General features: G+C 53.6%; 1 protein-coding gene across 1 annotated transcript; it reads right to left on the minus strand.

The window, feature by feature from the left end:
• Positions 1-2139: 2139 nt before the first annotated feature.
• Positions 2140-119678, minus strand: PRDM5 (PR/SET domain 5). Its single transcript, XM_081091909.1, has 16 exons — positions 119468-119678; positions 99841-99924; positions 75855-75977; positions 65336-65510; positions 63211-63385; positions 62005-62097; positions 61703-61824; positions 58667-58746; positions 55702-55786; positions 54346-54503; positions 44975-45068; positions 40474-40634; positions 40109-40202; positions 32376-32461; positions 5215-5319; positions 2140-3861 (listed from the first exon to the last, which is right to left on the minus strand). Exons 1-16 carry the CDS (start codon positions 119558-119560, stop codon positions 3697-3699), a joined length of 1893 nt encoding a protein of 630 aa, XP_080948035.1. The 5' UTR covers positions 119561-119678; the 3' UTR covers positions 2140-3696.
• Between the last annotated feature and the right edge of the window lie 24501 nt (positions 119679-144179).

Here is a 144179-nt window from a genome sequence, read left to right on the forward strand (position 1 = left end):
TGTATTATGCGGGCCCGAGGAACAAAAGTTTATTCTAACTGCCTCAATGTTTGCAGGATTAGGACGTTAAACATGCTATCCAACAGTGAGGCAGCTTCTTTAGTAAGGAATATAAACATCTGTTTTACAGCATCGTGCTATGCATTTTTCTCAGGGAAGGAAATAAAGTTGGACCCATTGTAGTAGAAGAAAGCTGTTGTATTCTGTCCCGTTCATGGCCGAGGAATCCAGGATGCTGACAGGGCCCGGCGGAAGGCTCCCAAGCGAGCTCTCACGCTGTCACACGGCCCATCAACAAACGGTGACGACATCGTGTTGAGCCCAAGGCGGTCCAGGCAGTGAGGCCGGCTGCGGAGGACAGCGCCCCGCCGCTCGGAGATGGACGCTGGATGAGCGAATGCAGGGTGTGCGAGTCTACACGGGGAGGGCATGAGGATGGCGAGGATTCTCCTTTTTGTAACAGGGACACCTCTCAAGATCGAAGCGACACCAAGATGCTGAAACACGACTTTAAAAAAGTAGGAATCCCTAAAACCTAAGCGTAACTTCTATCCCCCCTGAATTGGGGACCCTCAGGATGTTCTTGCTCAGAGGCACACTTCCTCCGACCTACTTATCGCCACATAGTCACAGCCACAGGACAAACTTCCCAAGCAACACATCAGCGAAGGTAAAATCAGTCTTTCCAGTGCCTGTCCTCCCTCCCTCCCTCCCTCCCTCCCTCCCTCCCTCCCTCCCTTTCTCCTTCTCTCCCTCCCTCCCTCCTTCCTTCCCTCTCTTCCCTCCTTCCCTCCCTCTCTCCCCTCCTTCCCTCCCTCTCTCCCCTCCCTCCCTCCCTCCCTCCCCTCCCTCCCTCCCTCCCTCCCTCCCTGCTCTGGGAGAGGGGGCAGTGCAACAATGTAACACACCAAAGAGGCTGCAGGGCCTTCTAGGATCCTGGCTCACACTCAGCAGTGAGGCCACTGCGATAGGAAGAGTCTGGAGCAAAGTAATGGACTTGCATGTGTGAGCTTCGCATAAAATGACGCTCTCTAGACACACACCCGTGCACACACACATGCACGCACGCACACGTGATATAGATGTTTCTTAAAAGCAGCGTGTGAACTGTCCTGTGCAACCCCAAGAATGAATCCCCAATGCATATGCTTATGCTGCAACTGCCAGTCATGATTAATCTATAAAGTGCTCTCGTTAGCCAACAACTGAAAATCAGGGGATGAGGAGGAAGAGGGGACGGGGAGGAGGAAGAGGAAGAGAAGGGGGAGGAGGAAGAGGGGAGGGGGAAGGAGGGAGAGGGAAGGAAAATAAATAAGCCAGTGACTATGAAACAGACAGAATTCAACATCCACAAAGACCTTGAGTGCCCATAGCCAAAGCTAATAATTAAAGAAGGACACGGGCCCCACCATAGTACTGAATCCCTCTTGGAATCACTGAGCTCCGACTCCGTGCGACCTGCATCTGTCCCTTTCCTGTGTCTGTCCCTTTCCTGCGGAAGGAAGGGAGCAGGGAAGAGGAGAAGGTTTCTTCAACGCGGCTCCCTTCCTGCTGCTCGCCTGCAGGCCTCTCCTCGACGCCCATCGATGCTCTTAACGCCCATCGGACCCGCAGAACGGCCATGCTAAGGGCCGTAGGAGCCGCAGGGCCCAGGGCTAACAGATCGAAATGCTTCTCAATAGGGTGCTTTGGAGGAATGGGGACCCCACCTGGTTCTCAGAGCTGGGCTGGTTTCAGAGCCTCGAACAGGCAGGAGGCAGGTCAGGCCACAGCTTTGTCTGCCGTGTCCTCCAGGACACGGCCTCCAGCCTGGGAAGGCCCGGCACCTCTTCCCGCTCCCATGACTCATGGTTTCAGGGGTGGCTTCCCCAGCGGCCCCAACGGGAGGTGCTGCGATCATACCACCGGTATCTGGCTTCCTTCCTCGCCTCCCCGCATCGTGGGCCCGCATCGTGGGGTGGGGAGCACCCGCGGGGGAAGGCAGCACCCCAGCCCCGGGGCAGACATTCTCTGACGCGCCCCGCCAGCCACGCAGCTGTCCCTTTATGTGCGGCGGTGGGAGCGCAGCCGTGGGCGCCCGAAAACACAGGATCTAAAAATACGCCGCTCAAACAAACGACAGGAGAAACGAGACCAAGTCCGTCCTTGTGAAATAGTCTATAATTTCAGATACAAAACGCTGCAGAGCCACCCTTCGACAGCTAAATGATCATCTGGGAATGTACATGTTTTAAAGTTATCTCCGGCGAGCTCCAAATTTCGTATTTTACGAGCTGAAGTGTCCACATGGTGTCTTTTTTTTTCCCTTCGAAACTAACACTGAGCATGAATAGAATTCTAAAATGAGGTCACTGACTGCGAAGCATTGTGTGTTCAGGTAGCCTTCCTCCCTACATTGTTAGAACCGAGTAACTTCTCAGGATGACACCTCCTCTCTACGGAGGGCTCCAAATAGATGGGTTCAGAATTTGGGCTTCTTTTTAATTTGTTTCTGGTTTTGGATTCCTCTTTCGTATATGCTCCTGGAAACCGCTATCACATTTTCTCATCTCTTCTCCCAAAACAAGCTGTGCATTCTGTGCTGCTCTCAGCTATTTCTCTGAAATGGAACCTAAAGGGAGAAACACACGTCTGGCTTCCAGTTCCCTTCAGCATCCGTGACCGTGTCAATCCTGTGGATTCCTAGTACCACAGGAAGATCGAAGGTAAGGCAAACGTGTTTGAGAATCGCTATGGCCAGGCTTCCGAGAAGTGTCCTTTCCCAGACAGAATGTCTCTGCTCTGAGGACTCAGATCTGGAAGAGCCGCTGGCTGTGGAGTGGGAGGGCGGGCTCGGTCCCCGTCGGACACTGCCCCTCGCCGCCCGCCGCCCCGGTGGGCCACCCTCCTGCTTCCCTGTTCAGTACGTCTGCTCGTGTGTTCACTTCAGGAGGCCCCCGCCTGGTCGCTCCTGTGCAGATCTTAGCACAGTGAGTGCCTGCGTCTGCGTGACGGGAGCAGTCACGTTGCCTCAGAATGGCTGGAAACGAGCAACAGTGCCGTGGGGTGTGAGCGCTCAGCTGCCTCTTTATTTTAAACTGACCTGCAGCCGGGAGGTGTTGCATAGGAGCAACACCTGCTCCATTTCACAGGCCCTGGTAACAGCAAGTCCCATGGGCCATCGAGTGGACACGTGGGACCTGGCCCGCATCCCGTCCACAGTGAGGAGTCTTGAGAATCTGAATTTCCTTATGGCTATGTTAGCAATAACCAGGGGCAATAACCGGCATGTGCACAGCGTGCCCTCGCACACACACACACGCGCGCACACACACACACACATGCAGACGTACACAGGCAACGCACATGCACACTGACGCACACACACGCACACACACGCAAAAACAGCATAACAGGAAGGCCTAACAGTGTGCATGTGAATAACCTTCATCTGCGAGATGGAGATGGCCAAGGCCGAGACTCTCCTTCCATTTTTACAGGAACAGAGCACAAGCCTATTGTGTAGGGCTACAAAGTTGTCTTTTTCCCCCTCTGCACCATTTCTTGGTAGAGTGGGCTGCTCTCTTGTTGCAGGTGTGTCTACAGGCTCTAAAGGCCGGCACAAAGGGCTGTGAGGCCAGTGCGTGCCGCTGGCTGCCTCTGTCACGCTCACGGGGAGAGCTGGGCTGCGCCAGGGCCCCCTCCGCGGCCCCGCCATCAGCTGTCGGCCTCGCCGTGGATGTTGTCCATGTGCACCTTGAGGTAGTCGTTCCGCGTGAACTTCTTGTGGCAGAACTGGCACTCCGCCAGCGGGCGGTTGGGGTTGTGGGTCATCTTGTGTCGGATCAGCATTTTCTTCAGGCTGAAAGCCAGGTCGCACACCTAGGAGAGACCACAAGGTACCAATGACCCTGTTCCCAAACACCTGCAGGCATGCAGGCCACCTGTACGGGGACATGCTGCCCACATGCAGCGCAGGCCACACGCTCCTGTCCCCAAACACCTGCAGGCACGCAGGCCACCTGTACAGGGACATGCTGCCCACATGCAGCGCAGGCCACACGCTCCTGTCCCCAAACACCTGCAGGCATGCAGGCCACCTGTACGGGGACATGCCGCCCACATGCACCGCAGGCCACACCGCTCCTGTTCCCAAACACCTGCAGGCATGCAGGCCACCTGTACGGGGACATGCTGCCCACATGCACCGCAGGCCACACCGCTCCTGTTCCCAAACACCTGCAGGCACGCAGGCCACCTGTACAGGGACATGGTGCCCACATGCACCGCAGGCCACACCGCTCCTGTCCCCAAACACCTGCAGGCATGCAGGCCACCTGTACGGGGACATGCTGCCCACATGCACCGCAGGCCACACTGCTCCTGGAGTGAATGGCAGTTAACGTCCGGCAAAGGGGGATTAAATCCAGTTCCCAAGAGTTTCTGCCCTTTGCGTGTGTCCTCTGCACACTGACCTCCCTCCCTCCCCACTGCTGCCGCATCCAAACATCTCTAAGGAACCACTGAAAACAATTCATTTCTCGCCAGAATGGACATATCAACAATTTCCTATTAAACCTCTTAAACAAAATGCCTTGGGGCCGAAACAGCATAAATGGCACACTCATGCATACACATGCACTCAGACACATACACACCCACACACGTACTCAGACACACATGCATGCTCATGCATACACAGGTGCGTTGACACACATGCCCACTCATGCATATACATGCACTCAGACACACAGACACACAGACAGGCACTCAGACACACATGCACACTCATGCATCACATACACTCAGACACATGCACACTCAGACACATGCACTCAGATACACATGCACACTCATGCATCAGATACACTCAGACACATATGCATGCTCATGCATATACAGATACATTGATACACATGCCCACTCATGCACTCAGATACACATGCACACACATGTACGCAGACACACATGCACACATGCACTCAGACACATACACACTCAGACACATGCATGCTCATGCATATACAGATGCATTGACATGCATGCCCACTCATGCATACACATGCAGACACACAGGCACACATTCACTGATACACACATGCACATGCGCTCAGGCACACATGCACACTCGTGCACACACATAGATGTATGCACTCACACAGACACCCACACACTCACACACACTGTGGCACACGCACGCGGAGGCCCGGGACAGGAAGGAGAGGGCGGACTCACGTCGCACTGGAAGGGCTTCTCCCCGGTGTGCGTCCTCCGGTGCTCGTCCAGGCCCCGCTTCTGGCTGAAGGCCTTGCTGCAGTCCGAGCACTTGTAGGGCTTCTCCTGCAGGAGGAAGAGCCATGAGTCACATCTGCTGGCAGCCTGGAAGCCTGCCAGGTGGGCCCAGCCCCACATCGGATGCCCGCCCACGTGTCGCAGGAAGCCACCCCTGGCACAGCCGCACTGAGTGCTGCCGATATCCCCCACTCAGCCAACGGCCTGGGCTCCTGCGGCCTCAGGGCCGTCCTCTGGGCAGGGGCCGGGGTGTGGGCCGCACCTGTGACTTTCCAGGATCCACCAGAGCCCCAGCGACTGAGCGCGCCCGCCCCTGGGGCGACACTGACACTGACTGACCAACCGAGGCCGCCCAGTCCCTCTCCAAGGAGCGGTGCCAGTTCACCCGACGGTGACCCAGGAGACAGGCCTCCCAGCACCCTGAGGGACCTGCTGTGTCTGCAGCGTCCCTGGTGCTTAAGGTTCCCGTGGCCTTCACACAGCTCCGAGCTCCTGAAGCACAGGAACGGGTGCTGCGGGCCGGGGCACCCCGCACCCTGCATCGGGGAGGAGCAGCGGAGACCCGCGCTCAGCTGTGCTCAGTCCGCGCGCACTGCAGGGAACACCCGCAGCTAAGAGCCTGGATCGCAGGGATTCCCCCCGCACAGAAATCAGCAACTGCGTGGCCACAGGGTACGACCTACTTCCTGCAGGTGAGGGGCAGAGGGCCAGGGCTCCGTGGAAGGGCCTCACACGGGCTCCAAGAGGCCCCGTCCCGAGATCAAAGCAGGTGTCCACAGAGAACATGCCGGAATCCACACCACACCTCCCCTAACACACCACACCTCCCCTAACACACCATACCTCCCCTAATACACCTCCCGTCCCTTAACACACTTCTCCTAACTCACCTCCACTAACACACCTTCCCTAACACACCTCCCCTCCCCTAATACCTCCCCTAACACACCTCCCGTAACACACCTCCCCTCCACTAACACACCTCCCCTAACACACCTCCCCTCCCCTAACACACCTCCTTAACACACCTCCCCTCCACTAACACACCTCCCCTAACACACCTCCCTAACACACCTCCCCTAACACAACTCCCTAACACACCTCCCCTCCACTAACACACCTCCCTAACACACCTCCCCTTCCCTAACACACCTCCCCTAACACACCTCCCCTCCACTAACACACCTCCCCTAACACACCTCCCCTTCCCTAACACACCTCCCCTAACACACCTCCCCTCCACTAACACACCTCCCCTAACACACCTCCCCTAACACACCTCCCCTAACATACCACACCTCCCCTAACACACCTCCCCTAATACACCTCCCCTCCACTAACACACCTCCCCTAACACACCTCCCCTAACACACCTCCCCTAACACACCTCCCTAACACACCTCCCCTAACACACCTCCCCTCCACTAACACACCTTCCCTAACACACCTCCCTTCCACTAACACACCTCCCCTAACACACCTCCCCTCCCCTAACACACCTCCCCTAACACACCTCCCCTCCACTAACACACCTTCCCTAACACACCTCCCTTCCACTAACACACCTCCCTAACACTCCTCCCCTAATACACCTCCCCTCCACTAACACACCTCCCTAATTCACCTCCCCTCCCCTAACACACCTCCCTAACACACCTCCCCTAACACACCTCCCCTAACACACCTCCCCCCTCCCCTAACACACCTCCCCTAACATACCACACCTCCCCTAACACACCTCCCCTAACTCACCTCCCCCCTCCCCTAACACACCATGAGGGCTGGCAGAGGAGGAAGTCATTGCGTTTTTGGCCTCAGGAAGGAACCTCAGCCCCACCCCTACCCGCCCCTCCCGTTCCTCCAGAACAGCTGCGCTGAAGGGAGCCACCATCACCTGTACACGCGGTCGGAGCGCAAGCTGAGGGCTCAGGGCCGTCCTACGGAGATGCGGCGCCACACCTGTCCTGCCCTTTCTCTGAACACGGTGAACACCTCTGTGGCCTCTCGGGCTTTCCATACTCAGCCTACCTCCCCGACCCGAAGCCAGGCTTGTGTGCAAGACCTCCGTTCCTCACCTCCCTGCCTGCTCCCACCGCAGGCCCACGGAGCATGACGCTGGTCAGGTGACCACAGTGACTGACACGGGACCACGGGACACAAGAAGCTTAGCAGCCACAGAGGCTCCAGGCTCTCGGTGGGCACAGCCCTGAGGCCGAGCCAGCTGCCCGCTCCCCAGGGACACGGGGGGTGAGGGGGGCAGCGGAGAAGTCGGACACCACTGAGCTCCCAGGGCGCCTCTACGCCACCTCCACCCTAACGCTGGCCTGACCCGGCCCCAGGGTCCGCTTCCCCCGGCTTTCCCGCTGTTACACAGCCTTTAATCCGGGCACCAGGTCTGACGGACACGCACGATGGACACTGTTTACCACTGTTTTTGAGTCGCACACGCAGCACAAACGACATGTGTGACCGGCTCATCGGCTGGACTGAACCAGACACAAAGGGCCTAGGCTCTCGATTAATTCTGTTTCTGGATGATTACTGGGTGACTGAGCTCCTGAAGCACAGGAACGCGTGCTGTGGGCCGGGGCACCACGCACCCTGCATCGGGGAGGAGCACCCGGAGACCAGCGCTCAGCTGTGCTCAGTCCGCGCACTGCAGGGAGCACCAGCAGCTAAGAGCCTGGATCGCAGGGGTTCCCCCCGCACAGAAATCAGCAACTGCGTGGCCACAGGGTGCGACCTACTTCCTGCAGGTGAGGGGCAGAGGGCCAGGGCTCCGTGGAACAGCCTCATGCCGGCTCCAAGGGGCCCCGTCCCGAGATCAAAGCAGGTGTCCACACTGAACATGCCGGAATCCACACCGCACCTCCCCTAACACATCTCCCCTCCCCAATTTAGGGGGCACGGTGACGTCGGGTACAGAGGGTGATGTGAGATGAGGACACGGTCTGCTCACAGACGCCTGCACGGAAGAGGCAGCCCCACGCGGTCCACCGCGCACTGGTCTAGTCCAACCCGCCTGCCTCCCAGAGCAACCAGCAGGCCTGCTCTCGGACATATGTGCTGGCGGCAAGGGCAGCCCGTCTCTGAGTCAAACCATCAGCCACGCTGAGGCCCCCGGGACAGAGGAATCGTGTCAGCATGAGCCTGGGAAGGGGACATCTGATTCCAGAAATAACATGCTTGTCCCACTGCCCAGCTCTGAGAATAACAAGAACACAGCAGAAAGGTGCCGTCGCACATGCAACTAATTCACCCGCGGCCACCAGCACGCTCATTCCAGCCAAGTTCATGTCAGCAGGTGAAACAAAGCCATCAAGGGGGGGAGGGGCAGGGCCGGAGGCGGTCAGATCATTGACAAATCACATCTCCAGGTCCCTGCGCAGAGGGCAGGGAGCTGGGAGCTCTAACTGCTCCTCTCAACCCTCAAAACTGCGGGGGAACCACCCTGTTTGCCCAGGTGAGGACCCAGGGCAGCCCCGGCTGAGGTCTCGCCCCGCACATGTGCACGTGCTCAGGGCGTCAAGGGGTTTGACAAAATATCAGTCGCCCCAGGAAGGCAGAGGTAGAAGAGAAAGACGACACGGAAGGATTACTGCAGTCAGTGGCCAGTTTTTGTTCTCCACACGACGACTGTCCACATTTTTTAACCCCAGAGGGAACCGCAGAGCACAAGTTTTATTCCTACGATTAGCACGCTCCCTCCCCTCCCCCTGCCCCCCCCCTCCACACTCCCCACCTTCTCCTCTGGCACAGTTTGTCCCGCAAGTAAATCAGAGCTCAATCTTCCCTCACACACGGGTAGGTGCTTTGTGAAAACTGTAATCTCTGCTGGTGCCACCTCCTGCAAAATCCCACTCCCGCCGCCAACAAAAGGGGACCTACGTGACCAACAGGGACCAGTACCAGCTCGAGTCCACCGCCTAAAAGAAAACAGCGGTGACTTTACCAGGAGCCTCCGAGTGTCCGGTGCCCATGGGCTCCTGCGGAGGGACCCTCGTGCCTTCCTTACGGCACAGGCCCCGTGTGCCCGCCTGCACCCGCTGACCCCGTCAGCCCTGAAGGGTCCCCATCCTGGAAACCCGTCCATGTGGGGAGAGGTAGGTGGGGCCGGCCGGCTTCTATAGGAACAGTAGCACCTGAACTTCGGAGTAACAGCTGTGAGTCCCCTTGGACCCACCTGGGGGACCGGGTGCACCCTCTGCACTCCTCAGCTGTCACCTGCTGTCACAGGGCCTGCCAGCTCCCAGGTCCCGCCTCCTGCTCTCCTGTCCTAGTGTCACTAGTGGGTCTATAGTCCCAGGGGCGGGGTGAACTCAGCCACCAGGAAAAGTATGGACACCCCTCAGAGAACACTGGCTTCCCATGGGCAGCTGAGGATGTTTCAAGAACAGAGGCACGAGATGGGGGCCCTGCAGGGGGAGAAGGGGGGAGCAGGGTGTCAGGGGAGGCCAAGCTTCTGTTCCTTGTTGTGTTTGAAGGAAGAACATTCTGACCTAGGAACTCCCCATGTCACTCAGCAACTATCCAACTCTTTCAGAAACAAGGAGGCAGAAGACTTTGAATGCGTGTAGTTTCCTTGTTTTGGGTGAATTCCAAGACAGAGGCCACATGGAACGCGAGATTGCAGTGCAAACCGGCCCCTTGCATCCTGAGACGCTCCCGATGGACTGACTGTGTAAGGCTTTGCATTCGTCCTGGGCTGAGATCTGTGCTCACATGTCAGAGAGGCACTGCCTGCCGGCACAGTCTCTTAGAAATGCATCTCTCGTCCATGATCCCAGGGACAGTCCCAGTAGCCAGGCATCCATCCTCCAAGTCCAACCAACATCTACAACATGCCTGGGGGAGTCGGCTGATATGATTCTCACCTGCACCCCGGACCTCGACTCAGTGCCCGTGAGTGCAAGTGTCCCTTCCTGTCACGTGACGTGCAGGACCAGTGAGGACGAGGGACCACACACATCTCAGGTCACACCCGTGGGAGGGGCGGGGGGGGCAGGTTCTGGGTCCGAGCCCAGGATCCCTGGGAAGGACAGACAGGTGGCTGGGCGGCCATCGTCCTCGCTACCACCCTCACCAGGACAGATGTTGGAGAACTCACTCATGTCCCGCCAACCGAGAAATAGAAACAAGATTTAATATAAAAAAAAATGCAGAATCCAGCCACACGTTCCTGGGCGATAAACTGTCCCGCATGTTACAGACTGTTCTGTCGCTGGAACGTCACTTTTTGGCAGCGATGTGGTACACTGCTTACATGGCTGAAACACATGTTCATTTCGGTGCCTTGACTTCTGCTGCCTCTGCGAAGCCAATATACTTAATAGATCCAAAGCAGGCAGCGTGTCACACTCCAGCAAAGTGCTCATCTTCACTCACACCGGCCCAGTGAGCCAGGGCCGTCCGTCCGCTACACAGAAGGCGCAGCCGATCAGCAAGCCACATGCCAAAGAGAGAATACATGTGATACGGGCCGTACGCACGCGTACGTGAGACTGACAAAGGTGTGAATTCAGTGGGATCCATTCAGATTAATTAAGTGAATGCTTACTGAGGCCCAGGGAAAGCCTCTGCCCTCGGAGGGGCCGAGCTGGGGGTGGAGGGAGCAGGGGGTCCGGCCTGTGTCTGGCATGGATACTCGGCATGTTCGGGGCCTGGGCCGCAGGCTTTGGGCCGGTGGCCGCACTCTGGAAGCATCGAGGTCATCCCAGCGCTGACGGAGGTTCTCAAACGTCCCGTTGCTGCAGCCGGCTGTGCTCCGCCCTCTGCGTGCGCCGCCGCGGGCTCGGCCACACTCTCCATCGCGATAAGGACCAGGCCCTGGACCAGTGTTTCCTGTCGCTCACAGCCTGCCCTCGCTCGACCTCTGACCCCGCGGGGCCAGGCGCGGCTCTCATGACCGGTCCCAAGGCCCGTGCCCACGTGCCTACTTCACGTCTCCAGAACCGCATCCCTCAAAGAGCCGCTGGCTGGCGGACTGGGTGCACCCGCATCAGCGCCACGCGCCATCGGCACCAGCACAGTCACCGCACGCGTTACAAAGGGAACGAAACATCGCCTGAGGCCGGGTCTTCCCGCGTCAGTCAGTAGCGCTCAGGGGCACAGACGCGCTGAGAAGTGGCTCTTCATCCTGGTCCCGTGGCTTCTACGTATACCTTTGAGCATACGACACAGGAAACTAAAGGTAAAAATGCGTGTACCTATGCGTACATGTCACATATTTACACATTTTAATTTCTGTAATTATAAAAATTATAAGTACAGAAATTTTTGTAATTATATTTATGTAATTATAAAATTATATATTTTATATAATTAGGAAATTGTATATTTTATATTTATGTAATTATAAAAATTATATAGTTTATATAATTAGGAAATTATGTAAAATTTCCTAATTATATAAGTTATAATTAGGAAATTATAAAATTTTATACTTTAGACATCTATTTCCTATCTATTTATATTATATGTACAGTGGGACCTCGCTTCTCAACCTGACAACCCTTACACGCCGATGCCTGTATGACGAGCCACGCATCTCCCAGGCCACAAACAAAGGAGAGAATGAGGGAGTCTGAGTCAGTTTCCCACTGTTACAGTCTCAGGGCCCTGTGTCGTGAATACTTTCGTGGTTTTTTTGCTTTTGTTGCTGCTTATTACTATTGTTAAATTTTCATTTTTACTGTATATTTCCTTTCCTTTTTGTTAAATTTTCATTGACATTTCATGTCCTTCTGGTTTTTAAAGTGTTTATTTATAGATTAAACAACAGACATGTACTATGTATAAGAAAAGTTAAGACAGGGAGTCATCTGGGGGTCTGGAATGGATTAATTCAATTTACATGATTTCTAATGGGAAAAAATGATTTTGTTTTCGAACAGCCTTCCGGAATAAATTAACTTAGAGAAGCGAGTTCCACTGTGTTACTATTTATGAATATATATATATACACACACACACTAGAGACCCGATGCACAAAATTTGTGCAAGGGGCTCAGCCCTTGCAGCCCTGGCTGCCTCGTGGCCCTGCAGCCACACGGCCCTGCCCACTGGTCGTTCCAGAAGGTTGTTCCAGAAGGTCGTCCCGCTGTCTGGCCTAATTAGCATATTAGCTCTTTATTATATAGGATTCTTTCTGATTCTGATTCCATACAATCATGGTTTGAGAGAACACTTAGGATTCAAATATGTGTTAACATAAAAAGACCAGCTGGTCTTGCTGTGGTGAAAGCCGGCTTTCTTTTCGGGGGGGTGACACCACAGGACTTGTGCCTGGTTCTCTTATCTTCCGCTTCCCCCCCAAACAGCCTCCACCGTGTCCAAACTCCTCTGCCTCGAGTTGCATTAGTCACGTGGCGTTCACGTTGTCATCTTCATACTGAAATACCTTCTAGAACAACGAAAAGTCACAGGAAAGGGTACACCTTTCCCATAGTAAGATAGGCTAATTAGAAAATACACACAAGAAATAGGATTCGACTGGAAAATACCCAGATCTGTGACCAAAAAAATAAAGAAAGAAAGGTCATTCACAGCTGAGGACTGAGCGTGGACCTGAGAGCTGGAGGTGAAGAGGGGGATTTGCAGGAGCTGGGCAGCAGCCGCGGCCGCAGGGGCAGGGCCGCCGGAGGCAGGGGGTCCAGACCGAAGTGGCCACTTCCTCGCTGATGACTCGGGACTGGGAAGGAGGGGGCTCGTGTTCCCCTGGATAAGCAGACTTCACCTCAGTGTAAGAGGGCTGGTCAGGCAACTTGAAAATGACATTCCTGTTCTTAGAACCACCCATGGCCTCTTTTAGCGAGAACAACAAATCCAAGGTTTTCTCATCTGGAGAAAAAGGGGACAGCCACGGTTACAACTGAAACTAAAATAAATGGTCTCTCTCCGAAAGGCCCTTTGCGTCGTCATGAATCTGAGGATAAATTTAAGAATAAACTCCCTAGAAGGACGACGATGAACTTATTTAAGAACCACTCGCTTCCTCGAGTCCCTAGGGGAAGGCAGTGTGACTGCGGCCGACGGCTCCTTCGAAGCCCAGTCCCTCAGCGGGACTCCTGCCCGGTGCGGACTGGGGGCGACCTCCTGAGAGTCACTCTTGCCTGGATCTCTCTTCTCAGGAAAAGACCACACCTGACACAGCCGCCTGCAGCGATCTGAGGGTTCCGGCCTTGAACACGCTGTGCTCACCTCCCAGGAGTCAGAGAAGCTTCCAGACGAGCGAGTCAGGCAAAATGTGAGGCGTCTACCTCCCTCCGTGACATTTCACTTATTAAAATGGATTGCAAGGGGCCAGAGGTAGCCCTCCCTGGTGGCTTTCAAAATATGAACAATCTTAACTGAAAATAGCTTAAAGAGGGCACTGACGGGAAACGCCTGTGGGTCCCATGGGGGCTGCTGAGTGATGTCCCAGGAGGGGCCTCCTCCTGGCAGCCACCTGGGAGCCGGCTCCTGCAGGACACGCTGCAGCCCGAGTCCTGACTCCTTGCGGGGGTGGTGGGGAGCAGGAAGGGGTCCTGGGGACGCAGGAGACCCTTGAACTGACAGAGAAATCAAGACCACTGTTCTTAGACTTTCTGCAAAAGATTGGTTCACACGACATGGAGCATAATCCTGTACAGCATCTTGACAGCTGAACACACAGGAATGAAGAATGCAGCCTTGCCCGGCAGGGGTGGCTCAGGTGGTTGAGCATCGCCCTGGCCACCGAAAGGTTGCAGGTTTGATGCCCCCCGTCAGGATGTGCACGGAAGGCAAGCAATTGACGTTTCGCTCTCACATCAATGTTTCTCTCTCTCCCTTTCTGCTCTCACCTCTGATGATGATTAAAAAAATAAGAATCCAGCCTTGAGCAATGAAGAGATCTAATTTCCCATGTCCGTGCTGCCTGTGACCAGTCCTACAACCCTGGAAAAGCCACCTACTCTCTCCACTAGTCCTACAACCCTGGACAAGCCACCTACTCTCTCCACTAGTCCTACAACCCTGGACAAGCCACCTACTCTCCCCACTAGTCCTACAACCCTGGACAGGCCACCTACTCTCTCCAAGCCCCCCTCCCTCATTGGTAACATGAGACATTAAGCTGTGTCTCCGGGTTTGCTCATCATAATGCCAGGCCCATGACAGGAATTCAATAAGGGTGCTTTATGTATTACGCAACCCTGCTTCCTTCTGTGTGTTATCTAAATATGCGTGAGCATCGTATAATTCAAGTTGGAAAGGGCACACTCTATGAAAATATCACCGGCAATTTTATGGAGAAATGGAATTATGTATGCACCCTCAATTTAGCACTGTTCTCGAAGTCCATTCATATAAATAGATGGTCTTTTATTTCAAGGTTCTTCGTATAAAGAGATGGTCCTTTATTTCAAGACTCTTTATGATACTTGAGTCATTAAACCCCCTGGAAGGAGGACAAGATGAATATAAAATTCTGCTTCAGAGGGAAAATAGTACAGAAAATGTATCACTTTCCTAAGAATAGCGGCCCCACTTTAAGTAATTAATTGCCTACCGCCTGTCTTAGAAACAAAGGAATTCTCTCTTTATGCATCGCAGGCGGCACGCGCTGTCCGTGAGCCCTGAAGTGTGTTATTAGCGTCTAAAGATAAACCGTGTGGCGAGGCAGCTACCAGCCTGCGAGCCGATATTCCCAGAGCTTCCCGTTACCTAACTCTGCTCCTGCTCCCCGTGGCGACACCGGGGTCCCGGCGGGGCTCCTGGATCCTGGGACTCCCATAGAACATCCGCAGGATTGACAGACGGGGCCGCCAGCCAGCGGCCAGGCTGCTCCCTGACACCACGGGGCCCGGGGCTCAACCAACACGCACACAGGCCTCAAGCTCCGAGGAGAGGTCAGCCTTAAGCTGGGCCCTCACGCAGTCACAGTCGTAACTGCAGACGTAGCCGCTGAGCGAGAGCTGTACCGTGCTAACCTGGAGGACAGCTTCCGTGAAGTGAGATAAATCATGTAAAGGCGGGAGGTTAGTTCCGGGCAGACCTGCCTGGACTGAACATTTGCTTTATGTCCAGCTCTGTGTTTCCCATAAGCAGGGAGCCCAGAGGTCATGGCTGTTCTCTCCTTCATCCCCTCCCAGGGCAACAGTCAAGGCTGAGCTGCCACTCACCACCCAGAGTCACCTCTCACCACCCACAGACCCACCTGTCAGCACCCACAGACCCACCTGTCACCACCCACAGACCCACCTGACACCACCCACAGACCCACCTGACACCACCCACAGACCCAGCTCTCACCACCCACAGACCCACCTGTCAGCACCCACAGACCCACCTGTCACCACCCACAGACCCACCTGTCAGCACCCACAGACCCACCTGACACCACCCACAGACCCAGCTCTCACCACCCACAGACCCACCTGTCACCACCCACAGACCCACCTGTCACCACCCACAGACCCACCTGTCAGCACCCACAGACCCACCTGTCACCACCCACAGACCCACCTGTCAGCACCCACAGACCCACCTGTCACCACCCACAGACCCACCTGTCACCACCCACAGACCCACCTGTCACCACCCACAGATCCACCTGTCAGCACCCACAGACCCAGCTCTCACCACCCACAGACCCAGCTCTCACCACCCACAGACACACCTGTCAGCACCCACAGACCCACCTGTCACCACCCACAGACACACCTGTGGCCCTGCTCAGCTCGGAAGCTGCCCATCCCGGGAACCTGCGGGGCCGCCCTCGTCTCCCGTCCCCTCAGCACACGCCCCTCCTGGCTCTGCCCTGGGTGTCCCCAGTGCACAGCACCCGGCCAACTCCGCACGCCCGCCCCAAATTCAGTTCCTTCTAGAAAACTCATCCTCACACCCTGACCCGGTTCAGCCTGTTCAGGGAACCACCCGTCTCCCTCGGGCAGGTGGCTGCTGTTTCCCATGGCCCCATGGCCCCACGGTCCAATCACACACGGTCCCCTCTGAACAAAGTCAAAGTCTCAATGGCATGTCCGTGTCCCTCTGAGAAGGCGCACACGGCAGGGCGAGACGGGCTCGGCGTGGGCGTGTCATCCCCACTCAACCCGGATCCACTCAGAGCGCCTTCCACAGAAGAGACGGGCAACGGCCGGTGAGCACCCGGCAAACGGAAGACTGTTCTGCTGCCGAACGAACAAACACACGCGCTAAGCGCGAAGGAAAAGGGAAGCAAAACAAGGACACAGAAGTGAGGCGCTGAGCTGACCTAACAGCCGGGCATTACTGCGGCGGTGAGGACGTCCGTCCGGCACAGAGCAGTGGGCGATGCCTGCCCAGGAGGAGGCGGGAGGGATGAAGAAAGAGACCCCGCACCGGACTAGCCCACGCCCACGCTGAGCGGATGCTGACGTGGGTGAGAAGCAGCGTGCGGTGCGGCCTGGCTGAGGCCGGGTGTCCGCCAGCCGTCCGGGCTTCTCTGTGCCCTCCTGCTGCTCGGCCCTCCGGTTCCATCCATGTGGGCCTCACCGGTGGCTCCCTCCTCCCGCAGACCAGCCTCTCGTCCGTCTCCTGGCCGCTTCCTCGCCGCACCCCTCTGGGCGAGCCAGGCACCCTGCATCTCTCCCAGGCGAGCCAGGCGCCCCTGCATCTCTCCCAGGCGAGCCAGGCGCCCCTGCATCTCTCCCAGGTGAGCCAGGCGCCCTGCATCTCTCCCAGGCGAGCCAGGAGCCCCTGCTGTGGGTACAGAGCGCCCTTGGGACACTGCGCTCGGGCCTGGCCGTGCTCTGTCGGATCAGTTCCTCCCGAAGCTTGAAGAGCCCGCACTTCCTTCCCTTCCCTGCACTTCCTTCCCTTCCCTGCACTTCCTTCCCTTCCCTGCACTTCCTTCCCTTCCCTGCACTTCCTTCCCTTCCCTGCACTTCCTTCCCTTCCCTGCACTTCCTTCCCTTCCCTGCACTTCCTTCCCTTCCCTGCACTTCCTTCCCTTCCCTGCAAACACCGCAAGCCAAGCAGTTGACTCAGTAAGACGTGGTTGGCCACGTGAGCCTAAGTACGATCCTTCTGAATCGTAAAGAATTACAATTGGAGCCCTGGCTGGCTTGGCTCAGTGGATAGCCTTGGCCTGCGGACTGAAGGGTCCCGGGTTCAATTCCAGTCAAGGGCACATACCTGGGGCTGCAGGCTCAATCCCCAGTGGGGGGTGTGCAGGAGGCAGCCGACCAATGATTCTCTCATCATGGATGTTTCCATCTCTCTCTCCCTCTCCCGTCCTCTCTGAAATCACATATTTTTTAAAAAAGAATCACAATCAGAAGCATGCTGCCCCAAAGAGTCTCTCTCATCAGGATTCCCGCCCACCCAGCCACCGCCCGCGCCCGTCACGCAACGGGAAACAGAAGCTTCGGCTCCCGGAGACGGTTCCGCTGTGTTTAGTTTCTGAGACGCGACCTGAGGCCATTAGCAAGGCCACATCGTCCGTCTCCAGCCGGCCAGCGGGTCTGGTTTTTTTTTTTTTTAATATATTTTTATTGATTAAGATATTACATATGTGTCCTTGTCCCCACGTTACCCTCTACCCCCCCCCCCCCCCGCTCATGCCCTCACCCACCCACCCCCCGTTGTCCGTGTCCATTGGTTAGGCCTATATGCCTGCATGTAAGTCCTTTGGTTGATCTTTCCCCCTTACCCCCACCCTCCCCTACCCTCCCTCCAAAGCCCGACAGTCCAATCAATGCCTCTCCGTCTCTGGATCAGTCCTTGTTCATCAGTTTATGTTGTTCATTATATTCCACAAATGAGTGAGATCCTGTGGTATTTATCCGCTCTCCAGTTCCATCCATGCTGTGGCAAATGGTAAGAGTTCCTTTCTTCTTCCTCTTCTTAAAGAATACCTTTCAGCATTTCATATAATGCTGGTTTGGTGGAGATGAACTCCTTTAGCTTTTTCTTATCCGTGAAGCTCTTTATCTGACCTTCTATTCTGAATGATAGCTTTGCTGGATAAAGTAATCTTGGTTGTAGGTTCTTGCTATTCATCACTTTGAATATTTCTTGCCACTCTCTTCTGGCCTGCATGGTTTCTGTTGAGAAATCAGCTGACAGTTGTATGGGTACTCCCTTGTAGGTAACTGACTGTCTTTCTCTTGCTGCTTTTAAGATTCTCTCTTTGTCTTTTGCTCTTGGCATTTTAATTATGATGTGTCTTGGTGTGGTCCTCTTTGGATTCCTTTTGTTTGGGGTTCTCTGCACTTCCTGGACTTGTAAGTCTATTTCTTTCACCAGGTAGGGGAAGTTTTCTGTCATTATTTCTTCAAATAGGTTTTCAATATCATGCCCTCTCTCTTCTTCTGGTACCCCTATAATTCTGATGTTGGTACGCTTGAAGTTGTCCCAGAGGCTCCTTACACTATCTTCATATTTTTGGAATCTCTTTTCTTTTTTCTTTTTCAGTTGGGTATTTTTTGTTTCTTTGTATTTCAAATCTTTGACTTGATTCTTGGGATCCTCTTGTCTGCTGTTGGATCTCTGTAGATTATTCTTTATTTCAGTCAGTGTATGCTTAATTTCTAGTTGGTCCTTTTTCATGTCCTCCATGGTCTCACTATACTTATTGAGGGACTCATTAAATTTATCGGCGGTTTCCATAAAATTCTTGAAAAACCTTATAAACGTGGCCTTGAACTCTATATCCAGTCGTTTGCTTTCCTCCATTTCTGCCATTTGTGACCTGTTTCTTTGTCTCCGCATTTTGGCTGCTTCCCTGTGTTGATAGAGTGGCTTTGTGTGCTAGGTGTCCTGTAGGGCCCAGTGGCTCAGCCTCCCCAGTTACCTGAGGTGGACACTCTTGGTGCACCCCCTCGTGGGCTTTGTGCACAGTCTTGTTGTAGCTATGCCTTGGTTGTTGTAGGTATCACTGGGAGAAATTGACCTCCAGGCCAATTGGCAGTAAGAATCAGCTGTGTCTGCAGTGGGAGAACTTCTGTGCTGGAGACACCCTTCTGGGGCAAGACTTGCTTCAGTGGGGCTTTGGTGCTCACTGAGACTGCACCCTGAGTGTGTCCCTTATGGATCTGAGGAGTTGTGATCTGGGTGGCCCCTCTCTGACCACTGGGCACAATGGCTCTTGGATCTAAGGAGGTGCTAATTTAGCCTCTGCCTGAGGTTACACAGCAGGAGCTATGAAGAGAACTGCAGCTTCCCCTTCCTTTTTTTTGGAGTTTGGAGGTGCCCTGATGAGGCTCAGCTGTGAAGCAATGCAAGCCGCTTGGGGCCTTGGGCCTTCTCTTGGAAGTTCTAGGTCTGTCTTGCCCAGCTGCAGTTTGTTAGGTAATTACAGGTTGCAAATGGCCAGGGCATTCATATGCAAAAGCCTCTGCCACAGCCTGGGCGGGGCGGGGTCTCAAGGAATCAAAGGGCAGAGAGAGCGGCTATAGCGGAGCCTCAGCCCCGCCCTAAGGAGTCGCGAGTCCCAGTGTCCCGGCAATGGTTGCAAGCACCTCTGAGGGAAAGCCGCTCTCAAGCTCGCCCGCTGCCAGACAGTCCAGTTTCTCCCCGTATGAGACCTGGGTCCCCAGAGACTTCCCGGAACCGGATTTCAGAGCCGTCGGGAGCTTGTGTCTCCCTCCGGATTCAAAAAGACAGCCGCGCCCTCAGGTGCCAGACCCTTTCCGCGCGCGCGAGCCCCCGTACCTCTGCACTCCACCTCCGCAGCTCCTCCCACTCTCAGTGTGCTTTTCTTTCCTTCTAGTTGTAGAATTTACACTCAGCCAGCCCCCCTGTAGTTCTGGATGGTGTCCACCTTGTGTTTTTGATGCATTTATCAATTGTTGCGGGAAGCAGCAATTTCCCAGTGTTTATCTATGCCGCCATCTTAGTTTCTCCAGCGGGTCTGGTTTTATTCCTGCTGTTCAGCATCGCAGCCCCCCAACCAAGCTCACCCCATACTCCAGAAGCAGGCCCGCGGAAAAGCCTGCCTGACTGTTACCTGTCATCGGCTCAGTGGCAACGAGCTCAAGGCCCCCATCGCTGGTTACAGGGCCACGCTGACGGGCTGCGCGGGCAGACCCCCGGGTCACGGGGCGGACACCAGAGTCACGGGGTGGACACCGGGGTCACGGGGCAGAGTCACCTCCAGGCGCCCGTCGGTGCCACTGCTCCGCACGAGGGCAGGAGCAGAGGGCCGCTCGCCCGGCGACGTGCAGTGCTGAGCACGTGGGTGAGTTCTCTGTTGAGGAAACAGTGACTCACGTCAAACGCAGCCACCCCCAACATAGGGCCCAAACTGACGGTTTCCTGCGGCTCTGGGGGCCTCGCTGCGGCTGTGGCTGTGGCTGTGGCTGTGGCTGTAGCTGTGGCTGTAGCTGGAATCCTGTGACTCAGCCGGGTCTGTGCTGGCTGCTGTTGCAGTGCCATCACCTGCCTGCGGCCCCTGCCTGTGGCCTGAGGTCCTCACAGCGTTTGGGCTGGTCCCGGGGGACACAGGCAAGAGCGCAGGGTTCTCCTGGTCTGGCCTCAGAGGTCCCGGACAGCACGTCCGCGTCATTCCTGCCACCTGGTCACTGTGTCCAGCCTGGACTCTGCAGGGAAGCCCCCTGCCTGTGGGCCTACGAGCAGCATCCAGGGAGGGAAGAGACGGTGCGACCACCTGGGCGGCCTTGCCTCCGTTATTCCATCAGTGTGCGTCACTCTATTTTCTGTTGTTTTTTTGGGGGGGTAGGGGAGGCGGGGGGAAGGTTTGTTTCTTTTGTTTTGTTTTGAATTTCTATTCTTTTATCTGTCTGTTTTTATTTTCTTTTTTTAAATTTTATTTTGTGGCCGCGCACATTATGTTTTAGGTCGACAGGGCCAGCTTTTTTCCCCCTTCCCCCCACCCCCTCCCAAAAAAAAATCAAATGAGGCCTAGAAATATTGAATGAAAATTAAAGTATCGTTAGAAAACGGGGCCGAAAAACCACATTCCACGCCTGGGTCCAGCTGGACCCCTCAAGGCAGTGTAACTCGACCCTCGTAATCCTAAATGCAGTGAAACAATTTAATTCCACAAAAGACTTTTGTCTGGCTTCCCATGGGGCCATCTGCCTGCCCAATAAATTCCTCAGGACTCTGAAATCCAACTTATTTTAGGTTTTCCCTCTCACTCCCAAAGCCCGGGGAAGTCAGAAAAACTCAGCGCTTTCTAGAAGGCCTGGACCAGGGTGTCTGTCAGGAGCGTCTCAGGTGCCCCCAGAGGTGCTCCTGGAGGGCCTGGCTTTGCTGGTGACTTCAGAGAGCGCACTGGCTCCCGGGGACAGTGGCACAGAGTGGGGAGCAGGCGCCCTGCCCGGTGGCCCATGATCATCACAGGGAATGTCGCCCAGACGAGGAGGAACAGAGAAGGTGGAATGGACGCTGTGGGCCCTGCAGAGGACGTTCTCTCTCAGGAGGCACCCTTCCCTGCTTCCCCTTCACAAAGGAAGGCGCTTGCTGAGCTAGAGTGAGAATGTTCACCTTCAGGTAAGTTTCTGAGCCAAGTAAAACACAATGGTGCCTTAAAGCCATTTATCTTAAATGATTCCCTTACAAGGCACATAACCCCCCAAGAAATGCCTGGGCTCTAGAAACAATAAAACCAAATTAAAGGCAGTTTCAATAGCGGCAACGAGCCAGACCTCTGGCCCACACAGAACAAACGCCAATGACGTTTAGAAAAACAAACTAAAAACAACCTGAAAAGTTTCCTCTGAAATAATAAGCTTTTTAAAAAGTTATTAAATGTGTTTGGATCCTTCCTCTTACCCAGTTATAAAGCAGGAGCAGCTGGGCAGGCCCCCAGGGCTTACCCACACAGGTACCCCACCCCCAGCACCTGTCCACACAGGTACCCCACTGCTGGGGTCCAACCCCAGCAGGTCCAGGGGTCCCCAAAGGTGTGGACGGAGTCGGCGAAGAAGGAATGACACAGAGACAGCGTTCAGTTGATCAGCAGCCTAGCCAGGATCTCTAGCCAGGATCTCCAGCCAAGTTCTGGTCTGGATCTCCAGCGAAGTTCTGTGTCCATGTTCTCTTGCTAGGTTCTCCAGCCAGGTTCTCCAGCCAAGTTCTGGTCTGGATCTCCAGAGAAGTTCTGCTCTGGATCTCCAGTGAAGTTCTGGTTAGGATCTCCAGCCGGGTTCTGTGTCCATGTTCTCTTGCTAGGGTCTCCAGGTTCTCCAGCCAGGTTCTGTAGCCATGTTCCCTCGCTAGGTTCTCCAGCCAGGTTCTGTCCAGGTTCTCCAGCCAGGTTCAGTCACCAGGTTCTAGTCAGGTTCTCTTGCCAATTTCTGTAGTCAGGTTCAGTCCAGGATCTTTTGCCATGTTCTCTCCAGCGAAGTTCTTCTGTCTCTAGGTTCTGTGTAGGTTCTGTCTTCTAAGTTCTGTCTTCTAAGTTCTGTGTCTTGCTGTCTTGTTACATCTGTATTTATACCAGTTGATTCAATCCTATCAACCTCTATTACAAAGGTTAAGGCGTTTCTTATCTCCATTCCAGGGAGTAAAGATTATGTAGCTTAAGCATGATTCTTCATAGTTAAAGTGATTAATTACCCGCCTGGCACTTAGTTAAGAGGTTTTATTCCCTCCCTAACTTCAGGGGAAAATCCCTACCTGGGGAAACAACCTTTCTTAGAGAGGTGACCTTGGTTAAAACACATAGTGCCAAGAAGGTGAGCAAACATATTAAGAACAGTATGCCATATATGCCAGGTCCCTTGAAACAGCAAGCATGGACCGGCTCCCGGCAAATTCCCCCTTTTTTATTTTTTAAAAGCAGGCATTAAAAAGAAAAACCCGAAATGCTCTCTTGTATCCATTTTAAGAGTAGGATTGGCGCTTCCCGCTATTACCTGAGTCCTGATCTATCACCCCAGGGAGAGCTTGCCAATCCTGCACTTTCCGGGGGTGGAAAGGCTGCAGTGGGGTTAAGGATAAGGCTCCTTGGGCCTACCTTCTCCCATGCCTCTACATTTACCTTTCCTTCCTCAGAAAAGCATGGACATATTTCTTGTATAAAACGTCTGTCTGACTGGGAGTAATCTTAATTCCTCTGCTAGCAAGCATATGTGTTAAAAGATGAATACAACTCAGCACTTACCCACACAGGTACCCCCACCCCCACCCCCAGCACCTGTCCACACAGGTACCCCCACCCCCACCCCCAGCACCCGCCCACACAGGTACCCCACCTCCACCCTCAGCACTTACCCACACAGGTACCCCCAGCCCCACCCCCAGCACCTGCCCACACAGGTACCCCCACCCCCACCCCCAGCACCTACCCACACAGGTACCCCCACCCCCAGCACCTACCCACACAGGTACCCCACCCCCAGCACTTACCCACACAAGTACCCCACCCCCAGCATTACCCACACAGGTGCCCCCACCCCCAGCACCTACCCACACAGGTACCCCCACTCCCAGCACTTACCCACACAGGTACCCCACCCCCAGCACCTACCCACACAGGTACCCCCACTCCCAGCACTTACTCACACAGGTGCCCCCACCCCCAGCATTACCCACACAGGTGCCCCCACCCCCAGCACTTACCCACACAGGTGCCCCACCCCCAGCACTTACCCACACAAGTACCCCACCCCCAGCATTACCCACACAGGTGCCCCCACCCCCAGCACCTACCCACACAGGTACCCCCACTCCCAGCACTTACCCACACAGGTACCCCACCCCCAGCACCTACCCACACAGGTACCCCCACTCCCAGCACTTACTCACACAGGTGCCCCCACCCCCAGCATTACCCACACAGGTGCCCCCACCCCCAGCACTTACCCACACAAGTACCCCACCCCCAGCATTACCCACACAGGTGCCCCCACCCCCAGCACCTACCCACACAGGTACCTCCACTCCCAGCACTTACCCACACAGGTACCCCACCCCCAGCACCTACCCACACAGGTACCCCCACTCCCAGCACTTACTCACACAGGTGCCCCCACCCCCAGCATTACCCACACAGGTGCCCCCACCCCCAGCACCTACCCACACAGGTACCCCCACCCCCAGCATTACCTGCCGGGACCCGGTCCATGCTTGCTGTTTCAAGGGACCTGGCATATATGGCATACTGTTTTTAATATGTTTGCTCACCTTCTTGGCACTATGTGTTTTAACCAAGGTCACCTCTCTAAGAAAGGTTGTTTCCCCAGGTAGGGATTTTCCTCTGAAGTTAGGGATGGAATAAAACCCCTTAACTAAGTGCCAGGCAGGTAATTAATCACTTTAACTACGAACAATCATGCTTAAGCTACTTAATCTTTACTCCCTGGAATGGAGATAAGAAACGCCCTAACCTTTGGAATAGAGATTGATAGGATTGGAATCAACTGGTATAAATACAGATGTAACAAGACAACAGGAGACAGAACCTACACACAGAACCTACACAGAACCTAAAAACAGAAGAACTTCGCTGGAGAGAACATGGCAAAAGATCCTGGACAGAAACTGGCCACAGAACCTAGAAACAGAACCTAGCAAGAGAACCTGGCTGAAGATCCTAGAGACAGAACCTGGCTACAGAACCTGGATAGAACATGGCAAGAGAACCTGACTAGAACCTGGTGACTGAACCTGGCTGGAGAACCTAGCAAGAGAACATGGACACAGAACCTGGCTGGAGATCCTAACCAGAACTTCGCTGGAGAGAACATGGCAAAAGATCCTGGACAGAAACTGGCCACAGAACCTAGAGACAGAACCTAGCGAGAGAACCTGGCTGAAGATCCTAGAGACAGAACCTGGCTACAGAACCTGGATAGAACATGGCAAGAGAACCTGACTAGAACCTGGTGACTGAACCTGGCTGGAGAACCTAGCGAGGGAACATGGCTACAGAACCTGGCTGGAGAACCTGGAGAACCTGGCTAGAGAACCTAGCAAGAGAACATGGACACAGAACCTGGCGGGAGATCCTGGCTAGAGATCCTGGCTAGGCTGCTGATCAACTGAACGCTGTCTCCGTGTCATTCCTTCTTTGCCGACTCCGTCCACACCTTTGGGGACCCCTGGACCTGCTGGGGTTGGACCCCAGCAATTACCCACACAGGTGCCCCCCCCAGCACTTACCCACACAGGTGCCCCCACCCCCAGCACCTACCCACACAGGTGCCCCCACCCCCAGCACTTACCCACACAAGTGCCCCCACCCCCAGCACTTACCCACACAGGTACCCCTCCCCCAGCACCTAGCCACACAGGTACCCCCACCCCCAGCACCTACCCACACAGGTGCCCCACCCCCAGCACTTACTCACACAGGTACCCCCACCCCCAGCACTTACCCACACAGGTGCCCCACCCCCAGCACTTACCCACACAGGTACCCCCACCCCCAGCACTTACCCACACAGGTACCCCCACCCCCAGCACTTACCCACACAGGTGCCCCACCCCCAGCACTCACCCACACAGGTACCCCCACCCCCAGCACTCACCCACACAGGTACCCCACCCCCAGCACTCACCCACACAGGTACCCCACCCCCAGCACTTACCCATACAGGTACCCCACCCCCAGCACTCACCCACACAGGTACCCCACCCCCAGCACTCACCCACACAGGTACCGCACCCCCAGCACTTACCCACACAGGTACCCCACCCCCAGCACTTACCCACACAGGTACCCCATCCCCAGCACTTACCCACACAGGTACCCCATCCCCAGCACTTACCCACACAGGTACCCCATCCCCAGCACTTACCCACACAGGTGCCCCATCCCCAGCACCTACCCACACAGGTGTCCTCAGACCTCATTGTCCCCTAAGCCTAGGGGTCATCTTCAAGCCCCACAGTGCCCTCCCGGGACCCCACATTCATGGTGACCTCTCCATGTTATTTACCTCCTGATAGACACGACTGGTCCACACCTCGTCAATGCTCTCAGAGGTGCGGGGCTCCTGTGCGGGTCACCTGGCTGCTGCCCCCCCTCCCGTCCCCCTCCAGCGTCACTTCAGGGCAAACTTCCCAAAGGAGCGGCTGGTGTCCCTCCTGATCACAGTACAACACGTCACACCAAACAGGACGTGCTTCCCGGACTCACCGGGTCCTCAGGCAGCCTGTCTCCACTTCCCTCTCCACTGGCCCAGACCACAGGCACACCCTGCACTCAGCCTCCTGGGCGCCTGACGGAGGGGCAGGCACCTCTCCTGTGGCCGGGCCCTCAGTGCCTGCAGGCGCCCCTCCTCCTTCCCCTGAGGCTCAACTCCAAAGCCACCCAGCCTGGCTGCACACACTGCTCTGCCCTGGCCTCTGAGCCTTCCCCGTGGGCCTCACGGTGCATCCACAGGGACTCCAGCATGACTGTCCCAGACCCCTGCCTATTCCCAAGGGGCTGCGGACACCTATACCACGCCCCACAGCCCCGCCTCCCTGCTCCAGCATCTGCACCCAGGCGCTTCCTTTCCCTCAGCACCAGGCCTCCTGGGCCGCACCCTGCACCCGCAGGATGCGCTGGGCAGGTGTCTGCACAGACTTCAAGCTGCTCCATCAGTTACCAGAGGCTGCGGACAAACCCAGCAGAGCCCAGGCCGGGACACAGACAGCACTGCCCTGGGGAGCGGGCGGGGCGGGCACAGGGCGTGGGGACAGTGCCAGCATACCTGTCTGTCACCATCCCGCACTGGGAACCTGAGGGCGGGACAGGAAGCTCCATAAAGAAGGAATGGAACCAGAACAACACGAAGACCTGCCGCTCCTTCCACCACCGACAACTGCTGGCTTAGTATCTGCAGGAGCTGCCCTGCTGCTCTGCACAGGAGCCGGAGAGGCAGCGGGAACGCGGACCCCCAGCCTGCGCAGTAACCGGGGTGTAAAGGGGCGCTCACACCGGTTCCGAAATAACCTCCTAACGGGCCCAGGTGCTTTTTGTGATAAAAATCAAAAGTGGTTAAGACGTGAAGCTTCCGGTGATAAACAGTCACAAACAGCAGCTTCTGTGAACGGTGCTTACGAATGGCTGTTGGGAGCACGCACCCTACCTCCCCGCAGGCCACGCTGGCTCAGGCCTTCGCCACAATGAAGCCAAGGCCCTGATTTCCAGGGGAGCCGGGGTCCTGGTGCCCTGCACTCGAGAGGGACATCGGACATCACTAGAGAGGCCTCAGTCGACATGGACCTGCCTGGTGAGGTGTGGGAGGTGAGGCCCACCTGGCAGACAGAGGAGAGGCAGGGGGAGAGATGCAGGGGGAGAGATTCAGGGGGAGGAGAGGCAGGGGGAGGAGAGGCAGGGGGAGGAGAGGCAGGGGGAGGAGATGCAGGGGGAGGAGAGGCAGGGGGAGGAGAGGCAGGGGGAGGAGAGGCAGGGGGAGGAGATGCAGGGGGAGAGATTCAGGGGGAGGAGATGCAGGGGGAGGAGAGGCAGGGGGAGGAGATGCAGGGGGAGAGATTCAGGGGGAGGAGAGGCAGGGGGAGGAGAGGCAGGGGGAGGAGATGCAGGGGGAGAGATTCAGGGGGAGGAGAGGCAGGGGGAGGAGAGGCAGGGGGAGGAGAGGCAGGGGGAGGAGATGCAGGGGGAGGAGAGGCAGGGGGAGGAGAGGCAGGGGGAGAGATGCAGGGGGAGGAGATGCAGGGGGAGAGATTCAGGGGGAGGAGAGGCAGGGGGAGGAGAGGCAGGGGGAGGAGAGGCAGGGGGAGGAGATGCAGGGGGAGAGATGCAGGGGGAGGAGAGGCAGGGGGAGGAGATGCAGGGGGAGAGATGCAGGGGGAGAGATGCAGGGGGAGAGATTCAGGGGGAGGAGATGCAGGGGGAGAGATGCAGGGGGAGGAGATGCAGGGGGAGAGATTCAGGGGGAGGAGAGGCAGGGGGAGGAGATGCAGGGGGAGAGATGCAGGGGGAGGAGAGGCAGGGGGAGGAGATGCAGGGGGAGAGATGCAGGGGGAGGAGAGGCAGGGGGAGGAGAGGCAGGGGGAGGAGAGGCAGGGGGAGGAGAGGTAGGGGGAGGAGAGGCAGGGGGAGAGATGCAGGGGGAGAGATGCAGGGGAAGGAGATGCAGGGATTGGAGAGGCAGGGAGAGGAGATGTAGGGGGAGAGATGCAGGGGGAGGAGAGGCAGGGGGAGGAGATGCAGGGGGAGGAGAGGCAGGGGGAGAGATGCAGGGGGAGGAGAGGCAGGGGGAGGAGATGTAGGGGGAGAGATTCAGGGGGAGGAGAGGTAGGGGGAGGAGAGGCAGGGGGAGGAGATGCAGGGGGAGGAGAGGCAGGGGGAGGAGATGCAGGGGGTGGAGATGCAGGCGGAGGAGATGCAGGGGGAGGAGATGCAGGGGGCAGCGTCTGGAATGTCCTAAAGGCCTGGAACGTCCCTCTTTCTTCTCCAGTTGTTTTAAAGTCCTGGTTTCAATTCAAGCCACAGTGTCCACAGTGTGAAACCTGCCCCAACAGAGGCTCAGCTTCCCCAGAAAGCCACGTCCTCCGTCACCCAGGCAGAGGGACAGGATGGGACATGCGTGGGACGGGAGGAGCCTGGAGAGAGAGCAGGGGCTCTGGACCAAGGCCCTACCCCGGCCACCGGACCAGCCTGCACCGGAGACCCAGCCCTTTAGAGAAACTGCCCTCACGGCCTGGACCACAGGGGCCCAGACCACAGGGGCCTGGACCACAGGGGCCCGGACCACAGGGGCCTGGACCCCAGGGGCCCGGACCACAGGGCCCTGCATAGAGAGCCTCCCTGATGGGAGGGAGGCGCCACCTGGACATGGGGTACGAGTTTCTGTTGTTGTCCCCTCCCAAGCAGAAAACTAATCTACAGCCATTAAGTAGAAGAAGTGAGTCCGACAACCCTAGGCAGCTGCGAGTAAGTCCCTGCCCTAAGGATGTGAAGCCCAGGAACACGTCACTCCCCCATTTCCCCCCTCCCGCCCTGGCGAGGAGAAGGCTGGGCAATCTGCGTCACTCACTGCTGCGAGCCTGACATCAGGAGACGGGTGTGGGCTGAGGACCCCGGCAGGCAGGTGAGCTGCACGTCGGCCAGGGCCTCTCACCCTTGTGGGAGCGCGAGGAAGAGGCAGACGCCACCACAGGGTCGGGAGGAAGCAGGTGAAACTGCTATTTAACTAATTACAAGCCTCACAGGAAGGCGGAGGAACAAGGAAACTCAACACAGTCAACGCGCTGAAACCAGAAGGAAGAAAATAAAGATCAGGACAGAGGTGAATACACCGCCAACCCCGGGCTCTCCGTGGACCAATGACCGTTCAGCCACGGAGGCTTTTAGCAGGACTGTCTCCCCCGCTGGGGCCGTGCTGCCCCCATAAACAGGGCCCAGGGTGCGAGGGCTCTGCGCTCCTTCCCCGAGACACCCCCAAACAAAGGATGCCTGCACGCATCCACTGCCCAGGAAACGGGATGCGAAGCTAGAGCTGTCTGCGACCAAATACAACGGACGCACGAACACGTGAGAAAGAAAAATAAAGGAGTCTCCGGCCAACCCGCCAGGCTCGTGCTATTCACGCTGCTCCTGCCCGCACTCACGGGGACTGTGTCTTCAGCCCGTGCTCCTGGCTCAGCCTGGGTGCTCCCAGCGTCACGGTCAGGCTCCATTTCCTGTGTGCCCTGCCGGACAGGTGCCACCTGCACCTGGATACCGAGGCTGCTCCGGGGTCCTTGGGTCCAGGCTCAGGTATGCAAATGAACGCCAGACTTAGAGATGTGGGGTTGCCTGGCTGGTTTGGCTCGGTGGATAGAGTGTCAGCCTGCGGACTGAAGGGTCCCAGGTTCGATTCTGGTCAAGGGCACAGGCCCAGGTTGCAGGCTCGATCCCCAGTGGGGGGTGTGCAGGAGGCAGCCGATCAGTAATTCTCTCTCATCGTTGATGTTTCTCTCTCTCTCTCCCACTTCCTTCCTCTCTGAAATCAATACAAATATATTTTTAAAAAAGAAAAGAAATGTGGGGTTATTGCTGCAGTTGGTTTAGTTTGAAAATATACAGGAGAGGGGATGAGAGTCAGTGGCACCCAGAATATTTCATTGAATCCAAGGCCACTGTGTGGAAGGTGAGGGGCTGGCCGCTGCAGCCTGGCCTGGGACCTGACCCCAGCTCCGCCCTCGCCGGCCTGTGCCTCAGTTTCCCCCGGAGGCTGCAGTGCGTGTGAGATGCATTAGTGAGCTCCTGGGAGGCTCCCAGGAATTAATGCGCGTGAAGGCCCCAAACAGCACCTGGCATGTACTTCCCGGTCTTCGTATTTATTTTAACTATTCTCACTGTTCTCATTAATAAGCTTTAATTAAAACTTCTAAATCTGTTATTAAGAAGTAAAAAGACAAATGAGTTGAATTTGAAACAACCCACTGTCTCGGGGGAAACCCGAGGTATTTTTCCTGCAGCGACTTGCTCAGCCCTGTCCCCGGGGAGGCTGGAACGGCACCCACACGCCCAGGGGCAGGGCATCTCCAGGTTTGATAAGAGAAGCCAGGCCCCTTTGCCTGCAGGTTGGCTTTTTTTTTTTTTTTTTTTTTTTTTTTATATTCGTTGTGGGCCACATGTGGCCCGAGGGCCGAGAGTTTGACATGCTTGATTTATTTTATATATATATATATTTAATTGATTTTTTTTACGGAGAGGAAGGGAGAGAGATAGAGCATTAGAAACATCGATGAGAGAGAAACATCGATCAGCTGCCTCCTGCACACTCCCCACGGGGGATGTGCCCGCAACCAAGGTACATGCCCTTGACGAGAATCAAACCCAGGACCCTTCAGTCTGCAGGCTGATGCTCTATCCACTGAGCCAAACCAGCTAAGGCAGGTCGGCATCTTTAAGACACATGCCTGGCACGTCTGTGACAACTGTCCACTTAAAAAATGAGTAAACGACACTGAAGCTAAGTCACGCCCCTGCACTCAGGCCCATTGTGAAACAGGTATTTTGAACATGTGCACTGAAGTCGTTGTCCTGATTAAGGAGTCAGTTTATCCGTAGGAAGTGGTCCAGTCGCTCATATTCGTATGAGACAAGCACGGCATCGTGAATGGGAACCAGGGGATCTGTTTTAACCCGCACAAGAGCCGCCCCTCACCCGTCACAAAACCAGGAGGACGGTCCTTAACGGGCCTCCGAGGGCATCTCACGGCCACAGCAGCGCAGCGGGGGGCTGGGGTGCCCTCACGCTGGAGAGGATGTGATGATGACGTGTTTTCTCTAAAGGAGTGGTTCTCAACCTTCCTAAAGCCGCGACCCTTTAATACAGCTCCTCATGTTGTGGTGACCCCCAATTTCATTGTCACAAATTGAACATAATTAAAGCATAGTGATTAATCACAAAAACAATATGTCATTATAGATGTGTTTTCCAATGGTCTTAGACGACCCCTGTGAAAGGGTTGTTCGACCCCCCAAAGGGGTCGCGGCCCACAGGTTGAGAACCGCTGCTCTAAAGTTTTAATTTTGCAGCTAAGGTGAGAAGTAAAGCCAGAGAGGCCTGGATTCGAATCGCTCTCAGAGGAGTAGGCACGCCTCCTAAAACTTGAAAAAGTGCTCATTTCTACCCAGACCACAGGCATTTCAAAGGCCAGGCTTTAAAGGAACCGCGAGAAAGAGGCTGCAGGGAACCAGGGATGGAGCCCAATCAAAACGAGCCCGGGGAGACAGACACAGCCTCCGATTGTCCGGAAAAGCCGTGTGTGTGTGTGGCAGGTGACACGCCCAGCAGAGGGGTGCAGGAGAGGAGAGGGGGCACCTGGCCAGAGACGCTGGCCAGCCACGAACCGTCCCTGCCTTCCACCTCCCCCAACAGCGTGCACTCTCTCAGCATCTCTCCTGCCAATATGCTGTCCATTTGCAGGAATGGCCGCCTGCTGACACCTCTGTTCCGGCGTGGTCCTGGCCAACACGTAGCCAGACCCCATGTTCACATTTTAATAAGGTGACAACCTATTTACTGGGAAGCTTGTCGCTGGTAACTCCTACGACTCCTGAAAGCCGAGTCACAGTTCCAAGAATGAGGACTCCTTGGGGGTATTTTGTCTTTAAAGAAATGCCAACATCCGTCATAAACATAAACACGCGATTTCAGACCCACGGCCTTGCTTTGCCCAAGGTCAGCTCCGCGCTCTGTGCGGAAGCCCAGCTCCTCCTCACCGGGCAGCCGGCCGCGTCTTACCCGGGTGTGCGTGCGGATGTGCATCTTCAGCCCGTCGTTCTTGCTGAAGCCCTTCTCGCAGTACGGGCACTGGTAGGGGCGCTCGCCTACGAGAGAGGGAGGGCTCCGCGTCAGAACACGCAAGGCGCAGAGCAGGCAGCGCCATCCTCCTCCTCCTCCCGCACCCAGATCGGTCCCCACCCGCTCCGTGCGCCCTGGGCCCCGCACCACAGCAGCGGGCAGTGGGCTGGCCTTCCCTCCGGTGGACAGGGACCCAGCCCGCTGCACCTGCTGGACTGGGAAACAAGCCAGAGTCCCAGCAGCAGGCCTGATGCGCGGTCCTTTTACGGCGTGAGCCCACCTGAAGTCTCCTGATTTTAAGAATTTGTGAAAAAAACTTTACAGGAATCATTTTTTTACTCCTCATCTGAGGATATCCTTAGAGAGAAGAAGGGGGAGAGAGAGAGAGAGAGAGAGAGAGAGAGAGAGAGAGAGAGAGAGACAGACATCGATGTGAGAAACACCTATCAGTTGCCTTCTGCATGGGACGATGCTCAACCACTCCAGCCAGGCTCTCTGAGTCAATTTGTTAAGAAGCGACATTAATCAATGAGCACTGAGGGTCTTTAATGATCCCACTGATGCTTTCTTTGCTTTTAAAGAAAGGATTTCATGTCCTATCTCAGTTAGGGGGATGAGTTTCCAAAGACTTTCATAGAATTGGTGTTCGCTGAACAGAACCACCGGCTGCTGAACTAGGCAATCACAGACCCACACTCTGATGTGACCAGGTACCTGTCACCTACAGGTTACTTAGGACTTGCCAAGCCTCTTTGTAAACCAAGCAAGCACGCAGACACTTGTCGCAGTGTGTTGAAGTTCTACTGCGAAACGACAGAAATGTGACAAAATGTAATGTGCAGCTGCCCCCAGGCAAAGGCGACTGGCAGAAAAGCCACTTGTCACCTATTCCTCCATTGAACCCGGCGCTTACGTGGGTGCTGGTCCCGGCTGCCCCGAAGCCCAGCACCAGGAGGTAGCCACCTTTCAGCAGGTGCAGGACTCTGCCCGTGCTTCCCTCCACGCAGAGGGGCCTCCGACCAGCAGTGCCTCCCTCCTGTGCGGACCAGGACTCTCCTTCCGTCCGCGGTCACTGGCATCGTTCCAGTGAGCCAGGCGCTGCCTCCCCACCAGGCCCCGCCCTGGCCCCTCCAGCCAGTGCTGCCTCCAGAGACAGATGGCTCCCCGCGGGTCCCGGGCCCCCATGGCCTCCGTGGCCCCGTGGCCCCCGGGCCGCCTCTGCCCCACTGAACCTGGGTTTGAAGCAGGGACGTCTCGGGGAGTCCCCAGCACGGCCCACGGTCCAGCCTCAGCGGGAGGAGTGGCGCCCGGGCTCCTGTGAGCTGGGCCCGGGAATGAGGACACGCCCCCCACAGGGACAGCCCTCCGGGATGAAGGAACTAACCTTGGACAAGAGCAGCCTTTCTTTCCTGCGTGGACGCCGCCAGGCAGAGGCTGAGCGCGCTCTGAGGCCAGTGCACGTGCCGTCCTGCAGGACCGCGGGCGGATTCGGGCACTGCCTTCACTTTGTTTGGGGAACCACAGTGCTATGTTGACTAACACGAGAATTAGTTCAAAAATTCGCTAAGAAAATGGAGCTAAAAGCTCACATAAGCAGAAACAGTAACAACAGCCACGGGGGTCCCACTCGCTCTGCTCTGCGGAGCACGCCCCTCAACCCCTCGCAGCAACTTTCGTCCTGGCAGCAACCTTGGGGTGTGGGCATCCGTGTCCCTGGTTTCCAAACGGAGAAGGTGAGGCGCAGGGAGGAGGCGCAGGTGCCTCAGCGGACAGAGCTATTGCGCACGGGAGTCAGGATGTAGCCCCGGCTCTGCGCCACCCCCCCACCCCCACCCCCACCCCCGATTAACAATGTGGCTGCTGTTCGGGGTAACGGAGGTGGGACTTTCTAAAGTGACTGACGGAAACTCCGCTTCTTGACATGGCAGTTGACATGAACCAGATGTTTCTGTCCAGCGAGGGAGGCGCTGAGTCCTCAAAGTTCACAGGGAGCGGGGGTGCTGGGGGTGTGGGGGAGGAATGTATGTTAAGTCTCAACAGGCCCGCCATCACAGGAGACAGGTACGCACCTTCCACACGGAGCGGAACGCGGCCCAGGCCAATACCGCACACACAGCGCCCAGGGGCAGCTACCGGCAGTCAGTTAGTGGGCACAGCCGCACACAGGACACTGACGTGGGCATGACGTGTGCGTGATGTGTGCGTGACTGGGCTGAGAAAAGCAGGCGAGTTCTTTGTGTCTGCCTCTCTCCTCACATTACGCTCTGACACCCAGTAACATTACCACCCTCTGTGTTTTCTTCAAACACGTCCAGGAACACACAGGAACACGATGCCCGCTGGACAGGGCTGGATGGAGGCTGATTTTAAAAGATGCCTCAAAGCAGAGGCTCCGTGAAGCAGCCTCACTCGTTTGTTAAACAGGTATCTGCCCTCGTCCAGGGCCTTGGGATGGGGTTACGAGTACATTCGCACAATCACCGCCCCTTCAATGTCACTCGTGCGAGGAGAAAGGCATGGAGAAGTTAAAGAAAACAGACGATCATCTCAGATACGGACGGAGGCAGGTGTGAGAAAGCCTCTGAGGGGGCGGGAGAAGGACGAGCTCAGGTCGTCAGGAAAGGCACAAGGACGGGAGGGATGCAGTTCCGGGGCCGGTGTAAGATCATCTGAGCACACTCGGGGTAAGTCTCCATCTTTGGATTATCTTATCGTACTGGGCTAGTGCCTCCAAAGTCTCACTGCCGGCACGCCTGAGGTGGAAGGAGCGTAAAGATATTCTAGGTGTGAAAGGGCGAGGAATGGTGGGAAATGCCAGGAAAGGGCTCCAGGAAACGGGGCTGTGCCCTCCACAGGGGGCATCCGGATGCCACATGGAACCCCTTACCAGGGTCTAGCCTGGCCCCCAAGCAAGTCACTCACTGGGACTCTTTAACAAAGAAAATGCATTATGACAACAACCATGCAAAGGCGGCTAAAGGCAATAGGGGGAAACCCGATTCTAGTCTAATGCATGCTATTAGAATAATAATTTATTAACGCTGCCATTATTTTATGCAATGGAATGTTAATTAAAGACGTGAGAAGAACTCTGGTTCTCACCAAATAGCAACATACTGATATTAAAACAGCATCTGATGTTTGTGGAGGGAGTGAAGGTTAGCGTGTGCGCTCACATACAAGGACTCTAAAGCCCCCAAATACTGACTATCCATCGATGGCTACAAAACCACCTCACTGTCCAACATCTGGACACAAATCCTTTCCAAAGATCGTTGTTTAGGTCACATGAAATTAATAAAGAAAAACCTTGCAAATCCTGATATTCTTAAATGAGGTATCTTGATACTCTTAAATTAGGCCACGGATTTAAGAAATGAACTTGACCACTTGGTCAGATGGCTCAGAAGATCAAGTTTTATGTCATGCCAGTAAACACACTGAATGCGACAGATTGAGCAGTAATGGCCAAGAGCAACTTGGAAGATTAAAAAATATATAAAATAGCCCGGCTGGCGTGGCTCAGGGGTTGAGCAACAACCCATGAACCAGGAGGTCACAGTTCCTGCCTGTGGGGACAATTTGCATAATTAGTCTTTTTTTTTATAGGATTATTTATTGCTAGTGTTTTTAAACCTGTGAACAAATATTCTAAAAATGAATGGATTCCTTTAATAAAAAACATTAGAGAAGACAGACAAGTAGTGCCTGAAATCCAAGCAGAAGCAAATTATACTGAACCTTTGTTCCTAAGCGGATCACAGGTATTTACTGAAATATTAAATGTTTGCTGGGACAGTGATTTATGACTCGGTTCGAACAGCAGCATGCAGCCAGCCCGGAACAGAAGGCCCACAGCCGGCATCTACGCACACACAGACAGGGGAGCTGCAGGCAGGTAATTAACCTTCTGGCCCAAAAGCAGTTCCTAGAATTTCTCTCATAATTTATGAACGACGGTTGGAATCCCTGTCACAGTCCACAGATTCTTGCGGAATCACCCCAGTTCCAGCTGACCTGAGACGCTGTGGACGGTCGGGAGGCAGAGCCGCTGTTCCTGCTGCCCTCGGGGTGCCACCGGCGGCACTCCAGCCCGGGAGGCCGGTGATGAATGACAGCTGCCTGCCGGGCACAGACGCATGCTCTCATATGAACCAGCACCGAGTAGTAAGGTCTCATGGACCGTTGGTTTTGTGCTGGGAAAGTGTCTCCAGAGTGAAGTGCTCAGTTAGACCATAAGTAACATGCCACGCCCCTACACGTCCAAGTGCAGATGAGTATCCTCAACTGGCTGATGACCCAGAGGATGTCATCACACATTGTGGGAGGCATGTACGTAACCCATGGTAAGTCAGGAGCAACGGGAGGTTAGGGGGTATTGTTAGAGAACAAGGGGTAAAACACCAGCCAGGCGACACTGGAAAACGGAAGCCTTCGTTCAGTTCTGGAGGAACCACACACGAGTTCTATAACGAGCAAATCACTGGATTTTGATGCGCGTGAATTCAACTAAGAGGCTTGAACTAGAAACTTCCTGAAATTCCTTTCTATACTAAAAGTCAATAATATTATATTTTTCCCTGGCCGGTGTGGCCCAGTTGGTTGGTCATCATTCTGTCCACTAAAGGGTCGCCAGTTCAATTCCCGGTCAGGACACATGCCCGGGTTGTGGGCTGGATCCCTGGTGGGGGGTGTGCATGGCCGCCAATCAATGTTGCCCTCTTGCCTCAATGTTTTCTTTCTCTCTCTCCCCCTCCTTTCCTCTCTCTTTAAAAATCAATAAAAATATTTTTAAGAAAGAATACTATAGTTTAATGATGTATAAAAGCAAAATGTCTTGTGCACACTTGATGTACATGCCCTTATTCAAATCACCTAATTACGAAGAATGAGTAGACTTCAGAAGGTAGATACAAAGTTTATGAAAAATACCATTCTCAAGGATAATGGAAAAACCACAGTTTTGTCAGATTTCGCCCCAGCGGTACCGAAGGATGGGAATGGGAATGGGGCAGAGGGACAGAGTAGAGGTGAGACAAGGGTACAGCTGATACAACTGATTGGTTAGCGGAGGCAGCAAAGGATAAAGTCAACCAACATGTGAAGAACCAGAGGCATTATTCAAAAGGTTTCCTTTAAACACAAAAAATACTAAGATTCCTCCCAGAAGGAACAGACAGGTAGTAACTGAATAGCTAAGTTATCACCGTCTTAGAGAATGGCCGCTAGTCTGAGCCAGTAGAGTAAGAGCGGTTCAGAGAAAGTGAACGTGAAGTAGACACACACCACACCTACACAAAGTGACGCACGACACCAGCAGATGGAAGGAGGAGCCCGAGGCTGTGGCCACGTCTCCCCTTCATAAAACCGGGCTGAGGTTACGAGAGAGAATCCGCTTCCCAAAATACCGATGGACGGTTTGAATACTGTAACAACAAAATGAAACCGGCTCTTTCAACACCATCAGGAGACAGAAAAGACCATGACCTGCATAAGCACCTCGGCACACGGCGGAGTGCTCAGTGCCCGTCGCCTCGCGGAAAGGCCATCCGTTGATAGCCACTTCCTGGGCGCAATAAAGCAACCCATCCGCTGGGTAACGTTCGGGGGAAACTGTGGGGACTCGGTGGTTGCCGGGTGAGAGTTGGGGGATGAATGGGCAGAGCACAGAGGGTTTCGGGGCAGTGAAACGACTCGGTGCAAAACTCCAATCACGGGCGCGTGTTGGTATCATTTGCCCGAACCCACAGGATGTCCAACAGCAAGAAGGAGCCTTGAGGTAGACGCTGGGCTTGGGGTTTATAATGTGTCGGCACAGGTTCATGGGTTGTAACAGACACGCCCCTCGGGCTGGGGATGTGGATGGTGGGGGGCTGTGTCGGAGGAGGAGGTAGATGAGCAACTCTCTGCACCTTCCCTTCATTTTACTGTGAGCCTAAACTTGCTCTAAAAATAAAACCCTTTAAAAAAAAAGCAATCTGGTGAAACTGCGTTTAACCGTCGTGTACTCTGTATGTTATTGCCACTATAAAGGTGGCTCAGGAGGACATGAACATGGGAATGTGAAAACAAAAATTTTAGAGCACCTTTCATTTGGCTCTAAAGCATAACACTTTCAAACTACTGAAGTAATGTTAAGACCTTTAGAATTTCATTCCTCATCTTTTATACTGAAGAACTTCGAGCATTTTATAATTCTTGTGTTGTATATTTTTTATAAATATTTATTGGTTTCAGAGAGGAAGGAAGAGGGAGAAAGAGATAGAAACATCAATGACGAGAATCATTGCTTGGCTGCCTCCTGCACGCCCTCCACTGGGGATCAAGCCTGTAACCCCAGCATGTGCCCCAACCAGGAATCGAACCATAACCTCCTGGTTCATATGTCGACACCCAACCACTGAGCCACACCAGCCACGCGCCTTGTGTTCATCATAACAGCTGGGTAGAAGGGACCACACTTGGATTCTATCTCCTTGACTAGGTAGGTCATTCCCGTATTCCCTGGACTGGCTGGGCCATTTGCCGTCTGAGCCTCAGGTTCAGTGACAGGAAGTGAGCGTGGCCGTGGGAACCTGCCCCGCCCGCCCGGCCTTTGCAGCCGAGTGTGGAGGTGAACCGATGAACACAGTGCCACGGTAACCGGGAGCGATGTCTGTGTGATGGGAGGCAGGGGCCTCCTGGTCGCTGCTGGATGAGACCCCCAGCAGGGGCCAGAACCGCCTCCCAGCTGCTGGATACCTGCTGCTCCCTACCCGCTGCTCCTGGCTATGCCAGTTCCACAGGGTCAACCTCGTCACGCGGAACGAACCCGCCTCTACTGCTCTCTGGATAAAGTGGGAGTGGGCACTCCTGTGACCCGGGACGCACAGGGACCCACGCGGGAGGCTCAGCGGGAAGGCGCGGGGAGCAGTTTGTCCTCGACATGAAGTGACCACGACTACGGCCATTCAGACTTGTTTTTGTGAACACTTGCTTTCTCATATAAAAGCGGGGAGCCTGTCATTTAAAGAGAAAGGAAGGACGAAAAGAGGGAAGGACAGGAGGGAGAGGGAGGGAGCTGGAATTAGAGGAATCAAGGCACACTCAGAATGGAGGAGACTCCGGTCTGCTGCCACGTGCTGGACCGCACACCCGCCGGATGAGGTGGGTGCTGACGTGAGCACGGGAAGGCCTGTGGCTCAGGGAGCCCGCATCTCCCCAGCGGTCTGTGTGCGAGTCAGAGCCACACGCGGGGAAAGACCCCAGTGCCGTCACACCGACGGATTTGAACGTGACGGATGGGAGAGCCGGGGAGGGGGTGTGAGGTCCCACAGGACAGGGCCTTTGGGAAACGCCGCTTCCTGAGGGTGACAGGAGGATTAAGAGGAGGCCCCGGCCTCCACAGGGAGTGATCCGCTCCCTCTTCCGTCCCCTGGACAGTGTGTACATCACATCAGTCACAGCACGGCCAGACAGCGAGCGGCTTATCTCCACGCCAGATAGTTTGAGAAAGGCAACTTATTCAACATTTTTCTAGAATCAGAAATCGGATTTTATGAAACTTTAAGGGAGAAAACAGGCGAGATGGACTCTCCGTCCGGAGATGTTTTGTGGCATTAGGACGCCCTGGTCCCGGACGCCCCTCCTGCCCCCCCCCCCCCCCCCCCGCGGGGCCTCAGCTGCCCGCTCACCTGTGTGGCTGCGGATGTGCACGCGGAGCGTCCCGCTGCTGGCGAACTTCTGGCCGCAGTACGGGCAGGTCTTCTCCTTCTCTCCCGTGTGTGTCTACGGGGGGCGGGGGGGGGGGGTCCAAAGAGTTGAGGGTCAATCCAGAGAAACAGGTAACGATGACGAAGGGCAAACCCTTTCCTCCTGGCTTAGGTTTCATTCAAGTGATTTACTCTCACAAGGAGACTTTAAACCACTGTCACGCGCATCCCCTCTGGTTCCAAACCCCTCAGCTCCACGCATCGTGGGGACTTGAAAATAACCCTGCGGGCTACTGTCCAGGCCCTGTGGCCGCCCGCCTGCAAGGCTGCCCCGCGCCGGCGCTGACCTTCTTGTGGCTCCGCAGCACGGAGGGCGTGACGAAGGCCTTGTTGCACAGCTCGCAGCGGTACTTCTTGTGCCGCTCGTGCACCACCTGCACGTGCACGCTCAGCGTGTCCTTCCTCTTGAAGGTCGCGTCGCAGTGATGGCACTTGAAGGTCCTCTCACCTGGGAAACAGGAGGTCACAGGAGAGGAAATGAGGTGCCCCAGCGGGTCCCGCCAGCAGCCCGCACACACCTGCCGGTCTTGACCCCCCGCAGGTTGGCTTTAGGGCTCTGACCGCGTATCCCACCCGCAAAGGGGAGTGGGTCACGACAAGTTGGGTTCCACATTTAGAATCTCTGTGCGGCCAGGGAAGCCCTGTACCTTCGCATACTCTCAGCCTCTGCACCTGGAAATGTGGGCATTGAATTCATTTCCTGAGGGTCCATCAACTTGTTTTAAAAGTAAGTTTCCAGGGCAGGGTTTGAGCCAAGTGAGCCTTGTGGGGACAAAAGGCCTCTGTCAAGGAGAGGAGCTGCGCTGGGGACCCCTCATTTCTCCCCTCAATCCCACAACGGTCCACACGGCCTTCCAGGGCTGGGGCACGGGCAGGCCTGGTCACTGGCAGCCAGCTGGGGGGCGAGGGCCTGAGGGAGACAGAGTGGCCTTCCCATCCCGGGACAGGGGCCTCGAGCCCCCCGCCTGCCTCAGCACGGTCTCTGGGACTTGGTCTCAGGTATGTGGACGGGAGCCCCACAGTGGTCCTTAGTGGGCGTGAAGCTGCTGGGGGAGGGGTTCTGCCCAGGCTCTCAGTCTGGGGGGACAGGGGAGCCTAGAGTGGTAACTCCCGGCTTATACCCTAGAGCAGCGGTTCTCAACCTCTGGGTCACGACCCCTTTGGGGGTCGAACAACCCTTTCACTGGGGTTGCTTAAGACCATCGGAAAACACATATATAATTACATATTGTTTTTGTGATGAATCAAGATGCTTTAATGATGTTCCATTTGTGACAATGAAAGTGGGGGTCACCACAGCATGAGGAGCTGCATTAAAGGGTGGCGGCGTGAGGAAGGCTGGGAACCACTGCCCTGCAGCCCCGGGTGCCTGCCTTCATTCATGGCCTCGGCTGCAGGGGAAGAAGCTCAGGGAGCGCTCGGCACTTTCTAAGTTCACGGAACGCCATCTCTCAGCTCTTCCTGGCACGTCGGGCTCTCGGTGCCCCTTCCCAGCACTCTAAGCGGGGAACGCGCACAACCAGAGGACAGCGCCTCCCGCGGGAAGCCGTCGGTGCACGTAGCCCACGGCCCTACGCGTGCGAGACGGACTGTCACCGGATGCATGTCCCCCTTTAGAGAACAATGGCATCAGCACAGATTCACACGTTCACTGGGCAAGCGACACGGGCAACTTTCTAGTCTCAGTGAGAGGTGGCCTCGGCCCCGCCCCCTCCGCCTCCATCACAGTCAGCGTCCCTTTGGGCCTGTGGGGCCCTCGGGCTCCTTCCCAGCACACTGCCGGACAAAGAGAAGGGAAGGAGAAAGGGGGAGAAGGCAAGCCACCCCCCTCGTGTTTTCCATCAGAAAGCGGCTGTTTCGTCTCTCAGAGGCCTGTTGAGATCTGGTGTTTGAGACAAAGTCACGTGGGGGCCACGCGGGAATCGCAGGCCGGGGCCGGTTCTGAGCGCTTCGCCAGCAGTTGCTTAGTGCGTCTGTGTCGTGGGGGGTGCTGTGGCGACCCAGTTTGTCTCTACGTGTCTCTTTAGCCAGATCTGAACATTTCTTTTGTGTAAAATGTAGAACCAGTGAGAGCAAAGTGAAGGATGAGTTGACACAAGGTTACGAATGTTAATTATACCAGATCTTAGTCAGACCTGAAAGGAATTAAAAACCAAATCCTCCAAGATTGCGCCTGGCCAAGCATTTTCTTTTTTTTTTAAAAATATATTTTATTGATTTTTCACAGAGAGGAAGGGAGAGAGACAGAGAGTTAGAAACATCGATGAGAGAGAAACATCGATCAGCTGCCTCCTGCACATCTCCCACTGGGGATGTGCCCGCAACCCAGGCACACGCCCTTGACCGGAATCGAACCCGGGACCTTTCAGTCCGCAGGCCGACGCTCTATCCACTGAGCCAAACCGGTTTTGGCTGGCCAAGCATTTTCATTAAACTGTCAAGAGAAGCAAAATGTGCCACCCTGAACAGCACCTCGCTACGCAGCACCTTTCCCCGCGCGTTTTCATTCCGGGGTTCTTGGCTTTAAAGTGTATCAGAATTTTAAAATTCTGTTGAGATTTTATCTGATTTTACCAGATTTCCTTGCCTTCAATTTATCCCCCCATTTTAAAATCGAGAAGCTGGCTAGGAGCCTGCTTTTCGGCTTTCAGAATATTAGAAAATGGCAGTAATTTCCAAAATAATTGTGGCAAGTTTTCCTCGTGCCATGAGCGCACGGCAGTGTCTGATCACCACCTCCACGTGGTAAAGTTAAACGGGTTTTAAGCGTCCTGTTGTGTAATACTCGGTCTGGTGTTTTGTCCTCCGTTTGCACCGCCCAGTTTCCCATCCTCCTTAAATCACTCGTTTCCTCGCCCAATTCCAGAGTCGACCTTTCTAACCACATGTCGTGATGCAGCTTCATAAACCCCCTGATCAATGTGCCGATCAACTTTATATGAAACACACAGGCATGGCCCGGCCTCGGTGGCCTCAACCCTCTGCCTCAGACTGATCAGAACCAACAGGATGAAGTCAAAAGCATTGGATTCCTTCTCCCGAGAATTCCTTGCTGCTGTTAAAAATAAAACTTCGGCCCCGCCGGCGTGGCTCAGTGGTTGAGGAGGTCACAGTTCAATTCCCGGTCAGGGCACATGCCTGGGTTGTGGGCTCCATCCCCCGTGTGGGAGGTGTGCAGGAGGCAGCTGATCCATGATTCTCTCTCATCATTGATGTTTCTCTCTCTCTCTCCTTTCTTCTCTGAAATCAATAAAAAATATATATTTTAAAAAATAATAAAATAAATAAAACTTCATCTATCCAAAGAAAAATGTCCTGAGTCTGAGGCCACGGTTGCAAGTGTTCAGAGTATGAACAAGGCTCCCGTGTGTAAGTCCTTGTTCTAAAACCCACTCATCTCAGAACAGTGGTCCTTCCTGACCCATCGACAGGGAGACGGGATGGAAGCGCCGGCTGTTCTGTGACATGCGGGGCTGATGAAACGTACAGGTGCGCTTTAGAAGGAGAGCGGAGAGTCTGCTAAGAACTTCCCCAGAGCAGCAAGGGGGCCGCAGGGCCTGCGGGCACAGCCCATGCTTTCTATGGGAAAAGATGCCTTTCATTACCATCGTCAGCTCAGCTTTCATAAAAGCCTTAACATCTTTATCATTCTGATTTTTCGATACTTCCATGGGCCAGAGAAAATTTCTTCCAAGATACTATCTTATCTGTGCAATCAGCTGTCAAGCATGAGCAACGACTTCGCTTCCCTCACAAATATTAAAAATGCAATCAGCAGTGGAACCTTCATCTGTGGAGGGTGATCTACCGAGTAAACAACTCCAATTAGAAGCAAGAAAAGCAACTGTGACTCGTGACACCGCTTTCCCTTCCGTGTCAGGTGCCGTGGTCACGGACACCTGGACGGCGCCCCCACTTGGCCCTTCGGCTGCGCGGTCGCACTTTCTCCTCTACAGTGTGCGATGGCCTCGGCGAGGTGGCTGTGTATTCCGGGGCCCCCTCAACACGGCTCTGGGTGTGACGCTAGGCGGACTTCCGTGGGGTGGGTGTGTCTGATAAACAAAGGAAAACCGCACCCCTGCACCCCTGCCCAGGAAGGGCGTGCTGAGCGGGGAAGAGCGTGCTGAGCGGGGAAGAGCGGACGGACGCAGAGCTGGCTGCTCCCCGCACCGCGAGCCGCTCCCCGCACCGCGAGCCGCTCCCCGCACCGCGAGCCGAGTCCGTGCTGCCCTCTCTGCACCCCATCCTCTCTCTCAGTTCCTCAACTCAGAGGTCACGTTCGATGTGACGCTGACCTTCCCCATCAGCAAAGGCCTGTGAGCTCCTAAAATCACATCGCCGCCCCCCCAGCCTCTGCTCTGTTCCCTTAGTCCTTCCATGTACGTCTCACTGGGCGCGGACACACCTCGGTGAGACCTGCGGGTATGTAAGCCCCTGCCCCTGCTACTCCCATCAAACTGCAAAACACTTCGGCAGCCAAGAATGTACAGCCTTATATTTAAAAGGGACCAAATTGTCTGCTTTAGAGCAAATTTCAAAGCCACCTTTCAGGACACAGGCTATATGTTCCATACAAACTAAATGATGGTCCGGGTGACATAGAATAAAATGTCTCCTAAAATGGCTGATCTTCCTGTGGGAAAACAAACAAGGACGAGGGAAGATGAGAGGCGATTACTGTCCTGTGTGCACAGCAGACAGCTCCTTGGGGCCGGGGGTGGGACGGGGGTGGGACAGGGGAGACAAGTGCAAGGTCATCCCGGGGCCCTGCCCGCCTGACGCACTTACTGTTGTGTATGAGCAGGTGTCTGTGCAGGGAAAACGGGGTCCGGAATAGGGCCTTGCATTCCTCGCACTGGAACGGCCTCTCCTCGGAGTGGGTCTGCGGAGGAGAAACTGAGTCAGGAGGACGCGGAGCCCACACATCCTCACAGGAAAGGGAGCTCCGGGTCCAGGTGAGAAAGAGGAGAGAAGGGGACGCGGCCCATAACCTGCTTCTCCCGGTGACCACCGTCCACCCCAAACCACTCTCACCAGCATGCTGTGCGCACGGGACAAGCAAGCGTCCTTGCACATTCTCGCACCGGATAGACGTTTCACACGTGTTCATACGTGGCCCAGGAAACGGTGCCCATGACCACAAACACTCCCCAGCATGCAGCAGGGGTTTCTCGGGCTCTCGTCCAACAAGGCTGTCATTTCTCTGCGACTGAAGCGCCTTGACCACCCAGGGCTTTAACTGCGGGGCCGGCGCCTCATCAGAAAGGGACAGGGTGACTGTTTCCACCACCCCGCCCCCCGCCACGTCAGTGACCACCTCCAGGGGACGTTCAGTCCTGGGCGATGCTCCCCCCGTTAAACCAGGACAGCCACTCGTTGTAATTAACGCTCGGTAGATGCGTTAAACGTTTATTTTGTGTCAGATGCGAACCACCTTCCATGAGTTAGTTCACTTAATTCTAGCAGCAACCCGGCGACTAATGCTCTACTGTCCCCGTGTACAGATGAGAAGACTACGGCACCAACAGGCTCCGTCATTTGCTAACTGTCCAATCGCACAGATGCCATGAGCATCATTAAACAAAATATACTGATAGACAACAACTGCAAACCGCCTGCTAGATCTAAAACTCAAAAACAGAACCCCTGTCTCCCATCCTACGCCAGCATTCATCCATTTGGCGAAAATCAGTGGCTAAAACCCGGTTCCACCATGAGTGGCAAGGTACCACCAACATGTCCCAAGTCACACTGTGTCCTTATTACAATGAACAAATCACGTAACTGATGGAGTTTTACGATGCATGTGGGATACAGATGAAGGGAACACTTTAAAGGAAAGTCACCATTCACAGCCTAGTGACTGACACATTTCCCTCATCTGATGGACATTATAATCCTACTAGAGGCTAGGCGCAGGTATGGTCCCGAGGCCTGGCCTGCGATCAAGGCCATCTTCCCCAGCTGCCCGCAGCCAGCCCCGCCCCCTGCTGCCACCCATCCCTGGTTCCCCATTCCCCATTGGATGATCGGTGCCTGACAGCCGGGGGAAGGGACCGAGAGGTCGGCTGTTCCCGCCTGCTCGCCAGCCCCACCCCTGCTGCGGGTCGCCCTCAGTGTGTGGGGCGACCGGCGGGGTGGGGGCCTTGGTCTGGCATCTCCCGCGTCCCCTGCCACCCATCCCCGGTTCCCCATTTGCCATCAGGCGATCTGAGCCTACTGGTCGGGGAAAAGGACCAAGAGGTGGTCAGTGTGCCTCATAGTGAGTGGTCCAGTGGTCATTATGGTCGTTCCGCCATTAGGGTCAATTTGCATATTACCCCTTTATTATACAGGATAAACATAGTGTTGCTGAGAAAGGTATGATCATGCCTGCTTTCGGTTGTGAAAAATATAGAGAAAGGATGAGAAGAACAAATACTTTAAAAATCAGGATAAGCTACAGATATTCGAATGTGCTATTTAAGCCACAGAAATTTAAAATGGCCCTGGCTGGTGGCTCAGTGGTTAGCTTGTCAGCCCACACACAGAAGGGTCATGGGTTCAATTTCCAGTCAAAATCAATGGAAAAGGCCCAGACTGTTTGGCTCAGTGGATAGAGCATCGGCCTGTGGACTGAAGGCCCCAGGTTCGATTCCGGTCAAGGGCACGTACCTCGGTTGCAGGCTCCTCCCCAGCCCGGGCCCTGATCAGGGCTCGTGCAGGAGGCAACCCATTGATGTGTTCCTCTCAGATGGATGTTTCACTCTGCCTTTCCCTCTCTCTTCCACTCTCTCTAAAAATCAATGGAAAAATATATCCATGTGAGGATTAACAACAACAAAATATCAATGGAAAAAATACCTTAGAATGAGGATCAACCAAACAAATAAAAAACAAATCTAAAATGATAGGTGGAAATAAGTAGATTAATAAAATAGAAAAAAGAATAGTTTTCTTTTATTACAAAAATACATGATCACTTAATATAGGAAAATGTGGCATTTCAAATCGATAGGAAGACTGTAACATGTTTAGTAAATGGTTTTTAGGCAACCCTATAGAAATTCAGAAAAAAATAAGTTTGGTCTAGTTCACACCCCTTACAATAAGATAAATTTCATTTCAATTTAGGTGTTTGTTTGTTTTTAAGTTTGGAATAAAACCCTAAGCATACTAGAAGAAAATACAGTGAATTTTAATATAATTTTGGTGCTCACTTCGGCAGCACATATACTAAACTTGGAACTTGGAACGATACAGAGAAAATTAGCCTGGCTGGCATGGCTCTGTGGTTGAGCGTCGACCTGTGGACACAGGCCCGGGTTGTGGGCTTGATCCCCGTGTGAGGTGTGCACGAGGCAGCCAAACAGTGACTCTCTCTCATCATGGATGTTTCTATCTCTCTTCCTCTCCCTTCCTCTCTCTGAAATCAATAAAAATATATTTTTAAAAAAGGGAGAGAAGATTAGCATGGCCCCTGTGCACGGATGGCATGCCGACCCGTGCAGCCTTCCATAGTAAATATGTACATACGAACTCTGAGTGAGGGAAGGCTTTCTAGGCATGCCAGAACCCGGATATTAACAGGAGAGAAAGCATTAAATTTTAAAATGCGAGGCAAGACGGTCTGAAAGCTCCGGGTTGCTCCAGGCTTCCAAAAACATTACATCCCACCCTACATCGGGCTTCCTCTTTCTCCAAATCCAGGGCGAGACACTGTGGATATGACGTAGGCAGCTGAGTATGAGAGAACGTGGGACAGCAAAGTGCTTTGCAACCGGATAAGGCAAACCACAGCCACCACAGCGAGATACCAGCTGGAAGTCAGCAGCGTATTTGAGCAGCAACCTGTCCACAGAGCCAGGTGAACACACACCTTTGTCATGGACCCGCCACCGCCACCCGGGTGCGATGGCATGCGGTGTGGACGTCTCAGCGTTTAAGCCGCAAGTGCTATCGCTCAGAGGACCCTGGAGACCACCTGCGCTGAGGACGGTGGAGGGACAATGCTGCCACGCGTGGTCAGACGACTTCTGTCCCCAAGATGAATTTCTTTTCTTTTTGTTTATTTATTTCTTTTTGTTGCTAATCCTCACCTGAGAATATTTTTCCATTGGTTTTTAGGGAGAGTGGAAGAGAGAGGGAAAGACGGAGAGAAACATCGATGTGAGAGACACATGACTGGCTGCCTCCTGCATGAGCCCCAACCAGGGTCGGGGAACCCACAGCCCAGGTACGTGCCCTTGACCAGAATCGAACCAGGGGCCCTTTGGTCCGCAGGCCGACACTCTATCCACCGAGCTAAACCGGCGAGGGCCCCCAGAAGATTTCACAAGTACCTGGTGAAACTCAGCTTTTGTGAAGTGACTTAGCCTTCCATTTTTCACCTCTAAAGGGAGATGAGCTATAGCTCATCCGTTCAAATGCCAAGTCACTGATGGCACCACCATCTGCCGCTGTAACGGCGAACGGGTCCCCGCACCAGCCGATGAAACAGACCCTGGATGCAACACGTCTGATGCCAGTGCAGATGTAGAAACACACGAGAAAACGTGTCACACTATTCATCACACCTAATACAATGTCACCAAGTGCAGCATAACTTTTATATCATAATTTTCAAATCAGCACACTTCTAGCCGCACAGACTAAATATTAATTTCATGAGCACAGAACACAGGTTTCATCGAGGCACTGGCAGTGGAGATGAAAACCTGCTCTCAGTCACAGCCACGCTCCACAGCACCAGCATCTGCGGAGATGGTCTTCTTCTCGGGGTCACGCAGCAAAGCAAGAGAACTTTCGTGAAATTCAGAGAAAGCACAGAGAGAAAATAAACGTGGAGAAAATACTCCAGGAATATGTGTGTTAGAGCCAGTCTCTTTTTAAAAGAGAGAGCTTTGTTATTAACGACTCATGTCTGCATATCAGAAGCACGTTACCGTCCCATCGGGTCACAGAATAAACCGAAAGCCGCCTACAACGTGTGTCATCTGGCTGTTAACAAGGCCTGTGAATTAAGTTTTTACTGTTGGCTATATAACTGGCTTCCTTCCTCGGCCTCCGTCTCACAAAAACGAATGCAACTGGAAAGATAGAAAGGCAATCTGTTTCGCTGAGCTCAACACAGGAACAAGGCAGCTCGCTCCACACAGAGAACTGGGATTATGAAATGTCAGCGATGTTCCTACAGAATTACCACCCGTGTGGCCAAGCCCAGCCCTTGCACTGCTTACAAGACACAAGTCCATTAGCACAAAGCCATAACCCAGGGCGCCCGCTCTAAATCCCGCAGCCGTAAGGGCACCGAGGCGGGCAAAGGGCACTTGCCAGCAGAAGGGACGCCCGTAACTGTCAAGAGTCTTCCTGGGATTAGGTTCCCGCTCAGGGCGCATGCCCCCCACGCTGCCCAGAGATGCTCCCTCAGGCTTCTAACCAAGATGCTTCTAACACAGTGGTTCTCAACCTTCCTAATGCCAGGGCCCTTCAATACAGTTCCTCATGTGGTGGTGACCCCCAACCATAAAATTATTTTCGTTGCTGCTTCAAAACTGTAATGTTGCTACTGTTATGAATCATCATGTAAATATCTGATATGCAGGATGTATTTTCATTGTTACAAATTGAAATAATTAAAGCGAAGTGATTAATCACAAAAACAATATGTAATTATATGTGTGTTTTTCAGTGGTCTTAGGTGACCCCTGTGAAAGGGTCATTCGACCCCCAAAGGGGTCGCGACCTACAGGTTGGCGACCCACAGGTTGAGAACCGCTGTTCTAACAGCACTGCTTCCAACAAGGACCCTCTGGCTCACTACACTGGCATGAACTTAAAAGTCTGCCTCTACAGCCCGCCAGTGTGGCTCAGTGGTTGAGCGTTGACCTATGAACCAGGAGGTTATGGTTCAATTCCCAATCAGGGCACCTGCCCGGGTTGTGGGCTCAATCTCCAGTAGGGGGTGTGCAGGAGGCAGCTGATCCATGATTCTCTCTCATCATTGACGTTTCTATCTCCCTCTCCCTTCCTCTCTGAAATCAATAAAATTATATTTTTTAAAAAGTCTGCCCTTACCATGTCTGCCATGGATTAGCTGCCCGATCCTAACAAGTGTATTCTCTCTTCCACGATGAAGCTCTGTGAATATAGGGAAGCAGCAACCCTGTCTTTCCCCCACTGTGCAGGTAGCACACTGCAGCCCCCTCATCTGCTAGCCTACAAAGGCAGGTGGTGTGAGCACAGGTACAGCCTGATCAGACCCCTACAGGAACACCCGCTGTGCCCCCTGCAGGAGATGCAGGAGGAGAAACCCACGCAAAGGTGGAGTCAAGTGGCCGCGATGCAGCAATCGGGACTGGCGTCTAGTCTCCAATGTGGCCCCTTCCGAAGAAATTGTCAAGGATGCTTTTTGTTACTGTGCAAAACGTACCTTATGCTTTTAGAGCCTAATCCATAACCTATTTAGAGAGAGACCTGTCCTTTCCTTTAAGAGCTACAACATTTCACCTGAGCAAAGTCTGATCTGCAGCGATTAGGTTCATGTTTAATGAACATGAACTGTTTGACCAAAGACATACTTTCTATAACAAAAATCCAACACGTACACACACGTGGACACAGACACACATTATTCCATTAAATGACCCTCATTCCTACCCTTTCTGTGCTATTTTTCATGGCTACCCCGTGGCTCCTTGAACTGACTCCAAGACCCACAAAGTGGCCGTGGCCCAGAGTTTGGAATTCACTGGATGAGTCATCGCAGGAGGCCCCGTGGAATTATTCCGAGAGGTGTGACTACAGGTCCCGGCAGGCCAGTAGAGTTCACCCCTGGAAGGTTAGGAAAAGGGTCTTTATGAGCCTAGACACAGCTCTGTCCCCAGCAGCTTGTGTGTGGCGTCATCAGGACAAGTCCTCTGTGCACGCTGCCACCATCACACGAGGACTGCCAGCCCCCGGATCTCAGCGGGTCCTGCCAGTCAGGCGTCCTGCCTGGAGGAGGAGGCTCACCCTCCCCAGCTCTGTTTTGCAATAAGTTTGATAGTGAATAAGGTGGAGGGTGACGACTACCTGAGCAGTGTCTGCGTCTGCGGTTCTGAACCGCCTGCCCAATTCTGATTTACAGGATCTCAGTATACTTGGATGTAGACAAACAGTCTTTGCTTTAGCTGCATCCTAAACGACAGCTATGAACCCGGTCCAGCGATGACCGAAACGACCAGGATGAAGGGAGACTAACGCTGACCCACATGACCGGCAAGAGGATGCAGAGAGCCGTTCCGTTTCAGAGACAAAAAATCACTCCTTCAAAATGTCACTGCCTACTGTCATACCCACAGGGAAAGAGTCCATTCCCTTTTCAAGCAAACCTAAAGGTTATACTAACTGACCGAAATAAGTAAGTATAATAAAAATGCATAGGTTACATAATCAAAAACCAACCAAAAGTGTCCATTGCTTTAAAATAACCACCGTCGGTCATGCTAAATGAAGCCCGTTGGTCTGACTCGTAATGGTTTTTCCTGCTTGCGTTACACATCCCCATTTTTCCGTTTCTTAACTAACTGGCCACTTGGGACTCACGAGAGAAGAAAAGGTTAATTCGCTTTTTTCACATGACGCTTGGAGACCACTGCGGACAGTTTCCCGAAACCAAGGCAAACACGTGCTCGGACCAGACATGGCGAGCGCGCGTGGGTCCGCAGCGAAGGCTCGAGGGGGCATCCGCCTTGGACACTGCAGGCCTTGCTGTTGCTGTCCTTCCCAAGACATCGTTATTGCTTCCATATGATTTATGGCCCCCAGTCTGAGCGATGGTGTGGAGAGCATGGGCCAAATCCCACATGGCACATAACAGCAGCCAAACTGTGAAAAACTCATAAATGCGGGCAGATCAGTTTCATCAAAGAGAGAACGCGAGAGTTCCAGCAGCCGAGCAGGAAGCGGGCCAGGGGCGTGTTCCCGTCACGCAATTCCAGAGGCAGAAGGTGGGCGCCCGCCCGACGTCTGAGGCCGCGCTCAGCACACGGCTCGAGAAACCAGGCAGCGGCCACCCGAGACGCCATCAATCAAACCTGCTCCCTCCTGGTAAGGCGGCCTCTTTCTATTTCTTGGTGGATGAACACGGAACCTGAAACCCTGACTTTGTAGATGATGTCAATAGAGATGTCTTTGGAAAGTCCCAACAAACGCTGGAATAACTACAGCTGGTCCTTGAACAACAGGGTTTGGACGGTGTGGGTCCACTTACAGGCAAGGTTTTTGTTTTGTTTTGTTTTTTTTCAGTAAATACTGTAAATGTACTTTTGTTTCCTTATGGTTTTCTTAACTTTTTCTTTTCATGTCTATGCGTTTCATTGTCTCACTTTATGGAAATAATACAGTATACAATGCATATAACATACAAAGGCTGTGTTAACCGACTGTTTATGTGATCTGTCAGGTTTCCTGTCAACAGCGGGTTCTCAGCATTGAAGTTTTTTTGGGGGGTTAAAAATTATACAAGAGTTTCGACGATGGGGGGGTCAGCGCCCCTAACCTCCACATTGTTCAAGGTCAACTGTATAAATCCAATGGAATATTGCAAGTGGGGAAAAAGTAACGAAGTATTTTAAAAGATAGTATATACATGACCCTTAACAGCAAGCTTCCATCAACCAAAATCAATAAGCAAATATTTATTACACCACAAATGCACGTTAACAGACATTTCTGAGCTGTTGAGTCTCTTTGGACAAATTTTCTAAATTCAATGCAAACATTACCTATTACATACACAAGGTAGGTAAGATAAAACTGAACATTCCGAAAGAAGAGCTTGCGGAAAGTGTAGGAAACGCAAACAAAAATCAACAGAGAAAACTGAAGGATGACAGCATGAAGCAAGTCCTGTTGGGAGGAGGAAGGGAAGGGGGGTTAGAGGTCACACCCATGAGGACCAGTGTCAGCTGTTCCAGGCGTGGTGGGCAGAGTGAGGACGGGAAGCTGCTGAGGTCGAAATGACGGTGCGGGGGGCGGGGTGGGGGGTGTGCTCTGACTTACCCAGCACTGGGATCTGCTAATAACACGAGAGCCCAGAAAGGCAGATCAAGTGAGCTCGGGGACGCTCACCTGGCAGCAGGGACGGCAGTGAGAGGTGGGGAGACGAGAGGCCTCCTTGACGGGCATGACCGTGATGCCAAGCAGTCAGCAGGATGGTAACAGCGTCTGACTGCAAAGGGGTGGGATTAGGCGGAGGAGAGAAGCTTTAAGAACTGCCTTCTCGCCCTGACCAGTTTGGCTCAGTGGATAGAGCATCGGCCTGCGGACTGAAGGGTCCCGGGTTCGATTCTGGTCAAGGGCATGTACCTGGGTTGCGGGCACATCCCCAGTAGGGGGTGTGCAGGAGGCAGCTGATCGATGTTTCTCTCTCATTGATGTTTCTAACTCTCTATCCCTCTCCCTTCCTCTCTGTAAAAAAACCAATAAAAATATATTAAAAAAAAAAAAAAAAGAACTGCCTTGCCATTCCAAAAAGGGGCTAAAATTAAAAGAAGGCACAGGGTCATTCTATGCTTTTGTTGTGAACAAAACCAGGGAACTCCGAGAGAGGCTATGGGGGCAAAAGGCAGGAAAAGGTCCTCCCGGGACATGCGAAATCCTTCGGGTCAGACATGCCCAGTCATGGGTCAAGCAAGCGGCCCTAAGTGCGGGTCTGAAGCTTGGATTCAAGAAGCAAATCTGCCGGGATTCGTCAGGAGAGAGTTGGTGGCAGAGGTCACAGAGGAGACAGGAGAGGACCAGCCAGGGCTCCGGCCAGGCCCTGGGAGGGACCCGGGCGTGTGGAGAGCCTGGAGGCAAACCTGTGCGCAGACTGCACCTGTGCATGCAGCAAGGGAGGGGATGTGGGAGGGAACGTGAGCAGCCTGTCCCACCTCAGGGGGAGGAGGAGGAAGCCTGCGTGACTAGTGCCGTTCCGAAGAGAGGACACAGGACCCTCTGCGTGTGCGGAGAGCGGTCTCCGAGGGCGGGAGATAGACACGGGGTCCCCAGGCCACGGCCCGAGGGAGAGCTCAGCCACAGCACAGTCTCTCCAGCTGTTCCAGGGACGGCCGGCCCCGACATACAGAAACAGCTTCAAGGAGAAACGACGGGAAATCAGGGCAGCGCGTCAGGAAATCGGGCGGCGGCAGCCTTACCTTCTTGTGGTTCTTGTACACGTTCCGGTGGGCAAAGCCCTTCCCACAGCGCTTGCACTTGTAGGGCTTGTCCTCGCTGTGGATCACCTTGTGGGCGCCCACCTGGTCCAGCCGCTTGAAGGATTTGTTGCAAATCTCGCAGCGATAGGGCCGTTTCTCTGCGGAGAGGGAGTGCAGACCCCTCAGATCGACGTGGAGTGAAGGAGCGAAAACAGCCTCCCCTCCCAGGACTCCTCACGACCCTGAATGTGATGGAAGCGCCTGCAGGGCCCCCACCGCCGCCCACCGGTGCTGACGGGCCTGCTCGCCAGGAAGCGGAGCTGGTTCGTAGAGACCCGATTCGTACACTGATGGTGCGAAGAGCTTAGATATAAAGATCATTAAAGTCCAACGAAGAAATCCCATTTCCAAGAGGAAAACCCGCCAGTAGGTGCGAGCTTCCATCAGGGCCACACTCCGGCGTGAGGCGTGGCCTGGCCATGACGGACATGAGGACTTAAAGGACAGACCCGCCTCCTGCTGGGCCGGGAGTCCGGCCCGGGAGACACCACGCCCCGAGGCGGCCCTGGAACCCCTGTGCTCACACACCTCATGCTGACAACGAGGCAGAGAGATGCTGTTTGTTTCTCACAAAGCCCTTCTGAGGGGCACCCGTTCCCGACCTCTCGGGTTCATTTGAGAAAACATCTGTCTCTGTCTCCTAACACAGTGGACGTTTAGCGACACTGTGACCTTCATGGCCTCACGTTACCGACTTCCTAAACTCCAGAAAGAGACCTCACAAAGCACAAATCATCCTCAGAGCTGGCTTTTTAAAAATCTGTATCATAGACCCCTTTCTGATGCAAACGCGCTTGCACTGAAACTATGGCTTTAAAAACCAACATCCTCAAAGTGGATGTCTGAGCATCTCACTAATGTTTACCAGGACCTCAGTGAGACAGGAAACGCATCTCGAGATGCAGGGGCTGCAACTGCGGCCTCGGTCCCCCGGGGTCAGGCCCTCCACAGGCTACAGACAGAAACCAGCTCATTTCCCTTCCCGCAGCTGTGAAGCGTCCGAGCCAGTGCCCCATGTCACAGATGAAGAATACAGAGCCTGAGGCTCAAGCAGGACTGAGGAACAAACTGAAGGAGGGCTTGGAAGACCTTCGGAATCACTGAGACCAGCCACCCTGGCTCCATAGACGGGCTGAGGTCCCGCGAAGTTAAGTAACTTGTTCAAAACCGCACGGCTGGGGAATGGCTGCGCCACAACCAACAGCCAGGTCTCCTGCCGACCTCTCTCAGCGCTCCTGAGTGACAAGGCAAACATCGGTAGTGATTTCAACAGAAAGTTAAAAATATGTAATTTACCTGAGTGGGTGATCATATGACGCTTTAGCTGATTCGCCGAAATAAATTTCTTCATACATTCTTGACAATCAAATATCTCATGGATCTGCAAAAGGTTAAATCGACAGTTAAATCAACTGTCAAAGCCACATGCATTTTATAGAGCTCAAATAAAAGTATAAACATGTGGAAGTTGCTACGGCAACAACCCAAACTATATATTATAATTCAGCCCTAATCTGTTCATTCTATCCTATGTATAATAAAACTAGAGGCCCAGTGCACGAAATTCGTGCACTGAGGGGTGGGGTGTCCCTCAGCCCTGCCTGCGCCCACTCGCAGTCCTGGACCCCTCACTCCTTACCACCTGCCTGCTCGCTGCTCCTTAGCACTACCGTGGAGGCAGGAGAGGCTCCCGCCATTGCTGCTGCGCTCGCCAGCCATGAGCCCAGCTTCTGGCTGAGCAGGGGGTTTCCCTGTGGAAGCACACTGACTACCAGGGGGCAGCTCCTGAGTCAAGCGTCTGTCTGTCCTTCCCCTGCCCCCATAGTCAGTGCGCATCATAGCTACCGGTCGTCCTGGTCATTCCGCCGTTAACGGTCACTTAGGCTTTTATTATATAGAAGATTGCAATGAACCTAAGTTAATTAGTAAACCCATGTCATCTATAATAAAAGCATAATATGCTAATTTGACCAGGTGCCCTTCCAGATATCCCTCCTTCTGGACAAAGCTGCGGTGGGTGGAGCCGTGGCAGAAGCAGCAGAGCCCCCCCACCTGAATTTTGTGCATCGGGCCTCTAGTTAAAAGAAAATACGATTGCACACTGTTTAACTATGTAATACTGCTGACCTACCTAGTGCATAGTAGAGCTAGCCTTTCTGTAAAGCATCACACAGTGTGTTATAATAGCAGAGCTGCTGGGCCCTGGCAGAGAGGAAGGTCACAGTGAAGTCCTGTCCAGGCACGGATGGCAGTGCGTGGTGAGCAACGAGGGGAAGGCTGTTGTCTCCCGGCAAATGGCCCCCTTGATCTAAGTGGCCCTAAAAAGAGGGAGCAAGTGGGGACACAGAGCCCAGGGCTGCAGTCTTGGCCTACATTCTGAGCCCAACGAATGGCAAGTCAGAGGCTCACAGCCACCTTCGCTTTGGTCAGAGCTGACTTGGTGAGTCAGCCATAGCAGTTGTGAAAAGCAGGGGAAAGGGAGAGAAACGAGAAGCAGAAGATGCCATCCCACTCGTCTGACTTGCATCCCAGGATGCAAAGTAACTGATCTGATCTAATCTGATCAGGAGATGGGCGGGGTCAGAGAGCTCCAGGTCCCTCGGAAAGCCAGGCGGGTCGCACATCACTCCCACGGCCAGGACCACGTGGTGCAGAGACCCTGCCTGGGACATCTGGAAGGCTGTCTCTTCCACCATCCGAGGCCCACCCACAGGAGCAAGGGTTCAGCATGCACCGTTTATTTAAAGATAGTAAGTACAGGTCCATATTCTTAAACTATGTTTCTGTAACACATGAATAATGCCCTTTATGATGGCAAAATGCTCTAAGAAAGATGAGATGCCTTCTCAGCCACACATAAATGAAATCATATTTATTTTCATTTTTAATGTTAAACTTTTACTAGAATCTACAACATAGAAATGATTAATGCATTTATAAAATGGAAACTTAAAATACTGCACAATAATAATCATATTTGTATACTTCTAACTCTCATGGCTCCTGAATCATGAAACACTTTTAAAGGTTGAATTGAACTGATATTACCCAAATTATAAAATAGAAAGCATTTACTGTGCATGAAAGCAATTTTGCATTAAATATCTTCTTTATAGTGGAAAATTCAGGCTAAAGCTATTTTCAAAACTCCTAAAAAGGCTTAATAAAACAACCAGATTTAAAGTGAAGATGATAAGTAATTCTATTTATTTATGCCTAACGTTAAGTAATGTACATAAATGTCCATTAATATGGGGGGGGGGGTAATAACACTAATTTCAATCCCAAAATAAGTAATTTTCAAGAAGGATCACACCCCGACTGGCATGGCTCAGGGTTGTGTTGACCTAAGAACCAGGAGGTCATGGTTCGATTCCTGGTCAGGGCATGAATGATTCTTTCTCATTATTGATGTTTCTCTCTCTCCTTCCCTCTTCCTTCCTCTGTGAAATCAATAAAAATATATTTTTAAAAAATAAGGATCAGAGCATATCTTATTGGAATATAGGATAGTATACAGTAATGTAGGCTATTACACTACCAGCGGTTCTCAACCTTCTGGCCCTTTAAATATAGTTCCTCATGTTGTGACCCAAGCATAAAATTATTTTCATTTCTACTTCATAGCTGTAATTTTGTTACTGTTATGAATCGTAATGTAAATAAATATCTGATATGCAGGATGGTCTTAGGCGACCCCTGTGAAAGGGTCATTCGACCGCCAAAGCGGTCGTGACCCACAGGTTGAGAACCACTGCACTAGATGAAAATGTAATTCTGCATCGTCTTAAAGCACCACCTGCTGGCAATGTGAAATACTGCAACCAACCTCTACTAGACATTAGAGGTCCCCAACCATGCGGATCGGTCAAAGCTGCCTATGGCTTCAAAAGGGCTAAGTCAGAGGCGCGAAGCAAATGCCACCTCGAGCTCATCAGTGACATTAATATCCTTAGAGACAACGTGGGTGCTGTTCTCCACCCCCACCAGCTAGGATCGAGATCTACCAAGATCTGAACAAGCAGCAAGGATCCAGCTTGCAGGAGAAGGAAATAGTCAGGAACTACGTCTGCTGATTCTGAACAAGAGCTCAGAATATTCTTTGGACGAGGTTACTCTTCTACATCTCGATCTTTCCTGTTACTGTGTTCGTATTGAAATCAATGACAATATAAGAAATCAACTCAGATGTACACGGCAGACACCATACATGACTAAAAACATCGGACGCTCCGTGGGCACTCATCTTCATGCCACTGACCTTCCTGTGCTCCTGCAGGCTGGATGCTGAAGAACACTTTTTATTGCACACGGAACAGATGAGCTTTTTCTTAGGATCTCCTGAAACAGAAACAAAACACCACCAAGAGCTAAATGAGGAGCATCGGAAGTAGAGTTTCTCAGTGTTTCCTCTTCACGTCTTCCCATCTTCCTCCTAGCACTGGAGTCCTAGCTCCTCCCAGAAGAGATCGGGGGACAGTTTATGACTGTTCACCTGAGAATGGAGATAAATGCTATTGCCCATAAATACAAAATCTCAGTGAGCATCCACAGGATCTGGGCGAAGGGGAAAGGTGGGAAGGGGGCTAAGGGAGTCAGCACCTTCACTCTGCTTTGTCCTGGGTGACCCTAAAGGTTCTCTCCATCCTCCCAGCATCCCTAGGTTCAAGGACAACAGCTCCTCGCAAGCCAACACTAGCCTGTGCACTACTTCAGTTTTCCTGTATTCAGGCAAATCTGATATCTGACTTTCAGATTCCATTTTCAAAAATATTCAGGGCCCACCCTAGCCAGTTTGGCTCAGTGGATAGAGCGTCAGCCTAAGGACCAACGAGTCCCAGGTTCAATTCTGGTCAAGGGCACAAGCCTGGGTTGCGGGCTCCATCCCCAGTAGGGGGCATGCTGGAGGCCGCCAATCAATGATTCTCTCTCATTATTAATGTTTCTCTCTCTCTCCCTCTCCCTTCCTCTCTGAAATCAATAAAAATATATTAAAAAAACAAAAACTCAGCTTCTCTCTTCTCAGCATCTTCAACTCATATCCCTAAAAGGGCCATCTGTCACCATCAGTGTAACAGTGGGGAGACCGTCTCTCTCCTGGAATACCGGCCTTCCCAGCAAAGGATCCCACCGCCCTGTGTGGACACTGCTCTCAAGATGGAATATCCTTTCCCCAAAAGTCTGTGCCAGCCACGGAGGAAAGGAAGAAGCAAGAGAGGCTCAGAACGAAACAGACGGGGTGCCAGGCCCAGCGAAGGGTGGGCACGGCGACCTCTGGCTGCACGGTAAGCCCCACATTTTCCATGACCCGCCCGCTGCAGAGCAAAACAAACACTTTGCTTCATAAACGCTTTCCTACAAAACCGCCAGGGGCTTCCAGAACGAGTAGGATTATAAGGCCCAAGGCCAGTGACCAGCTGCCGCAGAGCTGGGGCTGGGGGAGCCCAGGCTGGAGACCGCCCGGTCGGCGACGGCGAGAACGCACGGCCCCAGAGGTGTTTCAGCATCTGGCTTTTCACTCACGCCGCAGACTCACTTCACAAACGACAAGAAAGATTTGCTGTGACACATCACAGATGGAGACGGAGAAAAGGAGAAGAGCGTGTTACACCCGACAGCTCGACATGGACGATGAAGGCGGGCCATGCAGAGTCAGGAGCCAGGAGTACAGGCAATGCAGCCTCCTCAGACCCGCACACGCCCTCCAGGAAAGGGACAGCACAGCCCTAAGGATGGAAACTTCTGCTCAAAACTTAAATATGTTAAAACTAGAGGCCCGGTGCATGAAATTCATGCACTGCGGGGGGCAGGGGGGGTGTCCCTCAGCCCGATATCCTTAGCATTGCCGTGGAGGCAGGAGAGGCTCATGGCCAGCTGTGAGCCCGGTTTCTGGCTGAGTGGTGCACCCCCTGTGGGAGAGCACTAACCACCAGGGGGCAGTTCCTGCATTGGGTGTCTGCCCCTGGTGGTCAATATGCATCATAGCAACCGGTCGTTCCGCTGTTTGGTCGATTTGCATATTAGCCTTTTATTATATAGGATTTTATAATAATGAGATTAAGCATTGGAAATTGTATTATAGGCACTTAAAAAACACTCGAGGGCTGTGCACTTTAACAGAGTTTAAAACTGCATTCCAGTCAGATTTTACTGACTTTAGTATTGTATATTCTACACCAAAGACACTTTTGTTGAGCTGGCTCTTACAGTTAAATTAGGGACTATTAACAATCTTAAAGGGCCACAGATGCATGGGCATTCCGGACGCTGTTTCCAGGCCGGTCCTTCCTCCACCAGGGCTCATACGCAGCTCACACCTGAGGGGGCTCACACGCAGCTCACACCCAAGGGGGCTCACATGCAATGCAGCTCACACCCGAGGGGGCTCACACGCAATGCAGCTCACACCTGAGGGGGCTCACACGCAGCTCACACCCAAGGGGGCTCACACGCAGCTCACACCTGAGGGGGCTCACACGCAATGCAGCTCACACCTGAAGGGCAGCCCAGACCAGGTGGAAGTGCCAGCTCACTCGCTCACACCAGCCGCCAGCACCCAGCATGTCAGCATTAGAGACAAGGCACAAACAGGGACAGTGAGGCTGACCCGATCACCCTCCTCTCCTGAATGTGAAGGTCGTGGACAAGAAATCCAGTTTCCTCGTATCAGAAAGACATGCCACCCACTGCCCAGAAGCCGAGGCAGCAGGATGCCCTGGAGGAAGTGGGTGCAGCAGGGGCTCTGGGACCGCACCCTTCTCTACGGACACGCCTCCCGGGGCGGAAAGCGAGCTCTGAGGGTGCGGGGTCTGCTTGGCTCAGTGCAGTGTATTCGGTCCCTGAACCGAAACAGTCACCGTGTGTCAGGCGGATGCAACCCCGTGACGGTCGCCTCTCACGCCTGCATCGCTGTTTACCCAGCCATCGGAAGAATCCAACGGCATCTGCTGTCCTCATCCAAACAGTCAATCAACCCCCATGGCACAAGGCAGCCGGTCATTCTCCCCGACAGAGGAGAAGAGAAGCGTTAAAAAGCGGAATTTTCCTTTAAGGATAAGAAGGCGGATGAACTCAGGGAGGAAAACGACAAATTCTGCCGAAATCGAATTGGAAAAGAAACAGTGTCAGGGGAAAGGGAACGCCTGTCCGCACACGCGTGGAGGGAAGGCCAGCTGTCCGCTCCACAGCGACAGACAGAGGGCTGCAGACAGACAGACAGACAGACAGACAGCTGTGGACAGACGGACGGCTCGGCCGGGAGGGGACACCCGTCAGAGCCCCCCCCAGGACCCCTCACCCGCGTGGACGTTTTCCTGGTGTCTCTTCAGGGCCTCCCTGCTCTTCAGCCGCTTCCCACAGCTGCCGGCCTTGCACACGAACCTGGCTTTGCCCCTGCACGTCTCCTGGTGCTGCTCGCAGCTGCGGGGCAGGGAGAGGGGCCAGAGGCGGCTTTGAGCGCGTGCCCCAGCCCGGGCCGGGGTTACCGCGTGCATTACCGGGCAGAAAGGACACCGAGCCACGGAGAGGCCCGACGCGTGCACTCCACAGTGACCCGCGGGGACCCCGTGACCCCACAGCCCTCTGCTCACCCACACCCACCTGGGCGCCGAGCTGAAGGGCGCGTTGCAGGCGGAGCACTGGAAGCTTCGGGGCGAGTCCTTCGGGCTGCCTTTGGCCGGGCACTGAAGGGCACTGGGGAGGAAAGACAAGGAACAAAGACGCAGGCAATCGCCTCTCTCCGAACAGCCAGGGAGCGCGGTAAGGCTGGGCGGAGACCCTAACTTCGCTGTAAGAGCCAGCTCAGGTGCAGGATATATAAGACCAAACTCAATGAAAGCTGACCGGACCGCAGTCTTAACCTCCGTTTAAAGTGCGCAGTCCGTGTGTGTGTGTGTGTGTGTGTGTGTGTGTGTGTGTGTGTGTTTAAGAGCCTGTAATAGAATTTCCCAATGCTTCATCTCTTGTTAGTATAAAATTTAACATATTTAAGTTTTAAGTGTTGGGCAGACATCTTCCTCTCAAGTTTCACAAGCCAAAGCGGATGTGTATAACACCGGGCAGTGACTAAGAAACGGGGCCGATTTCAGAATTTCACGTCAATGAATGAACGAATAAAACCCTAACCCTATGCTGGGGAGTCCTTGCTCACGTGCAAATGACGCTCTGTTCAACATAAACGTTCCAAAATGCATGCATCTACTCTCTCACTTTTACTAGTAGTAATTCCTGACCCTGTAAAACGCTGAAGTGAAAGAACAGTGTTACAGGCTGCTGACATATCCATCGGGTGACAGAGGGTGGGGAGCATGGGCGGGACCATGTACGCCATCTCGGCGCCATGGCCTCACACATTCACGGAAGTGACTCCTCAAAGCGGCAGCGTCCCCACGGTCCCTGCCTTCCTTGTGCTCTGAGCTCTGCGTGTCCCACACTCGCCTCGCCCCGGTTTCAGCGGGAACATCAACGCAGACCACGGAGGCGTGCCTCCACGCACCCGCTGCGATTTGCGTGTCTAAGTTCAGATTAGTAAACCAATGAGCTGGGGCGTGAAGGGCAAGTTAGCGAATGGACACATACTGGTTTGCATAAGCCACGTTCACTAGTTAAATTCACAACCAGGACGTTTCAAACGCCAACACACTACAGGGAGATGAGCGAATGACAATGACCCTGGGAGCTCTGACCTCCCTCCCGCCCCCCGTGTCTGCCACACACACACACACACACACACACACACACACACACGCAGGTTAGAACCACGGGGAGCCAGGGTCCCCGGGTCCGAGCTGCGCTCTGCGTACGCACTGTCTCTGCAGGGCCTGGCGCACGGGGAACTTCTTCCCGCAAGGCTTGCACTTGAACTCCTTCTCCCCGTCGGGCGTCCGGTGCAGCGCATGCAGGTGCTCGGCCAGGACCTCCTCGCTGGGGAAGCTGGACTCGCACTGGGGACAGGCGTGGTCCTCGCCACAGCCGCGGCAGCCTGCGGGGTCACAAGGGCGCGGGTTATCGGGCGCGAACGAGAGAGCTCTCAGGTCGCCCGCGTTTTAAAACCACATCAGCTGTGCTGCCTGGGAGCAGAACTGAACATTCGCCTCGTCTCTATGAACAGGAACAGTGTTGCCCGTGAAAAGTAATAGGAAGTGTGACTAGAGAAAAAGACATTTTTTTTTTAATAATTTCACTTGTGTTGTGCCAAGTTATTACAAAGTTGTGTTTCACTATCCCTGTAATGTTAACTGTTCACGGAAAGGAGCTAGTGGTACGTTACAAAGGGGGGCAGGTTCCCCCCAAAACGGGTCACCTCAAGCTCATGTTTAGATACATGAAGAGACCATCCAGCCGAGGACTATGCTGCATCCGCAAGGGGAATGTCACGTCTCTGTGACAGGCCCTGATAGCAGGCCAGGGAGACCCCATTGCCGCTGGCCATCCTGCCCGCCACCGCAGCTCTGCTCGAGCGTGCATTTAACTTACATAGCATGTCTCATTATCAAATGAGCGTATATGTAGAAAATGCAGAAAATCTGAAGCAAATAAAATTCACCAACCATCCAGGCAGGAAGAGACAAGCACTCCACCCATTTCTGACGGGTTCTGTGCTTTCATATGTTACACTCAGCCTAGAAAGAGCTACTTGGATGATCACACTTCATATGCAATGTTATATGTCGCTCTTTTATCCATTTAACATGGAAAGGTAACAAAAAAAACAATTGTTTTACGTGAAGGTTCCATAATTTGTTTAACAAAGCTCTTCGTTGTTAGACTTCTGAACAGTTTCCTTTGTTTCTCTTTATCTTGTACTAGAGGTCTGGTGCACAAAATTCGTGCACAGGTAGGATCCCTCGCCCTGGCCAGCGATCAGGGCTGATCTGTGGGGCAACCGGCGGGGTGATCAAGGGGCCTCTGCTGGCACCCACCTTGGCTGGCCTGGGGCCTGCGGGCTGGGGGCAGCTCCTGCATTGAGCATCTGCCCCCTGGTGGTCAGTGTGCAGCATAGCAACCAGTCGTTCCACCAGTTGTTTTGTTCCGGTCTATTTGCATACTAGGCTTTTATTATATAGGATTATTATTTTTTAATCTCACCCGAAGATATTTTTTTCATTGATTTTTAGAGAGAGTGAAAGGGATGGAGGGAGGGAGGGAGGGAGGGAGAGAGAGAGAGAGAGAGAGAGAGAGAGAGAGAGAGAGAGAGAGAAACTTGGATGTGAGAGGCACGACTGGTTGCCTCCCACATGTGCCCTGACTGGCCTAGGATCGAACCTGCCACCCAGGTAAGTGCCCATGACCGGGAATCGAACCCTCTACCCTTTGGTGCATGGGCCAGTGCACCAAACAAGGAGCCACGTCGTCCAGGGCAGCTTCTGTTATTTATTGATTGGTTGGTTGTTTTGGTTTGGAGTTTTATTCTAAATAAAAATAGCAACAATATAAGTACTTAATTCGTATGTTTTAAAATCTATTAATTTTTATTCTCTTCACAAAAATAATGGAAATTGCTATTTTGTTAACTAAAGAACAATAGGGGCAGTAACACAGAAGTAGGATATGTAATTAAGTAATGGACACTATTGCATGTCCCGGGACAAGGGAGATTAAGTCTCAGAGACGCAGGGACCTGCCAGGTCACAAGGCAGGTGCAGGGCTAGAGCTGAAGTCCTCCCTCCTGCTCCACCCCTCCACGCTGCCCCGCGTCCCCCCTCCCCCCCGTGCACCCAGAACAGCCGGGTTTCCCGTGACCGTGGCCGTGATGCAGGGCACACCTGTCACCACGCCCAGCATGCTCCCCCCGCTGGCAGAAAGCTGGGCGCACAGCTGGGCACCCCCGAGCGCAGTGCTGGCAAAGCTAGCTCCATTTTGCAACCACCATTCACCCCAGTTCTGTCTTTCCTCCACTTCCGTCCGCTGGGTCGCCGAGGCGAGGTCGTACCTGTCCTGCCAGGAGTGGAGTCCCCTTGAGCGAGGTGGCCTCCCCGCTCCGGGGCCATCGGCGGGGTCTGCGGCTCCTCCTCGTCGGCCTCCATGTCACTGTCCAGGTAGCCGATCAGCAGCTCTGTGTCTGACTCTATGTCTTCCACCGCCAGGTAGAAAATGTTTTCTCCTTCCTGTTGCATGACCAACACAGCTCAGTGGAAACCGGGGAAGTTCCGGCGGGCATTAAGAAGTCATTGCAGAGACTGGGGGGCCGTGCACCCTGAAAAGGCACTATTACTGTTTTCATGTCCAGTTAGTCTGGATACTGAAAAGGGAAACTGACAATATTCAGTCACCTTCACATAAAATACCAACATGTGTTATAGACAGTGACACTCATAGACATCAAATAAAATGAGGGTAACTGTTTAATCTTCTGAAAGTGACTGGCGCATCATTAACTGGCCTGTGCCGGCCGCCCTGAGGCCCGTAAACGCATCAGGAAGGACCTTGCTAAGGGAGTGTCCTTTCTGCACCCAGACAGGGAGCAAGGACATATCAATGAAGTCATGTTGAATAACGTTTCATGCAAAACAGGAAGAAAAACGAACTTTCAAGTCTCAGCACAAACCAAGCCCTGAAACCATTTCCAAAGCGCTGGACCGGAAACAGCCAAAAGACATGGTACCTGGGGGCTCAGAGCATCGTCTGGGTCCCCGTGGCACCCACACCCCACCTCAGGGGCAGAGGGAGGGGAAAACAAGTCCCACCCACGCACCAAAGCTTTTCAGAAAATTCCAGAAGACAGAAACCAATGGGGCTGAAAGGATGGCTAACCACCGCAAGGGAAATCTCAGCCCCTAACAGACAGGGGCGGGAGGCCACGGAAGCCCCGGGGACCTGCACACTGGCCATCAGTGACCACGGGGCCTGCTGCCTGGGCTGGCTGCAGGGAGCCACCCACCGGGCAGCTGTGGTCCCGGGAGGAGCGCCGGAAAGCTGGCTTCCACAGGCCTGGGGACTTGTCCTGCGTGGGCTCCTGGCGTGGCTGCTGAGGGTGGAGAGAGGCAAAGCCAGCCTGGACTTACTGAAGCTTGAGGGAGGACGGGGGGCGGAGTGGGGAGGGCGGGAGAGGGACAAAGACAGAAGCTCCAACAGGAGTGAAATCCCACTAGGCTCAGCACAGAGGGAGCCTCCTTCTCCTCTGGGGGTCACAGCGCTCGTGGTGAAACGGGGGGTGGGGTGAGGGGGGAGCGGGAGGAAGAGGAGGGTGTGTTCACACGCATGCATGTATGTACTAGTATGTATACACAAGAAGGACTGGGAAAATATGCATCAAACCGTTTACAGTTCTCGTTTGGTGTGGGAGAAGGGGGAGTCTATATTCAACGCGCTTTTAGATTTTTCCCTCCACAGGCAGATTACTCTGTAATTTTAAAAACAAAATACATTAGAAAATGCCTTGGAAGGGAGAAAGGATGGTCATGTCCATCAGATACTGCACACGGGAGGCTGGGTTCCAAGTTCAAAGCCGGAAGCACACCCGACCACGGGCTACAGCTCCTGAAAGGAGGTGCCCATAACACGCAGAGATTCCCGGAAGGTTTTGAACCCCATGCCTCTGGGACCCTAAAAAGTGAGGTCTGAGAACATGGAACTAGCTTCCAAACAGCCGTTACTCTGCGTGCAACCAACACCAACAAACACCGATGCAGACACGCAGCAGAGCGCTCGCTTCTTAAATTCACGCAGAAACAGCACTTTCCGGGAGTCGTAAGCCACTTGCTAAGCGTTACCCAAAGCAACCGAGGACGCACCCGGCGAAGCCTTCAGAACAGTCATAAATCTCCGTGCTTATCTCGTCAACACCCAAGAAAGCTAATTAGTTAAACGTCTAGCGTACGTATTAGTCATTAATGTGGTGCCTGCCTTCCCAGCGCCAGGAAAAGAGCAATTTTTAATTTTAAAACGTGATACACGGACTGAAACTGCCCACAGTCACAAGACACGGCACGCCTACCCGGGCTCTGACACAGGAGCAGGTCTGAACGCAGCAGTCACTTCAATCTACTGAGGGGAATGGCAGCGCTGCGGCTCCGGGACACCTACAGGATCCCCCGAGAGCCAGGGGCGTGGAGGAGCAGCGGTGTCCCTCCGGCTGTGGCTCCAACCCATTCACTGCAGGGAACTGTCCAGGCCAGTGATGGCGAACCTTTCGAGCTCGGCGTGTCAGCATTTTGAAAAACCCTAACTTAACTCTGGAGCCATGTCACATATAGAAACTTTTTGATATTTGCAACCATAGTAAAACAAAGATTTATGTTTTTGGTATTTATTTTATATATTTAAATGCCATTTAACAAAGAAAAATCAACCAAAAAAATGAGTTCGTGTGTCACCTCTGGCACGCGTGTCATAGGTTCGCCATCACTGTGGTCTAGACAGCTTCTCCCACCACTGCCTGACCAGGACCTCTTCCCATCCCCTGGCTACCACAACAGCTTTGAGAAGTGTCCCCTCAATTGCCTCCTGGCCTGCAGTGAACGGGTTTCATCCCTCAACAGCCATTCATGACCTTCTCCTCCTGTCAGGGCCTCCCGGCGGGAACCTGCCAGAGGCCTCGCCTCCAGACTCGGGGTGATCTCCGCACCCGCTGCCTCTCCCAGCCGCTGCCAGCCCTTGGGCAAGAAGGCGCCAGGCCTGTTGGCCCAGCCTCAGACTTAGCACACCCTCCCTGCCGGCATACGCCCTCCCGGCCACGTGTTCATGTTCAGATCCCCAAATTCACTTTATCGCAGCCACCACGGCCGGTCGCTGGGTTGGCTGGCACTGCCCTACACACAGTCCCTCTGTAACGGCCGCTCCCTGCATGACACCCCAAGGGCGGGCTGCTCCCGGTACCTCTGGGTTCCTGCCACCGGCTCTGGGTGATTCCGCTGAAAACACTTTCGCTGAAAGAGGCTGTTTGATGTGACAGCCTGTCCCAGAGCAGCCGCTCTCAGCCTCTGGTGGCCGTCGTATTGGGGACGGGGAGACCCCCAGAGGGTGACTTGACAGCCGTCATCATCTCCTGCATCCCTGCCCATCGCTCCGAATTTCTTGTGTTTTCAGGCTTCTTTCACTTGGTTTTATGTGCACGTCACTTTCAGCTACTTGCTTCTCCTCTATGCTGTGCGTCATACCGAAGAGTGACACGCGCTTGCCGGACGGCGTGGCTCAGTGGTTGAGTGTCAACCTATGAACCAGGAGGTCTTGGTTCAATTCCCGGTCAGGGCACATGCACAGGTTTCGGGCTCGATCCCCACTAGGGGATGTGCAGGAGGCAGTAGATCAATGATTCTCTCTCATCAATGACATTTCTGTCTCTCTCTCCCTCTCCCTTCCTCTCTGACACCAATAAATATACATATATTTTAAAGTTAAAACAGCTTAAATGTCCAACAATGTTAAGTTAGAAAGATAAAATGTCTAATAATTGGTTTTAAAATATTTATTAAATGTAATGTTTATGGAAAAAAACTGTATACTATATATGTATATATACGCATGTATTGTGTATGTGTGTGTCTGCACACGTGCACAACCGTGTGCCTCCAAAAGAACAAGCTATCGACAACGGTGTTAATACAGCTCGTTTCTAAGCGAAGGGGCTTTGGGGAATTCTGCATATTCCTCTGGCAGGCCCTATGTTACAGTCTTTCTGGAACTGGCATGTAGTACTTGGGGGTAAAAGAGAACAATAGTATGGACCCTGCTCCTTGCTGCCAGGCAGTGGCCGGTGGGCCGCAGTCCCTGGAGGGGCTGCCAGGGCCCAGTTTCCCCCTGCGATGAATCAGCCATGGGACCCCACAAGCCGCTTCCTCTCTCAGACCCCAGTTCCTCATCTAGGAGGTGGGGGGCGTAACAGAGCTGCTCTAGGCGGGTCACGAGGAGGAAGACCCAGCAAGGTGCCCGGCACGCGTTAATCCTGCACAACGAGGAGTGCCTGGTGTGCGATAACTCTGGAAATCCAGTGGTTACAATACTTTCTTTTCAAAACTGTCACATTGCCCTGACCGGTTTGGCTCAGTGGATAGAGCGTCGGCCTGCGGACTGAAGGGTCCCAGGTTCGATTCCGGGCAAGGGCATGTACCTTGGTTGCGGGCACATCCCCAGTCGGGGGTGTGCAGGAGGCAGCTGATCGATGTTTCTCTCTCATCGATGTTTCTAACTCTCTATCCCTCTCCCTTCCTCTCTGTAAAAAATCAATAGAATATGTATTTTTTTAAAAATGTCACATAAACCAAGTTGCTCTGACACTGCGGCTTTTCACCAAATGTCATCTGGCCACACTGCGCTCCGCCGAACCCTGAGCCAGCTCCCCGCCGGCCGCCCACTCTGCGAGGCCCTGTCCCTGCGAGCCACTGCCCTGCCCTCTGCGGGCTCCCCTCCTCCCTGGCCTGGTCCTCAGCACCACCTGCTCCTCTGGTCTGTCCTTAAAGGGTCAGGCACCCATTTCGCCTGTAGCTGAGGGGGTTCCAGGACATGGGCTAAGTCAGGGAGCCCCGGGCCACGCTCACTCCAGCCCTGTGCTCTGCAGAGCCTCTCCGCCCCTCACGGCCTCTGCCCAGTGCTGGCGGGCCCACGCCCCTCTGCCGCCCAGCCCAGGGCGCTCAGCACACAGTCCTGTCCCCGGACAGGCCTCCCCGGGCTTAGCAAGGGGGCTCTGTGACCTGAACCCGCTTGGTCCTAGCGTCCCAGCGGCCTTCCCATGAACCTGCCTCCTGTGTCCACCGGCTCGCCTCCCCTCCACAGCCCCGGCGCATGCTGGTCTCCGCGTGGTCACAAAGCACCGCTGCCGCTGCTCGGCCCACCCCGCCCCCCGACACCCCTCCAGTCCCCTGAATCCACGCAGGGGAGCTCGCTCTGCCTCAACTTCAGCTGGAGCTACTGTTTATTTCTGTGCTTCTGTCACGTAATTCATGTGATCAACGGCTTTGCTCGCGTCCCACAAGGTGACTTCCTGAAGGCAGGGAACAGGATGCCCATCGGCCCCACAGCAGAAGCCATCCCCGTGACCGCGGCTCAAACAGGTCACAGACAGGAGTCATGTGCACAGAACTGGAATGCCCGCGTCTACAGAAGAACAGTGCCCATTAGGAAACACGCTGGGTAAGATTCCCCTTCAGCGCTTACAGTTGGGCGCCCAGCGCTGTAATCCGGGTCGGAGAGCGGCCACCTGGAAGGGCTGCTGCGGGGAACAGAGGGGGCGCTGAGATGTAACCGGATTCCTGACTGAGGAGGAAGCGCCCCACTTCCTGACAGACTATGTGGGGTGCAAGCGAAGGGGCGGATCATGGACAGGTCCGAGGTGAAGTTTCCCCTCACGCGTTCACAGATGTCACTCCGTTTAATGGTAATTCTTCCTAAGTGTTCAACATAAGACACCAGCCACAGATGTTTGCTTTGAACTGTTATACTGTGAATCAGAAGGCGTCTTAATCAATAAGCCACATTGCAGAATGTCTCTGTCAAAGTCTGGGCCCCAACATGGTGGAAGTCTTCCCTATTTATACTTTTTTCAGCTCTTTGTCTTCCAAATTTGGAACGAGACTTCCAGGCCTTCTGAGGAAGAAGGCCTGCATGCTGGGATAGGGCCATCAGACCGTATCTCAAGGCCTGGCCTGGTGCCAGCACCGACAGCTCTGCCTGGGGCAGAGTTTACGGCCTCTCTGGAGTGGGGTGACACGCCAGGACCTGGCGCTGATGGCAAAGGGACGGTCCAATCCGTGCTCATTGCATCCAAACTGCTGCTCTGTGTGGAGACTCACAGTCTCCCCCAGCTCTGCCATGCCGAAGGCTGCGGGAACACTGCCTGGTCTGTTCTCACACGGGCGGGGCTCGGGGGGCAACTGCTAAGTCCCCAAGCCGGTCTCCTGGTAACGGGGACCCAAACCGACTTCAGAACTGGGGCGCAGCCATGTCGATACCACAAGCTCAGCTCAAGGCCCGGTGCCCTCTGGACTCCCTTAGGCCATCCCCGCAGCCCGACCCCTCAGAAGGAGAGCAGGTCCCAGCCGGGTCTCCACAGGCTGCTCTTCCGTAGACACCAAGCACTTTTCATTTACGCTGCTAACATTTTGCACAAGTCCCGGGAGGATGAAGGAAACCACGTCCCAAAGAACATGAGACGTAACCCTTTCTCTGAAAAGTCCAAGGAATTCCAAGTTCCAGCTGTCAGTGACCTAATTCTGTACTTAAACAAACAGTTTCCTATCACAAAAGTTTTGAAAGCTTGCAAAAACACTGAGGTCAAATAATTTTTCAACTATGATATGTACATTTTTTCCCCTCAGCGCTACAAAACTAAGTTAAGAATCCTCCATTTCTCATAGAGCGTAGGGATTCTTTTGGCTCATTTTAAGCCACATCTTTCATATTCAGAATTTCCTGGTTTACTTGGACATAGTTTTCAGAAGTCTGAACAAACAGTTCACCTAATGATTCTGAAATGTGTGCCTGTGGAGAGAACTGCTTGCCTAGGAGATCCTTCTTCAGTAATTCAGATATTTTAAATCATCATGTCCAAAGCAATTTTTCCAAAAATCTAGTAAGTTACAAAACTAGAAATATAACCGAGTCTCCACAAAAGAGTTCCAATCCTCCGTGAAAACAGACCTCGCATTCTTAATCCCTTGTCCAAAAAAAAAATTTTGGACCAAGTATTGACGTTTTCCACCAAGAAAGCCACAGAGCCGCAAATGGTTCTCATTTACGCCACTCCTGGGACGTACAGCTCAAATAAAAAATTTCCTGAATGCCCCACATTTCAGATGCAATTTGGAATGCTGGGGACTCATAATATTATGCAGGACACAGGACGATCTCCTCTCACCAAGTCCGAGCTTCTGGAATGCGACCCCCAGGAGGCTGCCCCCACCAATGGGGAGGCTGGCCGCTGGCAGCCAAGGGAACAGTTGGGACCCAACTGTTCCGCTCTCTGCCCCCAGGGTGGATGCGAATTTGAGCCCTGAGCGATCTGCTGCTCGAGCTACTGTTCAGGTAGGAAAAACGCTACCCTGGGGGAGTGAACACAGACCCACATTTTGCTGCACAGCAAGAGATGTGGTCACAGCGCAGGATCCTCCCCTCTGAGCAAAGGATAAAACGGGGTTATGAGGAATTAAGGCCCTGTCATCACTTCCGCACCAAGGATGCTGCCGGGGCCTCTGAACAGACGCAGATTCTAACTGGGTTCAAGCTTGAAGCTTCCCGGAGCCTCTGACTGTTTTTGCGGTCCATTCTGGTCCCACCCACCTCAACCCTGTGAGGTTGCACAGTCACCTCTTGGAGTACTGACGGTGGGAGAGTCGGCTTCTGTAGACCCCTGTTTCCTCCAAGAAAAGAAACACCACTGATATAGAGGAAGAAAAGCACTACCGGGCGCACTGAACAGACCTGGGCACTGTGTCGGTCTGGAAAACCACAGTTACTCACAAAGAGAGACCTGCCAGGGCCCGGTCTCAGCCGGTCTCAGTGGCTCATCTGGTTGGAGCATCATCCCATACATCAAAAGTTTGTGGGTTCGATTCCCACTCAGGGCACATATCTAGGTTGGGGGTTTGATTCCCCAGTCGGGGCATGTACTGGAGGCAACTGATGGATGTTTCTCTCTCACATTGATGTTTCTCTCCCTCCCTTCCTCTCTTTCTAAAATCAATGAGTATATCCTCGGGTGAGGATTTAAAAATAATATTTTTTTTAAGAGAGAGAGACCTGTGGGATAACAAGAGCATAGAGGGGGCAACTGAGGGAAATAAAAGATGGAGACAAACACGCACTGACAGAGCATCCCATTCGCTAAAGGGATCGCTCACTCTAAGGAAAAAGCAGGAGGGGAGCAAGGATGGCCTGCAGGACTCTCGTGCAAAGCTTAAAGCTCAGCATGTGACACCCGGAAAGACTTGGGCAATGGAGAGAGCTACCAATGCTACAGAAAAAAACAAAACAAACAAATAACAAAAAAACAGGAACGAGGAAAAAATTCCTCAACTAAAGGAACTCGAGGAAAGCTTGAAATCATTGCTTAAGCATAAGAAGAAAAGAATCTAATTTGAGCCCTAACCGGTTTGGCTCAGTGGATAGAGCATCGCCTGCAGACTGAAGGGTCCCAGGTTCAATTCCGGTTAAGGGCATGTACCTTGGTTGCGGGCACATCCCCAGTAGGGAGTGTGCAGGAGGCAGCTGATCGATATTTCTCTCCCATCAATGTTTCTAACTCTCTATCCCTCTCCCTTCCTCTCTGTAAAAAACAAATAATAAATATATATATATATATATATATATATATATATATATTAAAGAATCTAATTTGGAAAGAATAATATTATATAAAACCCAATAATAAAAAACCTACAAAACAATAGGGTAGCCAAGTAAATGTCATAGCTCTGTAGGCAGCACTGAAATCAGTAATATTTACAAAGAAACCCAGACGGAGTCTATAAATTAAAATTATGACAGAACTGAGACCTCGTGAGATGAGTTTGCCTCAGGAAACTACAAAAACAGATAAGATACCTGAAAAGAATGAATGTCTCCACATTAAAAAAAGATCCGTCTAAATAGGTGGCTGGATCAACTGGATTAATGTGTGTCATAAATAATTTTAAAAAGTGGTTTGAATATATCCGGCTGCCAAAAGATCCCATTCTCCACTCTAGGAAGAGCCATCTCTCATTTTTCCATACAAAAAGAGACAGTAATCACACTGGGTATCCGACACTCATTTGTATTGAAAAAATGTGGACAGCCAATGACATCAGGAAATGAAATTTCTCCAGGACTGTAGCTTCTGGTAAATGTACAACCTAATTCTGTGCTTTCTGCCTCTTGCCACTGTTGGTTTCATACTCACAACCAGTTGACATCAGCATGATGCTCAGCCAATATTAAACTCTCAGAAATTTTATGAATAAATGACATGATGTGTGTGAAGCTTCTAGAACATCACATGTGGTAAATACTCAACGGAATGTTGGCTCCCTTACTCTTTTTCCCGCTTCTGCAGTTTAAGATTCAGGGGCTGGTTTTTCACGTGTGATCAGTTTCTCAGCAGAATATTTCTTTACTAGAGGCCCAGTGCATGAAATTCGTACACGGGGGGGGGGGGGGCGCGGGGGGGCGGGGCGGGAGGTCCCTCAGGCCAGCCTGCACCCTCTCAGGAGGTGTCCGACTGCCGGTTTAGGCCCAATCCGGCAGTCGGACATCCCTCTCACAACCCTGGACAACTGGCTCCTAATCGTTCATCTGCCAGCCTGCCTTCCTAGTCACCCCTAACTGCCCCCCCTGCCAGCCTAATGGCCCCCATCTTCCACCCCTGATGGCCTGGTCGCCCCCAACGGCACCCCCCTCCGCCAGCCGGGTCACCCCACACAGCCTGCTGTTCAGTTGTTTGGCCGTCCCTCACTAACCCCCTTGCCAGCCTGGTCTTAGGCAGCCATCTTGTGAGGGCGTGAGGGTTAATTTGCATATTACCTCTTTATTATATAGGATTCTCTTTATCACCTAAGTCCAGCTCACAGTTTGCACAGGAGCCTAACGTTATAACCAGTGCTATGCTAGAAGACAGGAACACAGAATTCAAAAGCCATGGCTCCCTCCTAGGATCATTATTTTACGTGTCAACTTGCTGGGCCACGGGGTGCCCAGGAAGTTGTCCACACATTCCCTGGGGTGTTTTGCATGAGCCTGACACCGAAGCAGATGGAGGTGAATAGTGGTGAGTAACGCAGATTGCCCTCCACGGTGTGGGTGGGCATCGTCCAATCCGTTAACGGCCTGAGTGGAACAAAGGGTGCTCCTCCCCCAAGTAAGGAGAATTCTCCTGCCTCATGACCTTCCACCTGGGACACCTGCCCTTCCGGTCCCACAGCCGATGACGGGACGTCGGCTCCCCCTGGTTTCGGAGCAGCCTGTGGCCTCCGGACTCAAGTGGGCCACGGGCTCTGCAGGTGTGGGTCTTGCCAGCCTCTTTCCCCCACAAGCTAGTTCCTTATAACAAATCTCTGTGCCTCTCTGTCCCTAGGTAGGCAGGTGGGAAGTTAGGCAGACAGACAGACAGACAGAGAGATATACACCCTCCTGGCTGCTTCTCTGGAGAGCCCTGGCTCCCACACTCTCCTAAGAAGCTCAAAGCTGTGGGATGCTCCCGAGTACACTTCCTCCAGACAGCCTCACCCAAACAGCAACAGACCATCGTGCGAGGAGCCAAACGCGCGAGCAAATTAAAAACCAATCGATAAACATCCACGGGATGAATCAGCAGCGCTTGACAGCAGGAGTCGCCAAGGCAGTATCAGAGCATGTAGCTCATGCCCTCCGGGTTCTCAGAACGCCGGGTCTGGGCCAGGTCGCACCTGCACATGCCCGCGAGCTGCGATGGCTCTGCTTTTACGAGTTCCTGGCTGTTTATGAAGCAGGTCACTGGGGAATCAGCTGAGTGCACGGAGCCCCGTTACTGAGGAGTTGAGCCCCTCGCTGAGCACCGTACTCACCTGAATGGCAGCCAAGTTCTTCTGCTCCTGCGACGGGGCCTCATGCACGAAGCGCAGCCAGTTGGAGTGGCGCGGGTTGGTGGCGTCCAGAACATACAGGACCTCCCCCTGGCTCCCGCGGACCTGGAACACAAGAGCCGAGGTACCGGAGGTCAGCATCAGCTGCTCCGACGCCACCGGGGTCGGAACACGGCGTCGTACCCTAAGTGTACACCTTGCCTATTGGCAGGCGCTGAACAGACGCCGGTTAACACCCCTGCTTCCCCGGAAACACGCGAACCAACAGGGCCCGCTGCTCCGCCTGGCAGGCCCCTGGTGACTCACAGCGTCATCCGCTCTCAGGAACCCCACACCGGCCGCTCTCCTCCGGTCAAGATGATCAATTCCTCGGTTTATCTTTTTTTAAAATACATTTTATTGATGTCAGGGAGGAAGGGAGAGGAAGCGAGAGAGAGAGAAACACCAATGATGAGAGAGACTCACAGATCAGCTGCCTCCTGCACGCCCCCTACTGGGGATGGAGCCCGCAACCCGGGCCTGTGCTCTGACCTGGAATCAAACCGTGACTTCCTGGTTCATAGGTCGATGCTCCACCACTGAGCCCCGCCGGTGGGCTGGTAGGTTTGTCTCAGTAGGTACGTCACAATTGCAGTTGTGGAGAGAGAACTGTAACTGCAGCCCACCCTCTGTGCGCCACAGAAGAGGGGGTACTGCTGGGCTCCCCAGGTGGCGGATGGGGAGCTGGAAGGACCCTCTCCATTGCTCTCCACACCTGCTTACTGGATCCTTTCCCCGTGTGGAGGTTGCTGGCCTCGCCAGTGGACCCCACACCCGCCAGCCATCGTGCCCCATTAACCAGCTCAAGCCGGGTCCACTCTGTCTCTCCCTGCCTGGCTCGTGGCTTGCGAGGACGGTGGGCTGGTTCTCGGTTTCATGCCATGAGCCCTCCCTATCAGACCAACTCGGCTTTCCATTGGCGGGCGGGGTACCTGCCAAAAGACAGGTGCTCCACTGAACATTCTGGAATCCGGGTTGTTCAAATCTAGCTTCTCCAAGACCTGGCATTGCAGGTTCTGGGCACTTGTTCTGCTTCATAAAACACCCGCCAATCTGTCCCCTGCGCACTGCGTGTTGCCACGGGAGCCGCATCCAGGGAGGAGGGACGAGGAGTGAGTGACCAGCCCTCGGATCCAGCGCCAGGCAGCAGAGCGCTAAGTTCATCTTGGCAGACTGGGGCGGGAAAAGCACGTTCCAGAGTCTTCTGACCTTACGGTATCAGATAAAGCAGAACTAGCCAACGAACTTCTCTTCATGATACATTTGGACCATCGTTCCTCATTCGACAAATACGTGAGTCTCTTGCTTATGGCCGGGACACTCTCCACGAACGAGGCCGGGGAAGCACGAGGCCCCACAGCAGAGGAACCAGCGCAGACCACAGCCCCCGGGGAGGGACACGCCCCACGACCCACACAGCAGGAGCAGCAGAGTGAGGGCTGAGGGCTCGTCGGAGCAGGTGACCCGGGACGGCTCTGAAGGAAGGACGCTCCAGTGGAGGGCGGGGAAGGAGCCAGGCAGGGGAGCGGAGGGATGAGGCAGGGAACAGAGGGACGAGGCAGGGAACAGAGGGACGAGGCAGGTGGAAAGGCCCTGTTCTGGGAATGGCAATGAGGCGCTGCTGGAACAGAAGGGGCGCGGAGAAAGTGGTGGGCGCCGAGATCAGCCGGACGGAGATCAGACCGACGGGCCAAGCTCAGACCCTGCACAGCCACAGGCCGTCTCCTGAGGCCACTCCAGCGGTTCGATTACCTGCTCACAGGACTGGCATCTCCTGCCGGCCCGCAGCTCTCTGCTCCTGGGAATGTCTGACAGAGACGTCGGGAGAGGATCTAGGCCAGCCTTTCTCCCTCCAGAGGAACCACATCCACGCCCCCCCGACGGACAGCTGTGACTCAGGTCTCCCTTCACCTATTTTCATCTGACACCGAACCCTGGGGCAACACGTGGGACATTTTTAAAGTCTCACAAACAAGACAAAGCTCCTCTCGGATCCCGTCCCAGCCTCTGACCAGCCTTTGCAGCCTATGAAGGTTCACCTGCCAAGCACCGTCTTCTCGTATTTGAATTTTCACGGGAATGAAGCGTGTTGGCTACTGGCCTGCTGCGGGCGCGGCCTGCAACGCAGCCACATTCTCGTCCTGCCGTCAACCCGCCGGGTCCCAGACTCTGTCTGACGGGCACCGGCTCCCTCCGCCAGCGCCGCAGAGTCGGCTACCGCGGGAGGGCAGGTGGATGAGACCCCACGGGAGATGGGAGCCCTCGTGCTCAGCACGGCGCACAGATCGCTGTGACTGTGACGCTTGACAGCAAACGACGCCATCACCACCTGGGAACGTGGCTGTCCTGCCTGTTAGATGCCGGCGTCACTGGCCCAGGGTCGGGGGAAGTGCTCCCTGGGGCTGTCCCTCTCCGGCTGCAATGACCAGTACTGAACACGGTCACCGCTGGTCTGTCTCCCTGCCCAGCAAGGACAGAGGACATCACCACAGACTCAGCTCAGGAAGCAGACACCCTGACAGGTAAGCGAACGGAAAAAGTAGAAACAGGTCATCAATACAAGTTTTCATAAATGTCGGTCTTGTCTTTGTGAAATTGGGTCCACCGTAGACCAGGGAGCACGTTTAGTGTTTGGGTGGCTGGTTGTCCCAGGAGCAGGGCTGCAATGTCATGGACATTATTTCCCTTGAATGATTCCGAAGGCCTGAGATGTCGCACTCGCTGCATGCAGGCCACCAGGCTCCCGGGGCAAAGCCAAGGGGACAGACTTGTCCCCGACGTGAGTGAACGTAACTGAGAGAACTCGATTCCACGAACAGTAAAATGAATGGCAGGGACACACACTCAGTCCCCAGCACACGCACAGACGCCCTCAGCGAGGAACCACAGAATGCGAGGCTGTGACTCACTGGTGACAGCAAGGCTGTGTGTCCACGAGGAGCGTGATGTCTTTCGAGTGTAAAATGTCGTATTTTCTTCCTTAAATTACAGGCGCTCTTTTGCCGTTGCGTGTCACGAGGCAGAAGCCTCTGCTGGATGCTGAGTTAACCAGAACTCAGAGTATCTTCGGGAGCACGGGACACCCAGTGGGTCAGGCAACCGATTCTGATGCAAGCCAGAAGGGTGCGTCCACACACCCGCACCCGCAAGCTCACCCCTAGGAAACGGCCGTGATCTGTCATCGCTAAGCAAAGGGCATGAGTCTTTCCCTGCTGATTTTTCAAAGGATTCTGGCTAAGGCTTGCTTTGATTCTATACACACACACGCACTCATACTCACACACAAACACTCACACACAGACACACACACTCACATAGACACACAGACTCACACACACTCACAGACACAGACACACCCACACACACACCCTGACACACACACACTCGCATACACACACACTCAGACACAAACACACACACACACACACTCACACACACACACACACATATCACTGCAGCCTCTCCCCTTGCTCCCCCACCACCCTATCGAATAACCCTGACCCAGGGCCTCCCGGCCTTCAGATGGGGAAGCAGCGAAGGGAGGCCACAGGCTTTCCGGGCCCTGTCCCGGCGCTGAGCAGCCACGAGAACCCGGTACACACAGCGTGGGATAACTTAGGGGCTGCGGGCACAGCGGCCTCCTCTCCAGTGCACGCGTCCCAGGCTGGAAGGGCTGCAGGCTGGCACCTGGAGGTGACAATGGGGACCCGAATGGAAAGCCAGGGCCCACGCTCTGATCATCACTGTGGGCGCCACGCCCTCTCCCGGAGCCCAGCCAGGGTCCCCTGACCTCTCGGGAGGGACGACAGTCTCTGCCTGTGGCCTCACTGACACGGTGCGAGCCTCCGATGGAAGGAAGCACATGACCACTGCACACCGTGGGCGTGTTGCAGTCATGCGTGTCAGTGAACTGAGGGAGGAACCCAGGGCTCACAGGCACTCACAGGCACCTTAGAGAAAAACGGGCTTCCACACACGGCGCGGGACACGTGCCATCTTCCTGCCACGTCAGCTTTTCCAAGGAACATGCGTGACGGACCCTGAATATGGCTCCTCAGACCCAGGTGCACCTCAAACGGCCTCGCTGAACCCTGGCGCGAGGGCAGGGCCATCACGAGGCAGGAGCAACCCCAGTGCCACTCGGCTGAATGGGCACTCCTTGTGCCAAGTTCTAACATGCTGCCGCCAGCTCCCGCTCTGGCCACCTACGTGGCTTTAATTTCTCTTCCACATGAGCCCTCCAAGCTCTGAAGACAAGAGTCAGGACAGGAAATCTCTGGAAACAGTTGATGGTGTAAAAAGCAATGATAATCTCAAAGATCCCAGCGAGCAAGTTCTGATGGTGTTTTTTAAAAAAAGATGCTTTGGCCCAGCCGGCGTGGCTCCGTCCGTGGTTGAGCATCGACCCATGAACCAGGCGGTTGCAGTTCGATTCCAGGGCAGGGCACATGCCCAGGTTGCGGGCTCGATCCCCAGTGGGGGTCATGCAGGAGGTGGCCGATCAATGATTCTCTCTCATCATTGATGTTTCTCTCTCTCTCCCTCTCCCTAAAATCAGTAACAAAAAGCCTTTTTTTAAAAGAGGTTTTGTGTCAGAAAACTTCAGGGCAGAGGTTATAGAAACACTGAGCAGCGAAGAGCCCTGTGCAGGGCGCGCGGAGCAAAAGTGGAAGCACAGCCACTGCCCTCGGGCCCTGCTCTCCACACCCAGCCCCACGCTGCGGGCATCTCTCCTAAGCACACGGTTTTTCTGTCGCTTTTAACATTGAATCTGCCAGGCCCATTTAGATTAATTGTATTCCCTTCACTCACGTCTTTCAAAATGTGCTCAACTCAGTACAGAAACGAGTTCTCGGTGCAAAGATGCGCCGCGGACAGCCACACGTCTCCCGGGCTCTGGGATGCACCCTGTCCCTCCCCGTCACCTAGCAGCCACGGTTCTGTGCAAAGAGTTTAAAGAATGGCCTCGGCTCTCCATTCACGTGTGGAACAGTCGCTGCACTCCACTGGTTACTTAAATCTGCGCCAAGAAAAGCTGCGAGTGGGATTCTAGAACGCAGTCCCTGCACTCAACCTCTTCAGTATTGAAGAGGAAACAGAAAACAGTAAAAACGCCGCACAAAGCGACGAGCGATTATTATAAAGCAGGCACGCCTGTCCCCGGGCCTTCACTCGTGTGGGAAGGGACGCACAGTGCTGGTCCGAGGGCGGAGGGAGGGCAGGTAAGTGTGAGCGGACGGCACGAGGAAAAGCTCCCGGCGGACAGGTGTGCGGACACGGCCACGGCCCCACAGGCCTGGCACCGCCCAGGAAGCGCTGTGGTGAGACGCCCCGGCCGGCAGGCGGGAGAGCTGGGTTCCCAGCGGGTCCCGGGCCCGTAGTCGCAGGCAAGGCCGGTCCCCCGTGTCTAGAATGAGTCCACAGCGTGGTGTACAGAGAACGCTGCCTCCCTCCCGGGATCCGGGTGTGGGTACACGGTAGGCCCCCAGGAAAACCCCTTGGTCCTGAGCTTCCAGGGGCGTCCTGGGACAGAAGCATCATGTGCGGTGGCTGCAGAGGACTGTGCTGTGTGCCCCTCTCGGGAGGAGAGAGCGCAGGGCGATCTCTCCATGGCCCCCAGCCTCTGCCAGGGCCTGGACATCGCTGTAATAAATCTCAGCTGAGTCCCTGAGTCCTGACAGTGAACCTCCAAATCTGGGGCGGTTTGGGGACCCCTAACACACAAGATGAATTCAGATCCACGGCTGAACACACGGCATACACGTCTGTCAACAGAAGAGGCAGAGGCCACCGCAGAAGCAGCAGTGCCATCATGCAGGGATTTGCGCCTCCCACCAGTGCTCACCCGGGGCAGCACCCACTCAGAGGGGCTGCACACCCGTGCCCACCCGTGCCCACCGCGTCTCCGACTGCAGCTCACGCCCACGGATTCTGCCGAAAGGCTCGGCTGCCTAAGGCCGTCTCTGGGACAGGGACGCTCCCCGCCCCGGACAAGGCAGGTCTGGGACAGGACCCGCTCTGGCCCGAGGTCTGGCAGGGACACCGTCCAGTCCCCGGACACACAGCGCAGAGGCGGGCTCCTGAGAGCGCTGGGCTTCCCGGCCCGCCAATCACCGCTGCCGGGCCGGCTGCACCCAGGAGGTCACCGGCAGATCTTCCCGGGTGCGGCCATCCGACAGGAATCCAGGGCTCTCGGAGGATCCGTCAGGAATGTGGTCCCTCCAGAGACCTGGGGCCCCTGGGCTCTGACTCCACCTCAGGCCTTAGTGCCGCCTCTGAAATCCCTCAGGCGGAGGCCACGGTGCCTGTGTAAGAAGAGCTGGGCGGACAGAGCCCACTATCGCTGAGTCAGCCAACACTGAGCCCATTATCGCTGAGTCAGTCGACATCCATCCTGGTACCACGAATCTGAAGCTGTGTCTCTGATTTGTTCTCCTGTGGGAAGATCTAGGACTCTTCTCACAGCACCACCACCCTGGTCGCTGTGCAGCTGGCTCCATACCCCCAGCCCGCCCTGCTCACTGAATCTCTCTCTTCCTTCCCGACCTCTGTGGGCAGAGTCGCCATGCACCCAGGATCCCTGAGGCCCAGGGTGGGCCATGCACCCTGGATCCCCGAGGCCGGTGCAGGCCGCCTGTCCCGCCTGCAGGGCCACTGCTCTGGGACGGACCCGGGATGGTAGGCACGGCTCCCCTGCATCCGGCTCACAGGGCAGGAACCTTTTCTCTGCCCAGGGCCGTTGGATATTTAGGACATTATCCTCAGGCGAGACAAAATGACCAACTTAAAAGTCAGCCTGCTGTATCTGGTCAAACATTTCATTAACTCATCCTAATGCCCTGGCAGGGCCAGACCCAATGACTTCTCAGGTATCATAAGGCCCGCGGGCCGGAGGTTCCCCACCCCTGCTCTAGAAGCCCCCGGGGATGGGTCTCCTGGAAGCACCTCTACCCATGGATTCAACTCTCACGTGAGCCAGACCTGCTCTGGCTCAGCTGCTCTGCCTCCCTGACAGGGCACCCAGGACCTCCCAGCCCACCCCCGCCCCCCAGTCAGAGCTTCCTCCGCATTCTGGTGACGATGTCAAGAGGAGCTCTTGGTTTCGGGGCATGTCCTGACAGTGACACAGTACCTGAGTACCATTTTCATAATGAGCACTTTTGATGTTGACTTAAAATCTGTCTCCACGCCCATCCTTCCACAGCCCTGAGGCCTCCTGGTCGCTCCCCACCTCCTCACCCCAGCACCTGCCCTGCCTGTCAGGAGCCCATGGTCCTCAGCTCCGCCTCCCAGGCACCTCCCAACGGGTCCTGCCTCAGCTCAGCCCCTCTCCCCTCTGCCGCCTCCTCTGACGCAGTGGCGGTGCCTGACGAGCCTGGTGCTCTCACCTGCAGGGAAGGTGAAGCTAAGGAGTGTCCTGCGTGGGAACAGGGCCCGTCCAGCTGCAAGACTGGCTCTGGCAGGGAGGGCGTGGGGGCGGCCACGCTAGTCCTGGCCCAGGTGAGTGTCCTGGGCTTCTGCCCACAGCGTCGCTACCACTAAGCTTAGACTGAGACAGGTGTGCATACACACACACACACACACATACACACACAGCAACCAGACCACCCGAGAACACATAGTCTGAGCCCAAGTTGGGGGAAGTGCCCACAGTGGGGGATGTGCCCACAGTGGGGGATGTGCCCACAGGGGGGGACGTGCCCACAGTGGGGGATGTGCCCACAGGGGGGGACGTGCCCACAGTGGGGGATGTGCCCACAATGGGGGACGTGCCCACAATGGGGGAAGTGCCCACAGTGGGGGACGTGCCCACAGTGGGGGACGTGCCCACAATGGGGTGGGCGGGCGGCCTGGCCTGCACTCCCACCTGAAGGAGCTGCCAGTAGTCAGATGCCACGAGGACGAGGGCTCCCATTCCCATCCGAATGATGTCACTTCTGAACAGACACTGGATCTCGGTAAATTCCTCCTATGAAAACGGGAACGTCAAGGAAAGAGGCCCTGCTTTAAAGAGCAAATAGTGATCGTCATGACAACTAACAGGAGGTTTGTCACGCTCAGCCCTGCGCTGCCCAGCTGCCTGCACGCAGCGTAGAATCTGCTCCTCTAAGCAAATCTATGAGGCGGGTGCCACACAGGAACCACATTTGACAGAGGAGGAAACAGGCACAAATACAGCAGGTCCTCGGGTTACGTCGGAGATCCGTTTGTACGGCGCGAAGCAATGCGGTTTTCGCTGAGTCAGAACCCACCTACGTAAGCACCCATGTCACCCACAGGGCGCACAGACACAGCAGTAAGGACGTGAAACAGTAAAAAAAAAATTAAAAGAAAGATAACAATTCCTGACCTTTACTTGTGATAAGTAACTAATAAAAAACATATGCACATTCGTCAAAATGACGGAACTTTTTTCTGTAAATAAATGGGAGATGACGACGTAACCACGAAACAACGTATGTCGAGTCTGACGTAGCCTGAGGACTGTCTGTAGAATAATCGTTTATCTAAGGTCTCCCCGCTCGCTAAGCTCTGGAGCCAGGGTTCAAACCAGGACGATGGGGCTCCAGACCCAGCACACTGTCCTTCCTCAACCTCCCTCCACCTGGGCACCAGGTGCCGCCTGGGAAGGAGGGTGCTGAGAACGACACCCCCCCATGGCCCTCACCCTTTGGGAACGCCCTCCTGTTTGCGTGTGGGTGGCACCGATGAGTGTGACAAGTATCGCTCCTATGATCCTGTTGGATTGAAAAGGGTGAGTACCCCGGGGGGAGCCTGACCTGATGGCAGGAGCTGTTTAAAAACAGGGTTTTCTCGCCCGGCTGGCGTGGGTCAGTGGTTGAACATCAACCTATGAACCAGGAGGTCACGGTTCAATTCCCGGTCAGGGCGTATGCTCGGGTAGTGGGCTCGATCCCCAGTGTGGGGCGTGCAGGAGGCAGCAGGTCAATGATTCTCTCTCATCATTGATGTCTCTCTCTCTCTCCCCCTCTCCCTTCCTCTCTGAAATCAATAAAGATACATTTTTTAAAAAAAGGTTTTCTCTGGCCAGTGAGCAGAGAAGTCACAGAGCGGGGGAGCACAAGGCAGAGTGACAGGAGGGGGACTCTCCTGTGCTGAGCTGGAGGCCACTGAGGGCCTAGGAGTGGCTCCTGCGGGCCCAGGGACTGAGGCAGTCTCTGGCCAACAGCCAGCAACAGAAGGGATACCTCAGTCCTACAGCCGCCAGGAGCTGAATTCCGCCGACCACCTGGAGGAGCTTTGGGAGCACACTCATCCTCAAGCCTCCTGAAAGGAACCCAGCCCAGCAGCACCAGGATCCGGCCTTTAAGACCCTTAACCGCAGAGCCCACCCGGTGCCCCACCTGCAGAGCTGAAAGGTAAAGGACAAGGGTGTTGTTCTAAGCCACTGAGCGCAGGGTAACTTGTCAGAAGTGACCACAGTCACGCCTGGCAGCAGACCAGCATTCGGATTGGACAGCTGCCTACAATTAGGGCCAACAGGAGAGCTAAAAACAATGCTGCTCTCATCTCATCATCCACAGGTCAGAAGCGGGGCCGGGCCTGCTGAGGGCCACGGGGAAGGCTGTGCAGGCATCTGCCTCAGAGCCCATTGGGGTGACGGCACATTCCAGGCCCCAAAGCTGCAGGACCCAGGAGGGCGAGATGATAAATGACAACTTACAGCCTACAACACATTGTTGTATTAAAAATGCAAAAGACTTACACCCAGCGGGCGTGGCTCAGGGGTTGAACATCGACCTATGAACAGGGAGGTCACAGTTCAATTCCCGGTCAGGGCACATGCCTGAGTTGCAGGCTCAATTCTCAGTGTGGGATGTGCAGGAGGCAGCCGATCCATAATTCTCTCTCATCATGATGTGTCTATCTCTCTCTTCCCCTCCCTTCCTCTCTGAAATAAAAAAAAACACATATATTTTAAAAATAATAAAATAAATTTTTAAAAATGAAAAAGCCTTTAAATATAATATAGACATATGTTTCATGTAAGGAATTGATTCTTATGTTAAATGAAGGAAGGGAAGGGAAGGAATAGGAAAGGAAGATATTCTGAATTTTAACTCTAATTCTTCATAACCAGTTCCTCTTATAAAATTAAATTTATATGTGTACGTTTCTACATTTCCCATTTCATCAATTTTCTCCAAATCTAAAATTATATTTTTTATATTTATTATAGGGCTGCCTGAGTAGACTTTCACTAGTGTATATAGAGATATCAAACTGACATAAGGAAACGATTGACATAAATACTCTTCTATTGCATTTTCACCTCATAAAGGCACAAGAAACCATAAAAGCGCAGATGGAGAACACGCGGGAGAGAAGGTGAGGAAAGTGACATCACCAGGCATCACGTGACACTGGTTTGAGGGGGCTTTTCCCTCAGAGAGTTGTTTTTAATTTTGCAACAAACTGCCTTTTAAGATACGTCAGCTGAAATTACAAAGTGACAGACACCCCTTCTCTGTCCACAGGCGCCTCCCTCTGTGGCACAGGCGTGAGGACTTGCCCTGCACCCGCGGAGGCCCAGGCATGGAGCTCTAATGCCCAGCTCCCTGCCCACGCCACCACCTTCCAGTGCCTCCCTGGGCGAGTGGACACAACGCGAGTGTGTTGTTTGCAACGACCCCCTGGAGGAGGAACAACTTGTGCTCCTGTGATTATCATGTCTGATTCCTGAATATGCACGTTGCTCCCTTTCATTTACAAGGAGACCCTCCCTGACTCTGCAATCCACCACTTCCCTTAGTACCGCTGCCTGTTCTATGCCCTGTACTGGCTCTCTCCCTCGGAGAGGCCTGTGGTTCTTGGGCTGTTACCTAAACAAGCACCTGCAGTGCTCCTATGCAATGTCACCATTAGCTTTGGGAAGTGGTACACAGTGTGTGCAGGGAGCTCACATAACACTCCACAGGGTCGGAGCACCATCCATAAGAAACATTCCTACTTCTGTCACCCGATGGATGAGGAAAACAACGCCATAAGCAGCCTCACCTTAGTCCGAGGCAGGCTTTGCTGCTGAAGAAGTTGTTTTTAAAAGAAGCTTGGTTCCAAAGATGTATTTTTTTTATTTCAGGTTTCCAGGTGAGTGCCTATGACCCAGAGGATGAGATGAGCCAGGAGACAACCCATCAGGGCCCTTTTGCTCCGTGGAAATGAGATGCTCTTACGAGAATGAGGACAGACGCTCTGGCTGTGGCTCCAGGGGAAGCACAGGGCCACGGAATTCAAGGAAACCACGCTGACTGGCCCAGCAAGACGCCCAGGGGCTCGGCCTGACCAGGGAAGCGGACCGCAGCGCTGCGTGACAGTGAGGCTCGGCACGCGCCTAAGCGGACAGCGTGTCCTGGCCGAGAACACCCCACAGATCATAGGTGGGCACAGAGCCTCAGACCCAGTCTCTCCGGACACAAGAGCACGGTCCTCCTCCGTCACCTGCCAGCTGCACATTAATATTTAAACTGCGGACGGAGCCGGACCCAGGCAGTGTCTGCATAGCCCTCTGCTGGGCTTCGAGCGTCTGAGGTTGAAAAATACAGAATTACCACCGTAAATGAGGACACGAGAATATGCCTGTTTCCACTGATCTCTGGGCCTGTCAGAAGGAAAGGTTTCTACAAACATGACTTATGCCCTGGCCAGCATGGCTCACCCAGTTGGCTGGGCGACGTCCGTGCACTGAAGCGTCGCTGGTTCAATTCCCCGTCAGGGCACATGCCCAGGCGGGGGCTCGGTCGCAGGTAGGGGGTGTGCAGGAGCAGCCAATCGATGTTTGCTCTCACATCGATGTTTCTCTCTCTCTTTCCTCTCCTTTCCTCCCTCTCTGGAAATCAACTTAAAAATCTTAAAAAATAATAAAATAAAATGATTCATTCACCAGAAGTTAAAAAGTAACAAAGATGCACATGGAAACATTAGCTATGTGAGCATCCCACACATTCTTCAGGGAACAAAGTCCTGGTCTGAGCTCCTCCCGCACAGCAGGGCGATGACGGGCCGCGTCGCTCTAGGGGGTTATTCCAGCCCATGACACTCATCACCTTTACATCAAAGGAAACCACGGAACACTGGGACCTACAGTCTCTCTGGACATAAGAGCGCATGCTGCTTGGGTCACCTGGGATCTACACATCCATATGCAAATCAGAGACGGCCCCTCAGGTGGGATTCAGGCAAACTCCAGCAGAGCATGGAGAGGCGCCAGTGACCGGGAAGCAGTTACATGCACATGCGCGGTTTCTCACTCACATAAAACCCCACACTGACTTCAGGACAAATTCATCGAATCCGCCTCTTACACTAAGTATAAAATAGCGCTAGAATTTGTTACGGAAACAGGCCAAACGTTAAGTAACCACGCGACGGCTCATATGCTCAGCTCCACACAAGGCAAGCTGCTCGGAGGTGCTCAGCCTGCCTGGGCGCCCAGGTTTAACTCACTGCTACCAGCGAAGGATGGCAAGCGAGGACGTGACCGCCCCGAAGCACAGGCACTGGTGTGGCTGCCCCGTTCACCAGTCCACAGGGGCCGGCACCGGGAGACGGGCACGGACGCCAGCGTGAGCCACTGGGAAGACAAGGGAGTACGATGGCCAATGTGGAGGCTGGGCGAGGTCTGTTGGAACTGCATCTGCCATATTTGAAAAATACACCTCAGCCGGCACCCAGGAGGGCTGGGCCTGCTGCAGGCCCGTGCACCGGAGGCCCAGGGACCTCGGGTCCAGGGAACTGATGCCCGCGGTGCCCGCGCTACAGCAGAGCAGCCTGCCAGGCTCCGCAGGAGAGCACGGTGCAAGCCGATGGCACCCACTCAGGGAGGGCGGGGAGGGGGGAGAGGAGGAGGAAGAGGCAGAGAGGGAGAGAGAGAAGGAAAAGGGGAGAAGCAGGAGGGAGGGGAAGGTGGGCCTGCTAGCCTTCCCCTGAGTCTCAGCTGCACACCCAGCACATTCAGGTCTCCAGAACCATGTGCAATGCTATGACGGAATAATCTGGAACAGAAACCTATATTCCACTCCTCTTGCACCCCCAAGTCAGAAGCCGCCACAGTGGGTCAGGCACCGGCACACAGATAAAGGCTCCCCCCTTTCACTGAATTCCAGAGCCATGTTTCATTTGTACCAAGACATCAGAGACCAACGGCATTTAGTCACCATGGAGACGCTCCCAGCCCGGGAGCGGGGCAGACGCCCGTGTGGTGCCCACAGTGTCACACCAGCCTCAGGTGTTGGGAGGCGTGGAAGGACCACGTGGCCGGGCAGGAACAGGGCGGGTCTGGGCGAGAAAGGGGGGGACGGTGCAGGGAAGGGAGGAGCAGGCGCAGGGGCAGCGCGTGGGGCCTGAGACGTGAACTGTGATGGAGGCGGGTGCCCAGCAGGAAGCAGAGAACAGGACAGGCAGTGGCGGATGGAACCTGGTGGCTCATGGGGACAGGCGGCGGGTGGAACCTGGTGGCACACGGGAGAGCGTCGCACAGGAGAACTGCCCGTGGGTTCCCGGGAGGCAGGACAGCCGTTCCAGACCCTTCATTGGGAGATGACTCGCTCCGTCCAGGTGGGCCGCGCCTGGCGGTGGACATGACTCCATCAGGCTTTCTGCGAGCGGACCTGGCGCTGGTCCAGCTCCTCACACTCCCATGCAGACCAGCCTTCCCCCAGCGGCAGCTGCAGGTCTCCCCGGCAGGACCTGTTCCCAGTGACACCCACCTCACCAGCTGCGCACCCACACCCAGCCTCACCTCACCCAGCCTCCGCCTCACCCAGCCTCCGCCACACCCAGCCTCCGCCTCACCCAGCCTCCGCCTCACCCAGCCTCTGCCTCACCCAGCCTCCGCCTCACCCAGCCTCCGCCACACCCAGCCTCCGCCTCACCCAGCCTCCGCCTCACCCAGCCTCCGCCACACCCAGCCTCCGCCTCACCCAGCCTCCGCCTCACCCAGCCTCCACCTCACCCAGCCTCCACCTCACCCAGCTGCACCCAAAGCCCCAGCCTCACCCCGCCCCCATGCTGCCAGGAAGGCTTGCTCGTGCTCATTAGGAACCTGCTCCTCTCGCCGGCACATACGTGCTGTTTGAACTCTGACCTCAGACAGGAGAGCTAAGCCCTGACCACCTTCCACCAACACCCTTCCAGCCCCTGAAGACGGCCGTCTGCCTCTGCCCTGCTCTTCTCCGGGCTGGAGCCCCGCTCCCCCCACGGCTGGTGCTGTGCCCGGCTGCTCCCGGCGCCACGCCGGCCGGGGACCGATTTCCAGACCCACGGCCCACCCCAGGCCCCACAGGGTCCGCCGGGCCCAGGGCGGCCGTGGAAGGAGGAGCGCGGCTCTGTCCGGGCCGACACTCCACCGCTGCCGCCGCCGCGGGTCGGGACCTGACCCAACGGCCCGCCGAACCAGTGAGCCCGGGCCATGGCCCGCCAGTCAAGGTCAGGGCTGCACCCCGTCTTACCCTTCGGACTGACTCCACGCTTCCCGGGCTCCGTCTCGCCCATAGGCATCCGCCAGTTCACCGGCAGCTTTCCAACACTGACTGTATCCCTTGTGCTTCCAGGCCCTCCCACTCCTTAGGGTGACTGACTATTAAAAAAAAGGAACAGGAAACACAGGCGCTGGCGAGGATGTAGAAAACTGGAACTCCTGCGCTGGTGGGAGACGGGTGGGTCGTCAGATGGTGCGGCCGCTGTGGGAAACAGCGGGGGGCGGGAGGGGGGTGCTCCTCAAGAAATGGAAAGCAGACCCCGTCGCATGACAGGAGGTGCACACCCAGAGCGGAGAGCAGGGCCTAAGCGGACACCTGCACCCCTGCCAGGCAGCACGTTCCCAAGACCAAGAGGCGCAGCCACGCGGGCGCGCGTCGCAGACGGAGGACACGCAGCACGCGGTCAGGCACGCACTGAAACACCACCAGCCCCACAGGGGGAGGGGATCCTGGCGCGCTCCACCACGAGGGACCTGGGGCGCAGGATAAGCGAGATACGCCGCCAGCCACAAACACACACCGCGATCTCCATCCACCCGAGGCCTCTGAAGTAGCCCAGTCCCCAGAAACAGACAGGAGAGGGTGGCTGCCTGGTCTGGGATGAGGGGAACAGAAAGTGTGCAGGGGGGGAGGTGCAGATTCGCAAGACAAAAGGCGCCCGGAGGTCTCAGAACAACGTGAATATACTGAACACGACCGAGCGGTGCCCTTACAGCAGGCTCGGGTGGGAAAGCTTGTTATCTGTTTTTTACCACAATTAAAAATGTGAAAAAATATGGCCTGTCCCCCTCACACTTCCCTTGGGTTTGGCTGAGTGTGTACTCAAGGTCATGGGTCTTTGAGAAAAACGCTGAGCAGGAAAGGATAAGACAGCCGACTCTGAGAAAGCCCAGCCGCTCTCGGTGGGTGGGGGGCAGGCCTTGGCGGGCGGCGGGCAGGCCTTGGCCGACAGTAGGCAGCCCTCGTCCACCCTTCCAGCTGCACCGTCACCATCCAGTGCAGGAGTCCAGGGGACAGCACTGTCCAATGGTCACTCACAGAACAGTGTCCATGTGTCCGGGACTCCCCTCGGCTCGAAGCCAACCATCGATAGAACTCAAACCCTGTCACAGCCGGGGACTCCCAGTAGCCATCTCTCTCCAAGCCACTCTCAGTGGGGCTATATTTCACGCAACAATTTTGTAGCTGAAGAACCTGGTAGTTTCCAAAACCTCCCTTCAGATGCTCTCGTTCCCATGACGTCTCAAAAACAACAGAGTTTCTGCAAGGATGGTTTTTGCTCTCAGCACCCAAGTACATACGTTTTCAGGGACTGAACACATGGTCTCATTTAATAGGTGCTTGATCAGCTCCGGAGCATCCCAGGCTACAATGTACACCTCCTAAGATGTTGTCTATATATATATAAAACCCTAATATGCAAATAGACCAAAGGGCGGAACAACCGAACAACAGGTCGCTATGACGTGCGCTGACCACCAGGGGGCACACATGGAACATGGCAGGCGTCGGCAGCAGGCAGCAGAGTGTGGAGCATGGTGAGCACAGGCCGTGGTGTCATGGTGCAGCAGGTGAGCAGGGGAGCCAGACCAAGGCAGGGCGCCGGTCACCATCATCGGGGTGGGCCTCTGGTGGTTACTGAAAATTCTTTGTTCCGGCGCACCATGTTCCCGCCAGGCGCTTGCACCTGCTGCTGGCACCCTGCACCAGCCCCAAGCGCTAAGCACCGTCAGCAGGTGCAAGCGGCGGCTGCTGGCACTGAGGGCTTCTCCACTTCCTTCTGCTCCTGAGGGGCGATCAGGCAGCCGCCGCCGCTTGCATCCACTGATGGCGCCGGCCCCAATCGCTCTGCACCATCAGGGGGTGCATGCGGTGCCAGCACCGTCAGCACATGGGAGCAGTGGCAACAGGAGCAGGGCTGCTGGCAGACAGGGGACCAGGGGCCGTGGAGGGAGGGGCCGGGCACGGGTGTGGAGGATGGGCTGAGACCCACCCCTGTGCCCAACGCAGCCTGGCGGCCCACAGTTCCTTTCAAGGTGCACGAATTCGTGCACTGGGCCCCGAGTACACTTTATAAAAGGTTTATCCAGACATAAGGTCACTCTCATTAACGAAGACTTGCCCAATCAATTGACCAAGCAGTCAAAACCAGGAGCTAAAAACCCCACAGCCAACAGTTCTGTTACTGAAGCAGATTCGACTGCGAGGTGGGTAACAGTGACTTAGCCCCAGATCAGCAGAGCCTGGGAGGTGGGAGCAGGAGGCGGGGAAGTGAAATGCTCTCTCTCCTTTCTGCCTTCGCTTCGTCAATGAAATCGAGGTTGAATACGTTATCATTAAAAATGGGGTTTCTGCCAAAACCGGTTTGGCTCAGTGGATGGAGCGTCGGCCTGCAGACTGAAAGGTCCCGGGTTCGATTCCGGTCAAGGGCATGTACCAGGGTTGCTGGCACATCCCCAGTAGGAGATGTGCAGGAGGCAGCTGATCGATGTTTCTCTCTCATTGATGTTTCTAACTCTCTATCTCTCTCTCTTCCTCTCTGTAAAAAATCAATAAAATATATTTAAAAAAAAATAAAATAAAAATAAAAATGGGGTTTCTGCCTCAGCATCATGGGAGAAGATCTCAGCCAATGACACGGCATCTGAATCAGCTGCACTTGACTGGCTTCGCTTCACGGGCCCGGTAAAAAGCCTCCGGTCACCAGGAATGAGAGCTATTCCTTTCACATGAAAACCATAGCCAAGTTCAATCAGAGCCTCACTGAACGGTGAGACACGCAAGCACTAACATGAAAACCCGGAGTGAGACAGGATGGCTGGTCACGGCCGCCATCACTGCGCTGTTCTGAAAGCCCAGCCAATGCGGAAACAACCGGGGCGGACGCCTTCCCTGGCCCAGACCCAGGTGCCCGAGGACGCGGGGCCCTGCCTGCAGGCGACGGTCTCTGAAGCACAGGAGCTTCTGGCCCTGACAGGAGGGAATGTCCCTCCCAGGGCCGAGAGACAGCACCGTGCAGGGGCACTGTGAGGAGGAGGAGGGAGGAGGGAGGAGGGAGGAGGGAGGAGGGAGGAGGAGGGAGGAGGAGGAGGGAGGAGGGAGGAGGGAGGAGGGAGGAGGGAGGAGGGAGGAGGAGGAGGGAGGAGGAGGAGGGAGGAGGGAGGAGGGAAGAGGGAGGAGGGAGGAGGAGGGAGGAGGAGGAGGGAGGAGGGAGGAGGGAGGAGGGAGGAGGGAGGAGGAGGAGGGAGGAGGAGGAGGGAGGAGGGAGGAGGGAGGAGGGAGGAGGGAGGGAGGAGGAGGAGGAGGAGGGAGGAGGAGGAGGAGGGAGGAGGAGGAGGGAGGAGGGAGGAGGAGGAGGGAGGAGGAGGAGGGAGGAGGAGGAGGGAGGAGGAGGGAGGAGGAGGAGGAGGAGGGAGGAGGAGGGAGGAGGGAGGCGGCAGCTTCTGTGCTGAGTGGCCCGTGGAGGCCCCACGGCAGGGCTGTGGACGAGCTCCCTTGTCTCCTGGGCAGCGACGGGCAGTGGTGTCCAGAGGGACTGAGTCGTTGGTGAAAACACTGACCAGGAAGGGCCTGGCCCCTGGTGAACTGGCAGGGCTCTCTGGCGTGTTCCGCTGGCCAAATCTGCTGGCCTAAGGCATGTGGTCAGTCTTCTCCTGCCAGCCCACCCAGGGCCCTGGCTCGGGCCACCCTGGAAGCCAAGGCGTAAACCAGGCCAACACAGAAAACAGATGGAAACAAAGATGGGAAGGACTGTGAGCTGCAGGCCTGGGCGCCGTGCTGAGCAGCGGGGAGGGCCGGCGAGGTCCCGGGCCAGGTCAGGTGAGCACGGCCCACCCCAGTGTCCAGGAGAAAACTGGCCACGTGGGAAGACAGAGCCACAGTGAGTGCTCAAGGGACAAGATGGGAGTACTGTGTTCGAAAGTACTCAGAGAAGCATGGCTCTTTGAAATGTAATTGCACATGAGCTATTTTATGACGATGTAGTATTTACATAAAATATTCAAAAGCCAGTGCCAGTAGGGACAGGGCTTCTATGCTGAGTGATTAAAAGACTCTAAATGAGTGGCGATGCCTCACCTTCTAGGAGCAGGCGGAACACCACTGCCTTACACTCGTACATGCAAAGCCTGCGCCGCACGGGGCGCGGATGACAGCTCAGGAAGGCGGCTAGAAAACGCACACCGGCGACGCTCACGCGTGAACTCAGAGAGGAGAGGAGGCTCTCCGTGACCGCAGCCAGGTAAGCAGCATCCACCTCGCGTACGCTGAAATAAGACAAACATAAAGCGTGCCCTTCCTGCTGCCTTCAGAACGCAGGGCAATGCACAGGGCCTGCAGGCGCCACTCAGAGAGCACGTGGGCCTGCAACCCCATGCCTGCTGCTCCCATTGTTCCCATCATACGGCGTCACGCGTGATGTGCAATGAAAGATGAGGGTCTGAAACATAACAGCGTGGCGAGGCCCGCGTCCCCCTGCACCGGCGCCTCCCTCCCTCCCTCCGCTGCTCTCTCCACCTGCAGTGCCTGCCCCGCCCCGGGGAGACCCTCGCCCAGCGCTGCCCTTCTAGGAGGTTCCGCCAGCAAACAGACCTGGGCCAAGTGTGCTCTCCAGGCTCCCGATGGGAACCCCGGGGACAGGGGAACACGGCGACGCCGACGCTGGCCCCCCAGACACTGAGCCCCGCCTCCCCTGCAGGCGGGTGTCTCGGGTGAACCCGCACCTGACACGGCATCAGGACGGACTGAGCGTCCGAGACAGTGGTCGCTGACAGGACACGGAACATGTGTGTCATCCTCACGGGGACGCTGCGGGGAGCAGACACCCCTCCTCCTTCCTCGAGAACAAACGTGCTCCCACGGCCGCGCTCCCCTCGGAGCTGACCCCCAGCCCCAGGCCGCCTGCCAGTTCTCGATGGCGAGGTGAGTGAGTGCAGGGCGGGCAGAGCAGGCGGACAGGTGCGTGTGCGAGACAGTCCACGCTTGTCTTACTTCTACTAGTGACTCTATTACCGTCCACACGCACAGCCGTGACCTCCCCCCCCCAGGCTTCCACCCCCGTATCTGAGGGGATGTGCGAGAGGACGAGAAGTCCTCACCCACATGAACACAGCCTCGTCTGCACCCCGCCCCACAGCCGCCACCAAGTCAGCAAAGCAAACGGGTGGAAGGAACGCGGGGAACACCGTCGCACTGATTAGTCGCCATCCCTGGGGCCACGCTAGGGAATCCCTCTATTCGACACACTCCTCGTTTTCTAAAGTGAGATGCACTTGTCTTTTGAGCCAAATGCATCTATTGATAAAACTCCTATCGCAGTCGGTTGTGATCAGAACCATCACCGTTACGGTGAGAGCTTTCCAGCAATGCAGATATCGCTGTTTCTTGTTTTTTTTAACCAACTTCTTGGCCTGGATTCCAGGCCTCTCCTAATCCTAGGTCGGGTTTGGTGGATTGACCAGGAGTTGGCTGGCATGCTGAGCGAGGAGCCCTCCTGTGCAAAGCAGAAAAGGCAGCCACAAAGTCCACGCAGAACTTCCGGAGGACACGCCACACCCACTGCTGGCCTCCCCCCCAAGGAGCGGACCAGGGGTGGGAGCGACGGCCGCGGCGCTGGTTCGGGGGTTCCCAGCATTCCACCGGGCTTCCTGGGTGGCATCTGCCCACGGGTGTCTAAGTGGTTCCATTTGGAACCTAAAACAAAAAGCTATCGTCTGCAAAAGAAAAACATTTGGGGAAGACAATTCTTTGTTCCAAACACCTAAAAAGACTTCCATAAACAACCAAGGAAAATAAAAGATTTTAAACAATTGAAAACATTTTCCCCCAAAACGAAAACACATTGGAAACCTGGTGCTGAATCAAGTGCCCCAGCAGCAGGCCAGCTGTGAGCGCACAACCACGGCGAAGAGAGAGAAAACATCTAAACAAAACGTCCGCTGTAACAGCCAGCCCTCCGGCTTCTCGGAAAACCCGCCTTCAGTCAATCACCGTCTTCAGGGCAAAGAAACGTGTGCAGAGCAGGAAACCCCAGGGGAGTAATGCTCGGGGAAGCCATAAGCCATTTCCTTCTGCAACCTTCACATTTTACATTTTCTCAGCAAAGGTGCTGAAAATAGCATACATGTCATCAATATGTTTCTTGAACGCCGAGTTTTTAAAGTGCAAACTGCACTTTCATCCAACTAAGTTTATGTTGTAGACACCTCGCAGTGAAGATTAGCGTAACGCCCTCTCCTCCCAAGTTCCCAGCGCAGCACCCACCCCATCGTCCCACCCCTTCCCTCGCTCCCCCAAATGCCCTACCTCAGGTGTGTCACCACCTGACACCCAGGTGGCTCAGGCCAAACATTGCAAAGTCATTCTAGACCAGCCGTGGGCAAACTACGGCCCGCGGGCCGGATCCGGTCCGTTTGAAATGAATAAAACTAAAAAAAAAAAGACCGTACCCTTTTACGTAATGATGTTTACTTTGAATTTATATTAGTTCACACAAACACTCCATCCATGCTTTTGTTCCGGCCCTCCGGTCCAGTTTAAGAACCCATTGTGGCCCTCGAGTCAAAAAGTTTGCCCACCCCTGTTCTAGACTTTTCTCTCTCAACACACCACGTATCAGCAAGCCCCATGGGTGTGAGTTACCGCCAACAACTTACAGCCAGAAGCCGGCCACTTCTCACCAGCCCCACTGCGAAGGCCGAGCCAGCCACCACCCAACCACTCCTGGACCACAGAACAGCCCCGCCCTGCCCAGCGCCCTGCAGACGCCTGCCTCCTCGGCCTCTCTCTGCACCGAGACACAGGGCTCTCCTCCAGGCACGCACCCACCACCTCCGCACCCACCACCTCTGTCCGAACCCACCACCTCCCTCCGGCTCCAGATGAAATGCGCTCAGTGACTCCCTCCTGCTGCTGGTTTGCGATTCCCAGAGGGCAATGAACTTGGCCATCTCTCGGGTGCACTGGCCATTTGGGCATCTTCTTGTGTGGCGTGCCTGTTCAAGTGTTTTGCCCGTTTTTTTATCTTGAAATCAGTTTGTAGTTTCTAAATATATTCTGGACACAAATACTTTGGCAGACAAGTGCCTTCGAAGGCTCTTCCCCCCCCCCCCTTTCCCTGCTGCTTCGTTCTCGTCGTTGTGCCCTCCGATCCCCAGTTCCTCACTTGACTAGCCTCCGAGTGGCCTATTTCCCCTTACACTGCTACTGCTTCCGAGTTAAGGACCTCCGCCTGCTCTGAGATCATGAAGGGTCCTAACTTTCTTCCGAAGGTGTACTGTGTCTACCTGGTGTGCTTCCCTCTGCCGTGGTCTCACGTGGATTTTCTACACACGCTGTGAGTCAGGGGCCAGGATGCATTTCAGCCGCAGGATAGCATCCTCAGCCAACCCTGTCACTGTCAGCGCCTCCTCTCCCCACCACAGTGCTCAGGGCATCTTTGCCAAAAGCAAGGCTACCTGCCTCTCCCCGTGCCCATACCGAAGGGTTAAGCTAGAATCCACCCCGGATCCGTGTATAAGGAGCCCTGATATCTGGCAGGATAAGCCCTCCGGTCCTACCTCCTGCTTCAAAGCCACCTCGGTAATTCCTGGCCCTGAGCTTCTCACATACGTGTTAGAATCCACCCAAAGCACGACTCCAATCCCCTGTCTGCAGCCACGCCTCACTCCCCAGGCCTGGTTTGGCTTCGGAAGGAATTCCAAGCAGCAGCCTCATCTCTCAGGATGAGCAAAGAAGCTCGAATCCTCCATGTTCATGTTCTCAGTCAAGAACTCCCGCCTCTCTCTCTGTGCCTCCACTTTCTCCTCTAAGCGCGAGGAATTAGAGTGATGTCCTTTGGGTCCCACCCCTTCCAGCTCCTTTTCAGCTCGGTGTTGAAACTCTGCCATCCACTGTCCTGTGCCCGCCTCCCTGCCACCTCGAAGGTGAGCCTCTCCGCGGGCTGGACCCTGCCCCTGTCCAGGCTCCCTGGCGCCCCCCCATGCAGCTGATGGACACACACATTCAGATTCTACCTTGCAGGCCCAACTCCTGCCACACGGGGGACAAAGGTCGAGATTTAGGAAGCAGAGTGTAAAGGCCACATCCAGCCTAGGGTCCCTGTCACCGGGATCCCAGGTCCCGCTTTTCTGGGGCCGTGAATGAAGGGCTCCTGCCCCGCTGTTAATGAGGCAGACACTTCAGGCTCCACCCGGCTCCCACCTGGTTCGAAGCAAGGAGAGGGGAGTTCTTAATTAGAAGACACCCCCGTGTGTAAGTGAAGTGGAGATGGGGGGTTGGGAAGGAAGTGCCCCCCAAAATCTATATTCATTGTTTTTAAAGCCCAATTACATAAGGGGCCTCAGTGCGTCTGGTATACTCATTTATTTTGAAATAATAATTTACTATAATGCTAGGAGGTTAACAGTTCTTACAAAAACACACCTGCAAAGCTTGTAATCATGTATTGTGGTAGCTATATTTTTGAAAATATGTTATTTAGCCAGAGACACAAAATCTTTTCTGCTGGCAAACACAAGTAAAGCTCTAACGCGCGGAAATTCTGCATTTCACAGAAATGCCTGACTGCCCTGCTAACTCCACAGCCTCACAGCTTTCCTCAGCAACCCTCAAGGGGAAGATCTCGAAAAATCAACGAACATCAAGCTTCTGAAATGCCCACAGCCTGACTGCTGGACCCTCACAGGACCACACCTCTGAGGAGGAGGAAAGAGCAGCACCTGGTGAAAGTGCAATTTCATCCTAATGTCCTCGTGTTGAGACAGATGCAAGTGTCATGTTATCAAAGGACGGTACTTTTTTTGGGTTTTTTTTAAAATATATTTTTGTTGATTTTTTACAGAGAGTAAGGGAGAGGGATAGAGAGTTAGAAACATTGATCAGCTGCCTCCTGTACACCGCCTACCGGGATCAAGCCTGTAACCAAGGAACATGCCCTTGACTGGAATCGAACCCAGGACCTTTCTGTCCTTGGCCCGATGCTCTGTCCACTGAGCCCAACCAGTCAGGGCAAGGACGGACGGTATGTTTTAAGATGGTATTTTCATTCCAACGTGGAGCTCAGAGTTGGTCTCTAAGCCACTAGGCCTGCAGCTGGGAAGTAAAGGTAAAGGAAATCTAATTCCACGGACAGAAAGCAAATCTACAATCTAAATCCGGTCCCAGCGAGGGTTTATTTTGACACCCAAACACCCTTATGCTGGGAAATTCCTTTTCCAGGGAGGAGCTACATAAACTTCAGAGTTCTAGAATTGTCTAGGAAGGTATGGCAACCGTACTTTTCTTCAAATGCTGAACTTTCAAGTTCCTCCGCTTCCTTAAAATTGTAACATTGCAATACTTAGAGAGTCCCCTGGAACCAACATGTATTGTAAATGCACTCAGAGTGTAAAGAGACACACACTTTAAAGGCTTAAAGCAGCGCCCGCCCTCACCTCCCACATGAGCCTGTAGTCCATGTGCTCGTCCAGCTCCTCCGGCCTCCTCTTCTCCCCGGCGAACGGCCCGAACTTCTCGCCCTGCAGCGGGTTACATGGGACAGGCATTAGTGCAACAGCCAGTTCCTTAAAATAAGTTATCATTCCCCTTGGGGAAGAAATGTTTTCCTCTGCAACTTCATGCCCCAGGATGGAGACACATTTAAAATATTAACTGATTTATACACCACAGAACATTAAAAATCCAACTTCATCTGTTCTCAGCCTTAGATCCTGAGTCCAAGATACAGGGGCCAAGCTCAAAGGGTTAAACTGCATAACATTCACACCCCCAGGAGGGTGAGGCCCTGCCTCTGGCGAGTGGTCCCGGAACGCGGAGCCTGGCGTGAGAGACAAGCCCACCAGGCCGAAATCACCTGGTTCCCATAAAAATCACACACCCAGCCCAGCTATGACGAAGGGAGAAGCAGGCTTCCCACGCTCGGAGGAAGACTTCACAAATAAAGTTTAAATTCTCCTGCCAACCTTTAAACAGGCAAGGGCACAGCGGGAACTAGGGACCAGATGCCCACCTGGAGCCCCCCCGGGTGAGGGTCCCGCCCGCAGCACCCCTGGGTGAGGGTCCCACCCGCAGCACCCCTGGGTGAGGGTCCCGCCCGCAGCCCCCCTGGGTGAGGGTCCCGCCCGCAGCCCCCCTGGGTGAGGGTCCCGCCCGCAGCCCCTCTGGGTGAGGGTCCCGCCCGCAGCCCCCCTGGGTGAGGGTCCCGCCCGCAGCCGCCCTGGGTGAGGGTCCCGCCCACAGCCCCTCTGGGTGAGGGTTCTGCCTGCAGCTCCCCTGGGTGAGGGTCCCCAGTGTCCGCCTGCAGGCACCCTGGGTGAGGGTCCCGCCTGCAGCCCCCCTGGGTGAGGGTCCCGCCCGCAGCCCCCCTGGGTGAGGGTCCCGCCCGCAGCCCCCCTGCGTGGGGATCTCAGCACCAGGGTCCTGGGCTCCTGAATCGCAGGCTCTGGGAGGGGGGCCCGGGGCTGCACTGTGACCAGCGCCGGGTGAGAGCCTGGGGCAGCAGGAGCGGCTGCAGAGGGCCGTGGGGGACCTGGGAGGCAGGCCGACAGGTAGTGGCCCTTTCTCTCGAAGGGAAGAAGCAGGGATGGCGATGGGGGCGGGGGTGGGGGGGGTCTGCTGCCGGACGTGCGGCAGAGATGTGTGCGGCGGAAACAGCGTGCACCCTCCCGCCCCTGCGCCTGGTCCCCAGCAGGACCTTCCCTTCCCGCGGGGCTGGAGGACGAAGCAGCACCCAGCTCTCCAGGGAAACGTGTGGCGAGCAGCGTCGGGGGAAATAAGCCCCAAAGCAATGTTTCCAGGAAGACAAATGGCTGAACAAACAGCAGGAAGGCCAGCCCTGGGGAGAGCAGGCTGTTAAGGCTTAAAGGGGCCCAACAGCTGACCAGCCCTCATGCTACAGGCGAAGCAAAGGGCCCGAGCCCAGCACAGGCTCCACGAACAGCGACACGGCTCCTCATCGCAGCACGCAGGCCGGGTCCAGGGTGCGAGGAGCAGCTCAGGGAGGCTGGGAGCCTCCGGGCGTCACGGGCGGCCCCAGGCGGACGCTGGGCACGCAGCCTCGCCCCTCGGCGGGCACAGCCCCAAAGGCGCTTCTGTAACAGGGAATCGTTCTCGCCTGCCCGGGGACCTCACCCGGCTGGAGGGGCGGTTAAGAAGAGCTGTACCGGGAGGGAAGCTGGCGCTTACTGAACCGCTATGTGCCACACGCCAGCCAGGCCTCTGTGAGAACGTCCCAGGCCACAAGGAAGGAAACCGGACGCCAAGGGCTTCCATCACTCGCTTGCCACGGGCAGTCACCTCGCAGCGGTCAGAGCCAGGACTGGGGGCAGCGCCTGTCCCCGGTGGAGGGCTCAGGCACTGTGCCGTCCCCAGGCCACCCCCCCGCCCGCCCGGGGCCTGCTCACGGCGGTCACTCAGCAAGTGACCGTGGCACTGAAAGGCGACACTGAGGATGAAGCCACTCAGGACGACAGGCTGAAACAGAGGAGTGTTCTGGTAATAAGAGTGAGGGTTTGGTATTAACCCACGTGGTGCAACTGTGCCCTCCCCTCGTGCTCAGCCTTTAACCACCATTGCAGGTGACCATACGTGCACACACTTCCCAGTGCAACTGGTCTACCCAGGACGGTCGGTGAGAATTAGGCAGGAAAACAATGAATCCATCAGTTCCCCAAAAGACTGCAGAGGAAGGAAACCCAAAGCCATGCTGGGGGGACGCTGTTCAGAGTGCACCAGCTGGTCCAGGCCGCCCTGAGCCCGGGAGCCCTTACCAGCCTCTGAGCCCGGGAATCCGAATCAGGCCAAGATACCAAGAGCAGGCGCAAGGACACACGGTGGTACACTGTGCCCTTCTGTAACCCGAACGCCTGATGCCACTGCTGGCAGCCAGCCTTCCGTAACTCTGAAATAATATTCGGGATTCTGACCAAGTGTGTGTGTGAAGAAGTCTGCTAGAGAGAGCCGCTGAGCAGGGCTAGAGAGAGCTCAGAGAGGGAGAGGCGGCAGGCACAGAGAAGGTAGCTCCTGTGTGTGCAGGAGACGGAAGAGCTGAGACGGAGCTGAGAGCTGGGACTGTAAGGCTAGGAGCTCACAGAGAGCTCAGGGACAGCTGCCCTGTTACCCAGCCCGTGTGCGGGGCAGGGGAGACAGGAGCCAGGGAGCTCAGGTACCACTACAATGTAAGGTGGTTTGTTTAGGGGGCAGCGTGTGGCTGCTCGGATAACAGGTGTGGGTACAGAGGCTGATGCTACCATGTGAGGAAGATGTGCACTCACCAGCTGGTGTCCGGCTGCCTGGATGGAGTTTGCTGTAAGGAGCTGGTTCGAGAAGGACCCCGCCCTGTGCTTGGCGTCGCCAAACGGGAGAGTTTAGAAGACGCACGGACTCACAGCCATTCAGAGCACCAGGGCCGTGCAGGGCTCCGATCCGCTCTGCTCTGACACAGGCCTTAAAGGACTGGCAGCTTTGAATATTCCCAACGGGAAGCAGAACTCTGACGTGAGCGCCTCGCTGCTAAGAGTGAACAGTCACCTGCCTTAATCCGAATGCGAGAAATGCAGCTCCCCACTGTTTCCCTCAAACCAGAGAGAGAAATACATGTTGCATCTCAGCCGAGCAAACACGCATGTACACACGGAAACACACACGTGTAAAACTAAAACAGGACTCTCGTGGTGCATGCTACCCTTGCGCTGCACAAAGCACGCTCACATCGTCTCCTCCGTTTTAGTCACTTGTGTTAAAATACTAGTTTTGGCCCAATAACTTAATTTCACAACTCACCAGTTTAAAAAAAAAAAACACGGACATAAAAACATACATCGAAGAGGCAAATTTATGGGAACCTGAGCTCTCTGGATGAGATGAGATGGCCTTCAAGCACACGTGTGAGAGCATGAGAATAATCTGATCAAAGACACTTGAGTTTCTGTGGCTGCAAGATTACAAACTGTGAACAACCAACTGGTAATCCTCCATAGCTCTGGTGGTGAGAAACACGGCAGGTGATAAAAACAGTGATGTCTGGCTTCAGGTGGAGATTTATCCTCACAGGCCCACTCTCACGCTGACACACCCCCTAACCAGCCCTCCAACTTTGTTCACTGTGGCTCCCACGTGCAGGCAGCACTTTGTCATTATGATGCTACTAGTGGCTCAGTGCATGAAATTCATGCACGAGGGGTGGGGGGTTGGTGGAGGTCCCTTAGCCCAGCCTGCACGCTCTCCAATCAGGGACCCCTTGGGAGAAGTCCGCCTGCCGGTTTAGGCCGATAAACTGGCAGTTGGACATCCCTCTCACAATCTGGGACCGCTGGCTCCTAACGGCTCACCTGCCTGCCTGCCTGATCACCCCTAACCCCTCTGCCTGCCTGCCTGATTGCTCCTAACTGCCTCTGCCTGCCTGATTGCCCCTAACCCCTCTGCCTGCCAGCCTAATCGCCCTTAACTCCCTCTGCTTTGGCCCTCATCACCATGCCTTTGTCCGGAAGGAAGTCAGACATCCAGAAGATGGCAGGTCAACCCGGTCTAATTAGCATATTACCCTTTTATTAGTATAGATTGTACACACTGCTCTAGTCACTTGCCTCTTCCACGGAAACTCTAACCTCAGGGAAGCCCCTTCCATCTCGTGGGCTCCAAAACAGTGTGGGTGGCACACCTGTGAGAGGAAGATTCAGGCCACATCCTATATATATATTATATGTAATTATTTCTTCTTTTATTTGAAACATATGAAATTGTCAAATTTTCTATGAAATTAAACTTTTCATACATACTTAATTTTAATTACGCAAATGTCCCTACACAAGTAAAAACACGTAAATAACGAATTTATCAATTATTTTTATACACATATTCGGAAAACTTACTTTATTATAGAACAAATTTTCAGCTTTAACAGACACTCCCTCACCCAAATTAGTCTGTTCTACTGAGGTGTGTGTGTGTGTGTTTGTGTGTGAGTGTATATATCTACACTAATAAAAGAGAAACATGGTAATTGGCGTACGACCGCTACCCTTTTCATTGGCTAATCAGCAAGATATGCAAATTAACTGTCAGCCAAGATGGCAGCCGGCATCCAGGCAGCTTAAAACTAACATGAGGCTTGCTTGCCTCAGTGATGGAGGATCGTTGGAGGAAACCAACATTTCTCGCCTGCGGCTGCAGGCCTCTGAGTGGGCAGTTTAAGAAACATTGTAACAAATACCGCTGGACTTCAGCCAGCAGATTTGCAACATTGTAAGCAAAGGCCAGAAACCTACTTTCAGCCTCGAAGGCCTAAGAGCTGGAGCCAAGCCTCAAGGTAAAGCTGGCCCAGAATAAAAAAAAAAAAGAAAAAAAGGAGCGGTTGGGAACTTCAGTCCCAGCCTGAAAACAGCCCTCAGCCCCTCACCCAGACTGGCCAGGCACCCCAGTGGGGACCCCCACCCTGATCCAGGACACCCTTCAGGGCAAACCAGCCGGCCCCACCCATGCACCAGGCCTCTACCCTATATAGTAAAAGGGTAATATGCCTCCCGGCACCAGGATCAGCGTGACAGGGGGCAGTGCCCAAACCCCCTGATCGCCCTGTGGCTCTGTGTGTGACAGGGGGCCGGGCCCCAACCCCCTGAATAGCCCTGCCCTGTGCCTGATAGGGGGGAGCTCCCCAACCCCCCCCCCCACCACGGGCCCTGCTCTGTGTGTGACGGGGTAGAGCCATAACCTCCCCATCGGCCCTGCCCTGAGTGTGAGAGTGGCGGCGCCCCAACCCCCTGATCGGCCCTGCTCTGTGGGTGATAGAGGGTGGTGCCCCAACCCCCTGATTGGCCCTGCTCTGTGTGTGACGGGGGCAGCGCCCCAACCCCCTGATTGGCCCTGCTCTGTGCGTGACAGGGGGTGGCGCTGCAACCTCCCCATCGACCCTGCCTTGAGTGTGACAGGGGATGGTGCCCCAACCCCCCAATTGGCCCTACCCTGAGCGTGACTGAGGGTGGCATCACAACCTCCCAATCTGCCCTGCTCTGTGCATGACAGGGGGCGGCGCCCCAACTCCCCAATCGGCCCTGCTCTGAGCCCGACCAGGGGCTGCACCTAGGGATTGGGCCTGCCCTCTGCCACCCGGGAGCAGGCCTAAGCCAGCAGGTCGTTATCTCCTGAGGGGTCCCAGACTGCGAGAGGGCACAGGCCAGGCTGAGGGACCCCCCCTCCCCCCCGAGTGCACAAATTTTTGTGCACCGGGCCTCTAGTATATATATATGTACATATGCCTTAGCATGTAAGTAGAGCTTGGGAAGTATGTCTCAGCGCTGCGGCTGATGCAATGGTGTGAGCACACTCCACCATGACATGCTTCCTCGGCACACCAGGAAGTAGCAACGCCCGCCTGAAGGAACTCCTAGAGCCACGTGCACAGTACCCCAGCCTTTCAGCCATTGGTCGCCTGTAGCAGCGTGTCTCCCTCTGATTGGTCCCCTCATGCTATATATACCCCTGTAGTTCCACAATAAAACGGATGTGCGTCACCAAACCTGGTCTCCGGAGTCGTGCATGCAGACACCCTAGCGCGTTGGGGCTCCGTCATCCTCACCCCCGAGGGACCCCCTGCTTCATCAGCACATTAAACACATAATATAAGGTTCATAATTAACGACAGGCAGGAAACCAATGTCTCAAACTAGTTTTTTGAAAATTTGCAAACTTTCCCAGCTGCCTTGTCATCGTTGGCTCACCTTCCGTGACTAAGCGGGGAGATGTCCCAGGAGCCGCAGGAGGACGCCAGCCCTACCCCTGCCCGTGGCCTGCGTTACTGACACGGCCTTCGGTCTAGGGTGTCACGGCAAGAGCCCTCCCATAATTCTCCGCTTCTAAGGATCTCAAGGGCCACGATCTCCAAGGCTTACAAGGGGCAGGAAGCGACATCGAACATCCACCAACAAATAGCAAGGCCAGGTCGGGAGTGGCCAGGAGGTGTGGGCAGGGCACGCCTGCTCGGACAGTGTTTCCACTGGGTCAATGTGGCCGCATCGCCGCGGGGCCCACTGCAGCCGGAGAGCCCAAACATTTCAGGGAAGCTGGCAACCCAAGTGCGCATGGGAAACCCCTACTTTCCTATCTTGGAAATGAATTCCAACTTTTCAGAACCGTGTGCAGGTCCGGCACAAGGTCACTGCAGGACAAATCCCACCTATAGACACCACACTGTCCACGTCCAGCTGGCCCTCGGCCCCGCCCAGTGCCCGCCCAGTGCCCAGTTCCATGGCGCTGCTCTGCGGTTGCTGAACAAAGCAGATCATGAAGCCATTCAATTCGCCACCCACCGGGCTGGACAATAACTTTTCATAAACAAGAAATGTATGATTGCAAACATGTGGGCCATCTTCTGCTAATTAGCTTCACAGAACTAGTAAGAAGTTGAAAGCAAGACGTACTGCAGATCTACCCTCTTAGCCTGGTGGGGCCACCATCTGAGGCTTCAGGAGGCCCGAACCCCAGACCCCGTCTGCACTAACCAGCTGCGACACATCACGGCATCACGCGCTTCTGAGCTCCCGTTTCCCCAGCTGTCACACTTGGGGATCTGGAGTAGCCGATCTCTAAGATCTCTTCTAGCTCTTAAGTTCCATTAGAACGAGCTCCCGCAGGCCAAATCGACAGCAGCTTGAGAATCGGAGACCAGGAGGGTAATGGACTGAAACACATTAGCCAGCTCTTACGTCCATAATGGTTGTCAGAGGAAGAAGAAAAGTTTGTTTTTCAAAGAACCTCCTTTGACATCATTAGAGGAAAACAACTTACAAACAGGATCAAAGAAAGAACGAGGCGTTTGTCCTAGTTTCTCTGTAACAACCGCAGGGCAGGGGACCAGAGGGCAGCAAGGGCGAGGGGAGCACTTCGCTATAGAGGATGCCAGCTACCAGGACGCGGGGGGCATGGGAGTGAAATCACCATTTAGAAACTCCTAATCATATAACTGAGGGAGGATTATCAATGGATGCTACCACCATGGGGCCAAAGGTGGGCCGCGGAACAGACATCCACCCGTAGTGTCAGCTCACAGACTCCTGGCTAAGCACAAAGTAAAGTCACGTGAGCGCCGTGGGAGAGGACGCACCCGCTGCAGGGGTGCGGACGTCAGCCCTCCTGCCCTCCATGCCCGCTGCCTGCCACGCACGGGACGGGTGCTGGCCGACTCTCCAGGCTCCTCCGGGGCGAAGGGCGAGAGAGCATGCTCAGACCTCGCCCCCTCCTGTCTCTCACCCTGCACCCGGGATCACGCTGCCTAGGATGGGCATGTGGATAACACTCGAGGATAAGACACGTGAGAGGGAGGCATTTGCTTCCTGCATCTCTCCTGTCCCACGACTATCGCTGCACCATGTACTGCAATGAAGGAGGCAACCTCTGGCTCTAGCAATTTGGGTCAGTGGATAGAGCATCGACCTGCGGACTGAAGGGTCTCGGGTTCGAGTCCGGTCAAGGTTCCTCCCCGGCGCGGGCCCTGGCCGGGGCTCATGTAGGAGGCAACCAGCTGTTTCTCTCTGTCTTTCCCTCTCTCTTTCACTCTCTTTAAAAATCAATGGAATTATGTCATTGGGTGAGGACTAACAAAAAGGAAGGAAGGAAGGAGGGAGGGAGGGAGGGAGGGAGGGAGGGAGGGAGGGAGGGAGGGAGGGAGAGAGGAAGGGAAGGAAGGAAGGAAAGAAGGAAGGAAGGAAGGAAGGAAGGAAGGAAGGAAGGAAGGAAGGAAGGAAGGAAAGGAGGGAGGGAGGGAGGGAAGGAAGGAACTAAAGCAACCTCTGGCTGGCAGAAGCATTCAATGCACAAAGTCAGTGTGTGGAACACACAGAAAGGTGAAAGCGCCTGTCTGCCTTCCCGGTGAGAAGAAAGGCGGGAGATGGAAAGACGGGTACAGGAAGCCCTGGGCCAGCAACCAGGCCCTGAGCCTGACCAACAACAAGCCCAGTCCCCCTGGAAGTCCCTGTGACTGAGCACAGAGCGGCGACGGGGAGGCTGTGAGGAGAGGGACAGACATAACCCAGTGGGCTAGGAGGTCCGTGATGGGGCCTGGGGGCAACATTTTGGGGGGCATTGGAGTCATCCGTGTAGGGGCTGGCATCTGAGGACACTAAGAAATTGCTGTTCCTTTTGTGGGTGTGAAAACGGCCTCGGCTACTCAGGAGCACGCCCTGGTGCTGAGATACTGAGGAGTAAACCGTCATACAGTCTGTGACGTGCTCTGAAATGGCTCGGCAAGTAAGACACATATCCGTGCGGCCGAAACGCATTGGTGGCCCGCCCGCAGCTGGACTGTCTGTATGTGAGGTGATGCTCTCACAGAGGAGCCGGAATCCCCGCCTGGGACACAGTGGATCCCAGCATTAGGTCCTGGGCCCGCCTCTCCCCGGCAACACCACCAGCCTTCCACACAGGGCAGTTCTGAGAACAGCCAGTCTCCTTCCCCTGCCTGACACCTCTCTGTACCCACCCATTCTCCTTAGCCCAGCGGTTCTCAACCTGTGGGTCGTGACCCCTTTGGGGGTCTAAAGACCCTTTCACAGGGGTCGCCTAAGACCATCGGGAAACACATATATAATTACACATTTTTACATAAAAACACATAATTACATATTGTTTTTGTGATTAATCGCTATGCTTTAATTATGTTCAATTTGTAACAATGAAAATACATCCTGCATATCAGATATTTACATGACGATTCATAACAGTAGCAACATTACAGTGATGAAGTAGCAACGAAAATACTGTTATGGTTGGGGGTCACCACAACATGAAGAACTGTATTAAAGGGTCGCGGCGTTAGGAAGGTTGAGAACCACTGCCTTCGCCGGACGCTGCACGTGTGCAGGGCACCGATGCATCCAGGTAGAGAAACTACACCTGCTACCTTCCCGTTTCCAAGGAGGAGAGCGAAACCACGGGAGGCCGTCAGCGAGAGCAGGGCCAGCGGGGAAGCCGGGGCCCCGCTTGCTCTCCACCTGGAAGGGGCCTGGGAGCCCGGCGACAGCAGGGTCGCAGTCTCCCTCCCTGACGTTCTGAGCCACTGACGGGACAGCAAAGGCCCTGCCAACGTCTGGCTACGGGGAGAAGATCCGCAAGGCAGAGGCCCCTGCAGTTGTCTCCATCACTCTCCGCGGATATGGCAGGAGTCAGAGCAAAGAGGCAGCCCAGGAGGCAGCAGAATTGCTCTTGAAGAAATGCCTCACGTATGAAATGGTATGACATGGGCGGTGCAGGAGACGTGAGGAAGGAGAGATTCTGCAAACATGGGGACCTGCATGCAGCTCCTTTTCCCTAACCCATTGGTCGGCAAACTACGGCTCGAGAGCCACATGCAGCTCTTTGGCCCCTTGAGTGTGGCTCTTCCACAAACTACCACATGCGGGCGCGTGTACAGTGCGATTGCAACTTCGTGGCCCAGGAGCAGAAGTCGGTTTTCGGCCTGGGCGAGTCTATTTTGAAGAAGTGGCGTTAGAAGAAGTGGGGGTGTCGGTCGGTCAGGAGACGGGAGACGCAGTGCAGGGGAGGCACGCACGATTCACGCAAGAGTTGAGTGAGCCAGTCAGTCAGCAGTCTCATTGTGCAATGGTTAGTGCTAGTCGCGTCCACACATCGCGCGCGGGTGACAAAAGTAAAGTTCATTAAGTTAATTTTAGGGAACGTTGTGGAGTGAAAGAAGATGTAGTGTCAAGGATGGAGAAAGGTATGTTGAGATGGTGTGGACATATAGAGAGGGTGAACGAAAGGAGAGACGAAACAAGTCTACAAGACCAGTGTGGATGGGAGAGTTGGAAGGAGTCGACCTCAGCGAACGTACCTCCATCAGACTGAGGGCGTTTTTAGCAAAGGCCAGCTTAGGAGGACCCTGATTAAGTTAATAACAATGTACCTACCGATATAGTTTAAGTTTAAAAAATTTGGCTCTCCAAAGAAATTTCAATCGTTGTACTGTTGCTATTTGGCTCTGTTGACTAATGGGTTTGCCAACCACTGGTCTAACTCAACCCGAACCACCTGCTTCTCCTGAGTGGCAACCGCCCCTGCCACGGACGGACGGACGGGCAGCTGGGGGAGGGGAAGCCTCGGTTCTGGCCCAGAACAGGTGCGAGGCTCTCTCTCCAGTGGCCCGAGTGATGCACTGGAAACGCCATCCTTTCCCATTTCTCCAGCTGAAGTCCTTGGATGCCCGTGACCCTTCCCTTTCCTTCACCCATATCCCAGCAGCGTATTCCTTCACCGCCGTCTCCCAGCATGGCCCCCGTCTAAGCCACCGCCTCTCACGTGGACGGCTGCAGGAACCCTGCCGTCTCCCAGGTGACACGCTTGCCCGGCCCCAGTATTCCCCACAGCGGACGAGAGGCCCTTGATGAGCTCAGAGCCCGCCACTCCTCACTCAGAGCCCGTCACCCCTCGCTCAGAGCCTGCAGCGGCTCCCAGGTCACTCCCAGTAAAGCCAGGGTCTGTACCGTGGCCTGGAAGGTCTGAGATGTGGCTCCAGGGCTCACACCCTTCCCTTCACTGACCGTCTGGCCTCCTGCCCCGGACGCGGCCCCTGGCTAACCCATCACGGCCTCACGGCTCCCCTCCTCTGGACACAACAGGCAGACTCCATCCAGGGCCCTTGCTCTGGCTGCTGCCTCGAGGGCGCTGCCCCTAGAAATAGGCCTAGCTACTCCGTCCTTTAAGTCACTGCTCAGGTCTCCCCTCTTGGGGAGCACTGGCTGGACCCCGTTTATAGGACACCCGCCCTAGGCACCCACACGCTCTGCAGGTGGCCCACACCCAGCTCTGCTTCGCCTTTCCTCCGGGGCCCCGGTCACCCCTTAACGCAGCACGAACCCACCTGCTGCCGACTCCGTCTGCCTCCCCGGCAGGCAGGCTCCATGCAGCCCATTTCTATTTGTTCACTAGCGTGTTCCCAGCGGTCGGTGCAGCGCCTGGTGGGAAAGGTGTGCAAGGCCTGAGCAAACGCAAAGTGTGGCACAGCCGCAGCACAGGAATACTAATATATCCAGGCAAAAGAGATCACTTGAGGGAACTGCCACCAGATACCGTGAAGTGAGAAATGCCAGACGATGAAATGGTTTACTCTTGTCTCACTTGGGGAAAGTCATGTTTCAAGAGTTGGAGCAGGTGTCTGTATTGGTGTATGAGCACAGAAAGTGCACTTCATCAGCGTAGAGAAGGTGCTGGGTTTTGTTATAGTGAGAAGGATATATGGGGTGATCTGAGTTCCAATTCTGACTAATTTACTTATTACTGACATAACCCTCCTGAAGATCTGCTCCCTCACCTATAAAACAAGGAGGGCCACCCCTTGCAGGCTGGCTGCAGAGCTCGGACACAAGCTGAGTAACAGGATGTCACCTGTCACTCACCCTCGTCACTAGCAACCAGCCCAGTGCCTAGCAAGTCCAGTGGCTCCCTAAGAATTTGTTGAAAGAATAAGCTGTAGCTGTTATTCATCACAAGTAAAACATGAAGTTTCAGGGAGCATTCGTGTAAGTGGGTTAGTTCCACATTTTTTTAAGCCGTCATAACCCAGGACATGCAAAGCTGGATGGAGTCGCCACCTCTGAGCACAGAAGAGACACACGTGTGCAGGCGTGGGCGTGGGCGTGGGCAGTGACCCCGCTCCCACTGGCTGTGTCCACACCGGCCATCAGCCCCAGGAAGTACAACAAACACTTCGGGGGGCCTGCCACCCACTGTCTCTTCAGGGTCACCTTCGAAGCTCATCTCCTCGTCCTGTGTTAACATTTATGCATATTACGTGCTTTTTCTCTATGCTTCCACTCACTTTCCCTTTTAAGTTCCCTCTTTCCCATCTTTTCGAACTCTATCCAACTTGCCTTTTTAGCTTATTGTACCTTCAAGACGCAGATGTAAACCTTTATGTCAGGTATTGTTACTTGAGATGTTACCCCACCACGTCTCTACCACAAAGGCCTTATCAAGGTTGAAAGACAGGCCGTAAGTATTGCGGGAGGTGTGGCCTTGGTTTGAAAGACAGGGCACAGGTATTGCGGGAGGCGTGGCCTTGGCTTGAAGGACAGGGCGCAGGTATTGCAGGAGGCGTAGCCTTGGTTTGAAGGACAGGGAGCAGGCTTTGGGGGAGGCGTGGCCTTGGTTTGCAGGACAGGGTGCAGGTATTGGGGGAGGCGTGGCCTTGGCTTGAAGGACAGGGCGCAGGTATTGCGGGAGGCGTGGCCTTGGTTTGCAGGACAGGGCGCAGGTATTGCGGGAGGCGTGGCCTTGGCTTGAAGGACAGGATGCAGGCTTTGGGAGAGGCGTGGCCTTGGTTTGAAGGACAGGGCGCAGGTATTGCGGGAGGCGTGGCCTTGGCTTGAAGGACAGGGCGCAGGCTTTGGGAGAGGCGTGGCCTTGGCTTGAAGGACAGGGTGCAGGCTTTGGGAGAGGCGTGGCCTTGGTTTGAAGGACAGGGCTCAGGTATTACAGGAGGCGTGGCCTTGGCTTGAAGGACAGGGCGCAGGTATTACAGGAGGCGTGGCCTTGGTTTGAAGGACAGGGTGCAGGTATTGCGGGAGGCGTGGCCTTGGCTTGAAGGACAGGGCGCAGGTATTACAGGAGGCGTGGCCTTGGTTTGAAGGACAGGGCGCAGGTATTGCGGGAGGCGTGGCCTTGGCTTGAAGGACAGGGCGCAGGTATTACAGGAGGCGTGGCCTTGGCTTGAAGGACAGGGCGCAGGTACTGCTGGAGGCCTGGGTGCACAGGGGCAGCTGTCCTCAGTCAGACCCCGCAGGGCTGCTCTGGCTCCTGTGTCTTCATCTGTAACATGAGATCAGGCACCTGAATTTGCTCCCGAAGGTCTTCTGCTCACCGTGGCTGAGAACACCATCAGCATCTCCTCCTCCTTCTCAGTCCAGACCTGTCTCCCTCTTTACAAGAGGACCGCACACCCAGGCTCCACTGCGTGAACCCCAGCACTGCCCCCCTCCGCCAGGACCACTCTGAAGGTAAGGCGGGACACTCCTGCAGTGGGCAGGCCCTGGTGGGGACATGTGATCGGGACCCGCACGTGGGTACTCACCCCAGCTCTCATGGTAAAGTGTTCCGCGTGGCCTAGGCAAGGACGTGCTATGCTTGGGGGCTGTGGTAGGATGCCTACCAGCTCTCAGAATATCCACGTCCTTCTCCTGAGAGCCTGGGAGCGTGTGGCCTCGCGTGGAAAAGGGACTCTGGGGATGTGATTAGTTAGGGCCCTGAGGCGGGAAGCTACCCTGACTGTCTGTGTGGCCCAATCCAATCCCAGGGATCCTCACAGAGGAGACAGGTTGGAGGATGTGGGACCCTAGCAAAGGAGAGGGCGGCCTCCAGGAAACTGACAATGGTAAGGCAGGGGGTGGGCTCTCTTCAGGGGGTGGAGAAGGAATCAGCCTGCCCACCCACTTTACACGTATGTTCTCGGGAACCACAGCACGATAAACTGGGGTTGTGTTAAGCCACTAAGAGTGTAAGATTTGGTGACTGCGGTAACCGGAAAACAACGCGCGTTGCTGTCAACATGTTTTGCTCTGAAAACCTGCATCTGCCCCTGAGAAGAGCCCAGGGTGGCGGGAGACGGGGGCGGGGGGGGGGGGAGCTCATGGACACAGCAGCCCCCGAGGCAGAAAAGCAGGGGGTGCGAGGGAAGGGAGCGGAGCAGAGGGACCCCAGCCGTTGGGCCCTGCACCTGGTGCGCACTCAGCGGCTAAGTCCTGGGGCCTCAGCAATGCCCTCTCCTGCCTCCCGTGGAATTAGCCACCAGAAACCTGGGGGGACGGCCCAAAGGGCTTCTATAGACAGGGAGAGGACTGGGTGTCTGAAGATCCGGTAAGGGTTGAAGAATGGAGAACGCACTGGAAAGCAGAGACAAACGTAAAGGTGAACCCAGGATCATTGCAAACATTTAGACAAGAAGTAATGACTGAGCAAGTGTGTCATCTGTACATTGAGGGTCGGAACAAGCCTCCAGAGGCTGCTGGGCAGTAAAATGAATAGTCTGTGCAAGGGCATGGCAAGCAGAGAGCCCATACTCCCAACACGTGATTGCGTGGGGCAGTTCCAGGTTGCCCGCAATTTCCAAGAATTTCCAACAATTCTCCCTGCAAACCACTCAAGTCCATCCAAACTGAATGAGAGCACAAAAGCCAGGCGACTCACTGAAATCAGCACCCCTTACTCTGTGTCACGCAGGCAACACTGAATGCGTCACCCTGCCAAGCTCTCTGCCTCCATTTCCTCAACTGAGAAAGGAGATAATAACAGTATCTACTTCACGGTGTTAATGGAAGAGTAAAGGCCAAGTGCTCAATAGGGCAGTATTGCCTGGACAGTGTGGCTCAGTGGCTGAGTATCGACCCATGAACCAAGAGGTCACAGGTTTGATTCCCTGTCAGGGCACATGCCTGGGTTGCAGGCTCTATCCCCAATAAGGGGCGTGCAAAAGGCGGGCCAATCAATGTTTCTCTCTAATTGATGTTTCTCTATATATATCTCTCTCCCTTTCTCTCTCTCTAAAATCAGTTTCTTAAATAATAAATTTAAAAAAATAATAATAATGAAGGCAGTGTTAATCATAATAATGTGACCCCATGAGATTCTGCTCCCCCACAGAGCCAGCAGCATTTTCTTAAAAAAAAAAAAGTCCTATGGCCTCATCTCACCCAACCTCACAACCCGATGCCCGTTGCCATACTAGTCGGACTGTATGAGAACTGCTTCCATGTCCCTTCGCAGACAAAGCCTCATGGTGCCCAGCAAAATCAACCCCTGCCACACACACACACACACACACACGTGTCCATTGTCTGGTGAGCTTCCCTCTGCTACTTGCGTACTCATTTATCTCCCCACACAGGACAACAAGCACCTGTGGACCAAGACCTGGTCTCTCTGCTCAGCTGCATCCGAGCCCAGCGCAGGCCCGCATGGCTGGCAGAGTCAGAGGGAGGTCAACCTGTGCCTGCACCGGCCCCAGAGGGCAGGAGGCCGGCAGGGGCGGATCCCCCGCCTTCAACCTTCCCAGGAAGTCACACTCCGGGAGCTCGAAGGAACCTATGGCTTCCCACTTGCTGGGTTCGAGCATAATGTCAACCACCACTGTGCACTGATTGACGACACAGTGGTTCCCCTCCCCTTGGGTTCGCTTTCCTCCGTCTGGGTTACCCGCGGCCAACCTCTGTCCCACATAATGAAATGGAAAATTCCAGAAATAAACAATTCCCCGCTTTAAATCGGGGGCCCTTCTGAGGGATGTAATGAAATCTCAGGAGTCCTGCTCCGTCGGTGAGACGTGCTCATCCCTTTGTCCAGCACCTCCACCTGCAGACGCCCCACCACCACCTGGAGGTCACTCGGCAGCCATCCTGGTCCTCAGGTGGACTGTAGGGTATCAGTGCTTGTGTTCAAGTCACCCCGACTTTACTGAGCAGTGGCCCCCATCATAAGAGCAGTGATGCTGGGATTCGGAGCCCCGCAGAGAAGCTGTGAGCTCATTACGGATATCGGGAGGTCAAAGCGCCTGAGGCAGGTCACAGGGCCCAGGCACCCGCCTGCCTTCCTCTCCCGGTGGGCATCATGGGGGGGGGGGACAGCATGTTCGCATAAGTTTTACTAAGTGCATTGTTAGAACTGCCCTATTTTATTAGTAGTCCTTGCTGTTCCTCTCCCCCTGTGCTAATGTACCACTGCACTTCATCACAGGTGTGTATGTAGGAAAAGACGTAGTGTCTATAGAGCTCCGAACTACCCCCGGTTCCACTCGGGGCCTTGGACCATGTCCCCCAAAGGTAAGGGGGGACTACTGCATAAGCCAGCAGGGGAAATGGTCATGATATAAAGAAAATGTAACGTGGGGGTGTGTTGCTTAACTTGACTGCGTGTATATTAATGCGTTAACTTTGCATAACTAGTATTCGTTTCCATCTGCGTAATACTTGGTGACCTGGATACCTTATCGTCGTTGAAGCACTCAACCGTGCTGCTGCGATGCCACTGGGCACCGGGGCACACGGCGTGGAAAGTGCCCTTCTACCCCTGCTAGCACCAGCACCTCGCAGTGCGCATACTCCCCCCTTGCCCCAATCAAGGGCTTCCCAACAGACTCTCGCCCATGGTTTGTTTCTCCAACAGACTCTCGCCCATGGTTTGTTTCTCCAAGAACAATTCATGGCTTACAGAGACCCTCCTCGTGCCATTCCCATAAGGGAAGGGAAGGGGAGGGGAGGGGAGGGGAGGGGAGGGGAGGGGAGGGGAGGGAAGGGAAGGGAAGGGAAGGGAAGGGAAGGGAAGGGAAGGGAAGGGAAGGGAAGGGAAGGGAGCCCTCCTCCTCACTACGTGGATCTGGTCCCTCCACACCCCAAGGAGAGGCCGCAGGCCCACAAAACAGACCATCACCAAGGCAACACCTGGGACAGAGGGGGAGCCTTGCCTTCGGGTTCTCTGCGGGGACCCCACTCTAGGACACGCTGCACAGAAAGGTGGGTGCAGAGCAGGCTTCCGGGGTCCCCTTGGTAAGGGAATCCCAAGTCTCCAGCAAGATCCCCAAACCTCAGACTCTCAGAACAGGGCTGGGTTAGGTTCTCTGAGTGTGAAATCAACACCTGGCTGGACTGCGATCATTTCCTGAAACAGAGGTACAGTATTCTACGAAACATACTTCTCTAGGTGAGCTATTCCAAAGCCTGGCTAGAGAATATGAAAACTTCAAATTAAGGCCCTTAATTCAACTGCTGGGACACTCTCTTCTCTGACACCTGGTGCTATAGCCAGAGGTAGGCCGGCACTTGGGGAACACCTGGGGATGCAGACCCTACATGCAAGCAGGGAGAAGGTGGGTGGACACGCAGCGGGGGCCTTACCGCTCACCCCAAATCCGATTCCAGCTTCACTTCCCTCCTCAGCCTGCGGAAGGCAAGGCAGAGGGAGCCCACTCCTCGGTCCTCCCCGGCATCACAGCCCTGCCTGTGCTCAGTGGCCTCATGATTCAGTAGCTGATGATCGTCACGAATCTATGCCACTCACAGAAGGTCGCTTGGATTTACTGCAAACACCTGCACATTCGCCTGAAATGCAGGGGAGCGTTCTAGGTGTGACTGGATGGAGATCTGTTTTACATGCGAAGTTACAGGACCCAGGAAAACGTCAATGTGTGGTTAGGCAAATGCAAGGGTCAAATGCATTTGGACCTGATGATTTGGAAGCTTTTCATGCTATGACCCCAAACAATAAAACATCCAAATAATCAAATAAGCTGGACTTATTAAATATATCAAAATAAAATACACTGACCAGCTATTTCTTTCTTTTTTTTTTTTTTTTTTTTACCAGCTATTTCTTTTGTTGTTGTTAATCCTCTTCCAGGATATCTTCCATTGATTTTCAGAGAGTGGAAGGGAGAGGGAGGCACAGAACGAAACATTGATGTGTTTGGTTGCCTCCCACACGCCCTGGGGATGGAGCCTGCAAGGGAGGTACAAGCCCTTGACCTGGGACCCTTCAGTCCACAGGCAGATGCTCTATCCACTGAGCCAAAGCGGCCAGGGCCAGCTATTTCTAACAACCTAAACAATATAAGGCCAAAAAAAGGAACTTATGTGATAATTCTAATATCTGTGCAACTTTTTAGTATGTCACTCTTCGTAACATTAAACAAAATAATGTGTGAATATTCACACTTGGGCCTGAGATCTTCAAGAAAAGGCCATTTGGGGATTTTTCTGTCTTGAGAGGAAGAATTAAAGCAGAATTTCAACCTCTGCTTTGAGAGGATGCTGATTTCACATCCATCCACTTGGTAAAAGCATCTATGCAGCAGCCCTCCCACCCAGGTGAGCCTCTTGCTCCTGGCACCTCTGAGCTGTCCTCAAACTCCCACCTGAGAGAGTGAACATGGGCTCCTCTGATCCACCCGTGCCCCGAGGCAGCACAGGGCATGTCAGGGACGCCTTCTGAAGGCTGGTCCCCCTCCTTCACCTGAGAGCAGGTGAAGCAGGGGAGATCTCCGCTGGGAGAATGCGTCCTGGTGTCTGCTGCGTCCTGTGGGCCCCTCCATAGCATCCCTTACCCGCACAAGCCGGCTCCTGCCCACACCACCATCTTTAAACATATCTGTTAAGGGGGAGGGCTGGGGGTCGAGGGTGGGGTGGGGGTGCTAGGAAGCTGGCAGGGGACCATCTGGAAGGACCCAGAGCTCTGGACTCAGCAGCCATGGGTTTGAAGCTTAACTGGGCACCCGGCAGGAGGCAGACCCTGCAGTTAACTTCTGCTCCTGCGCCTCTCCCTCCGGGATGACCGCTGTTCTCACCGAGGGGCGTGCGGGGCAAGTTTCTCACGTGGGTGGGTACCAGGCACCCTGCACCAAATACCTGCTCTGTAACCGGCGCCTCGCAGTACCCCGGGGCCCCTCACCCCTGCCTCTGGCTGCCGACTTTAGACTTTACAGAAACCGCTAGGACACAACTGTGTCCAACCCAAAGGTTTGGAATTTTCCAGTCCTCTCCTCCTAGGCCTCCGCTTTCAGCCTCGGCGCCCCCAGGCCGGTCCCCTGGGCACAGGGCGACGCGCTCCCTGCGCACTGGCCTCTGCGCCTCGGCCGGGAGAGACCCGGTCAGGGGGCACCCGGGGCGGAGAGCGCGGCTCCTGCAGTTGGCACCTCCCGCCCCAAGGAGGCCGAGCGCCCTGGGGGCTGAGCCGGACTCGGCCGCGTGGGCTGCGCGCGGGGCGGGTCCTCCGGGAGGAGGCGAGGAGGGGGCGGGCCGGAGCGCGCGTGGGGCCCCCCGCCCGCGGGCGAGCGAGCGCGGAGACGCGGTGCGGAGCGGCGGCTGCCCGGACGCTTCCTGCGGGGAGCCAGCCATCCCGCCGCGGGCCGGGCAGTGCGGCCCCCCGGCCGGGCAGCGGGCGCGGCCGGCTCTGACGTGGCGCTGCCGCCGGAGCCGGAGGGCCAGGCCGCCCCGCGGAACCCGGCCTGTGTCCGGGACCCGGCCCGGCGACCCCGGGAGGAGCCGGCGCGCTCGGCCCGCGGAGGGCGCGGGGAGGCGGGGCGCGGCGGGCACCCACCTTGGCGACCCTGCGGGCCGTGTAGAGCCCCATCCCGTCCTGCACGCGGGACGACTTCAGGGAGAACCTGTCCGGCACGTACATGCCCAGCATCCTCCCGCCGCGGGGGCGGCGCCGGGAGCTCGGGGTGCGGGCGAGGGGCGCGGCGGGAAGGAGGAAATGGAGCCTTCCTCCCGGAATCCCCGCCTCCCGCCGATTCCAGGATCCCCCGCGGCTCGGCCCCTCCTCGCCGGCGGCCCCGGCCCCGGCCTCCGCGGCGGTGCTGCCCGATGGGGCGGGGCGGGCCGGGGCGCCGCGCGCTGATTGGCCCCAAGGCGGCTCGGACCCGCGCCCGGGCGCGCTGCCCTCTGCCCGGCTGCCCCGGCCTCCGCCCCCGCCCGCCCCGCCCGGGGTCTGCCCCTCCGAAAGCCCCAGATCCAGGCGGGTGTTTACTCCCGGGATGCAGAACGCTGTGGGCGCCACAGCCACAGCCACAGGCCGGCGCCCCCAAACCAGCTCCCCCCAGCTCCAGCTCCTGGGGCCCGGGAAGCATGGTCCTCCCACAGCCCGGGGATGCGGCTGTTTGCTCCTGCTTGTCTGGGGGTTGGAGTCGTGGGGGGCCGAGGAGTACGTTGTCCAATGTACAGAGGGAAAGAGTGTGCACTCCTTGCAGCCCACCCATTTCAAGCTAATCCCAACTTTACCGCGAACTACTTAAGCGACATCTAAATGGAGGAGAAACTATTTTTTTAAATGGTGCCAATCCCTGGTTAGTTCTTGCACTTCCCAGGGTACACTGTTCCCAGATCACCTGACCTAATGGGTTTTCTTCCCGACCTGCATGGCGGTGGGGGCCATGGCAGGGAGGCCCCGACAATGCAACCCGCCATCACAGCAGTACAGCCAGCCACAGTCTGGTTTTGGTGTTTTTAGTCAAGTTAGTAGGTATCATAAGACAAGCCAGGAGCTTTCTATTCTTTTGATAATTTTCTATCCGGGGTCTTTTCTTGGAAACCATTGATGTTCCCGTAAACAGGGATGTTCCTTATAAACCGTAGGCGAAATTAATGCCCGCACTCTTATAAAACAAAATTCAACTGAATCCATCTTGGAGAGCTTGCTGAATTTAACAACCCAGGAATCGGGCAGCATCCCACTGGACAGATGGGACCTCACGGGGACTTGACAAAATGAAAGGCTTTCCCGGGCAGAAGGGAGCTGCGGCAGGTGGGCCACTGCAAGGTGGCTTTCTTCCAGGGAAGGGCAGATGACGTCATAGCGCTGTCAGGCAGATGACATCATAGCACTAGTCAGAGGAGTCGTGATTCTCTGGTGTAAATCCAGCTCTGGCAGATCCGGCACTATGGTCTCAGCTGGGGCGCAGGGCATGGCGTAAGTGACTGATTGTGGGCCTGTCCCTTATGCGTTCACAGCACACACCCTGGAAATTACTCCTTTCTTCGGGGCTAAGGAAAGCCTTGGATCACAAATAGTTCCTAATTTCCCAAGTAGAAGAATTTTATTAAAGTTTAGAAAAAGCAGGTTTTGCCCTAACCGGTTTGGCTCAGTGGATAGAGCGTCCGCCTGCAGACTGAAGGGTCTCTGGTTCGATTCCGGTCAAGGGCATGTACCTTGGTTGTGGGCACATCCCCAGTAGGGGGTGTGCTGGAGGCAGCTGATTGATGTTTCTCTCTCATAGATGTTTCTAACTCTCTATCCCTCTCCCTTGCTCTCTATAAAAAAAAATCAATAAAAATATATTTTTTAAAAAAAGAAAGAAAAAGTAGGTTTTTTTGAAGCCTTATGAAGAAAACCAATAATAGCAATATTTGGGGATTTAAAAGAATAGACAAATGACCCTTGGGGGTGGGGGGTGCTCAGGGAGGCTTTGCCAGGGGCGGGAGGAGCAACACCTTCCTCCTTCTTCTGAGTTCCGACCTTTTTTGGACCCACCATTGAAGACATTACCTTTCTGCCAGCGGAAATGAGTGCGTACATAAGCACTATGTCTCTTTGGGGTAAATTTGAAATTAGATGGCTTTGAAACACATCATAACTTTCACTAAATGTTTATTAATTAAAAGTGAATTCTGAGACCAAGCTGAGATGTTCAGACTAGTTGATGTTAAACATAGAATTCACTGTCATGCCTCAAAGATTCTAGAGACTAAGGAGTTCATCCCGGGACCCTTTACCCCAGCGCTAAACCCCGGCCAGGCCAGGCCCGCTGGGCCAGCTGGAACCAGACCGCAGGGTGGCCCATGGCATTTCCCCAGGAAGTGTCCTCTGCCAGGGCTGTCTTTCAGCTCCGGCCCTGACACCCCACCGGCTCCTCAGCCCGATGCCCAGCCATGTCCTTGGGCACAGATGTGGCCACAGCTTTTGATCGGAGAGCAAGGTCTGGTCTGACAGCCCTCGGTCACTGGTGGCCTGGCTTGGCCTGGTTCCCTGTTGGTTGTGGGCTGTGTTTCTGGGAACAAAGCCACCAGCTCGAGAACGTGCATCTTTCTGAATGCAGTCATCTTTACTAATAAGGAAGCGGTAAAAAATAGAAAATACCGTGTTCAAGGTAAGTCTGAGAGTACGCAGCTGAGAACCCTCCCAGATCTCTTATGAATCTGCATCAGGCGTTTTGTTACGAAGCAAACGGTCTATCTCATTAAAGCGTGCGATGTTCTTTTTCTGTATTTGGCAGAGTGTTCTGAAGATCTCCTACCTAAAACGCGGAAACCAGCAATAAAAATAATCTCTCTTCCAACACACAGAAGGGGCACGTGTTTGCCAAACCAAAAGGCACAACAGTGGCCGGAAATTTGATTTTGAAGCCTGGGAGACGGCGGTGCTGCAATGCGTCATCTCTTAGAACTTTAAAAAAGCTCAACAGTGACCTTTCCATATTGTCTTTGAAAAATGGGAAATTAAAAGTCTGCTTTATATCAAGCGTTTAAATCCAGCCTTTAGAAAATAAGGAAATCAAAATATTGATATTAAATTTCTACCATGCTCCTGATGTATTTATTCTAGAAACTACTGCACTACCCAGACACACGAGAAATGACCCCAAACACATTTCTCCTTGCTTCCAAGTTTGCTTTTGGCAGAAATGTTTTTATGGATCCGCCTAAAGCAAGCCAAGCTCTAGTGATTGCATTCAAGCTTGTGCTGGTGCAGCCGTGTCTTCGCAGGAAAGACTTGAATTAAAATTCTCTATTAATTAATTATTTAACCCCACAGACTGTGCCATTGTTTTGATTGTGTCTCGGTTATTAATGACTCTTTCCAATGCCCTGATAGAATAAAAGCCTGGGAGAAAGAAACACTGTCTTTCGTTTCCTGAGAGTCAGAAGGGTTCTGTAGTGAAAGAATATAAAACCTACTTCCCTGAGCAGAAAAGAAGAAAGATTTATTTGGTGTGACTCACAGGAAGACAATAAAAATCCTTGAAAGTAGAACCCCAAGTTGGTCTTGCGGATTCCACAGCAGCCTGAGCAGCAAGCAAGATGCCCGACACCTGCTCCAGCCGCAGTGTCTCATGACCTCTTGGTTTAAGACAGTGGTTCTCAACCTGTGGATCGCGACCCCTTTGGGGGTCGAACAACCCTTTCACAGGGGTCGCCCAAGACCATCGGAGAACACATACATAATTACATATTGTTTTTGTGATTAATTACTATGCTTTAATTATGTTCAATTTGTAACAATGAAAATACATCCTGCATATCAGATATTTACATTACGATTCATAACAGTAGCAACATTACAGTTATGAAGTAGCAATGAAAATAATTTTATGGTTGGGGGTCACCACAACAGGAGGAACTGTATTGAAGGGTCGCGGCATTAGGAAGGCTGAGAACCGCCGGTTTAAGAGGTGACACCAGTGGCTGGGACGCAGAACCAGGAGACTCAGAGCTTCCTTTCACTCAGGGAAACGTGGAAGTTGTTGGGACCAGAGTGAGTAATGTTATAAAAAGAGAAGCCGCAGCATAAATCGGGGGTCATCCCACCCCACATGCCAACGCTGACCCTGGAGAGAGTGTGGAGGGTGAGGGTGCAGGAAACTGGAGGGAAGAGGGGGGAGGAAACCAACAAGGATAATGGTTTCCATGTACGGAGCCTCGTGTATTCCCGAAAAGGGTCAGGGTTCTTTGGATCCATTATCTTAAAGCCCTAATGACCCTCCCATCACAGCCCACAAAGGAAATTTCCCTAGCCCATTTAATACACGAGGAAACAACCTCAGAGAAGTGATGGGTCTTAGGCGGTTACATACATCCATGACGTGGTGGGGGTACCTCAGACTGAGGACTGGCTGATTGCAGTGTCCCTGATTCTAGGTACGACTGACAGACGGCTCTCTTCCAGGCTTAGCAGAGCTCCAGGCAGACGGAACTCTCCAGTTCTCTCTCTCTCTCTCTCTCTCTCTCTCTCTCTCTCTCTCTCTCTCTTCCTCCTGCCCCCATTTCTTTCATCAACCAACTTTCCTACAACTCCTCCCTAAAACGTAGAAAACAATATGATTGGCCAAGGTCATGGCCAAATGCTCCAGTTTGGTCCAATCAGCTGTGTCAAAGAGAGGACTGAGTCATGTGATCTTTCGAGGCATCTCTTCCACCTCGTCTAGCTCCTCTGCGGAGAGGGGCTGTAGATAGGACCCTGTCTTTACAGAGGTTTCTCCAAATCTGGCCAATATTGTGTGACTTGGCCTATGTATAACCACAGTGTAGCTCATCCACACATTTTAATCTACAGAAATAATATTAAAAAGAATCAGTAATTAATCAAAAAAGCAATACCGATGGTCTAATGTTTGCCAAAACCTCACAATTTATTTTACTAGTTTCTCTTTTCCCTTATTAAAATAAAATGGTGACTGCAGAGCTCAACTAGTATTTGTTTTAAAAAGTCACCTTCATAACACACCCCTTTCAAATGAGTAAGGAAGAATCTTAGTTTAGTGAACATTTTCTATAAACTCTGAAGCTATGTAGAGAGTAGAAAGTATTATTATTATAGCAATGTCTTACAAATTATTTAGCGCAGAAACAAGGACCAATTTTTTTTCCATAGAAGATGTTATTTTGAATAAATATGACATGGAGTGTTGATGTCATATGACCTCCAATAAAAAGGGCACTTGCACAATGACGTCACTCTCCATTGAACTGGGGTCTCCCTAAGGCTTCCTCTCTATCAGCCGTATCTTCTCACGTCTGGCACTTCGAAGTTTCACATAGTATTTCCTTATCAGATAGAGAAGCCTCTAACTCTGTCCTATTCTGCTGAGTGTGCCATCAGCAAAGTAACGTCATCAGAGGATCATTAATTTTAGAATTTGTCTCGGTTTTTCCCATTGTCAGCAAGTACTGTATTAACATATTTTTGCATACGAATGAAGAATGTTCTTTTTCACTTGGCCACTTGGTGAGTCCAAGAACATTCTGTGCGCGAACATGGAACATCGGTTTCCTCTGTTTTAAAGTCTTTGCAATGAGGTAGCAGTATACGCGGGCCACTTGGTTCTAACACACCAACACTTCCTGTCACTGCAGAAGGCCTGTAGACCTTAAGCGTGTATAGCCCAACCTAACCTGTGAACCGGAGCATTTAAATCACACACGTGACCCAAATAAGAAGTGGTGAGTTACGCTGAAAGGGACTGACACTGTGTGCTTGCAGGTAACTTCAGTCCTTTGTGACAGACTAGTCAGCGCACGGAAAACCAAAGTGGGAGGCTGTGGCTCTGTGACAGGTGATTCTCGGGGGAAAAGGTACTGAAAAAAATTAACTTCTCAAATATGGCAGAAACAGCAGACTCTGTGCTGGCCTGGGTCGGGGGGGTCCCTCCGCAGCTCGCAGTCCCACCAGCTGTCCTTGGCTCACAGCCCTCTTCCAGGAGGTCGGTTCCTGTGAGTCTCTCTTCAGCGAAGGCCACTGGGCAGCTGTCAGCATCATATGATGCTGGTTCCTCGCGTCATCAATGCTGAACTTTCTGCAGAAGTTTACCATAAAGAGCCTTAGACCAGCCCTGGCCGGTTTGGCTCAGTGGATAGAGCGTCGGCCTACGGACTGAAGGGTCCCAGGTTCGATTCTGGTCAAGGGCATGTACCTTGGCTGCGGGCACATCCCCAGTAGGGGATGTGAAGGAGGCAGCTGATCGATGTTTCTCTCTCATTGATGTTTCTAACTCTCTATCCCTCTCCCTTCCTCTCTGTAAAAATTCAATAAGATACATTTTTTAAAAAAAGAACCTTAGATCAGCCCTAGCCGGTTTGGCTCAGTGGATAGAGCATCGGCCTGCAGACTGAAGGGTCCCAGGTTCGATTCTGGTCAAGAGCTCGTACCTCGGTCACAGGCTCCCAGCCCTGGTCGAGGGCATACAGGAGGCAACTAATCAATGTGTCTCTCACATTGGTGTTTCTCTCTGTCCCTCCCTTCCACTCTCTCTAAAAAAAGTACCTTAGACCAGAAGGAAGCAAAAGACTTTTATAAAAATCACACACAGAGACCATGCCAGAGTCTGTGCTAAATTACACAGGCTACCCACAAAAAACTTCTGGAAACCCCTTCCTCCAGGCACCACTGCCAGAACAGCCACTCCCGTTCCTGCCAGGGAAGCTCCATCGTCAGTGCTCCCTGGCCGCTGCCGGTGGGAGGAGGAGCCACGAGACAGCCAGGATCTGGGAGGCCAGGAGCCTGGCCTTGGATCCACAGATCTGAGAGGTATTTGCCTGAGAGCTTAGGAAGGGCAACGCTGTGTGTGTGTGTGTGTGTGTGTGTGTGTGTGTGTGTGTGTATTGGGGATCGTAATGCCCACCTGGCAGGGCCCAGGCACAGAACAGTTTCCAGGAAACGAAGGGATTGTTGCTCTGTCAGGGACCGGACTGTTTCACAGCCACACTTCCCTGCTCCTGCAGCACCATGGCTTCTGCCGTCACCATGCAGAAGCGAGACTGTGAGCTTGTGCCGTGGCCCGAGGCTCCCGCAGTCTTTCCTGCCAGGCATGCGTGGGAACACCTGCCCGGTGCTGATGGGAGATGGGGACGCTGCCACAGAGACCGTGGGTCCTGACAGCGCCGGTGAGAGCTGAGCAGCTGGTGTGGGCTCCCTGTCACCTGTGTCTCCCACGGGAGGCAACACACCCACAGCACTCACATGGCACTAACATGTCTTGTCCCAGTGCAGTCCATGGCGATACTTGTAATTTATTTAAGACTTTGTAGGGAGTTCTTCCATTTTTAACTCAAAGAAGTATTTGGTGTCCACTTAAAAAAATAAGCCTTTATGGCCATCAATCTTTAAGGCCTTATATAGCTGCCCGGCCAGGATGGCTCAGTGGTTGAACATCGACCTATGAACCAGGAGGTCACAGTTCGATTCCCAGTCAGGGCACATGCACGATTTGTGGGTTCAATCCCCAGTGTGGGGCATGCAGGAGGCAGCTGATCAATGATTGTCCCTCATCATTTCTATCTCTCTCTCCCCCTCTCCCTTCTTCTCTGAAAAGAAGAATATATATATATATATTATATCCGTGCAACAAGTACGCAGAGAACTCGCAATGATGTGTCAAGCACAGGGAATTAGCTTGGAAGCAGAGTGGGTTTGTGGGGAAAGGCCTTCTGTCCCTGGAGAAGTTGTTCACTGTAGAGAGTGGCTGTAGGGTCAAGCTTCAGGCTGACCTGTGGCAGGGCCACAAACAAGTCCCAGCCTGGAGGGCAGAGCTCTCCTAGCATAATTAAGCCTGACCTTGTAGACCTCCCTAATTCCGTCCTAAATAGCTCATGGGCTGTGGGAGGTGCAGCAAGTGTTGCCAGAACAGGAACATTTGTATATGTGTTAATCTACCCTTGTTTTAATCAGACTATAAAATAACGCATCGGCTTGCAGGCTGGGTCTTTTGTGTCCTCATCCAGGCAGGGAGATCCACCGAGCCCCAGCTGTATTCTCTTGTCTGTCTTTTCTTCAATCCTTCACCACCCCTCCTCAGGTTCCCCCTTGGCCGTGCTGGCGCGGCACAGTTCACCAATAGGAAGGGGACACAGACACAAGCAGGCACATCAGTGACCGAACAGCAGCCTCGCAGACACCCGGAGCCTCTGCTACGTGTCAGCTCGAACACCCTCATGAACACTGTGTCAGCCAAGGGCATGGGGAAGGCGAGGCAGGGCGGCAAGGTGCGGGAAGGCCAGCTGTGAGGACACAGGAGACCTGGCCAACACGGGAGGATGTGTGTGCTCCTCACACACAAGGTCAGCACGGGAGACAGGGACAAGCATGGGAACCCAGCGCGGAGAGGATAAGTAGTCAACCGGACACATGGCCAGCTGGTATGAGGAATAAACTGAAGATTTCTCGTGAAAGGATGGGCACCATTGTCTTGAACAAATCCTTCATTAGGTACAAAAATAATCCCCCAAAATAAATTCCATGTCAGCCACAGAACCGATGACCGCCACCTGCGTTTCACCATCAAAAGCCTGGTGCCCGGAGGGAACAGTGCCCTCCAGGCATCCCCTTGCCGAGCTCTGTCTGCCGAGGGCTGCATCGGGCCTGGGTACACACACTCCATTGCGCTAATATTTAGAAAAGATCGCTAGAGTCAACACCGAAGAAAGAGAAGTGCTTGAAATCTTCGTAATAGTTTTCACACAATGAGAACGTAGAAATGAAAAAACCTGAGTTCATCTTAAAACTATTTGGTTCATTTATTTTGGATTCCCGGGCCCCATATTTCACACACATTCGCCTCTATTTCTGTCCCTTTTTCCTGCCAGTCTCCTGCCGCTCGATGTTATTATACACCATAAAAATATTTAACTCATGCAAGTGCAATGCTTTTAACTTTCCAGCTCAGTGGGGGGAATGTGGAGGTGTTTAATTCTCCGGTTTTACATTTTTTCGTGGGAAATGGAAGTCAAAATCTGAAAAGTAGCAACTGGCAGTACAACATTATTTTTCTTCTTTTCCCAGTATGTCTAAATGGCATCATGTTCAAATACTTCATTACAGAGGACCCCAGCCAATTTAAATGTCCAATTTCTCAATAAACATCAATCAGGAAAAGTCAATCTCTTTGCAAATGCAATTCCAATTTTTGCCCTCAGACAGTTTAACCACATTTCCACTCCCTTCAGTGGGAGTTATGCAAAGTACATCTGAGGGAGAAAATTTAGCCCGTGAAATTTAAAATTACTGCAGGGTAAGTAAAATATTCCTTACACTTCTGACTACATAGCAGCTGTAGAATTTTCAAAAGGAAGACATTAAAACCCCATCACATAGCAAAATTCAATTAAAAGGAAGTTGCTAATTTAACTGCCTTTGAAGAGCTTTAACTTGTTTTTAAAGAACACATCTAATAAAGAGTGCTTTATTCATTCAAAAATATTTATCCATACTAACATCACTTTTTTCAAAGGAGAAATGTTTCCTAGCCCCCTAACACTCCCTCTGACGCCAGGCCAAATGTGGAATCTGAAAAGCCACAGTGCCTGTATTCAGAAGCATTTTGACCTGCCTAATACATTTAGTTGCAATCAGATGATTTCTACGAGTGGTTCTAAGAAGAATAGAGACAAATAGTAAATAACTAAATGAAACAAGTAAAAGAAAAACTGGCTTTAATTATTTTTTTCCCTGAACTCATGAGCCCAAAGTTTGTTTTAGGCCTTTACTCACACAACCGCATCAGAATGGCAGACCTAATCACTTTGGTTTTCCAACTCCAGAAGCACTTCTGCCAAAACCTGCCTCCTTCCCTCCCAGATGGCTGAGATAGAGCCATTCTGGTCTTCTGGTCTTGCTCCATCCCATATCACTGGCGCTACCCAGAGTTTAGACCAGCCATGGGCAAACTACGGCGCGCGGGCCGGATCCGGCCTGTTTGAAATGAATAAAACTAAAAAAAAAAAAAAACTGTACCCTTTTATGTAATGATGTTTACTTTGAATTTATATTAGTTCACACAAACACTCCATCCCTGCTTTTGTTCCGGCCCTCCGGTCCAGTTAAAGAACCCATTGTGGCCCTCGAGTCAAAAAGTTTGCCCACCCCTGGTTTAGACCCTCAAAGCCCCACTGACTATTACAATTTCTCTCTCTCTCTCTCTCTCTCTCTCTCTCTATATATATATATATATATATATATATATATATATATACACACTTGAGGCCCGGTGCACAAAATTCATGCACGTGAATTTCCCTAGGCCTGGCTGGCAATCAGGGCCAATCAGGGCCTTCCGGCTGCCGGCATAGGCCTTCCTTCTGGCTGCTGGCCAGGGACTTCCTTCATTCAATGCCACCCCCTGGTGGTGAGCACACATCATAGCAAGTGGTTGAACTCCCCGTCGGTCAAACTCCTGAGGGGACAATTTGCATATTAGCCATTTATTATATAGGAAGCCTAAGTGACCTTTACGACAGAATGACCGGAATGACCAGAACAACTGGTCACTATGATGCGCACTGACCACCAAGGGGCAGATGCTCAACACCACAGGACACCCCAATCGCCCAATCATGGCCAGGCCCCCGGGCTGGGACAGGGAACTGAGGGTGGGTGGCGGCAGGCATGGCCCCTTTCCCAGGGCAGCCAAGGGCCGGCTCCCGCTTTGGGCCGGTGGCCAACCTCCTGGGTCCCTCCCCCTGTCCTTTCCCTCTTCTGGCAGGCCCCCATCGCCCAATTGGGGCCAGGCCCAGGCCTGAGATGGGAAACCAGGAGTGGGTGGCCGCAGATACTGGCGGCAAGGGAAGAAGGAGCGGGGAGGAGGAGAGGCAGGGAGGCAGGGAGGCGGGGAAGTGGGGAACCTCATGGGCCCTGATCACTGGCCAGGCCTACGGACCCCACCCATGCTTGAATTTTATGCACAGGGCCTCTAGTATGTATATACTGTCCTTACTCTATTTTCTCTCTACTTGAATTCATTGCAGGCAACACAGGTAGATAATGGTCCTTAAATATTGTCTGATACACCCTTTCTCCAAGAACTTGAACAAATCCACAGACCAAGTGGATATTCCAAAATCCTTATCCTAAAGTTGGAAGGCTGTCCCAATCTGGTTCAATCCTACCCTTCAACCTTACCTTCCACCATTCTCTTAGAATCAATCCCCCATTCAATCAAATTCACTTATTCTCTCTTCCCTCAAACGTTATCACACCTGGCTCAATGTTGTGCGTACGTGTTCCCCCAATGCTTGAAATGTCCTCTCCATTATTTATTCTTATTTAACTTCGACCATCCTTCACAGTCCAACCCATGGATCATCTTTTCCGCAAGACCACCTCTGACCACCACAATTGGAAGCAACCTCTCCTGCTCCCCCAGCACCATCCGTTCTGTTTTCTGTTCAGTTAGTAGTTAATCACTAGCCTACATGGCTAAGGGGTATGTGTGTGTGGAGGGGGTTGTCTCTTTCTCATCTCTATCTCATTATATTCTAAGGTCTTTGAAGGCAGATGCTGTCTTGATTTTATATCCGTATTTATCTAGAATCCACTTTAAAGATAGTGGCACAGTTCAGAGCGAGGCAATGCCCTGCTCAGCTCTGGGGACCCCGGTCCTGTCCCGGTCACTGCAGTCCAGTGACTCCCCATGGAGCTGTGCAGTGCCCAGGAGCGTGGCTCCAATGGCCACCTGCCTGCATACAGCATGGATTTACTACTCACGCACGATTCCTACCTTTCTGGTGTCATTGCTCTAATGCTTTATGATGACAATATCTCAGTAGTTCACAGCCGCCTCTGACTTTTGACCAGTGAAGGCAGCGGAACCTACCACCCCAAAATATGCCTTTTGAGCATAAAGGATGATTCTGAGCCGATTATTCTGAGAAATGATGACACAGGAGAAGCTCTGAAAATGTAGCAGAAGTGACCCTCTGTAGGGAAGTTTACATTTTAAAAGGAGATCTTCTTTGGCAAGGGGCCTCCCTCTTGGTGCCAGGAAGAGAAGGGGGACTCTTAATCCTAAGAAGCCTCTTAGGGAGAAGGCAGAAACTCAAATCTGCATAACAAACCTGCTCTTTACCATGCTTTTCTGGGTGACCTCCCATAAGGGACTGCTCCCTTCCTCCCTTTTGTCTTCAGCTGAAGATGGTATTTAAGGTGGAGGCTTGGGCCACGGGGAGTGTTATTCAGTCTTCCTGGGTATCTCCCATGTGTGCATGAGGTAGACTGTTTGTTTTCCTCTTGTTAGTGTCTCGGTTGTGAGAAATGCTCACCTGCCTGAATTCAAATAATGGACTCGGAGACAGAAGGATGGTGAAAACGAGACTTTTAATACACTCTCAAGAGTGGGTGCCCATCCCATTGACCAGGCACACCTGGGGTAGCAAACACAGCCTATTTATCCAGTCCCTCCCCTGGTTCCTCATTGGTGGAGCACCATGGGGTCACCTGTGTCCTCATACATTGCCGAGGTCTTGCTGTCTCCCAGGGTCCATTTAAACAATTGGGCTGTTGCCTTTCTAGCTGCCTCCACCTCCCCATGCCTGACTGAGGCAGGCACCTCGGGGGTTTCCACCAGAATGCTGGCCCCCGTGCACAGTTTTTGCTGCTCTATCCTCTTCCCTCCTCCCCACATTCTGTTTGCCCCGGGGACATCCAGCAAACTCCACCAGAAGTGCCCATGCTGGAGCTGGACCAGGGAGGCCCATCCCTCCATCGGTCAAGAACTCAGAAGGGAGAGAGGAAATAATTTTTCCTTCCCTCTAGTTTTGGGGACAAGGAAGGGGTCTTTTCTTGCTCTGGAACCTGCAGGTGGTGCTAGAAGATAAAGTGGGGCATATTAAACTTTTCTTAAAATAGTTTGAGCAAAAATGGATTCCCTTTGGGCCTCAGCACACGTGGTTAGGAGAGCGCCCCTGACAGGAGCCCCGGGGGACCTGGATGAGAACCTGCAGCAGCAGAGTAAGGACATCAGCGAGGGCTTCCGTTAGGGCCTACTTGTCTTTTGTGATTACTTGTCTTTGGCGCCTGGTTTCATAACCTGGAGGCATGTACAGGCTTAGACTTGGGTCGGCTTATGAGCTGCCAGCATCAGAGCCAGCCCAGGCTAATGGCTCCTTGTTCAATTAATTTAACCTCAGGACCCTGGGGCACCAGCAGAAGCCGGTGGAAGTCAGAGCTCTTCCCCAAGCCAGCTCTCCTGGCTCACTGTCTGGTGCCCAGCTGGCACAGGAAGGAAAGGTTACCCTTTGACCTTTCCAAGTTCAGGTGAGCTGGGGAAACGTAAGAATCCGTTCATTGAATTGTGACTCTTGTGAGTTTGGATTTCGGGGGGCCCATTGGTTATTGGTCCTTTCCCTTCCAGGACAGCCTTTGCCTTCTGATTATGTCCTGGGGACTTGGCTTGGCTTTCCACCTGCCCATGGCACACAGGTTGTATGTTTTTGCATGTGCAGATAACTCAGCATTCAGGTTGGGAGCCCAAAAATATGGCTGGACAGAAATGTGGATTACACCCTATTTGAGGCAGCATCTCCCCGACTGTTACAGCTCTCCATGGATCGTCTGACTCTCCTTTGTAGCCTTGGGAATAGATTGATGGGTTCTGGGAGGACTGCGTTCTTACACCTTCCTTGGGGATGCCTCCTGCATCCATGGTTGGCATAAAAGGGTTATTGGTTTGGCTTCAAGTCACTTGATAGGTATACCTTTGGCTCAAAAGAAAAAGAAAAAAGACCATTTAATTTTTTAAATGTTCACAACTGCCAGGAATATTTACTGTTTGTCCTGGAGGAAACCTGGTAATAGATATTCGAGAGGAATGATTTAATAAGGAGCCCCATGGCCAGAAGTTGGCCTGATTGGAAGTTGATATTCAGAACCTTACAGAAGCTTGGGGAGGGAGGGACTTCTCGCCCAAGCTACAGTGGAGCCATGTACCCAGAAGGAAAGAAAACATTCTGAATCCTCTGTGGAATAATTCATTAAGACATCCCAAAGACACACAGCTCTAAACCTAGGATGTAGGAACCTTTTGATTTCCATCTTAGTTGGGAATCTTCTCCATGACATGATGAAGCAAACTGAAGCCAATGTAGGGGGTATGCAAGTCAGTCCCTCGGTGGCATTCAAACTTCATGCATTGTAAAATATCAAGACACTGAAAGCAACTGTCATGAACTTAAGAAAGAAAAGGGAAATGCACATAGCAATTATCCTAGACTTCTGATAATAGGCAACTATGCCCCAAAATTCATGGAAAAAAATGTACTCTTTCTCTGTACCTTTGAAGTACATTTTCTACCATGTCTTCTGTAGGACCTGAGAGACGGCTCTTGGAAATGCACAATTTAGGGAGATGATTCTCATCAGAAGGGAGGGAAAGGGGAGCTAGTTGAGAAATAAAAAAAGTCCACACAAATATTACTAAAAAGCTCTCACCTTCTAAGCAGGTAATTGTAATTTGCTCCATATGCCAGGAACACAATTTGGATTCAATTATTCTTTATTTATAAACTAGTGAGTTTTGTGTTATTGTACCTGTCTCAAGACTAAAATTTTTAAATGAAACCTATAAGATCTCCTTACCTATGTTACCAATATAAAGGGATGGAGGCTGAGTCAAGAGAGCTGATTTTGTCAGTAGCTAACAAGATGATCATGTGAACTCTATAAAATCTCAGACCAGAAAGGCTCCTCCTACCACTCCCCCCCCCCACAAGTATCTACACACATCATTAAAGTCAGAAAAAAAAATGAACAAAGAAATGACACTAAGAGAGGAACGGGACATAGAACTCAAAGGGAATGAGAACTGGATTCCCACGAGTCCTCGCATCAGTAATACTGGACACAGAAAGGCCATGAAGCAAAATCTTAAAACTGAAAACTGGTAAAGGAAAGGAGATCTGAATCTAGAATTTTATATCCAGCCAAACTATCATTCACACCTAAAAGCAAATAATGACATTTTCAAATATACATGGAATCTCAACCTTTATTATCCCAAAAGGCCAAAAGATTCTGAAAGATCTAATCCAGCAAGAGGATAAATAAAACTCAGTTGAGGCAATGATATAATAAATGATGAAAAACAAAAAATAAGTGAATTTATATCATTAGGATAGTAAAACTTCAAAAATTATTTAACATAATATCAATCTAGACCTATAATTCTAGATATTATCAGCATGTCAAATGGTAGGTTGTGTGTGTGTGTGTGTGTGTGTGTGTGGACAAGAAACTGGCTCATGTCTTTATGCTGAAGCACACCCTTAAATTTTAATCAACACACATCTCTTTCAGTGCTCCAACTGCAGGGATAAGAACAAAATGCTGTACTTCTAGGAAACAGAGCACTTTGTAGCAAGTGCCCTTTCTTTCCAAATTCCCTCTACGTTCTCTCACTGGTAGAGGCTGTGAAAGCAGGTTAGTTTTACTGGCACCTGGGACCAGACTGGGAATCTTATGCCGAAGTCCAGGCCCTTTTTGTACTCAACCTTAGAGAAATTAGTAATTCTGTTCTCAGCAGGGATCTGTCTCCACTGTCGCCTCAAGAGACAGGAAAAGTTTCAATTGGTATATCACACCATCATCTAACATGGCCATGATTAAAAAAGAAAACTTGAAAATTACAACAGAAAAGATATAGAAGGTATCTCCATGAGTTTGGATTGGAGAACCCCTTCTTAAAAAATAAAAAAAATTAATGTAAAATAACAATACAATGGAGTACATACAAATTTTAAGACTTCTAAAGAATTTAAGCAATCATTACAGTATTAAAAGACAAGCAATGGATGAAGAAAATTATTTGCAATCTAGGTAACAGACAACATGTCAGTAGGAAAATGACAAATACCTGATAGAAAAATGGACAAGAAGGAAAAAGTAATGACGAGGTCTGGAAATATAAGGGCCCATTGAAAAGATGATTAATGCCCTAACTGGTTTGGCTCAGTGGATAGAGTGTCGGCCTGCGGACTGAAAGGTCCCAGGTTCAATTCTGGTCAAGGGCATGTACCTTGGTTGTGTGCACATCCCCAGTAGGGGTATGCAAGAGGCAGCTGGTCAATGTTTCTCTCTCATCGATGTTTCGAACTCTCTATCCCTCTCCCTTCCTCTCTGCAAAAAATCAATAAAATACATTTTTTTTAAAAAAAGAAAAGATGATTGACTCCGTGGTAACTAGGGAAAGATGAATAGCAGCAATGTGACATCACGGTTTAATCCCATCAGTTCGGCAAAAATGTAAGAGCTGAGTACAGGCCCCAGCCTTGGTGACGTTGCGGGGATGAACGGGGAGATGCCCTTGGGGGAGAAACGGAACAGTATCTATGAACCCTAAAGGTGCGCGTGCTCTTTAACCCAGAGTTCTCTTGTAGGATCCCGCCCTCCCAGACACGCCAGCACCTCTGCTTGGGGAGAATGTGCTGCAGCTGCACCTTCAAATAGGAAGCATCGCAGAGGGATGGGCAGGCGGAACGGATCAGGGAGGTCCCGGTGCCTCCCAGGCAAAATGCTGAGTGAGAAAAGCCACCTGGACAATGACGTGGGCAGCGCATGACTGACCTGAAAAAGAACAAAACACACCAAACCGTGCCATACATTTCCACAGGTACATAGACTAGTATGTCAGTGAAGGTCAGAAAAATACACAATAAGTATGTAAAACTGTTTACTAATATCTCCACTGAGGGAAGGAGGAGACCAGGAATAGAGCTGGTTTTAAAGGGAACTTTCGTTTAGCCATAGTATTCTAGATTTTCCCAAGAAGAATAGGTTTTTCATGTGTAATTTCAAAAGGTAAAAATGAAGGAGCCACCGAGATCATTGGAAAATTCCAGTTTCATATTGAAAAATGGTTTGATGTCTGACATCAGTTTCCTCTTTTACTAAATGGGGTACTAACATATATATATTAATCTCTAATATAACTCTATTTAATATACAGTGAATAATGTATAGAGCATTATACAGTATGATAATATAATTTAGTATATAGTATAGTATAATACATTATAATAAAATATAATTATATATCTATTATTACATATCACATTGTATGTAATATAATCATAGGTCATATTATATGTAATAGATCTATACTATCATAGATATAGGTCACATACAGAGCTATGGAGTGTTGAGTGAGTTAATATTTGTGACACGGAGTAAGTATTGTGTCTGTAGCTGATGCTCAAAAAAATGCCAGTTTCCTTCTCTTTCTATTTAATGAGAACACGACCAGCACAATTCGTGCTCAGCCTTTCCCAGGGGATGCGCCGACTTTGTGGGTTCATATCCACATTTGCTCTATCTGAGAAGCACTTGACCAGGAGGATGGAGAGAACCACTTCCTAAGTCCAAACCCTTCCATTCACCGGAACAGAGCCAAGGCCTCTTTAAACTGCCTCTGGCCGGTTTAAAACACTGGTTTTCCAGCCAAAGGAACAGAAATGGTATTATACTAACTAGAGGCCTGGTGCACGAAATGCGTGCATGGGGGCGGGGGGTGGGAGGTCCCTCAGCCCAGCCTGCACCCTCTCCAATCCGGGACCCCTTGGGGGATGGCCAACTGCCATCAGACATCCCTCTCACAATCCGAGACCACTGGCTCCTAACCACTTACCTGCCTACCTGCCTGATCACCCCTAACCACCTCTGCCTGCTTGATCACCCCTAACCACCTCTGCCTGCCTGCCTGATCGCCCCTAACTGCCTCTGCCTCAGCCCCCATACCTGGGACCCAGGCTTCCCTCTTCTGGGTAGCCACAGGCATCTGGGACCTGGGCTGACTTCTTCCAGGCCTGGCTTTGTCAGGAAGGATGTCCAGAAGATGTCTGGTTTAATTAGCATATTACCCTTTTATTAGTATAGATTACCTTGGAAAACAGGAGCAAAGGTCTTTGAAAAAAACATTTTTTTTCCTCTTTGACAAATTTGTCTCAGCCCGTGCAATTAAATATGCCATTGTAAAAGGTAAAGCAGCCCCAGTCGGGGGTCAATTTTTGAGAAATCTCGTGGCTGCTCCCAGTTTGCGCCCCGACGTCCCTCGCCCTGGGAGGTGGCTGGGAGGGTAAAGCGGGGTGCAGTTTTATGAAGGACAGGCCTCGGCTGACCTCGCCCGATTAAACAGGCCACCTTTCACCTGCGAGTTCCAGCCGGGCCCCGATTACTGTCTCACTCCGGAATGAACACCCATGTGCAGATGCAGGGCAGCGGGCAGCTGCGGAAAGTCCGCCATCTCGCCTAAGGAAACCCTCATTTATTGAACTCCGACTGTGTATACGCTAAGGCAGAAATGAAGAAAGAAAACATCTGTGACTTAGAGATAAGCACTGGGGACTGATCGATTCCTGGTTATTTGTGAACATTTTTAATTTGACTTAATGCAGGTACTCGGGGCACATAATTCCACAGAGCAATGATATCTTCCTGGAAACACCACACGCACCGTGTACGAGGCACAGGGGACATGCGATGTCCAGCAAGCTGTTGGGCCTGAAGAACTACATGCCTCCATGCAATTACTGATGCAAGATAAACAGTTTTGGTTTATATGGACCCATAGATTTTCTTTAAAAAAATAAAGATAACAGTCTGAAAAAAATGTGGATAAATTAATATTTGTGAAATCTTTGACAATGAGGGGGAGTGGAGGGAGGGGGCAGAACAAGTGACTATTGATAAAAAGTAAGCATTATTGCTTCCCCTGGAGTTCAGCTAGGCCTTGATTCCAAGGTGAGTCACTTTCCTCACCCAACAGCTTACGGAACCATGAGTCATTGACACCACACCTTGTGACCTGCACAGACGTGAGAAAACGAGGCGCCATCACTTTACAGTGACGGCCCCATGATCCAAGTGGCTGTAGGGAATGCTTGCGACGGTAGCACCCCAACATCTAATCTGCATCGACATCGCAAGAACTCCGAGCGCCGTGTCATAGAATGGCGGATGCTGAGCGTTCGCACGGGGGAAGACTTTAAACATGGTTTCCCCTTGGAGACGTGCGGGGGTAACAGACACACTCCCCTGAAGAACTGTGGTGCACTTCTTCGCGGTGTTTTTACAACATTCTGGTGCCCAGAAAGGCATGCGATCCGCTACAATAGATTGACACTTTTTAAAAAATATGTTGGGTTGTGTTTTTTTTTATTCTTGATTTGAGAGAGAGGAAGGGAGAGGGAGAGAGAAACATCCATGAGACACTATAGGCTGCCTCCTGCACGCCCCCTGCTGGGGATCAAGCCCAAAACCCCAGGCATGTGCCCTGGGAATCAACCAGTGACCTCTGGTGCATGGGATGATGGTCAACCAACGGAGCCACACTGACCAGGGCTAGACTGGCCCTTTGTGAACAAATGTGTCATGTTTGGGGCTTCACTCCGAGCCCCTCTTGTGCACACGCAGGGGTAAGCGCACCTGCATTCACTTAAACAGCCAGGTGTGAGAAATCAAAAGCAGGCAGACCATTAGAGTCGATCCCAGATGCCGGTATAATCAAGTGTGAATCTCCCATCGGCCAGACGCTCCTGCCAGGGAGGAAGGGGACGGACCCCGACAGGAGGGACCCTGGGCCCAGCATCCGAGCCAGTCCCTCCCGCAGCAAGGTCTGGTGCCCCTGTCCACGCAGCACGGCCCGCCCTCCCTCCCTGCGCTCAGGCTCCGCAGTGCGGCCTCTGCCCTTCCCAGTTTTCCACTAGGAAACCTCCAGAGGAGCCCTCCCCGTCCATCAGATGGATCCTCCCCTCTTCCGGGTTCCACTCTGCGGTCATGCCCGCCCGCCCGGGGTGCTCCTACCACCTTCCCTGAAACCCGTCCCCTTCACCGCTCTGCCCACCGAGGTTGCTTACGCCTCACACCTCAAAACTGATGCGAAACACAGACAAGACCACACACACACACACACGCGCACACACATGCACACACATGCACACACACGCCACACCTTACTTCCTCTTTGATGCTCTCCTTGATCTTCCAGGAAAAATAGCCCTTGTCTCATCTGAATATCAGACATACTCACCTGTATTGTCTAGTTTATCCAGAGCTTTTCTGGGCCCCAGTTTAGGGACTTTCTCTCCTAACATGGTAAGCGGCTGAGAGGAGAGGCCCAGGAATGGGAGTCTGATGGGATGGGCCTGTCTGACCCCACACGCCCTGGCTGTGCTGCCAAGTTCCCTCTGTTATCAGCTTCCTCGATGGCAGAACCCTGGGGGGTGGGGGGAGGGGAGGGGGGGGGACAGGATTGAACAGTCCATCTCTAAGATACCTCTGAATTCCAAAAATTAGCAACCCCAGCCTGTTCCTGGAATCAGTAAATGTTTATTTCTTGTTTTCACTTCTTCTTTCTATTCATTGCATTGCTTTGCCAGGGCCTGCTGTACCCCAAAGTGCCGCGATCTCCCACCATCCTTCCTTCTGTCACTTAATCACCTGTCTCGAAAGGATGTAGGGAGAACAATGTAGCAAAAAGATTTGAAGGCACATTGGGGGCCATTTATCAGGACCTGCCAATAAGCAGACACCAAACAATTTGCATTTCAAAGAGAAGTTAACTCTTTCAGGCCGCAGTAATGTGGCTACTAATACGGATCGCGGGATTAAGCCCCACCCTGATGATACTCAACCAGAAAGACCCCCCCTTTGAAATATCTGATCCTCTATGAAAAGCGAGCCATATCGCATTCCTTCTCCAGCCCCATGCCTCCTTTTAATCTCTTGGAATTTGTAAAATGCAATATCTTCGTGGCGCTAATCTGCAGATGAGGATTTGAGAAAGGATTTAAACCCAATACACTGTATCGAGTATATTGCTCGTGTAATAAATGAGACATTGATGGATTTTTAATAAAGTTATTGTCAGAAGACGCGATTTCTGTCTTTCATCTCTGTTCTAACTCACAGAAGCCGTCTCTAAGCTGTGGATTTAATAAATCCACATCGGGCTGTAACCCCTGAGAGGCCTCGCCAGGCCCCTACCCATGCCTGCTGGAGTGCCCACAGCCCCACCTCCATGCACACGTTGGCACACTTTTGTCAAGTCCTGTGACACGCTTAGTGAAGCCAAGACAGATTGCCGGTGTTTGCTTAAGGGAAATAATCCTGCATTCTGAGTCAGATTCTAAAAATTAATTTCCCCAGAATTCGAAGGTGCCAGAAGGACGAGATGCAACAGGTAGGAAGCCCATGGGTAGGGAGTGGGGTCCAGACCCCGTGGTCTCACGCGTGTCCCAGGCTGCTCCTCCCTTGAGTCCTGGCCCCATCACCTGACCCACCCCTCTCCCCACCCCTGCCCTTGACTTTCCTAGGAGAACGGAGAGGCGCTTCCTCGCCAAACCACACACAGGAGGGCCTGTCCTCTCTCCAGCCAGCGGGGCAGGATGCCAGTGTTCCCTCGGCTGCCGCTATGAAGTCATCGTCCTGGATGCAAAGAAGCTCAGAAGCAGTAAAACATAGACTCTCGCAGACGCACGTACACACACAACTCAGGGTGCGGTGTGACCCACCAGGCCTGTGCCTGTGGAATTGCTGAGCACGGTCTGAAAGTTGCCCCTTCTTTGAAGGACTAAAGTGTAAAAGTGCAAAGCCGCTCGTTCAAATAGCTTCATCGCCAATAAGTGTGTTTCTATTTCAACATGAAATCATACAAACCATAACCCCCATGAAGACATCACCAGACATTTACCACCACGGTGCCTGCCTGTTTCCCAGCCCACCGTTCAGGGAATATGCTGAGGCTGATTTTCTTTGCTGATTAAAACCTTTCAATTCGTAAAATGTGCAAGGATTTTAAATTCCACTTTCCTTCTGCACCGGTAAAGAGATGACCGGGAGTGATGGCCGGTCCTGCCATTACATGGGAAGCTACTCGTATTACAATTGTCCTTGCTTTCCCTTCTCCTCTTCAAATGTTTTTTGGTCCTAAAAGCGTTAAAACACAAAATGGCAAAACACAATAGTCAACTGTTTCTTCCTATTCAACTAGAGAAACTGCTCTTTTTTTAAAAATCTTTTTATTGATTTTTTTTTTCCTTTTAGAGAGAGAGATAGACACATAGATGAGAGAGAAACATCAGCATGGATTGGCTGCCTCCTGCATGCCCCCTGTTAGGGACTGAGCCCAAAACCGTAGGGATTGAGACTGAAACCAGGGCATGTGCCCTGACCGGGAATCAAACCAGCCACCTCCTGGTGCACAATCAATGCTCAACCACTGAGCCACACGGCCAGGCAAGACATCATCTTTAGAAGTGATATATCCTAGAGCAGCCGTGGGCAAACTACGGCCCGAGGGCCGGTTGAAATGAATAAAACTAAAAAAAAAAAAGACCGTACCCTTTTATGTAATGATGTTTACTTTGAATTTATATTAGTTCACACAAACACTCCATCCATGCTTTTGTTCCGGCCCTCCGGTCCAGTTTAAGAACCCACTGTGGCCCTCAAGTCAAAAAGTTTGCCCACCCCTGTCCTAGAGAGTTTTTTTTGTAGTTGTGTGTTGTTCTATACGTACTTTAATAAGATAAATATTGGTTGGTCATGTAAAAAAGCAGCGATTAGCCCTGGCCAGTTGCTCAGTGGTTAGGGTGTCAGCATGTGGACCAAAGGATCTCCGGTTTGACTCCCAGTCAAGGGCACGTACCTGGGTTACAAGTCCCCCTCCCAGGTAAGGGCTCCTGCTGGAGGCAACCAATAGATCAAAGTTCTCTCTCTTCCCCCTTCTCCCTCCCTCCCACTCTTTCTAGAAACCAATGGGGGAAAATATCCTTGGGCGAGGATTTAAAAAAAAAAAAGTAGCGATTACTTATTTTGGTGTGTGTGTGTGTGTGTGTGTGTGTGAATGGCCTTCTTTCAGAAGTAAATCACTCATTAGATTGGGTCCTTAAACCAGACTTAGGCAAGGTTTTGCCACTAAAACTAAACTCTCCCTCCTGCTCCCTCCAGGCACTAAGAAGCCATTTCAGTAAATACAGCACTTAGGTGGTGGGTTTGCATCTGAACATCCACCAAGGTTCTCCCTGCTGCTCAGGCGTGGTGCACGCAGGCCAGGGTGTTTCCCTACAAAGCCTCCTAGAAGCTGCATTGCGTTCAAAGGTCCTCTCCACAGTTCCCAGGACCCCCGAAAGCACAGCTTCCACATGTGGGGGCTTAGGGCACTGGGAAAATGAAGAGCGAAGGGGAAAGCATGTCTACCAACCTTTTTATTCAATAAATGGCACATAGGTGCTGAGTCTCTCCTTCTCCAATCGCATCCCTGTACACGTCGTGTAATAACCCTTAAAGGGCTCCTGCATGACTAGGATTGGAGGCACAGCCACTCTCATTGGCTCTGAACACCCCTCTCCCCACTTCTGTTTCCTTAGATCAGTGGTCGGCAAACTCGTTAGTCAACAGAGCCAAATAGCAACAGTACAACGATTGAAATTTCTTTTGAGAGCCAAATTTTTTTAATCTTAAACTATATAGGTAGGTACATTGTTATTAACGTAATTAGGGGACTCCTAAGCTGGCCTTTGCTAAAAACATCCTCAATCTGATTGAGGTACGTTTGCTGAGGTCGACCCCTTCCAACTCTCCCATCCACACTCGTCTTGTATACTTGTTTCAGATAGACGAGTGTGGATGGGAGAGTTGGAATGGGTCGACCTCAGAGAACGTACCTCAAAACAATGTACCTCCCCCACGCTGCGTATCCTGTGGCCCGTCTGCGCCCGACCGACCGACACCCCCACTTCATCTAACGCCACTTCTTCAAAATAGACTCGCCCAGGCCGAAAACCGACTTCTGCGCATGGGCCACGAAGTTTCAATCGCACTGTACGTGCGCCCGCACGTGGTATTTTGTGGAAGAGCCACACTCAAGGGGCCAAAGAGCCGCATGTGGCCCGCGAGCCGCGGTTGGCCGACCACTGCCTTAGACGCATCTCCTCAGTCTGTAGCCTTCTCCCTGCCTTTGCCCATTTCAGCCCTCAGTCTGGAACCCTGGGGTCTTCTCTCCAATCGGAGCCCCGAGGTCCTGGACTCACCAGCCCCGGCTCCTTCGTGCACAGGCGGCTTCGGGGCCACGGCCGCTGAGCAGGGAGAAGCGAGAGCCCCTCCTCCAGCTCCGCTGTAGCCCCCACCCCCCCCCCCAGCAAGCGGCATTCCCCCGTAAGCACCGTGTCCTGTACCGGGCGCACAGCCTCTCGCAAACAAGTTAGAGGCGGCTCTGGGGAGCGGCTCTCGCACCTGGGATCGCTTCCACTTTTGCACCTTTTCTTTTTCATGCCGGTTTCCTGTCCGGTTCCAGCTGCCTGCGCCCCACATCTCTGCTTCTTTATTTGACCTGAGCCACAGCCTCCGTTCCCCACGGCGCCCGAGGCGGCAGTCACCAGCCTGCATGCCCCCTCCTCCCCTGGCAATGCCAGCCTGTGATGAGTTCTGTGCGTACGTTTCTGCTTTGTTTTGTTTATTCATTTGTGTTTTTTTTAGAGCCCACATAGGGGTGAAGTCATATGGTCTTTGTCTGATTTCTTTCACTGAGCATAACACTCTCCAGGTTCATCCCTGTTGTCAGAAGAGGCAAGATTTCATTATGGTCGCGGCTGCATAACGTTCCATGGTGATGAGGTACCACGTCTTGATCCGCTCACCTGCTGGTGGACACCGAGGTTGCTCCTGCACCGTGGCTCTCACAGACAATGCTGCAGTGAACACGGGGGGCCTATGTTCTTTCAGATTCTGAGTGTGATAATGCTCTCTTCAAAAGTGACTCACGCGGGGGTACTTGAGA

Source organism: Myotis nattereri (assembly GCF_964212035.1).
Source record: "Myotis nattereri genome assembly, chromosome: 5".
Lineage (NCBI taxonomy): Eukaryota > Metazoa > Chordata > Mammalia > Chiroptera > Vespertilionidae > Myotis > Myotis nattereri.

Bases quoted from the DNA above. Each gene is read 5' to 3' on its own strand.
- PRDM5 (XM_081091909.1), bottom strand. From the start codon at position 119,560: ATGCTGGGCATGTACGTGCCGGACAGGTTCTCCCTGAAGTCGTCCCGC. The intron at 99,925-119,467 runs GTGGGTGCCCGC...AACCCGCTGCAG, and splicing joins CGGCCCGCAGGGTCGCCAAG to GGCGAGAAGTTCGGGCCGTT. The intron at 5,320-32,375 runs GTAAGACGCGGC...TTCCTCCTGCAG, and splicing joins ACATCCGCACGCACACCCGG to GAGAAGCCCTACAAGTGCTC.